General features: G+C 37.4%; 1 protein-coding gene across 1 annotated transcript; it reads left to right on the top strand.

The window, feature by feature from the left end:
- The first annotated feature begins 18,148 nt into the window (after positions 1–18,148).
- LOC143385816 (contactin-3-like) lies at positions 18,149–74,095 on the top strand. Its single transcript, XM_076841334.2, has 13 exons — positions 18,149–18,174; positions 19,108–19,235; positions 21,865–22,040; positions 46,466–46,583; positions 47,409–47,567; positions 47,665–47,814; positions 49,245–49,891; positions 50,742–50,976; positions 52,486–52,488; positions 52,841–52,953; positions 63,978–64,164; positions 73,284–73,396; positions 73,871–74,095. Exons 1-13 carry the CDS (start codon positions 18,149–18,151, stop codon positions 74,093–74,095), a joined length of 2,280 nt encoding a protein of 759 aa, XP_076697449.2.
- Positions 74,096–144,179: the final 70,084 nt, after the last annotated feature.

A 144,179-nucleotide genomic window follows, 5' to 3' on the forward strand; every position in this document is an offset into this window, starting at 1 on the left:
CACTTGTAGCAGGCAGGACTTATCACAGCACTCAAGATCATGGGAAAGACCCTTTCCTTAGAACTCCTACTCAAAGATTGAGTAAAAAATGGGTGTTTATGCTTAACAATGGTCTGGCCAACTTTCTTACAATAACATTGCATCCCTTTCCTATGAGATCACCCTTACTCCCTCTGCTTTCACTGGAGTCTAACCTGCACTGGGATCAGAAGCCTTTCTGCATACTCCTGACTCAATTTTCTTTATCCTTCTGTGTATTTCCTCACTATTTTGGCATAATCAATCACCTGCAATAATTTAATGAAAACCTAAGTGACTAAAGATGGAGTGCATTCAAAAGAAAATATGCCCCTGATGTTATTCTGAAGGTGCTGAGTCTTGGAATGGAACATTAGATATGAATAAGATTAGATGAGAAATTGTACCCTGAAGAAAATCTATGGAATAGCAGCAACAGAGGAAAAATACTGAAGAGATCTCTGTTGCCAAAAATATTGACTATGAGGATGTGATGTACTGTAAAGTTTGACAGACAAGGTGTGTACCAGATTAAGAGGATCCTTAAATAGTAGACAATTTAGAATTCAAGGAGTAGATGCAGATTCAATAGTTTTGCTGATTGTACTACATAATTTGTCAAAAGTAACAATTAAGCAGAGATGATTTGGATAGAAAATGAAAAATGATATTTTATTCATATCATGTATTTATTTACATTTGTATGACATAATATTATTTCTTAATATAAATTTAGATTTTTTAAAGCAAATTAACAAAAGATACCACCTCAGTGGTATCTTTGTTTTAAGAACAGAACATTATTTATGATAGGAAGACATTTAAAACTGAGAAACACAATGTTTCTTGTGCTGATAAGTCACCTATAAAACTAAAATTAAAAGGTAAGAATTTTGTTCTGGATTTGTAGAGGATTGCAGTGTCAATGACATTGGAAGGATATTTAGAGGCTGGACAAAGATCCAAGGATTAGTGGGAAATGGATGAGACAGTCATTGTGGAATCAGTGTGTGTGTGTGTGTGTGTGTGTGTGTGTGTGTGTGTGTGTGTGTGTGTGTTTAAAGATAAAGGATAATGATCTATTTTCAGGGTACATATAGCATTATTGCCTAAGGGAAAAGAAATCACATTGACAGGCCAAAGTGAAATCACTAGCAAATGATTGTGTTCATGACACTGTGGACTCAAATATATATATGACATACACACACACACACACACACTTAGTTCTTTATGATGATTAGAGTCCCTTCCCATTCAAAGAAAAAAAAGTGAATGAAATTATAGTAATACATAGAGGCAGTCTGGGAAAATTTTTCTCATAAACATTTGAATTAATTGTATTTATAAAATTCGAAATCATCTAGGCAGGGAAATAAAAGGTCAACTAGAAAATAAATATTAAGAAGATTACCTCAGAGGTACATGCACAGTTAAAATTCACATCTACTGAGCTGCAATTTTGAAGCGTACAAAGTACTGGTGATTGGGAGACTCAACTCTTTCGTTTACTTATGTGTGATTCCCTGTCAAGAGACTTGGCTGCACCAAGATTCAATGTTCTCACCTATAAAAATAGGAAGAGTAAATGTCTTCCACCTGGTAGAATGGTTGTTATGGTATGCAGAAAACAAGTAGAAATGATGAGAATAATTCATGCTACATATATGTTAGCTATCATTATACTATAAAGAGTTTTGACCACAAAACTTTATTTCCTTATCTGTAAAATAACCTTCTGTTTTCAAGAGCTTGTAAAGCATGCAGATCCTTCACACTTCTTATGAAACAGTATGAAGAAATATGCATCCAGTTAATATACTCATTAAAGAGCAAAAAAATGGTAAAAATATAAAAGATGATCTGGTGATGAAAATTGAAGCCAATTCATCATAATAGTAAGTATAAAGTACTAGTTATAAGTGTGGTTAAGATTTGAAATTTACTAAGCAAACCATTTCTAAAAATTATATGTATAATATAAAAATAATTTAAACAGTGGGGTCAAAAACTTTACTAATATTGGAACATCATAAGAAAGATAAGAATTAACACAGAGATTTTATATTAACAGAAAAATAGAAGATCTCTTTCAATCTTTGATATTAATAATTGGAGAAATTAAAGTATAAACTACACACACATTAAAACACATACATTTCATCATGTCCAATATAATAAAAAAATAAAAAAAAACCCTCTGCTAAATGATTTATTGTATATTGCAGGCAAAACCTACAAAGACACTTTCATAAATCAGAAGCCTAGTACCCACAGTAATACTGGTGAAAATCACAGATTGTTTGATAATATGAAAGTAAAAGCCTTTCTTGTTCTCCTTGTCTATCCTCCTACCTCTGAATCCTGCTGGTTTTAAATCGACATCCATTTTGATATTCAGAAATTTACCAGGATTCATTGTGAAATGATTTGTACAAACATTAGTTTTAAATTGATTCATAGTGTCAGCTGCAAATAGCAACAACAAAAATCTGCTCCTCCACCTGATCCAAAAAACAAAAACAAAAAAACTTACTTAGCAATTCCTGAATTGCTTTGGAGAAACAAGGGTTATTGCTCTCAAGTATGGACAGGATGTGAGTTCTGTTGCAACAAGTGTTCCTGCCCATCAGGTCCTGGAAATGCTGTTCTGAGTAGACACCAGGGCATATAGTGCAAACAGTGAGTCCTGAGCTCTTGGAATTATGTTTCTGTGCATTCATTTGGAAATTCTTTGAGTACCTACTTCATGGACCAGGCACTAGGTATTTACTTTCTGTCAGAGAAAGCCACACCATCGTTTGCAGCTTTTCAATGTACAGCCAGGTAGCACAGGACGGTTACAGTAAAATTCAGTTTGCAAGGTTCTGGATATGCAAGGCAGAGATCTGCACAAGCATTCTGGAGAAGACTGGAAAGATCCTGGGGTTCTTGGAAGAAGAATTATCCAGGCCAAAGAAATAGCATGTGCAAAGCACAAAGGCCAGGCACAGGATAAAGTCAACAAAATAAAATAAAGGTAGCAGCAGGATTATCAAATCAAATTTATGTTGGAGAACGGGGACCAGGGCAGCAGTGGGTATATTGGAGTAGGTGGAACCCCAGTTAGCAGCCCTCCACCAGCCTGCACACGAGAGCAGAACAGACAGAGCTAACCAATGGAGGTGGGATTGGAAAGAAGTTTTTAGAAGTCTGAGAAGAGCTTAATGCTATAGGACCTACTCACTGATTAGACTTGAGAGACAGTTAGGCATGGGGGTGAATCCTGAATTTCTGACTTGGGCATCATACATTGTGGTGGACCCATTCATTGTGACAGGGAACCTCCCCAGAGATGAGGGAGTAGGGCTAAATATGCTGAGCTCCATTTGGGATTGGTTGATTTTTAAATTGCATGTTGAAAAGTGAACTGTGTGCGTCTCCATCCATCCATACACACACCTACCATATTATCACCTTTGTGCAGGGTGGGGTCTTAGTGAATGTGGAACTTGGGAGTTAGGGCTGCAGGCATCACAAACATGGAGATGGCAGTCAGTGCATGGTTGTGTTGGAAGGTAGATGTCACTAAGTGGCTTAAAGTATGCATTGTACCCCTGAAGCACTGCACACTCAGGTTTTAACTAGAGAGACCTGTTTTTTTGCAAGCTCAGTTAGTAATTGATTATTAAATAATCTGAAATTTCTAGCATTCAGGATTGAGCAAAGATCATTTTTGGATTTTTTTCCTTTGTGTTTGCATCTTCCATTATTGAGTTACATTGCTGCATTTTTTTCTTCCCTGCAGGAAGCATCTTTCTGAATAAACAAAAACGTCTGGCCTCCTGAACATCTGATAATATTTCACCAGGTGTTGCTGTTTTAATGCAGCTCCATTCACTTATTCACTTGAATTCATGTGTTTCAAATAAAAAAAAGAGTCAAATTAAAATTGGATATTTTGTCTCCTTTAAGGAAACGAAAATTGAAAATGACTCTTGGGAATATGAATAGGCCTGGCTTGGGAGAAGAAATAGCCAGTTGGCATATTTTAGAGAATGATTAGCTTGTCTCTGTCATTCACTGGTACTTAAAACACATTAGCCAATTATTTTTAAAAATGAGGGCTTTCATTTCAATGTTATTGCTTATAATAGTAAATATTTTATTGCAATAGCCTCAGTTCAAATGAAAGTCAAAGAATGGCCCATTACATCTAATTAAACACATTAAAATTGTTTTAGATATTCTATGCAGCATTTAATACTATAGAAATTTATGTGCTTTTTAAAGAAGTAGGAAAGATTTTTTCCCAAAAATTTGAGTAGCCATAATCTAGGTAGCATTTTCAAAATGCATTAATCAATTCTTGATGCATGTGTCTAGTTGGGAACTGGCTTTAAAATGCAGTTAGTATTTTATGCTGTTGATTCCATTTATATGAAGGTCCCAGAGAAAGCTCAGATTTCGTGACAGAGAAGAGTAATTACTTCTTGGTGGAGGCTGGGTGTGGGTGAGGAGGGAGAGTCGGGGGCAGGGGAAGCTTCCAGGGAGAGAAAGCTGTTCTAACCCTTGATTGTGATGGTATTTATGTTCGTGACTGCTTGTATTTGTAAGAACTCACAGAACTGTACCTAAAGAGTGACTTGAACATTGTATATAAATTATGCTTAACATGCATGAAATTTTACATTCATTTCATTCGGCTTCCATGAGTAAGTCCATCTAGCAGTTTAGAAGATCAAGAGATGCTCTCCCAGATGGCCACTTGTTCATCCGAGATACCTTGAATGATTCACCAATGGAGAATCTAAACATTTTCCAGGAACCAGGATAATTGTGACAGAGCTGGGACCACTTGGCATCTCTGTCATGACCTTAAAGCTTTGGTGACGATGTGCCTGGGAGATCTGTGACTCTCCAGCAGGTAGTCAGCTGGTACCACCCCTCGACCACCATCTTGGCCAGATAGTTTCTGTATCCATCTTTCCTCTTCTTTCTGGCTCCCTGGCTCCTCTAATCACAATGGAGTCCCTTTTCCTTCCTGCTCTTCAATTTGCTGGTGCCTTCCCAGGAGACTTCCAGGGCCTCTTCATCCAAGAGCCTGACTCTGTCCCCTTCCCCTTCACCCATGTGTACCCATCTAGAGGGCATTTCTCCAGCCCACGTGGGTGCTCAGTGAGCTTCAGTTTTTTCACTTGGCTACACCTGAGGTCCCTGTTAAGCCTGTACTCCTGAATGCTTGCCTCCAAGTTCATTTCTAACTCTTGAACTTTGAAGCACAGGGGAGGATTTTCTTTCATATGAACCATGCTGCTGCTTTAAGATACTGTACATTAGCTGATTAGTCATTGACGTTCCTGTCCTCTACTTGGAGGGAGAGTCCTCCATCTGTCCACTAGTTTGTGATATCATTATGCAGTGCTGGGGACTGTGGACCGACCCCACTGGTAATGTATAGATGAATGAGAAATACCAGGATCCCTCAAGGAGTCTACAGTGGGTGTGGAATGTGGAAAACTAAGCCAATGACCAGGATGGATAGATTTTATGATTAAGGTGACCATATAATTTGTTCTACAAATTGGGACATTTTCAAAGGGAAGATGGTACTGTTAGTACTGCCTTCAGGACAGCATGAATGAACTAGGACAGGTAGAGGACACTGGACACTGCTGTCTTGTCCATGAAGCAGCTGCTTATCCACCAGTAAGAAGCACAGAGAAGAGATTCTGTCTCAGCCCTGGGTCCTGGGAAAGCATTTCTCCAGGAGGGACCCCTCACAGGAAGTGACATGAAAGGGAGCACAGCAAAAGAGAAGGGGAAGTAGCATCTACACAGAAAGCATTGCTTAGTTAAGAAGCGAGGCCTCTTATCTATGCCCGTATTCCAGTTGTGTCAGTGGCCAAGATCATCTCTCCTGATCACAAAATCTGGAGAGCCTGACTTGAGATCTTTCCCCATAGACACCCATCCCTCTCCTTCCAAGGAGGTGAATGCTGGAGGAAGTTTAAAGGGACAATGGAGATTCCAGGGTAAATGTGTTCAAGAGTCTCAGAGTGGGGAGAAGAACCTCCTTCCCGATCTGGTTTCCCAACCTGCACCTCCACGTCACCAATGCTTTTTGTGGGGCTGCACATTAGCCTCATAACTCCCATTCCCCATGAGAAGACTAGGAGCATGTGCAAGTGAAGTCATTGCTATCCAAGGGTTTGGAAGTGGGCTGGGACTCACAGAAGGCATTCTGTGAAATCACGTTCTCTCCACTGTGCCCATCCACCACCCCAGCATGTTCCTACACAGCTTCTGCATTAACTGCAGGGTAGCTAAAGTTTCAGTGCATTTGAATCATTATTTACATGAATCAGTCATACCTAACTGGTATGCATTATACTTTGTGTTAATCATCTGTGTGACATGAAGTTAAATATTAAGTTTCAATGGTTTCTTTATTTAACTTTAACAGGTACAAGGAGCAATATATCAAATGGGTCATATCTTGGGTCTGTTGCCTATCAACCTGTGTGTTTTAGACAAGTTACATAGGCCCTGAGTTTTGGTTTCCTTATGTAAAAATCCTTGACTTACAGGGTTAGTAAGCCTGTTGGTACCAGTTGCTTAGTATATGCTCTTGGCAATAGGTGGGCAAATGAAATTGGTTGTATCTGACAAGCGGAGAAACACATGGGTTCCTTTGGACAAATTAGGTAGTACTACCCCTGCCCCATTTCTTCCACTCAGTGGAAAGATAATAATAGTGGTTTTAAAGTCCCTAGCTTCTACATAGGTACTCAAAAATAAGTACCTGATGCCTTTGATACTATTTTTAACCTGACTTGATTTTTTTTTTCGTAGTGTCAGACACCTTCAGAGTACCTGAATGGAAAGGAAAGCTTGTACCTTTCTTTATGGTGCAATAATCTCTTTTATATTATTCAAACTTTCTTCAGTAAATGAATTCCACATAAATATCATGGTAAAGACATCAGCGACAAATGGTCTCTGAAAGTGTATCAACTAAACTTTGCAGATGACCAAGTGTTTCTTAAATTGAGCTTCCAGATTTGTTTTTGATGGATTATGAAAGTTGGGAACTTTGTCAATGTTATAATTTCGGTGAGGGAAAGCTGATTAATGAATCTGAATGAGCCTGTCAGAATACACTTCAATCCAGTTTGTTGCAAGAACTGGGTAAATTAATTGATATCCATGCCCAACTCAAATGTTTTATTTGCCTGTCAGAATACACTTGAATCCAGTTTGTTGCAAGAACTGGGTAAATTAACTGGTATCCATGCCCAACTCAAATGTTTTATTTATTTGGAGGATCTTCCCATGCACATTCCTTTAGTCATACTGCATGTCTCACCCAAACCCTAAAGCCAGTGTACACTTGTCCACAGCCCAATCCATTTTCCTTATTTCTGCTCTCACTCAAAATTACATATATAATTATATGTGTGTGTATACAATTAATTAAAACAAACAAATATATTATGTTTTAATTAATTGTATAAAACCAAAATATCATTGCATACCACTTTTGCATATTTTTTCTGCTAAAAAGTTTGCAATAGGAAGAAACAGGAGCTTTCCCTTAAACTAAGCATACTGACTTTTTGGTACCATCAGTATAGAAGTGGTAGAGCATACACCATTGCCTTTTCAATAACTCTTAAAGAACAAAGGAGGAGACTTCCCTTTACATTCTTCACGTATGCTCTTACAATTTCCTCTGGCTTGAGTTTATTTTCTTCTCAACCTAGGAAACTCCAACTCATGTCTCAAGGTCTGGCTTGGTCTTACCTGCCAATAGCACTCTTCCTGAAGCACAGTGGGCAGCCATAACTGCTCTTTCTGTTTTGCTATTGTGACTCCCTCATGTCTGTCATATCAGTTATCCCACCATGGAATTGGCAGTTCCTGCAGAATGCAGTGCACTTGAATTCTGGCACAACCCTTGCCTTATCCATCCTGTGTTCCCAGCTTCTCCGACATACATCTTTGTTCATGTCAACCTTCATTCACTCCTCAAATATTCATTTAGCATCTACTGTTCCCACTAATGATTGCTGCATAACAAATAACCCCGAGGCTTAATGGTGTAATAGAACAGCCATTTTATCATCTCTCAGGGTTTCCATGGGTCACAAGTCCAGGAACACTGCAATTGGCTGGATGGTGCATGCTCAGGCTATCTCAGTCGGGGCTAGAGCAAGAGAAACCAGAATACGCTTCTCAGAGAGACCTTTCTCCTCCTGCTGTCCCAAGACCTCTCATTGTGGTCTCTATACACAGCTATTAGGGGTTTCCTCCCAAAGGGATGCCCTTTCAGGAGTCAGAATAATTCCTTGAGCATCCACAGGCATGAAAAGTGAGGATTCACAGTAGCAAGATGGAAGCCCAATCATCTAGGCCCCTGAGTTGATTTCCTGTTCTATAGCAAATGCCTGAGAGATCAACTTATAAAGGGAAAAGATTCATTGTGTCCCACAATTTTAGAAGTTTCTGTCAATCATCACCCATTGTTTAGGGCCTTTGGTGAGGCAGCACTTTATAATGGCAGCATGTTTGAAGCAAAACCACTCTCCTTAGAGTTAGGAAGGCAAAGAGGGGAGGAAAGCTGGGTCCTCCTATCCCCTTTGAAGACCATCCTCATCTACCAAAAGACCTCCCCCAAGGCTCCCCATCCTACTGCTTCTACCAGCTCCCAATACGTGGGGACCAAGCTGATTCCACATGCCCTTTTGATAAACAATTACAATCCAAACTCCCAAGACCCAGTGCCATTTCTCTGCATTCCATTGGTTCCAAAGATCAAAGGAAGGGGAGCTGGACTCCCTTTTTTTATTCCTTCCCTGGACTTTCTTGAGTTATGCTTGACAAGTAAAGGTTGTGTATATTTAAAGAATACAAGGTAATGTTTTGACACACAGTGGGAAATGACTGCTGCCATCAAGCTAATTAATATATCCATCACCCCACATAAGTAACATTTTAATGCATATGAAAGCAGTTAAGATCAACTCTCTTTCAAGATTTCAAGTGTACAGCAGAAAGTTATTAGCTGTAATCACCATGTTGCACATTAGACTTTCAGAATTTATTCATACTACATAACTGAGCCTTTATATTCTTCAACCAACATCTCCCCAGTTTTCTTACTCTCCAACCCCTGGCAAACACTGTGCTGCTCTCTGCTATTATGAGTCTGACTTTTTAAAATTCTACATGTAAGCAATGTCATGCGATATTTGTCTTTCTGTGTCAGGACTATTTCTTTCAGCAGGTCCTGCAGATTCATCCATGTTGTTGCAAATGAATGGATTTTCTTCTTTTCTAAGGCTAATGTGTTTATCTGCTGATGGACTTTCTTATGTACTGGAGATTTAACCCAGGGTCTCATGCATGCTAGGCAAGCATACCTCACTGAGTTATATCACCAGTAACCCATTTTTTAAAAATTCTGTTTTGAGACTGGGTCCCATTAATTTGCCGAGGCTGATCTAGAAATTGTGATTCTCCAGGTTTAGCCTCCCAAGTATCTGTGATTATAAGTGTGGGCTGCTGCACACAGCTACTAGTGGACTTCTTAGAGGAGCAAAAGCAAGATGGCTTGGATATGAGGTAACCCCCAAGGAATCATGGTGAAGGCTTTATCCCCAGTGCAGTGATGTTCATAGTTGAGTGATTAGACCACAAGGATTCTGATTTCATCCATGTTTTAATCCATTAATAGCTACATGCACTATTGGAAAATGGTGGAAAGTGTAGTTAGGTGGGGCACGGTTGGAAGAAGTAGGTCACTGGGAATATGCCCATGGGAACTGTATCTTGTCCCGGGTCCCTTTTCTCTCACCTCTTTCTCTGTGCTTCCTGGCTTCAGTGTGCTAAGCAACTTTCCTCCAACGTGACCAACTGCCATGATGATCTGTCCTATGAGGCCTGCCTACCATAGGCAAAAATCTCTGGAAAATCATGAGCCAAAATAAACGTTTCCCCCCTTTTCCCCCCCTTTTAAGTTGTTCTCAGGTATTTGTCAAATGATGAAAAGCTGACTAACACACCAGAAAATTCCATGGGTTGGAGATCATGGTATCCATGTTTGGGAAGTGCAGTTGGAAACACGGACCATGTGCTTTGCATTGTTCTGAGCTCTGAGGATAGAGGATGAATTAGAAAGACATGCCCTCTTCTTCATGGGTTTTGCATAAGGAAGAGACCAAATATAAGTAAGCTAAAAGAGATCATTTCTTTAGACATAAAAGAAATGAAAAGAATGATTATATAGTGCATTTGAAAAAGGCCTTATTAATGAAGTAATTTTTTAATAGAAAACTAATCAGGAGGAAGGGCAGTGACACTGAAGTGTCATGGGATTGGGGGGAGTAAAAAACATTAAATCCCACAGATGAACGTCGTTGAAGACTTGGCAAAAATGTTAGATTTTATTTTAAATGGAATGTGAAATCATTTAAGCTGTGAAAGCAAGAGTAACATAATCTGATTAAAAATAACTCTGTCTGCAGTGTGGAGAGTGGTTTGAATAGAAAAAGGAGAAAAGCAATGAATCTGATTAGGAGACAACTCAGGGTAACTGGAGAATATTTAGAGTTAGATAGTAGAAATGAAGAAGAGGATATATTAGGGAGGTAGAACTGGATGAATATGTTCCTCAGATGTAAATTTTTATATGTAATAATTACACTTAATTATGCATGAATTACATGGATCCCCTTGGCCATTAGAATAGAAGTCTCTAAAGAATAGGATCTATTTCTTACTCATAGTTTTCAAAAATTTGTAGTGCTTTATAAGTACTCAACAATACTTGTTGAAGGTTTTCATCCTCTCTTGAGCAATGTGCCATGTATTAAACATATCTATAATTTTTTTTAATTTAATTTGTTCAACTGTTCCTGCAAAATATGTAAAATTGATTTTAAAATAGATTTCTATCCTTGAGATCTCCTATTTAAAATATGGACAGTTCAGTTATAGTATTTTCTCCCCTTCTGGAAGCCTTTCACAGAAGAAGTGAATGGATATGTAGATGGATGATAGATGGATGGATGATGGGTGAATAAATGGTGAATGAATAGATGAGTGGATAGATGGGTGGGTGGATGAAAGTTTGGGTGTGTGGATGGATGGGTGGATAGATGGTGGACAGATGGATGGTAGATGAATGGATGAGTGTATGGGTGGGTATGTGGATGGATGGATAGATGGATGCTCAGATGGTTGTATAAGATACAATTGCCATAGCATTTTTATACAAGGAAGTTATCAGGTAGAGTGGACATGATGATTGCTGCCTTCCATATTCTGATGCTTCCATATTCTGATTTTTCATCTGTTATGAAATTTCTATCAAGTTAGTATACTTAGGTCAACTTTTCACTGCCTACAAAACTTTAAAAAAAATCATTTTGCTCTGTGACCTGTTTTTTACTTTGTGATCTTATTTGTGAATTTTCTAATTCTGTCCTAATGCAGATTTCATTGCTAGGGCAGTTTCTGTGGGAAGATGAGAGTATATGACTCTTTTAAAATCTAAAATCCTGGGGAAAAGTCTATATATTAAGGTAGAATATATAAAAAATTCTGTTTCTAAAAAATGAAGAGCTGATTTTCTGACCTTTTACATTTAAGTGCCAGACAAATAAATACCTTTAATTTTAGTGTGAAGATATGGTTAGGCACTGAATTTTTCACAGTATTTATTAATTGACTTAGTTGGAAAAATCATAGTACTTTCAAGTTTGACTTAAATTTATGTTTTTCTAATTTAGATAATTTGAAATTCTTATACCTCAGTATATTTATTATTTCTTTATTACTTCCCCCTGGTTTTAATCACTCTGTGTCTTCTTATTTATGTTATTACTTGTATCATGTCTCTTTCCAAAGTATTTGAGACCGTTTGTGAAAGTACACACAGACCAAACATTGAGAGGAAAATTTGGAGAGAAATATATTCCAGATTTCTAATTGACTTAAATGTGAGTTACATTAGGGTAGCAAAAATCCTTACCAGGGAATATTTATTGCTTATAGCAGAGCATGTTTCATACCACAGGTTTAGAAATGTGCTACAGAATGAATGTGTGAGGTTCATTTATAGAATATGTGCCACCAGTTGTACTCCTTAGTGGAGGTCCACAATTTGGACCCAGAACTTTGTGCCAACAAATGAATGGAGAAAAATACTGCTTATTAATAAACAGTATCCATAGAATGCAATAAAACCATTTGATGAGGAGATATACAACTCTCAATAGACCAAGAAATGCATACATGTGAATCCAAATCTAATGGATACTCATGAGAACCAAGAAAGGCAAAACATCCTTAAAACAAAATTGAACCAATTAATTTTCTTCTCCCAGTCCAGAGAGAACTATCAGTTTAAAAAAAAAACATTCTAGGGACTGGGGACATATCTTTGTGGCAGAGCATTTGCCTAGCTTATGCAAGCTACTGGGTTCAATCACTAATGCTGCAAGAGAAAAGGCAGCTGGGGGGGGGGAGACTCAAGCCTCTGGAAGAGTATATGAGTCATGTTTCTTTTAGCTACTTTTGTGTGATTTTTTTTAATGTGCATATTTTTAATAAGTTCAAGTGTATGTTCAGCATCAAGAATTTGGAGATCATAGGAAGTTCTGCTGTGAAGATATAAAGTCAAATGCTTAAAAGTCAATTAGGTTAGTATTGAAGTTTCTATCCTCTTACTAAGATTGTGGTGACTCCCCAGGACCTGTGACTGAATAGGCTGTTAGTGCTTCTCTGCATGGAAGAGGATCCAGAAAGTTCAGATTGTAATTTTTGAGATTTCTCTGGGAAAACAGATTGGAACCAACTCCATAGGGTGGACAGATGTATGAGTCTAGACCTGTGTATTTGAGTTATGCAACATTAGCACTCTATTTTGGGCAAGATGATTTATAAGGAACAAATTCTCAAATGTGCAACAGTCATCATAGGAAAAAAGTCTCTCTGTAAGGCACTTCTAGAAAGGCTAACACTGGAGGATCTAAGACAAAAATTCCAAACATACTTCTGAATCATTGGGTGAGTTGAATTGCCAGCAAAAGGTCCCAACCTGATGCCTGGAGAATTGTAGAAGATCTTCTCCATCCTCACTTGTATCAGAACTCTTGTCATGTGTGCATTTGTTCTACAGAGAGTGACCTCAAGAATCTTCAAGTGCTAAAACAAGTTTTATACCCTAGAATGGTTAGTAATGCTGAATGAATTTTCAAATGATGACTTGAATATTGATGAATATCTATAAAGGAGGATAACCTTGGAATTGGAGCATTGGGGCACAACTGTTCTGTCTTGCAAGAACTGAACAATAAGATAGGTGCTTGTTGGTTGCCCTTAATTTATAATTAAGCCTTGTCCTTCCTACATAGAAGATTGTTTCAGTACCATTTATTTTTGTTGAGAAAATAAATGTTTATGGAAAAAACAGTGTGTGCAAAATACCAATTCTTGGTAGCATGCTTCCTTTAGAAATTTATGAACTCTTTCAAAGAATTGACTGAAGGATTTTAAACAGAATGATTAGACAAGTTACAGAGCCTGACTTTGACACATAGTTTGAAGATGGATAGTCCAATGACCATAGTGCAGAATACTGCTTCTCAGAGTGTGGTCCCCACTTCAACTCCACCAGATACACTGGGGAATTATTAGAAAAGCAAATCCTTGGGTCATCTCCAGCCTAATCTGACAGTAGACCCAACAACTGCTAATTTAACAAATTCTCCAGGTAACTGGTGCCTAGTAAAGTAACTCACCAGACTTCCCTCAGCTAGGATAAGACAGGCTTCCATGATTTATAGCCCTACTAAGACTTCCCAAAGGAAGATCAGTGTTGCTTCCCCCCAAAAAAATCAATTTGGGTCCACAAAAATAATTCAACATCCTCTATAACCTTTGAGTTGATGAAATTCCTCCTATGCACATACCATAAGTCTTTTGCACTTCAGTGTTATTGTTGGAATTGACTTCCTTTCTAGGGTTTCTACTTTCTAAAGAGGAGGACACTCATTAGAGTATCATCTGGGTCTTTCTCCAACTTCTTCATAGGGAATTGTCTGGCTCCTGAATTTCTGTGGAAGATCCTAGCATAATGGGTCTCCTCCCTATTCTCTATTTGGTATCTGCCAGTTGGGTGGGGGTGCATGTCCTGCTGTTCTGTTTATTACACAGTTGGGCCTACCTGTAAGGGTAGCACCACTGGTTTTTCACAAGTGCCAATGAAGTCCAGTCTACCACATTCTGAGATGAGGTGTCAGGAGCCCATGGTTGCTCACTGAAGCAGTTTGCATCACTTTATCTGTAATATAAGCAATAAAGTGGATGGTTTTGGTTTTCATTGATTTGAATCAGGGATCAGAGAAGAAGAGAGCCCAGGGTGGGGACCTCTGAGTCTTAATTATTATACTCTTTGAAGTTTTCTTTCAATATATAATCCATCAAACCATCATTTATCTTATTTGTCTGGGATTTTTATTTGTTTGTATTATCATTTAATATTTGAGTATTTGTGATATTTGTGGATATTCTTTTGTTTACAGATGCAAATATTTCAAATGAATTATTGCCTGGGCCTCATGAATGAATTAAGTGCACAGTTGAATATAATCATTTAGACTGGAAATCCTCTTTAAAGGTCCTTTTTTTCCCTACAGATTTGAGTCCTCTAGAGAGAAAATTTTTGTCACTTTCATATAAATTCATTTAGCTCCAGATATATTTGACCTGATAATATACATTTAGAAAGACTGAATTGAAGTGAAGCAAATGACCTTTTATTGTTAGTTCCATCCTTATGAATATGAAGGCATGTCTGTTGGTCTCAATTCAGTGTTTCCCCAGCTGCAGAGTGAAGCCAATCTCCATCTACTCTAGGACTTCAGGTGCCTGCTCCATGGAACATGTGTGTCCGGCAAAACCACAGAGCCACTTCTGATTTCACTGCTACCTTCCTCAAAGATATGATCATTAATAGTTGACTCTTTCCCCTTCCGCTTCTCTTTTCCTAGAAGATTGTCTGACTAATGATCACTAAACAAACACTGTTGGGTTTATAAGATGAAAGACCAGAAAGAATGAAAGTCTAGTATTATTTTTCTAAACACTGTCTGCAGGTGATCTTTGAACTGTAGGAGGGACAGTGCTTCTGCCAAACTTGTAGGTGTGAGAGTAGCTGTAGGTGAGAAGATACCCTGTCTTTTTCTCTGGTGTTTATTTTGTCTCCGTTTCATCAATACATAGTTCCTTTCCTTGACTGTCATTATCTAGCATATGCATGGTGAGTGCTTTTCTCTTGGAACTAATTGTATGCAAACAGCCCTTAGAATACATGCTCAGAAGGCACTACCCAAAATAGCATTGTCAATTTTCTGTACAGCAGTAATCAGTTCGACTTTATGTGGTCTCATCTCTGCTGAGGTGCACTTCCTGAGTAAAGGAGGAGTGGCAGTGTGTTTGTTAAATCCAAGTTGAATAAGTTGCCATCATATTCAGAACACAGGCAAAGGGAAAGCAGTATCTTCAACACCCTGCTTTATATATGGAGCACCCCACACTTTCCATGTTCTGGAACACACTGTTATTACGGATGCTTAAATGCCATCCTAAAGCACAGGTCAGCGTTGCCTAGACAACATTATACTTTCTGAGCAAACAGTGTTTTTTAAAAGTCATAAATTCAATGCCATCACTGAATTATATCATGGATCATTAGAGCAGCTCAGAGTAATTACGTTGACTTATCCCAAACCATCCGCAGACTGCATAAAGTTAAGGGAAACAATTAACCTCTTGCTACAACAGAAAAGGCCAATAAAAATTACACATAAAGGTATATTATGAAACTGATCAAGAAGTTAAAATGCCACAGTGATTTAAATTGCCCATTACTCAAAGCAAACTGGAATACCATGTTTCTGAATGTTAATCTCAGAAATCTTTATTTAACCTTCTGTGCCAAGACTAGAGTCTCTCATTGTTATCTATATTTTCAGCTCTGTTTGCAGAAAAACCTGTTCCCAGAAAGCTTAGAAAGCAATTTCATTTATAGTGAAGTGGTATAAAATTTTCACTTCAAATCTCTGTAGGGAAGCTTGGCTTATTGAAGGTTTTCTGTTGAGAAACAATTACTTCATCCATTTACTGAATATTGTTTATTTTTATGTTGTGCAAAATGCCCTGTGGGCCTTTTAGAACTTACTGGAAGAACCAATTTAGGAAGAAAATAACCAATTAGCTCAATTTTTATGATACACACAGAGTTTACATTCTTTGAGAGTCATTATGTTTGTTTTCAAGTCCTCCAGTGATTCCTAAGATGTTAGTCCTGGCCTGTGAAGTTGTGCCTCATGTCAACATGGCCATGAAGACAGATTTACCCAATTTTAACTTGAGTTAATACGATGAAGGACTTCTTGTTCTCCCAATATTCCAAATAATTTCTTATTTTTAGTGGAAATTTACTAATTCATAACATGAAGAGATAACTGGAATTACCTATCTTACTTTTGTGATATCAAGATCAGAAGCTATAAATGAAAGCTCAACATCTGATCAGTCAACAGGAGGCATTTTTTTTGTCTTTGTTTGAAAGCTTACTAATTCATCGAGTTTCCAGTTCTGTCCCCTTCCTGTCATTCAAACCAGATGAGTTTGCCTCTGCCATTTAAATGTCTTCCTAACCTTCTGATATCATTGGCCAGCTTCCTTTCTTTACATAGTTAAAGTCTCCAGAAAATCTTCATTTTCTTTTCATGGGTGACATTTGGAGAGCAGTGTTTTGGATCAAGTGATATTCTCTTTGTGTGTCATGGCCCCCAGATTTTACTGATGGGATCAGCAACTAGAATGTGCTGGGAGCAGTGTCCTTGATTACAGTTTCTCTTTCTTCCAAGGAGTTTCTCGATCGGATATCCCATCACTCTCTTTTCCTCAATTAGATTCTCAATTTATCCTTTACCTCTCCCTCTATGTTGGCCTTTTCTTTAATAGTAATAGTAATTAGGAATTTTATCTTTGCTTTAGGTAAGTGATTTCTAGGTTTTCATATTGAGGATATAGTCTTCTTCCTACAGTCAATGAGGTACTTGAGAGGAAAGTCTCAGCAAGGATTGGGCAGGTGGAGCGAGAGAGGCATGATTTATACTTAAGTTTACTCCCCACGGTTCTCAAAATTCCTGATCTATACTTTCATATCTTAAATTTTCATACATCTTTCTACTCTTCAGGGAATTCAGTTATTATTGCATACTAATTAAAAAAAAGTCTTTGCTCTCTGGGAGACTAAGATATAAAGATATTTTTTGTAAAGTTCTTTGATTACCTTTTTGAGACAAAAATGGGCTTTTATTTTATACTAAACAAATAGTCACAGTTCATGAAGGAAATCAAATACAATGTGCTTTTCTATTGATTCCTAGAAAAATTCTTGGAATTTTTAAATATTTTTAATGAAATTTCCCCAATTTGAAATACAATATTCTTGTTTTTTGATTTTCTTAGTAGGCCAAATATCCCAAACTCTTGTTTTTAACCTACCTTGATATAGTTAAGAAAAATAACACATGACTAGCAAACATTCATGGATAGCTCTCCTCAGGATCCAGGATCATGAACAGCTCCTTTGTACTGGTGCTAATTTTCTCTGGACCTCTTTACTTGAGAAAAGGTAGGAGGATGCAAATGAAAGTAAATCACCAGGCTATTAAAAAACCATACAAAATCAATGCTGCCCATATTATTTGATACATAAACTCTACTCACAGTGACTTTTTTGTGACTCTGTAGTTATAAAGATGTTACACATCTAAAAATCTTGCAACAAATAAGATAATATTTAAAGCCTGAGTTGATATCCTCCATTCTATTCTAATATCCTTGTCATCTTACCTAGCTCTTCTATGGGTGGCCCAAAAAGTGGAAACATGTATTAACCATTCTGACACTGGGGCTCCAAAGCTTTTAAGAAGTTTGCCATACATTTGCATAAATGCAACACTCATGCATTAAGAATAGGAATCACAAAAGATAAAAGCCCTTCTCAGTTGTCAGTAGATAGTATAGATATAATGATTTTAGGAATTCAAAGAGAGAGAATATGATCATGAGTAGACAACTTGGGCAACAAAGGTACAAGGATCAGACGGATGAGAGATGATAATCCTATCTTGTTCTTTCTTGGTGCAAGTGACTCCCCTTCTAAGAGGACTTCTGAAACCCCCTACCTTGGAAGTGCACATCAAGTAATTCTTTTTCACCCTCTCTCTCTCCTTCAGAATACTTCTCAAATCTCTGAAATTTTCACATTTACTTAGTGGCTTAATGTCTGTGATTCTAGTAGACTGTTATTTCCACAAAGATGGAGACTTTTTATCTATAGGTAAAAAACCCCAGGGACTTTCCGAGTGCCTGTTGCATATAAGACACTTATAATATTTCCTTGATCAATTAGTAAGATGCTAAAGCTTTAAGTATTTCAAATGGATGCTCAAAAACTTAAAAGTAATATTAATCAAAGTTTTCAGAATCTTTACAATAGCTCATAGGTGACCACACAATTTTTATTTTTTACAAAACTTGAATTTTTATTAAGTCAACTGTGACTTTCCTAATTCATAATGAAAGACAAGCAGGTTTCTTGGTTTCCATATATTTTTTTTCAAATTTAAGGGAAATGATGACATGTCTGCTTTTTATTTTCTGAAAACTTACAAGGTTACCCCATGAGTAATCTACAACAATATATATTTTTGGAAAACATTTCACACTTATTTGATAAAGGCATTTACAAATTAGGTGCAATGTTAAGTAATGCTGTTTAGTAGTGCTGCATAAAAACATCATGCAAAGTTCAATTTGGTAGAGCATCTTTTCTTATTCAACTCTGTGTATCTATGCATGTTTTCTTTTCATTTTCTTTATTCCTAAAAGGCCATGGCTTAGTTTATCAGACCTTAACAGTATTAGCATAAGATAATAAATTCTGAAAAAAAATTGTTATTTATTTTTTGAAAAAAAAAGTTATTATTACACATTTATTGATCAAATGTACTTTTCCTTTAGATTTTCTTTTTTAAAAGATGGAGGACTCAAAATAGACAATGTGACAAAGGCTGACTCAGGAACCTATACCTGCACAGCAGAAAACCAGTTTGGGAAAGCCAATGGGACAACACACTTGGTAGTCACAGGTGCGTGTGTTTCATCAAGATGGGTTTATCAGAGATGCGTTTCATGACATATATTATTATTATGGTTAAAGAAACTGGGCATGTGTTTTCCACAAAATGTGGTACATTGTGAAGGTAAAAAATGTGTTTGCGCTTGTGTTTCTAACAAGTGATGGTCAAGAACATGACACTGTATACTTCTATAGCACAGCACAGTGGACATGGTGAGGTACTTGGCTACTACTGTGCTGGGATGATGGGAAAATGGCATATGCTGATAATCTTTTATTTTATGTTCTCCTATTGGGTCAGATCTTCTAAGTGTGTTCTCTTTTTCATTAAAATTGGTCTTTTCTGGAGATGTTCAAGCTCATCAAATAACTGTTGATATCGATAAGATTTAAGTTTTGGGTTAATTTTGTTCATTTATCCATTCAGGGGAAAAAAAAAACGAGCACCTATTATGTACCCATTGTTTGAGCTGGATCAGTGAAAACATTGAAACAGAATCTTTAGTCATTCTTTTTACATTCTGCCCAAGATAGAGAAATGAAAATTAGGAAGAAGAAATAAGGAGATCATTAGAAGGAAGTATATTGCAAACACTTGAGAAAGTAAAGAGACTATATGAAGAAATATGAGTTAGAGTATGAATCAAGATAAGTGAGATGGAAATTTTGGTACAAAGACTCCAGGGAGATAAAGGAGTTTACCAGGAGATTTCTAGGGTGCAGTTATGTGGACCAATTGTAGATCTTGCTAAGACTTCAGTTTTCACTTGAATTGAAAAGTGGAACTACTGCAAGGTTTTCAGCAGAGAAATAAGATGATGTGAAAGGGTGACTCTAGCTGTTTTTCAAAGTCTCAGGAGCCCATGACTGTTAACCAACAGGAAGTGATGATGATCCAAGTGAGATTGGCAGCTGAGGAGCTAATGGGATGGGATAAGATTCTGCATATATTCTGAAGGATAAGGTGTTTACAAATTGGATTTCAGGTCTCAGAAAGGAGTCAGGAGGGACTGCAGGGTGTGTGGTGAGCAAATGAAAAAAATGGCAGAACAGCTGAGATTGCTCAGGCTGTGGGTTTCAAAGCTTTGGGGTGAAAGAAGAGCATGAGCATAGTTTGGATGTTTAGAATATCGTTAGGATCTTTCCCTGTAAAGCAGATCAGAAATTTGCCAAAATCTTAGTGGATTAAAATAGCCTGGCTTCACTTTTCATGCATACTGCAAGTCCTCAGTGAGTCAGCTTTGCTTCCTCATTCAGGAACAAAGACCCCCAGTGTCTCCACCATCTGGGACAGTGCACGTCACCACAGAACAGGAAGGAGACACATCACATTACCTATTAGTTCCTGCAGAATTTTGCCTGTCGCTGCTACATGTAACTCTTACATACATTTCATCAGCCAAAGCATTGTACTCTGCTCTGCCTTAATTCAAAAGAGTTAAGAATTTAATCCTACAATGTACTTTATGGGAACTAATGGTGACTAACACCTAAGTGGAGACAGTGAGTAGGTGGTTGGATAGATGACCTTGGACTTGTGTAAATCAAAGATGAAGAGATAATTTCACAGTTGTTGGCATATAGATGAGGACTTGAAGCCAAGACACCATCTTAGATCACTTTAAAAAGAATTTTAAAAAGGACTGAGCTTGACACATTCATTGTACATTAAGAAATATAGTAGCAGAAGTGAGACCTTAAAGAGAGATAGAGAAAAGGAATGACCAGGACAGTAAATAATACTGCAGGAGCATGATGTCCCAAAAACCAGTTGAGGAAAGAGTACGAGGGAGAACCAGTGATCAAGTGTGACAGAGCTTAGAGGCTCAAAGAATGAGACCAAGACTTTATCATTGGGTCTCATAGCAGGGGACCTTGATGAGAACAGGTTAGTCAGGGAGACCTATGCCCAACTACTGGGTTAAAGAGGCTATTTAATCAAGAAAGTACAGACCACATATGCAAGTGACTTTTGAAGACATTTTCTGCCACATGGTGTAACATCAAGGGGAATGGCACTGGGAAAATTGGAGCAAGGAAATTTAATTCAGAAAAGATAGAAGGTTCATGGTAAGGGCAGGCAGAATGTGCCACAGACATTTCCACTAGGGAAAAAAACGACATCAGTTAACATTTTAGCAGAGTGCCCTCCCATTGCGCTTATTCTAAGCATCTCTAAGCTTATTCTGAGCTTTTCAAATCCACGTACACATCAAAGGTTTGAGTCTATTTGAATTTTGATGTTAATGTGTTTTTTAGTCATTGAAAGTTGGTGAAAACACAGTAGTTTCTGTTTCTCCCACTATATTTCACAAAACCATAAAACTAAGTTGAAATGGATTTTTCAGTCTTATTATAACTCTTGCTTACTGGTGACTTTCATCTTAAACTTTTGTAATCTGTTGACTCAGATATGCTAATTATTTTCAAAAAATTTGGTGGATCCCATGAAATGTATTATAGGACTGCATTAAAACATCTATTTTAACCATGGAGGCTTTTCATTGCATAGATGTGTGTGTATACCTAAGCATATAAAAGCTCACACACTATAGGGTGGATGAAGAATTTGCCTGTACAAATTGCTTTCATCACAACAGAAATGCTAAAGTTTTACTTATGAATTATCTCCCTAATAGAACCAACTAGGATAACGCTGGCGCCATCTAACATGGACGTTTCTGTGGGTGAAAGCGTCATTTTGCCCTGCCAGGCACAACACGATCCGCTGTTAGACATTATGTTCACTTGGTATTTCAAAGAGGCCCTCACGGATTTTAAGAAAGATGGATCTCACTTTGAGAAAGTCGGTGGGGTAAGTCATGATATTTTTGTCATCCTTTTTCCTATTGCTCAAGTCTGTAACACCTGGCCTTTAAAAAAAAAAAAAAACATCAGGCCCATAGGTGATGCTCTAGAAATGCATATTAAATGAGTGAATCTGGTGTCTCAATTCTGTTTTGATCTAATTTTGTTTGTGTAATTACCAGAAATTGAGCACATTTACTTTAACCTGCAATTTTAATTAAAACTGATGCATGTCGCACTTATACTAAATGCTATTCTTCATGAGAGGTTCTGGTTAGTATCCCAGGACATGGAAATTACTCTCACACAGGTGTTTACTTTGAACAGGTCATATTATGATGAACTGGGGGTAAGTTACATTTGATAAGTATTTTATCTGAATGCCTCACCCCAGTGTTTCTGGTAGCTGTTCTGGACAACAGCATAAGACTCTTCATTGTACAGGTGTACAAATTGAGGACTTGAAAAGTACAAAAACTTTGTTAGAGTCCCTTATCTGGTTACTGGTGGAACTTCAAGCCCAAATCTGTGGGTCTTCTTCAGGGTTCCATTCCATTTTGCCTCCTCACTGGTGAGGGTTCCATGTTAAAAATAAATAAATGAATAAAAGTCACAGATCTCAAGGAAAAATTGACACTTGGATAATGGCTCAGTGTTGGTGAGCCTCCAAGGCTGACCATCGACTGGTTGCATGTGTGTAACTTTAGGATAGCAGGGCCAGCCAACCTGCCATCTTAGTGCCTTGACTCGGAAACTTCCTACTGTATGGAGATGTCAAGCCTGGGTTTGTCCTTATGCATTTACCATGTAGGCATCCCCTGAAGCAGAAAGCCATATCAGGGTCAATTGAAATACATTCATGTGGCAACACCTTATTAAATATATGTATATACCTATACAGGTATATTAACGTATCAGGATCTTACACAGTTTTAACGATGATGCTAGGAATTTGAGGGTGTCCTCTCTCATATGTTTTAAACTCCTAATGCCCAATGCCTCATAATATGACCCTTATTTGGAAATAAGAGATTATTGCAAAAATAATTTAGTAAAATCAATCTGAGGTCTTCCTGAGTAACTGGTGTCCTTATAAAAAGAAGGCTCTGTAGACAGAGGCACAGAGAGATGCAGACACACAGGGGAAAGAAGGTCATAAGAACATGGAGGAGTCAGAAGTGTAGTTATTCTGCACAGACCCAGAAGTACCTGGGGCACCAGAAGCCAGAACAGGCAAGGAAGAAATCAGAATTACAGGTTCTGGAGGGAGCAGGGCCATACCAGCACCCACATTTCAGACCTCTGGCTGCCACGACCATGAGACGACATAATATGTTGCTTTAAGCCATCCACTTTGGGGATTTGCTAAGGCAATTCCTGGATATCAGTATTAAAAAGAGAAAATTTTTAAAAGAAAATGGAAAACTGAGATATTAGACATCTACCTAGAATTATGTACAATTGCAGTACCATTTTTGTTTTCTTTTTCTTTTTTTTTCTTTATTTGGTTTTATAAGTATTAGTTCTCTAATTGTTCTCACTGAATCAAAGCTTTGGAGAACATTCTTAATTGGTATAGTCCCTTAGCCTTTCTTTTACTATAAGTTTAAGTGCCTCCCACTTTTAAAAATTGTGACTGGTTTTTTTTTTATCACAACAGGAAAAGGCTTGTGCCAATATTTTCAGCTGACTTGCTGCTACATAGAGTCTTTTGCAATTTCTCCTTCTTGGATGGAAGGTGTGGGAGGGGTAAAAAGTTCACATGTCACTCCCCTGAGGGTCCTTTACTCAGGGTGGGAAAGGCTTCTTCTCTAGCCCAGCTGTTCTCCTAACTTAATTCTTAAATCAAGAATTCAGTTTGAGGGGCCAAGGGTGTGGCTCAGTGGTGGAGCCCTTGCCTGGCATATGTGAGGCCCTGGGTTTGATCCTCAGCACTGCATAAAAATAAATAAATAAAATAAAGGTATTGTGTCCATCAATAGCTAATTCTTTTTAAAAAATTCAGTTTGAAATATTAATTAATTTTGCCATATAATGTAGATGATTATGCTTTAGATTTATCAGCTGGATTCTAAGCTGTTGGTAATATTCCAACCAATATGGCACTCTCTGTCTTATTTAATGCTGAATAAATGTGTATTGCAAGACTGAATATCCCAAGCAGTTTGTCTGTAACATGCACCCCACAGCCACAAAGAGAGGCTCAAAGGCTGAACTTGATAGTTGCTCTCTAGAAGAGAACTTGTATTTAAGAACATTGGGGTTGATAATGTAATTTAACTCTCCTGATTTACATGGCACTGATGGGCTTTGCAGAAAGCATAAAATCATCTCTGTGAAGAGTCAAGCATCCGAAACGTGGAATTTCATAAATTAGTGCCATTGCTTGCCAATTCTGTTCCTTCTATAACATGCTAGTTCATGGCCTATGAATTTTTTTTTATAGACTTGTGCCATTAGTAACTTAATATTCTCCCATCAGTATAAAACAGTAAGCCATGCAAGATGACATTGCCCTTAAGCACAAGCAATTAAGTAAATCTGTTTTCTATTGCATGAGAAGGGAATTATATAACAGCTCTCACCCTCTGATTCTGTATTCATTGCAGCGTGCACATTAATCCCTAGATAGTCTGCTTGCCTTTATTTCCCAGTATGTTCATAGATATATTTCTTGTTTTCCAAAATAGTAAAATGTGATCAAAGAGGCTGTTGAGTGAAGAAGTTACCCAGACAGGTGGATAGTAAGAGCCAAGTTTTTTAAATGGAGGAGTGGTTTAGGTTATAGAAAATCCCCCACTTTGAACCAATTCAGTCAGTTGTCTTTGGGACTATACTAGGTATTCATTACTTATTCATTTTTGGAAGCACATATCTTTTAGGGAAAATAATTCATAAATTCATAAAGCTCCAATAATTTAGACCAGATATATTAGTTAGGCTTGTGCTTTGTGCCAAAGGAGTTTGACAATACTGGTCACAGGTTTCTGCAAGGTCAGAATTATATATTCAGAAAAGCTTATTAAACCAAGTATCTGTAGAAAATTGGCACAAAGGAGAAGTCTATGTCCAAAGAAGTGCTTCAGACTGTGCCCATGGGACATGCTGAAGTCCTTTAATTAAATCAGCAGCCAAAGGCTTCCACTTAAGGGGGACTGTGTGCTAAGCGTGTCTTTAAAGGTGTGGTGTGGCTGATTCAAGAAGTGGGATTCGTGTTCAGAGGCACCAGAGTTCTAGAGCACTGTTGACTACTCAAAGATGCCTGTGGGTGAGCGGATCTCCTGAGTCTATGTTTCTTATTATCTGATCTCTCTTCACATTAGTGTTTGCATTTGCCTTGCTCTCTCCTTTCTGAGATCCGGTACACACTGGTCTCTGGAATGTAACTTTCTCTCCTGTTTATCAATATCTACATATGTCCCTATAGCATTCTCTATGCAGAGAATGTATATATTAGCACATGTGCAGTTGGTCTGCCATTTGCAAAGTGGAATAAGAGACTCAGGTCAAGCAATACGGATTTGGTGATATCCTATATTTAACCAGCCATTGTATGCACTCAGTCTGCAGGGGGTGGGGGGAGAAAAAGAGATTCTGTTATTTACACCTATGTAACATCTTTCTTTTCCTACTTTAAATACAGCTTATTTTCCACAAGTAGGAAAAGGGAAATAATTGTCCAAAGTTTAAGAGAAATAGAAGAGCATCATTGGCTGGTATCTAAACACCTGGGACCTGGCAATTGAAGTCTGAATTCAGGGATATTCAAAGATATTTTTGATGTGCTTAATCAGCTAAATTCAAGGTATAAGAGTCTTTTTGTGATAGGAGCTCACTGTGGGATAAAAGCATTCAAACCCAAACACACGAGGAGTTCACTGTGTATGCTCTGAGAATCCTTGGATTGTGTAGGTGCTTTAGCAATGAAGAATGTCAGAATCCATGCTGTGTGCTTTCCCCAACACTTGTGGGATTGGTTCTGTGATGAATTAAAATGTGTGTGGAAAGAAGTCACTTGAAGTAGTAAGAATTTTAGCAGTGACAATCCGCCGTTCACTTAACTGGCTCACTTCAATTTGATTGATTTCCACAGGCAACACAGTCTCACTCCAGTTATAGCAGCTACCCGCAAGCTTGATGCTTGAAGTATTTCCTAGCTCTCAGTTGTAGAGAGGAATATCTTTGAAGATGATAAATGGTGTGTGATAATACAATGTGGTCACTTTGGCTTGAACTGTTTGTGTGCAAGAGCTTAAATTTTAAAACCAGCCATTCTTTACTATACAAAACCAGGTAAAAGATCACTTATAGATTTTTAAATATGCATCTGTGGCACTTTTGTGTCACTTTGAGTTTTTCAATATATCCCTTAGTCATACTGTAAGTTTTATATCTTGTCCAAGTTAAAGGTGTTAGCTGATCTAGAAAGATCGTTAAGAAAATGTTCGCAGTAATCAGCCCACAAAATTGGATTTACCAGAGATGCTGTTATTATTCATGTTACAGACACTTCCACAAAGCACATTACCTCCCATACTGCTTCTCAGGGTGAAGATCAGGGTTCCCCAATTCCAGGCAGAAACAGCAAATGTAAAAACACTTCCCTATCTCAGCATTTTCTCAACCACATATGCAGAGACTCAGTCCCTGCTTTGAGTTGTTTTCCCAGGACTGTTTCTCATGTATGGTATTTATTAACATGAATGGTCCATATCCACCCCCAGTGGAAACCCTGTAAAACAAATTTGAATTTACAACAAGATAAGCAAGAGACAAACCAAGCACTGTGTAATGTATTATACTAAGACCCATAAAAACAGCAGAGTTACAATAAAAATCAGACTATCAAGAAAAAACTGTAAATGAAGAGATGTGCAAATATTTATCAGGCAAATGCAACAAAAGAGAGAAACGAATGCTAATTTCAAACAAAGAATAATGCATGGCAAACCTAAAGGGCAGAAAGAGAATAAATGTATTTTGAAAATATTTTTCCATACCATGAAGTTATAATAATCAGAAACCACAATGCCATAAATAATATACCATTAAAGTAGATAAGATCAAAGGGAAGAAATAATGAGAGACAATACTCTTGTGTACATTTTGAGAGCTTTTCTTTCAAACACCAGAAGATCAATTGGCCCAATGTTAAAAAAGGACAATTTGATGCTACCATTAATTGAAGCAACAGATACACATGAACAATTTTTCCTTCCAAAGGACAATGTACATTCATTTTCATTTTTTTACACCTTTGTAAAATTTAAGTAACAGAAATTAAGAAACAAATGCATGGAAAGGAGATGGAATTGATATGATCTCAAAAAGCACAAGATAACATCTTGGAAAATCAAGGAAAAATAGTAAAGTTAGGTGTGAGAAAGAGAATATAACAGACAAGAAAGAAACATTAGATCAGAGGATTTTCTGTTTTAAGTTTCATATGTGACAATCCAATTAGTTGGAGAATTTCTGGGAAAATATAAATTATCAAAATATAAATGTTTATTAAAAATTAAAATTATAATCTCCAAATTGTGTTCCAGAGTAGCTGCACCAGTTTGCAATCCCACCAGCAGTGTATAAGTGTACATTTCCCCCCACATCCTCACTAACACTTACTGTTCTTTGTGTTCTTAACAGCTGCCATTTTGACTGGAGTGAGATGAAACCTTAGAGTAGTTTTGATTTGTATTTCTCTAATTGTTAGAGATGATGAGCATTTTTTTTCATATATTTGTTGATTGATTGTATATCATCTTCTGAGAGTTGTATGTTTGGGTCCTTGGCCCATTCATTGACTGAATGATTTCGGGGTGTTTAGCTTTTTGAGTTCTTTATATACCCTAGAGATTAGTGCTCTGTCTGATGTGCAAGGGGTAAAGATTTGCTCCCAAGATGTAGGCTCTCTATTCACTTCACAAATTGTTTGTTTTGCTGAGAAGAAACTTTTTAGTTTGAATCCATCCCATTTATAAAAACTGGTAATGGAACCACCATTTGACCCAGTTATCCCTCTCCTCAGTCTATACCCAAAGGATTTAGAAACAGCATACTACAGGGACACAGCCACATCAATGTTTATAGCAACATGATTCACAATAGCTAAACTGTGGAACCAACTTATATGCCCTTCAGTAGACGAATGGATTTAAAAAAATGTGGCATATATACACTATGGAATATTACTCAGCAATAAAAGAGAATAAAATCATGGCATTTGCAGGTAAATGGATGGACTTAGAGAAGATAATGCTAAGTTAGCTAATCCCCCAAAAATAAATGCTTAATGTTCTCTCTGATATAAAGAGACTGATTCATGGTGGGATAGGGAGGGGTAGCAGAGGAGGAATAGATGAACTCTAGATAGGGCAGAGGGATGAGAGGGGAAGGGAGGAGGCATGGGGTTAAAAATGATGGTGGAATGAGATGGACATCATTATCCAAAGTGCATTTATGAAGATGTGAATTGGTGTGAATATACTTTGTATACAGCCAGAGATATGAACAATTGTGCTCTATATGTGTAATATGAATTGTAATGCATTCCGCTGTCATATGTAAATAAAAAAAATAAAAAAAATTAAAAATTAAAATTACATATTCACTAGAGCTAGATAATTTTACTGATTCTTTTTTAACTTTTAAAGAAACAGACAAATGTTTATATTGTGTACTTTTTGACAACATAAAAAAGTTAAAGTTAATTTTTTTTCCATGGACTTTGTAAGGCTAGCATATTCTTGAGAACATATCCTGGGAAGATAGTAAATAAATCAGTAAATGTAAAAAATTCCATGAATATATTATGAAAACCTAAGTGAAATTTTACCGGTTCAGAAAAACATTATATTAAAGGAACAGGGCCTTCATAAGCTACTAGTTGTCCCAGGAAATATACATATGTCTATATTGATATATCTCATAAAATAGTTCATGATTTTCTGATCAGATATTCAGTAAAATTAATAACAATTACTGAGCTTTAAGTTCATGTTAAAATAGGTATAAGAAGATTCTTTTCTCTCTATTTCAAAATTATCTTTAAAGGAAAATACTAGAAATACTTTTACTTAACTCAGCAATAAAACAGGGATTTTTACAATGTCATGAATAAAGTCATTTAGAGATGTCTACATGAATTTAATAAGGTGTAAATATAAATAAAAGGTAGCCTTTGAAATAAGGAAACAAAATTACAATTATTTGAGGACATAATGATATTAGTATCATACCCAATAGTATCAACTATAACATTTAAAAAACTAATCAAAATTCAGTTATCTACCATGTTCAGTACAAAGTAACTATGCAAAATGTAATAGTTTATTTATTTATGTATCAACAGCAACCCATTAGAAAGCATAATAGGGAGGATAAAAACTTCCCTCAAAAGAGAAATAATATGACTGTTAATCATTTACACAAGAAGTTGATGAGGCCTAAATAAACTACAATACTTTCTTAATACAAGTAAATGACTAACGAGAAACAGGAAAGGAAGCATTAAAATTTCAAGATTCTTAAACAAAACAGGTATGTATTGTCAGATTTCAATTTTTCTCTGATTTCTCTGTGGTTTTAAATCTGATCTCAGGTTAAGTAAATGAACCAATCTTATTTCAATTTAAATTATTCTGAGGATTTTTAGAATAAGAAATGAGGATAAAATAGTTAATAGTATTTGAAAGAAGGCTATTGACCCTTGTAGATAGTTCTGGGGTTCTGGAGGTGTCTACTCAGGGAGAGAATTGCTGGGCCAGATTAGAGTTACATGCGAATAGACTCCTTGTTAAAGACCAAAGTGGAGAGCCAGCTTTTGGAAGCTATTTCATTCTCATATATGCTATTGATCATCAATTCTGTTGGCTCAGATTTCTCATCTGTGAAACTGAGGAGATAATACTGTTTTATTCAGAGGTATATAAAAGGTTCTAAGAACAGTGCAGGTTAGCTCCTATTGTTAGGATGGTAGGACTGCTTTGAATTGTTCTCCAGAAAAGCTTCTGCAATTCCTGCTCCCATGAGTGGTGGCTCCCCAGTGTTCTTTTCTGCACAGGGGTTTTTCCTTGATTTTTCTTTTTAAAGTTTTACTAGACAGATGATTGAAAAACAATACCTTATCGCCAACTTCTCATTTCTCAGAGATCAAAAATCTCCCTAGTTGCTTTTTAGTGATTTGGATACTAGGGGAGTATTTAGCATTATAACTGAGTCCTCCAAATGCTACAGTTAATACTACCTCTAAAGAAATGCAAGATTGCTCTTTCAGACAGAAGAAAGAAAAAAATAGCTTTTTCTCCCCAAAGAGAGAGATTCACATATGTACTCTCATGTACACGCACGCACACACACACACATACACACACACAAAATTGCCTGATTGTATAGGTAGCTGATTTTTAAAAATCTAGAAATAGAGAATTACTTTCAAAAGTTACAAAAGCAAAATACCTATTGCATTAAAACAACCTTAGCTACACAGAAATTTATTTTGTTGGGTTTTTTTGGGGGGAGGATAAATTTTTTTGGTATGTTTTTGTTTTTCCTAAAGACCAAGTAATGAATTTTACATTTGCGTAGATCAGATTTCCATCTCATCTGTTTCAGATATCCATTGGACAGCTTTCTTTTCAGAGCACAGCAGGAAATCTTTTATTTACACACCAATTCCAATATGTACTGATCATTTCCTGGCTCACAAAATTGCCTGTTCATCCCTCTAACCCCTGGCAACTACATCATGCAGTTGGAATCATGTACTATCTAGTCTTTTCAGATTGGCATCCTTCACTTAATTACAGGCATTTAAGATTCCTCCATGCCTTGTCCTTCATGGCTTGCCAGCTCATTTCTTCTTAGTGCAAAATAATTTCCCATTCTCCAGGTGTACCCCAGTTATTTATCCACTCATCTGCTGAAGAATATCTTCATTGCTTCTGAGTTTTGGCAAATCTGAATAAAGCAGCTATAAACATCTATGTGTGGGGTTTTTTAAAGATTTATTTTTGTTCTTTAATGTTTGGTAGTGATGCAAAACAGTTGGGTTCATTTGCCATATTCATAAATGTATATAACATAGTTTTCTCCATCTCCATCCCCTGTACTCTTCCTTTACCTTGCAAGGACATAAGTTTTCAATTTATTTGGGTAAATACCAAGAAGTGCAAATGCTGGATCCTATGATAAGAATAGGTTTATAAGGAATAGGTAAAATGCCTTCCGAATGGCTGTTCCATTTTGCATTCCCATTATCAGTGATTGGGGATTCCTGCTACTGCATGCCTTCTCCTGTATTTGGTGTTAATTTTCTGAATTGTAGTGATATTTTGCTGATGTTTCAATTCACAATTCCGTAATGAGGAATGGATATTGCACATATGCTCATATATTTGCTTGCTATTTGCATATATTTAGTGGAATGTCTGTTTAGGTCTTTTGTCCACTTTTTAATTGCATTATTCACTTTCTTATTGTTGAGTTTTCAGGGTTCTTTGTACATTTTGTATAGAGGTCCTTCATTAGACGTGTCTTTGGTGAGACCTTTTTCCCAGTCTGTGACTTGCCTTCTCATTTTTTGACATCATGCAGAGAGCAGAAGTTTTTTTTCATTTTAATGAAGCCTAGCTTGTCGGTTACTTCTTTCATGGATTGGCCTGTGGTATTGTGTCTATAAAACCTTTACCATACCCAGGGTCATCTAGGTTTCTCCCCTGTATGACAGTCTAGGACTTTTATAAAAAGATTTTCATTTTACATTTAAGAGTGCAGCTCCTGTTGATTTCATTTTTGTGCAGAGTACAGAGTCTGTGTCTGGATTCACTGCTTTCATGTGAACATCCAGTTTTTCTAGGACCATATTGTGAAGAGGCTGTCATTTGCTCCTTTGTCAAATATCAGTTGACTGAATTTGTGGGTTATTTCTGGGCTCTCTCATCTGTTGCACCAATTTGTCTGTCCTTTTCACCATGACCATCCTTTCTTGATTTCTGTAGCCTTAATATTAGTATTGAATTTAGGTGTTCCCATGTTCCAGCTTTGTTTCTCTTCAGTATTGACTGGGGTGTTCTGGGTTTTTGTCTTGACATAGGAATTTTAGAACCAGGATTTCAACTATCCACAAATGTGTATATTTTTCAAGTCTTCCTATCCATGAACATAGAATCTCTCTCAGCTTATTAGGTTCTTTTCTTTCTTCCATCAGACTTGCAGTTTCCCACCTAGATTTTGCACATATTTTGTTAGATTTTAACATAAGTATTTCAGTATTTTGGGTGCTGGTGTAAATGGTAGTATGTTTTCATTTCAAATCCCATTTGTACATTGCTGGTATTTGGGAAAACAACTGGACTTTGAATATCAACCTTACCTCCTATGTTACTTGTTAGTTCTGATTTCCTTTTGATTCTTTCAGATCTCATACAGAGATGATCACATAAACAAATTTGCATTTTCTACTTCTCTGTCTGTATATTTTTTTAATTTCCATTTCTTCTCTTACTTTATTAGTTAGGGCTTTCAATATGATGTTGAAAAAGAGCCAGTCTTGCTTTGTTCCTGGTCTCAGAACTTGGAGTTTTTTGTCATAAAGCATTTTAAGTTGTGGGTTGTTTGTGGATATTCTTTATCAAGGTGTAGAGATTCTCCTGTATCCCTAATTTATTGATGATTATAATCATGAATAGGTGCCAGATTTTTGTCAAACGCTTTTTCTGTTTACATCTGTTGTTTTCCTCTTCATTTCACTACTGGATGGATTACACATAAATAGATTTTTAAATGTTAAACCAGTCTTGTGTATTTGACACAAAGTCCACTTGGTTATGGTGTACAATCTTTAAATTCATTGTTTAATTCTATTTGCTGATACTAAGGGATTTTGTATCTAAGTTCATAAAGAATATTAGTGTTATGCAGTTTTATTTTAATATGTTTGTCTGGTTGTTATTAGGGTAATTATGACCTCCTAGAATGTGTTAGGAAGTATGTCTTCTTCCTGGATCTTTTGGAAGAGATTGCAGAGAATTGCTACACTTTCTTAATTAAATGTTTGTTAAAATTTGTCAATGAACCTATTTGCACCTGACATTTTCAGTTTGGTAAGATTGTTAATTATTGATTTGATTTTGTAAATAGATGTAGACCTATTCAGATTGTATGTTTATTCCTGGGTAAATTTTGGCAGGTCACGTTTTTCAAAGAATTGGTCTATTTCATCTAAAGTATCAAATTGATAGACAAGAATTGTTTGTAATATTATTTTATTATCCTTTTATGTCCATGATGTTTTTAGTGATGGCCTCTCTTTCATACATGATAGTAATAATTTGTGTATTTCCTCTTTTCTTTTTTTTTTCATAGTTAGGCTGACTAGAGGCTTATTGATTTTATTGATCTTTTCCAAGAACCAACTTTTGGTTTTGTTGATTTCTCCACTGACTTCCTGTTTTCAATTTCACTGGTTTTTACTCTTATGTTTGTTTCTTTTATTCTGCTTGCTTTGGATTTAATTTGCTCTTCATTTTCTAGTTTTCTAAGGTGGAAGCTTACATTATTGATCTTAGATCTTTCTTCTTTTCTGACATACGCAGTCAGTGCTATCAATTTCCCTCAAAGCAAGGTACTCACTACATCCCACAAATTTTGATAAGTTCTATTTTTCTTTTGCATTTAGTTCAGAATATTTTTTAATAATTTCTCTTGAGTTTTTTTTTAACATTAACCCATTTGTTGAGTAGAAGTGTGTAATTTTATCTACAAGAATTGGGGGATCTTTCCATTATTGCTTTCTAGTTTAATTACATTATAGTCTGAAAGCAAATGTTGTCTGTTTTCTATGCTCTTAACATTAGTGGGGTATGTTTGAAGACCCAGATATGAACTTTCCTGGTGAATATTACATTTGAACTGGAGTAGAAGGTATTATCTGCTGTTGATGGGTGACGTAGCATCTAGATTCCATTATATCCATTCAATTGGTACTGCTTTGTAGTTCAACCACGTTCTTCTGAACTTCTGCCTGCTGGATCCTGTCCATATTATCTCTTTTGCCCAAATGTTCTCTCAGTTTTTGCTACATATTTTTTGTTAGGCACACATACATTGGGGGTTACTGTATCTGCTTACACTCTGGGCCCTTTATCATTAAGTAGTGGTCCATGTCAGCACTGATAACATTCCCTGGGATTTCTCTTCTGCTCTGACTGAATTTACTGTAGTGACTATTTTATTCTTTCATCACCATTAACACAACATATATTTCATGATTTCCTTTTAATTTCTATGTATCTTTATATTGAAGGTATATTTCCTAGTAGATAATATACAGTTGGGTCTAGATTTTAGCTACTCTGAAAATCTCTGTCTTCTAATGAATGCATTTAGACTATGCTGTTCAAAGTCCTTACTCACATAGCTGAATTAATATCTACCATACTTCTCACTATTTTGTTAGTTGTTGTTCTTCTTTCTTTCTTTTTTTTTTAGTTTTCTAGACATTATAAGAATTTCATGGTCTTAATTGAGCATTCTTTAGGATTCCACTTTCCTTATTTCTTAACATGTTGCTAAAGGGACAAATATTTGTTTTCTCCTCTGAAATTTTTGTGTTGAAACCTCTAACTCCTACAGTGGTGGTCTGGCAGGTGAGGAGGTGGTGAGATTACGGGAACAGAGCCCTCCTGAGTGAGATGAGGTTAATGCCCAAGAGACACCCCTGGTTTCTTCTACCACTGGAGGATATAGAGAGGCACCATCAAAAAATCTGAAAAAAAGTGCTCTCCAGACACCCTGACCTTGAATTTCATAGTCTTCAGATCTTCAGAAATAAACCCAGGCAGACTAGGACCCATAACAACATATCAATTATGCTGCATCTTTTTTCTAAGTGGTAGATCTAAAGTTTGCAATGTACAGACATAACTAATCCAAGTCCATTTCCAGAGTGCTTTGAGATCATTTTCAAGTTCATTTCATAGGTAGTGCTTATAATAAAGGTACCTCATAATAAAATCTAATAACACAAGTACCATATGATTAAAAAAAAAAAACTAGTATTTTCCCTTTCTTTTTCTGTGTCACTGCCATTCATTTTACTTACACAGGAGCACATATAAGCACCACTGTGTGTGTGTGTGTGCGCGCACACACACACACACACACACAAACACACACATAGACACACCAAATCTAATACATGGTCTCTGTCAGTTTGTGCAAAGTATTATTTGTTAATAAATTAATAAGAAGAAGAAAATAAGGGTTTGTATTGCCTCCACTGACCCCTTCTCTGGCACTCTTCCTGTCTTTTTGTACATTGAGAATTCTGACTGATATACATTTCTCCTTCCCTGTCAAGAACTTCTAGCCTTTGTTGCAAGGCCAGTCTCCTGAAGCCCTATTCTCCAATTTCTTTTCAGGGGTAGGGGGTACCAGGGATTGAACCCAGGGACACTCAACCATTGAGCCACATCCCTATTTTGTATTTTATTTAGAGACAGGGTATCACTGAGTCGCTTAGTGCCTCACTGAGTTGCTGAGGTTGGCTTTGAATTCTCAATCCTCCTGCCTCAGCTTCCTGAGCCACTGGGATTGCAGGCGTGCGCCACCATGCCCAGGTCTCCTTTTTTTTCTGTCCCAAGAGTCTTTGCTCCTTCATTTCTGAAGAATAATTTCACTAGCTGCAGGAGTCCTTCTGAAGAGCAGTGCTTCTCTCTCAGTGCTTTAGGTAACGAGCTCTTCTCCATTTGTGGTTTCTAATATTGGGATGGGATATGCCCAGTCATACTTTGGTGTGTTTGGGTTTTTGCATTTGTCCTGCTTGGGGCTGGCCTTTACAAAGCATCTGCGATTTGGTGTCTGAAATTTATTTGAGGAAATTCTCATATCAAACACGTATTTTTTTTCTATTCCTTCACACATTTTTCTCCTTCTGCTGTTTCCATCCCACATACTCTGCACCTGTGGTAATTGTGCCACAGTCTTTGGAAATGGTTCTGTTTCCTTTCAGTCCATTTGTGATTTTAAACTCCTATTGTCATGTCCTCGGACTTAGAGGTTTTTGCTCAGCTTGGTTTCTCCTTGAATGAGCCCATTAAAAGGTTTCTCCACTTCTGTTACAGTGTTTTAGTCTCTGGAGATTCTTTTTTTACATAATATTTATATTAGTGCTTTATAGTTGCACATAATATTGGGGACAATTTCCACATAAACATTCATGTATGGAATATAATTGGCTCCATTTCAGTGCCCAGGGCTTACTCTGCCCCTCTGTTCCTGCCTCCCCATTTCCCTTGCTACACTCTACAGGTCCTTCTAGTTATTTATTTATGTTTTATAATTGGTGCTTTATAGATATACATAGAAGTAGAAATCACTGTGTTGTATTTGTACATGCACACATCATCATTTGGTCAGTTTCATTCCACATTTCCTCCCTTTCCTATCCCTCCTCCTTCTTCCCCCTCAATCTCCTTCCTCTACTCTGCTGATCTTCCCTCTGCTTTTATGAGATCCACCTTCATCTTTTTTCCCCCTTTATTTTGCTCTTGCTTCCACACCTACAGAAAAGTATTCAAACTTTGACTTTCTGAATCTGGTTTATTTCACTTAGCATCATGTTTCTATTTTCATCCATTTACCAGGAAATGCCATAATTTCATTCTTCTTCAAGGCTAAATACAACTTCATTGTGTGTTTGTGTATATATATATATATATATATATATATATATATATATATATATATATATTATATTTTCTTGACCCATTAATCTGGCTGATTCAATAACTCGGCTACTGTGAATTGTGCCACTGTGAACTTTGAAATGGCAGTATCACTGCAGTGTCTGGTTTGAGATCTTTTGGATAAACACCAAGGAGTGGGGCAGCTGGGTCACACAGTGGTTTCATTCCTCGGCAGTTGGGCCACATGGTGGTCCATTTCTAGTCTTTGGAGGAATCTCCATACTACTTTGCAAAGCGATGGCACTAACTTGCCGTCCCGCCAACAATCTGAGTGTGCTTTTCCCCTCATCCTCGCCAGCTCTTGTTATTGTCTGTGTTCTCAATGATCTCATCTGGCATCTTCTTCTTTCTAATTTTTTCCGGACATCTCTATTGGTTTGCTTGCAGCATTCCTGTGTTCACCTGTGGTTATTTTTTCCCCACTGGAGCACTTAGTATTTATCATGTTTTTCAATTCCTAGTCTGATCATACCATCACTCCTACCCTGATTGTTTTGCCTGTTCAAACCTTGTTTTGTTGTTTGGTTGGATTTTTGCCTTTTTATGTGCCTGTAACTTTGGTGAAAGGCACATATGATGTACTAGGAAATGGCAATGAGATCAATAGGCCTTGAATAAGAGACCGATGGACGAGGTATATGGGAGGGAGGGCTCCATCTTTTAAGTGAGCCCGCACCCCTAGACTCTAAACTTCTCTTGTTCTTTTCCATTTCCCCCCGCCCTCTTAACATGGGACAGGATGGCTGGAGGAGGTGGAGTTTGATATTTCCTCCCCCTAGTAGGTTAGGCTCTGATCAGACCAAGCTGGCTACTTGCTCCTGAAGGCAGACCTTTTAAGGGAGAGTAAAACAATCTGGGATGTTACTTTCCCCTGCTTCTGCCAGAACTGTGTGGAATTTTTCTCCAGTATTTTCTACAAGGACTTAGTAGACTTGGAAGTAACGCTGAGGTTGTGGGGACCCCTCTATGACTGGGTCCCCAGAGCTATCCCCTCAGCCTGTCCTGCAGGTTGTCAGTAACAGCCAGGTTTCCTACTCCAGCAGAGGTTTCCAGGGAGCCTTCTACATGTGGATCTCTGCATCTGCCCAGTTACATCTCCAGTGTTGAGGGACACAGTCTGCCCTGTGACCATATTCCTTGCTGTAGCTAAGAAGAATTAATTTTTTTTAAGTGTGTTTAGATTTTTACCTGTTGTTAAGACAGAGTGGCAACTTCTAAATTCCTTATATGGTGACTGGATACCAGAAGTCAGAGCAACTGGCCAATTTTCTAATCAGGTTGGCTTATATTTTATGTTCTAATTTAGAAAATCATTGTACTGTATAAGATGTGATATTTAATTATACCCATTTAATTGATTAGAACATAGACATGCAAGTAAAGAATGAATAGATCAGTTGGGGTGATTTAAAAATTTAGACTCCAACACCAGAAATTTTAAGTGGTTGGTTTTCAACAACAAAAAAAATTATTATTATAGAAACACTCTGATTTTTCAATCCCTTTTTCTTATACCAACCTTAAAATTTTAGAACATGTTCTTTATCATAAAAAAAGTCTATTGATAGTCACATTTAATATCAAACCTAGTCTTTCCTATTTTATCTTTTTCAATATGACTTGGAGATGAAAAATCTATACTTCTGAAATATCTGGAAAATGGCTGGAATATAATTGACTGCAATTGTAAGGAAAACACTGTGATCTCTTTGGGAGCAACTCTCCTGGGAGAGGGTATAATTTTATACTCTTTGAGCCCTTGGAAGTCCTTTATCTGGTCCATATACAGGCTTCTGACTTAAAAGAAAGGGTGTCTAGTCTAGGGTTTTGCTTTTATTTCTTTGTTGTTTTTTTTTTCTTTTCTTTTTTTTTAACCTATTCTAGGTTCTTGGCACATTCAGTTCAGGCCAGCCCACAAGGGTGACTCTTGGCAAGTACATAGCCACGAGTTACAACTTTCTCTCCTTTAGATCTCCATGTGAGAGACCCCAAAGCTATAGTGGAAGGTATGGAAACCTGTTTCTGTGGTCCCTGTGGGTCATCCGTCCCAAGCACTGGCTGTACGGCAGGTGTGGAAGGAACCTGTGGTGAGGCAGATTGTGTTTTCCAAAGATGGTGGCCACAGCCTGCTTTATACAATGAGTTCTCCTTATTGCATGACTTTGACAAACACCTGTCCACCTGCAATAAAGCCATTCCTCCCCTGTTGAAACCCAGAAGACCTTTGTGACTTCCCTGACTAATAAAGAACCCCAGGAACAGTGCCATCGGATTCCTGAGGCTAACTCCCCAAAACACATGCTCTTCTACCTGGTTCCATTAGCACAATGGCTCTGAAACTGAGCCACTAGACTATGAGGAAGCCAAAGTAGAGTGTGCAGGGATTCACTTTAAGAGGAACCAGGGTGCCCAGCCATCAGTCCCACTGAAGTCCCAGCCAACGGCCAACCCCATGTTGCCCGTCTTGTGGATGAGCTTGCCAGTCCCCAGGTACATCTCCCCAAGAAGCTATGCAGCACTAAGGAGCTGGCTCAACTCCTCTCTGCTGTTTCCTGAGCACAATAAGTGTTTTTTTTTTTTATTTAAGCTACTAAATTTGGGGGTAAACGATTACATAGCAAAATGAATTGGTGCCAGAAGTAAACCTAAGGAACTCAGCAGAATTTGTTTATGTTTCCATGAGAAAATAGCTTTTTATTCCTTTGCATCAGTGGACCCTTTCTTCCACACAGCCATACCATTCTACAAGGGACAGATCTGCTTTCAGTGCACTTTGTTCATTCACTATAGGGAAAAACAAAACAGTGAGATTTGATCCCTGAGTTAATTTACTCTCCAGGATAAGCTCCTTGACTTGGAATATGCCAGAATCATCACATCCATCAACAGAAATCCTAGAGTGGTACAGGTTGAGTAATAGTAAGTTTCCATGTGCATTTATAGAAATTTATCACTGTTGAGTGACTTGGGTGACTATTTCTAAATTACAATGAGCACAGCAAACAAGGCAACATCAAGGGAGTTGGCCCCAACCTGACACACTCTGCCTGCTTCACGAACGCTAGTTTTCATGCCTCCCTCCCAGGAGGACCCTCTGTATAGGAGTGCTGTTGTCAGCCTGTGTCCAGCAATGTCCAGCCCAGCCTAATAATTATTTCATTAATTTATTTATTATAGCATTTCAGAGTTGGGGGACAGCAGAGTGGTTATTGTAAGCCTTCTGTTTCCAAGAGGAATGAAGATTAGGAACGTCAAATTCCAGGAGGTTTAATGAGCTTTGCACCCTAATGGCTTATTAGAGTCACCTAGAGGGTCTCCTGTCTCCAGTTCATTCTGACTTCATTATCCTGGGATGTGGCCTAGGCTTTTCTGGTACTTTTTAAAGATTCCTCAGGTAAATTTATAGCACAACCAGCATTGAAAATGATAGGATTTAGGTCCTAGATATGCAGCTCTAAATAATAGGACATAGAAACCATCCATTTTCAATTTTTTTTCAATCATGAGTTTAAGTTCAGAATAGTGGCTAACTATAGTGTTGAATTTGTTGATAACAGTGTCTAACACTTGCCAATCTCCTTTTTTAATTAGCAGAGCAAAGGTCTCTGGCTCAGGGACTTTAACACCATTCAGCTGCTGTCCATATGCATTATCTTGGACAGTGTCCATTCATATTTTTTTCTACTCACTGTGTTCATTTCTGCCATTAACTTATTTTGGTGAGCAAACTCCCATTTAGGTCAAAAATATACATTTTCCCTATCTGTTTCCATATTAATTAAAGAAAGCTAACCAGTTTAAGAAAACATCAAGTGAATAGCAGAACTTTCATTCATAGGATGTGTCATATAAAGCTGTAAATGTAACTGTAGTGACCAAAGTGTAGAAAACACTGAGTTGAAGTCTCTGGTAAAAGCATCTTGACATCACCAACTTCTAGTGAGGCACACTAGGACATCCCCTCCCAAAGAAAGTTGAGCAAATTCTTAGCCCAGCTCAGTGGGGCACACCTATAATCCCAGCACTTTGGAGACCCAAGGATTGTGAGTTCAAAGCCAGCCTCAGCAAAATCCCAGGCGTTAAGCAAGTCAGAAAGACCCTGTCTGTAAATAAAATACAAAATAAAGCTGGGGATGTGGCTCAGTGGTCAAGGGCCCCTGAGTTCAATCCCCAGTACCTCCCCCCGCCAAAAAAAAAAAAAGAAAGTCAAGCAAATTCTGATATGAACAGATGACATTTACCTGCCTTAAATATCACCTGTTCAGACAACCAAGTGACTGTAACCACTGTTAGTAAGAAAAATTAGCACAATGTCCCAGCTTGGTCCTGTTTCCATCTTCAGTGGCTGCCTATGTTTCTATTCATTGCCTGAGCAGAGTATGTGTGTAAGGAAGGTGACCCTGAGGAGGCTGTCCAGGGCGAGTGGGGGCAAGGTTTAAATTGCTTGATCATAAATGCAGAGGCGAGTCATGTCACCATCAGTTCTTTTGGGGACCTTCACAAAGGAAAGCACCAACCAGATTCCAGGAGGAACCTATAGGTCGATTGCTTTCAAGGCACCTGTGTGTGATTTACATGCGGTGTCAGGGTTTGGAAAGCAGGCCTGTGAAGGGACCGATGATTAATTTGGGTGGCTCTGCAGTCACAGACTGCATAAAGTGATAAAAAGGAGGAGGCCCGCCTAGTCAACCTTGCCTTCCAAATAGCCATCAAAATGTATTTTTTTCCCTTATACTGGGAAATTATGCTTCTTGGCAGTCCAGTGGCAGCATTTATATCGAGAGTGCTTACTAAGGAATTAGTATTTGTGATAATCTGTTTCACTCAAAGTTGAGGCTCTGTTGGCAACATGGAAGACGCTCCCCGATTCCGAAGTTTGCACTGCACCTCGGTTCTTAGCACATGGCAGACACCACAGTGTGCTTCGAGCCCGCCTGTAATTAGTGATGATCGGCTGTTCATTTACTTTCTCCTGGCATGGGTTATCACATCACATACTGCTTGCCTTTCAGTGCAGAGTGGCTTTTAAATTGCATCCCAAATTTCATTAGTGTCATCACCTCAGAAAATACAGGGGAAAAGTTAATAAGATCCTCTTCTGTTTAATTCAGTACACGCTACATTTTCCCTTAACATTCATGTCAAAGATGATTTGGCTTATAAATCTGTTTGCTGCTTGTACCTGTAGCATGTTTCAAAAATGTGTATTTTTTTTTCCTAAAAGAAATGTGTATGACTAGGTGAACAAATACTTCAATAAGAAAATGATTCTAGGGCTTGGGCATGTGGCCCAGTGGTAGAGTGTGTGCTTAGTGTGTTTAAGGCTCTGGGTTCAATCCCCAGCATGAAAAAAGGGGTAAATGATTCTAGCCAAACTTAGAAATTATAAAATTAGCCCAAAAAGGAAAAAAAAATACTGTCATTTTGATGTAACTATGCATTTGATGTTGACTATAGTGAACTTTTAATTTTGGGGGACAGATAAAGAGTTTGTAGATTAACTACATTCCTGACATCCCTATTCCTGAAACCCTTTTAGAAACCCCCCTGTTCCCCCTGGTAATGGGGATTGAACCCAGTGGTCCTGAACCACAGAATTTCATCTGCAATGCTCCACCCCACACACAAACACTTGTTAAATTTTGAGACAAAGTTTCACTAAGTTCCTTAGGTTCTCACTGAGTCACTGAGACTGGCCTCCAATTTATGATCCTCCTGCCTCTGCCTCCTGGGCCGCTGGGATTACAGGTGTGTGCCACTACCCTACCCTTCTTGAGTCAAACAAATTGATTGTGTCCTCAAGTGCTTTGCATGTAGATATGTGCCCGTGTAGACCACTTCATCCTCTTTTTTCAAGACTTCTGATTACATCGCATGCCTGGGCCCGTCGGTTCATTCACTGAAACCCTCGAAAACCATAGACTCTTCTGTGTTTTCTGATCTTAAGTTACATTGTAATTTGACATTGTTTTATGTCATTGTTTGATGACTGCCTCTCTCAGCTGTCAGCTCAGTGAATATAAGGACTGTTTTTTTCTCCCCTCATCATTGTATACCCAGCAACTGAAGTGTAGTAGTTGCTTAATAAATAGTTTTTGAATGAATTATCTTATTTTTAAAAAGGTAGTGCTTTTAAGAAGGAACTCAAATTTGTATCACTTAGGGATTTTTCTCCTGCTGTAAAAGTTTCTGTATGAATCATTGGAATGGACCTTGTCCACGGCCCAGATCTCCTATTTTGAGTAAACCTGTGGCCTGCAGCTTAGAAAAATGGCTTGCTTTCTAGAAAACTTAGAATTGCATGGCTTGGGGGAGGTTTTTAGAGGGAGGTTTTAAAGAAAATCAGGATGAAAGAAAAAGAAAGTAAAAACTTGACCCCTTGCCCCCCATCTTGCCAATGTGGTCCAATCTATTCAAGGAGGTGGGGAGGGGAAGAATACTTAGGAAAATACTACAGACTAATTTAACAGAGAGGAAACACCAAGCTGTTTTTCACTCAAACAATTATTAGTGTGCCTAACAATTTATTGAAAGTTATTAGTGTTATAATCTCCTTTATTTGAATTGCTGTATACTCTAAAGAAAAATGCTTCTAAATATATCTATTATGCTATCTCATTAATAAATATATCGAGAAACCTATTTAGAGGAGACCTACTGGTTTACTACATTTTGACAAATTTTACTTAGATTTTCCCAGGCAGTCTTGTCCCACCCACTTTATCCCAGCTACCCAATAAACAACTACATTCTCCAAGAGTGACAACCTGATGTGGAAAAGAGTTGGGTTTGCTATCAGTGAATCTTCCTTTGGGAATTTTTTTTAATGTCTGGAAATAGTTGCATCCTGATAAGAAATGATGGGATAATGTGTGCCTGCCAAGTAGCCCAGTGGATTTTCACAGGAGGAACACATGGAGCATGACCTGCACTTTAGAATCCCCCATGATGCTTCAATCCAGAGTACTTATTCCTTCCCAGGTCACCACAGCTCCCTTCTCTTGGGTGGTGAGATGAGACCAATATTCTCTTTTCTCTCTGGTTGTTTAGATGCAGCTACATAGATCTATGTACATAGTTTTGTCATTTTAATGTCCCAATAGTATTTCCGTAAATGATTATACCACTTATTTATTGATGAGTTTTACTGAGACAGACATTGAGTCCTCTGGTTTTCAGCTGTGTAAATCTTGTGGTCGATGCACACACACATTTCTGCAGGATAAGTCCATTCCTAGGGGTGAAATAATGGGTGATAGATGATGCTTATTTTGTGCCTTAGTGGAGACTTCTGGACAGTTCTCCAGAGGGGTTGCACCCATTCACACTCCTCCTTGCAGCAGGTTCCACACTGTCAGCAGAACTTGAAAACATTCATCTCTATTGCTTTACAGCTCTCCACACATGGTGTGCCATGTGATGTCCTTTGACCTGAGTTGAACTTCCCAGGTTTGCAGATGGAATCTGCCTCACATGTACATTCCTTATTACCCTGAGTTGGGTTTACATCCTGGAGAACAAAGGTCATGTGTCAGGCAGGTCTTAGCCCTTGAAGGCTTAAGCAGGATTGGGCAAACCTCTGTTAAGGTGAATCTTGCTTCTATGAAGCGATGCATTAAGACAATAGATGAGTTGGAGATAGAAAGGGCCAGAAAAGTACAATATAAATACATGTTACTGAACTGGCAAAAATTAAATTCTACTTTCCATTTACATATTTATCTACTTTAACAACATTTTGGTGCTTAAAAAAATCAGTGGCTCCCATTTTCTACATAACTTAGTTTATTGCTTCTTTTTCCAACATTTTTTTAGATTTAATTTAATTTTATTATTGGTTCCTTTTTGTTATACATTACAGTAGAATCCATTTTGACATAATTATACAAGCATGGAATATATTTTGTTCTAATTGAGGCACCAGTATCTCTCCTTCCCCTTCCTTCTCCCCAGCCCCTTCTCTCTATTGATCTTTCTGTCATTTACCCATAGTTATTTTATCTTATTTTTAAAAATTAATTTCTTGTGGCATAGATGATGGTGAGGTTCACTGTGGTACACTCGTATACTTAGAAATGGTGTGTCCTCTGAACATAAACCTACATTTCTTTAGGAAGATAGTTTGACTTCTGTGACCTGGCTGAGCATTTCTGTCTCTCCCGCTATCTATACCTGAAGTCAATAGAAGCCACATCCTGATACCAAATTCTCCATTACTCCTTCAAGAGACAAGACCAGCAGTGTGCTGAAATGGTACATGCAGATATCTAAAGACTCAGGAGAGCCCTGTTATAATTCTCTTTTACCCAACTGTTTTCAAAGTAAGAAATAAAGGTAGGGAGAATAACAGCCTCATCCCCAATGTCTTGGTGGCATTTAACATCAACAGATTTTTGCTGAAAATTAAGATTTCTATAGAAATGATAATCACCCTCCTGTGACTATATGGAACTCAGAAAACCTGCAATGGTCAGCAAGCATTGAGGGTTTCATCCCTGGAATAAATTTCTAAATAACCCTGAGGAGAAAGAGGGAGGGAGGAAAAGAAGAAAGTTCAGAGTGTGGAAAGTAAAATATGCAAACTTCACAGTTTCAGGATTATCTTTTAATTGTGGCCATCAATCAGCACACATCTGGTCTCTCCCAGTGCTCAAGAAGTTCCATCCAAAGCCATATGATCCAACCAACAGAGAATCTGTGGCCTATTAAGAATCCTCAGGGCAGGGAGCAATATGGAAGGAAGTACCCTGTAGGTAGTTTTAGGAAATTACCTAAAAATAGGATAACAGATCCCCTTTCAACATATTCTAGGAAAACCCAAGAGGAAAGCTACGCTTTTAATTAACAAGATAAATGCTGCTGTGTCCTGTACCAGGTCAGGCATCAACTGCTAATCTTTTTCAAAGGGCTTTGCTTTTCCAAATTATTTTATTTCAATCTATATTTTTACTAATGCATGAAACCGACCTGCAGTTAATCATTTTATGAACATGATTTTATATTCTCTTTAAATGAAGACCGTTTAAAGTTGAGCATTTAGAAATATATTTGCTCCATTAATTGGTGCTGAGGGACACCCACAAATGTCTTTATGGATAGCTGATATTTTTAAGGTTGAAAATGTTTCCATTTCTTCTTATTGAGGGGGTTCATTCTGACTGTTCCTAAAGTTCTGCAGCTGAGGAATTAAATGGCATTAGTCTTTTTGAGCTCCAATGTGTTTAGAACAGTGTTCAACTGTGGTAATCCCTGTGTCGCGCTGCATTTATTTCCCATTAGATACCTAAATGGTTTCTGCTTCTTCTCAGGCAGATAATTGCAGTGGGGTTGGAACCAGAGAAAACAGTTGAGCTGATGCTGAGCGGTGGATATAAAATAAGTGTCACCCTGGTGGAAGTAAATAGACTCTGAGACTATAATCTCTGCCCTCATTTATTTTTGAAACCATAAATGCCCCTGGGGAAAGCTAGTCATTTATTTGTCTGCAGAAATATTTATCTGCAGTCATGTATGGTTTTTTACTTGGTGTTATTTCTGTTCATTCCCTTCTTGCATCCTCTGTCTAGTCCCACTTTAGTTTTTACTCTAAATACAGATTCCGTCGCCATGTGTTTCTGGGCCATAGTCTCCAAAATTCTTTGTGTTTTAAAAATAGCGGTGTGTCCATCACCGGTTTTCCCAACAGAGTTCCTCAGGTGATCTAATGATCAGAAACATCCAGCTGACGCACAGCGGAAAGTACGTCTGCATGGTGCACACGGGAGTGGACAGTGTCTCCTCTGCCGCCGAGCTCATAGTGAGAGGTAACAGGAACGCCTCCTGGATTTCCTACCTTCACATCTTAGCTGATCATTCCTTACTGGAGGGAGAGCCGTGATGAGAGGGAATGTGAACATGCAAATTATAGTGTTGATTTGAGTCCTCCTCTTGCCAGCAAATACGACAATTCAGATGAGTGTCAATTCAGAGAAACAAGATTCTTGACTCTGCCCTTCAAATAGCTCTCACTGTGACGGGGATGGCTGCCAAGCTGATATGTTCTTGAGCATGCCATCAATCATCAATCAGCATATGGATTAAATAGGAGAGAGAATATGGGGTGTGTGTGTGTGTGTGTGTGTGTGTGTGCGTGCGTGAGAGAGAATATGGTGTGTGTGCGCGTGCAAGTGAGTGTATGTCCTTCTAATAGAATCAGGATTATTTATTCAGGATTCCTGAGAAAATTTGCCAACCTAGGCTACTGTCCAGAGTACTGTTGCTATTGGGATGGAAAATGACCAGAGTGAATCATGAATTAAAACATCACTAGATAACAAGCTGAGAACTACAGAGTTAAACCACTGGGTTTAAGGGAAAGTCAGTGTATCCAAAGCCAGGGGCACTGCATTTGGGAGGAACAGGAATCCTACATACAGTCACAAGGGAGCATGGGGGATTATGGCCTTCTATCCAGATTTAAGATCTAACAATGGAAATATGTGTCAGGGGATATTATTACTAGGTACCTGGCCTTTGTCACTAAGCACTTTCTAAACGGGGACCTCATGGAGGTACTGAAGTGGTCACGGGACATACTCTTCACTTTGGTGGAAGTGGGTGACAGTGGTATGCGTACTCACCTTCTTTAGGTTCACCTGTACCACCAGGATATGTGAAGGTAGAAGAAATCACAGACACCACAGCCCAGCTGTCTTGGAAAGAAGACACAGACAACCACAGTCCGGTTATCTCCTACGCTATCCAAGCAAGGACACCTTTCTCTGTGGGCTGGCAAACTGTTACAACAGGTAAGGGGAGAGGCAACCACTGTCCCTGCTTAGGAAAGGATTTCAAGGCCTTGCTGGGCACCACAGACTCTGACAACTCTGAACTGTTCCTTTGTAGTGCCTGAGGTCATCGATGGGAAAACACACACAGCTACCGTAGTGGAGTTAAACCCCTGGGTGGAATATGAATTTCGGGTTGTAGCCAGTAACAAAATCGGAGGTGGAGAACCCAGTTTACCCTCAGAAAAAGTAATAACTGAAGAGGCAGGTTAGTGTTTCTGTTTTCTGAGTAATGGGTGAATAGATGTCCCTGGGTGTGCATCTCCAGTTCCCTTGGCCCTGGTCTCCAGGCCCAGTGGGGACTCCATATCCATAATGCAGTGTCACAATTATCTGACTTTTCTAATGAAATCTGCCATATGGCTTTAGTCAACCCATGTAAGTGACTCTGATGTTGTATGACATTTCCAGGAGTTCAATCCCTCCTAGACCATCATTAGTGCATGTTGAGTGAATACATTTTTGTCATTTAAGGTTATAATTACTATCTGACATCGTTACCCTGTTAGTAGGGAAGAGCTGTTTTCATTTAAAACAAACATTGACAAATTGGCAAAACAATGGCATTTGGAATTTTTGCTGCTAGGAAATCTCATTCTGTCACTGAGCTCAGTGAACACACACGAGCTCAAACAATTGATGGGTATTATATTTTGGCTTCTCAACTGTTCAATTAAGTAAGAATTATTGTTATTAATTTCCATGTAAGGTAACTATTAATATAAATGGCTTTATGATCCTAAAATTATCCTAATTTTAAGACTTAGAAGTGGAATGCATACCCAGCATCACATTATTGAGACAGCTGAGGGGACGTAAACTTTCCTTTTCATAATCTGCATATTAATTAATATTAACTAATAGAATATTTGAAACAGCAAGCATGTCACTATAGGAGCTAACTAAGTCAAGATAAAGTCCAAGGATATGTCTCCACATTTTAGTGACGCCGTTTTATTGGCACAGTGCACGTGGTACATGTGGCAGGTACTAGGAGACATGGGGGCCAGTGCCTGCCTACAGCCTGCTCATTTGTTCACACCGCACGTATTCAGGAGTGTCTACTGTGTGCTCAGCACTTTGCAGACTTTGCAGATACAGCTATGGGCATGACAAAGACCCACCTTCAAAGAATTTATATGCTAGCTGTGTCATTGAGTTCACTAAAGGAAAGTTCTCAGCAGAAGTGTGTAAGTCGATGCCTGCCTGAGGTTTATAAATACCTCCTACCAGGATGGGAGGGTCCCAGTCTGTATCCTTCCTCCATAAAGCCACTGTTGTTCTGAAACTCATATCTCTGTTGGAATAGCCACAGTTCAGGGTTCATGCTGGAGTGGTTTCCCAGCGTCCCTGGTGAATCCATTTTCCATATTTTATTAGCCTTCACACCAGTCACAATGTCCCTTTCAAATAAGTTTCATTTTTATTACCTCTTGAGAGGATTTAAATGTTTTACAATTTCAGGTAAAATAAAATCATCTGATGATCTCACCCAAAATATTTCATAATTTCATGCAATATACATTACATTGTTACCTAAGGCATCTGTGAATGTATACATATGGGATATATACACACACGTGTGTGTGTGTGTGTGTGTGTGTGTGTGTGCTGGTGGTCCTGCTATGAATGAGATAGCTTTGGCTGCTGCTGGCTCCTACCCTGCTGCTGCTGCTGGTGGGCCTGGCGCTTTTGTTGGTGCTTATGGAGGTGGTGCTGCTAATGCTGCTGAGAGTCGTCGGGTTGGTGACAGTGGTGCTGGGGATGGACTGGTGATGTGTGGGCTGGTGGTGATAGTGGTTGTAGTAGTGGTGCATTTGGTACTGGTTTTTTTGGTGGTGGGTTTTGTGGCACAGGTGCTAGTAGTGGTGCTGGGAACACAGGTATTCATGGTGTCACTGGTGTGCAGATGTAGTTATTCTGGTGTTGGTGCTGATGGTGCTGATGGTGTGTGTGCTCATTTTCATGGTGCTGGTGATACAGCTGGTGGCACAGGTGCCGCTGCTGGAGGTGTTGGTACTGGTGGTGTAGGTCATTGTTTTGGTGGTGGTACTATTGATGGAACAGGTGCTACTGGTTCTCATGTCTCCAGTGCTGGTGACACTGATGCTGGGAATTGTGGTGCCTGTGTTGGTGGGACTGGTGGTACTATCAGTGGTGCTTGTGATGTGGGTTCTGATGCTGGTGTTGCTATTGCTGCTGATAATGGTACCGCTGTTGCCACTGCTGGTAGCACCGGTAGCAAATATTTCAGTGCTAATCACTGTTCCTGTCATTTTGCAAAAGTTTTCTTATTTCATTCTTGGAACATTTATATATTAAAACACTGAGGCACAAAGATAGTAATTTGCACATGGACACCTGGCTGCTAAACAGAGGGTGAGAGTCAACTCCTGGCTGCTGACTCTTGAGGTTCCCTTACTGCTCTCCTTGCATTCCTGGAATGTCCTGCTGATGATGTCACACATTCCCACAGGTGCTTGAGTCTATAATTTCTTTCCTGACCATCTTTTATCCTTTGCTTTTGTCAAGTTAGGGGGAAAATGTAATTAACATGTATGAAATAGCGGGGGCTAGCACTAAATTTATTTATATTAATTGAATATGTTAACAAACAAATGAAGCATCATGAGCTTGTGATAAATGCCAATAGAATTTTTGGCATGAGTCCATGCATCCTTGAGTTCAGTAAGCTGTATTTACTTTCTTTTGCTTTTCTTTTCTTTTCTTTTCTTTTTTTGCTCCTTTGTACTTAATCACTGTATCAAGGTATGATTTCTTTCCATAAAACCAACACTAGGGATTTGATAATTTTTATTTGACTTAAAATATCTAGTATGTTAGACTCAGAGTATGGGTTATTAGAAACCCAGACGTGGACTTAAAGACACTCATATGTCAAATAATCACTGAGAAGTCTAGCTCAGTACCTCGGTGCCTGGTAAGAGTATTATATGTCTCTTAAAAATCAGCTGAATTAAATGTGCCCCTGTTGTTCCTCTTCTTTTTAAAATCTCCGACTTGATACGGTGAAGGTTATTATTTGATAATTCATAGGAAACACTAAGGATGAGGACTCATCACTTTGCTATGCCCTTGTCTTTAAGGGTGACACAATGTACCTTTTCTTTACAGCCAGTCCCTGAAGAGCTGCAGAATGGTGAAGGTTTTGGGTATGTGGTTGATTTCCGCCCTCTTGGGGTTACCAACTGGCTCCAGACAGTGGTGACATCCCCTGACACCCCAAGATACGTCTTCAGGAACGAAAGCATCATGCCATTTTCACCCGATGAGGTCAAAGTGGGTGTCTATAATAACAGAGGTGAAGGCCCATTTAGCCCAGTGACAACAGTGTTCTCTGCAGAAGAAGGTGCGGGAAACAAGTTTGTATATCGATAAGCTGGTTGTGCTCAAACCTGACTAGAAAATTCTCTGTGGCTTTAGGGGTATTTTTTTTTCCTCAAGTCAACAGTAATCAAACTTGTGGTTATGTCCCCAGGGCATAACTGACTTGAAGTATAAGACTCGAGGGACAGAGAATCTAACAATTGGTTGCAACCCTGTTCTTCTTGGTTGAAGAATAAAATAGTCCCTGGAAGCTACCCTAGTCCAAAGTTCTGTTGTGGTTTCTGCAACTGAGAAACGGTCACTAGCAAGACAGAAAGCGAGGGCCAAGATGCCATCCAAGAGATGTACAATGTGAACCTTTGAGGGATATGAGTACCTGTCACTCTGGCCTCATTGCATCATTCTGCTGTGTGCACACACACTTCACTAGAAAACCATTGAGTCATTCTCTCCTATTAAATCTGCTCCACATTCTGAGACATCTCAAGATCACTCTAGAAAATGATAGCAAATCACTATTTTATAGATGACTGCAACTCAATATTGGCCACCTCATGTGGTTCCACCTAACAAAGATGTTAGGGGTCAACCTGTATTGCATGGTTGCCATCTGCCAGGAGTTACCTAATTAGAATTTTCAAATGAAAAGTCTCCCATCTACAAATTAGAAAATGAAAGCCTGATGAAAGAGATGAATAAATCTGCCAAAACTCCTGTAGTAAGAGCCAGGATTTTAACCCAGGGCCATTGGCCTTAAGCATTCTGAGCTCATGCAGTATATCCCAGTGTCTCTCCTAACCTCAGAACTGGCAGTAAATTGAAAAAAAAAGGTCCACAGTTATCATTCCTAAAAATAGACTCCATATTTCTGAGGACGGAGGACGGCCACCCTTATTCTTGTCTTCTCATTTCCCATTGAGTTCTGAAAAGGATAAAAACAGGTATTATAGGCATCTTTGCAAAAGAAAGAGTCTTGCATTCATAACCAGACCCCATTTCCAAGAGCTTCCAGGAATTACAAGGGCAGGTTGTGAGTCTGGGAAGTGATGGAAATTAGCCAGCAGGAGGACATCAGACACTGTCTGCCCTCAGCATCTAGGGCCTGAGAACTGGCTGTGGGAAGTAGGGAACAGACTTAGCCTTTGGCCTATTCCTGTGCCCCTCACCTCCCTTCTCCTGAATCATCCTTATCACTCTGAGGAGTTAGTCAAAGGGCTGTCTGTTCACACATAAGAAGGATATTTAGTTGCCTAAGAAAAAAATGAGGGGCTTGTTGGAAATACACTCAGACATTTCAGTGAATCAGAGGAAGACTTTATCATTGAGCCTTATGAGATTCCCATGAATCCCCAAGAATGTTCATTATAAGGGGGTGTTCTTACTGGAGATCACATGGGCATGTCTACCTACTCCTTCAAAAGAGTCAGTATCCAAATTCACACTGCCCCTTGTGTGAAATTAGGCACTCAGTGCTTGCTGAGTAAATGAACTTTACTTGAACTTGACTTTGACTTTGTTTGACCCAAATAAGAAAGTAGTATAGGAGTTCCCAAGCAGCTGGTGTGGGGTGAAAGAGAGGAGAAAAAGGGGTAGAGAGAACAGAGCGAAGAAGGAAATACTGAGAAAGAGGTGCAAGAGAGGAAGGCACAGGTTGCTCTGGGCGCTGAGCAAGGAAAACCCCTGTGGCACTGTGGCCACCTCGTCCTCAGCAATAGATCAGTGTCTGTGTTTTCAAGACATGGTGCTTGTTTTCAAATATTTTTATGGGATGACTATAAAAGTTTCACTTATGTTAAAATGCTTTCTCAAAAATAAGGATGTCAAAGGATTGTTTTATTCAACTGCAGAAATGATCATTGGTTTTCAATTTCTATTCCTAAACAGAGCCTACAATGCCCCAACTGAAGTTTCTGCCCATAGCCTGTCTTCTTCAGAAATTGAAGTTTTGTGGAACACCATTCCTTGGAAGTTGAGCAATGGACATTTGCTTGGCTATGAGGTAAACTAACTTGTGTTTGTATGTTACCACAGTACTTTGCTTCTTTCACTAAAACTTCTTCTGAACAATGACAACTTATATGAATTCTGTTCTGGGTTGCTCTTTTCTTACCCACACATTGTGCCATCTGATTATTAGTACATACCTAATTTAACCCTGCCAGGGGCATGAGTACCACCTTAGATGGGGTGGAAAAGGAACAAAACAGTGAATATGAAAGGCAGTCATGGGCACTGTCAGCCAGATCTTATGATGGATTGACTGAAAACTGAGGGTGAGATTGAATGGCTGTGGTCCTATCATTGGATGGCTATGTCAGTAGAAAGTCACCTTCCTCCAGCTATGGTCTTATGTCCTTGGTTGTGAGATTCTCTCCTGAATTCTAGAGAATTCAGCTGCCCGTAGTATAATTTGTGTTTCCAGAGACCTTGATGTATGGTGAAATAAGATGAAATATCCAAAAGAGAGGGCATCATAAGACCTAATATAATGAAGTAGGAATAGTTCACCTGAGCAAGAAGTGTTTGAGGAAGAAGGATGACCCAGCTTTACAGACTTCCAGATGGTAGGAAGGTTTAACCAGGACTTTGGAGGGAAAGGAAATGAATGTAGAGGTACTGAGAACATTCCAGATTGAGCACAGCATTTTGGAGGAGTAAAGGAGTAGAGGCTGTGTACAAAACCAAGGTTACACTGAAGATGATGCCCACCGAGGCATAGGAGAGCAGGTCACAGATGAATTTGAATGTAAGAGGAACTACGTGAACTGTACCCCATATTTCATAGGGAACAGTGGAATTAGGAAGTGGTGAGATAAACACATTTTAAGATTTATCTAGCAATGCTGTTATAGAGGTCATGGTTGTGACTTCATCCCCACCACCCACTGCTGGCTTCTTAGGAAACTGCCCTCATGTGTAATTGCTGATTCAGTGACAGACTAACATAGCCATATTAGCATGACACAGCCACGTACCCCTCCACTCCCCAATACAGTCTCCAGTGGTTGTATCCCAGTGACCATGTGACCAAAGTCAACTGGTCTGCACAGTGAGCTAACCCAGTCAGATTCTTGTGTGAGATATTTAAGTAAGGAATACAGAGGTTATAGTTAATGAGGGTCATGTGGTCATATGTCATATTTGTAGCCAAGTTCACACTTCTTAGGCCATTGGCATGTAGGAAAAAGTATGTCTGCAAAGATGAGATAGAGCAGATATCTCCCCACTTCACCCTCACAAGGAGAGAAACAAGGTCCCTACAACCTTACAAGAGTAAAATAGAAGAGCTCTTTGACAACTGCCCAATTCTCAAGTGGACTTCTTACATCCTTTTTCATAGTGCTTTGTCCTTCTTGACAGTGAACCCCCTTTCTATCTGAGCAGCTTCAAGAGAGTTTCTGTTCCCTATAACCACATAGCATTGGCCTGAATAAATATTATCAAATGAAACAGAGACAGCACTGGAGCAGTAGCAGTGAGGCTCTGCATATAGGCCATTCAGGGGCAATACCTGAATTTGTAATTGAAGTTGAGCTCCCAGTTGTTGGTTCTTGGCTTTGTTTCTTGAGCTTTGGGAATCTTATTAACAAAATGAATGCCTGTACACATATTGTAGAGTGTTGACTGTGTGTTTTCTTCTAGAAGTTGCAATGTTCCTGGTCTTATTCCTAAGTCTTTATTCCACTTTGAGTGGATTTTTGTGCAGGATGAGACATAGACTTCTGTATGGCAAAGGAAGTAACTAAAAACATGGAGAGGTGGGAGAAAGTCTTTGCCAGCTACTTCTCTAACATGGGATTAATAACAAGAATATATAAATAACTCAATAAACTTAACACCAGAAAAAAAAGGAATGACCCAATCAATAAATGGGAAAATTGACTAAACAGACATTTCTCAGAAGAAATGCAAATGGCTAACAATATGAAAAATATTAAGAATGTTCAACATCTTAAGAAGCAGAGAAATGAAAATCAAAACTACATTGAGATTTCATCTCACTCCAGTTAGAGTGGCAATCATCAAGAATACAAATAATAAATGCTGGCAAGGATGTGGGGAAAAGGTACACTCATATATCATCAGTAGCACTGCAAATTACTACTAACCAATTTGGAAAGCAGTATGGAGATTTTTCAATAAACTAGGAATAGATCCATCATGTGACCCAGATATCCCACTCCTTGGTATTTATCCAAAAGAACTAAAATCAGTATACTGTAGTGATACAGCCACATTAATGTTTATAGCAGTTTGATTCATAACAGACAAGAATGGCTAGAGCCCAGGTGTCCATCAGCAAATGAATGGATAAGGAAAATGTGGAATACATATTCAATGGAGTACTCGGCCTTAAAGAAGAATGAAATTATAGCATTTTCTTGTAGATGGATGGAACTGGAGAATATCGTGCGAAGTGAAATCAGCCAGACCTAGAAAGTCAAGGGTCCAATGTGATCTCTCATGTGAAAGAGAAAAGGGAATTTAAAGAAATGAACACATGTGACTCTCCTCAGTGAAGGAGTTGGACTGAGACACAGTCCCACTATGGATAATTGCCCTGTATGAGCCATAATGGCAGAATCATATCCCCAATCTGGTTGTACCTTGTGAAATACTGGAGACAAATGAAGGAGAGGTTACATAGAAGAGAACTGTGGGCTTATAAGCATTGTAGGGGTCTTGAAAGTTGATGGTAGTTAATGGAGAGCATGAGGGCAAGGAGATGCTAATTTTTTTCCATATCAATTTAAACTGACAAGGACTCATCCAGGTAAAATTATTCTATATGAAAATGGAATGGTATCTCTTAGCCATGTCAGTAAAGAGTATTTGGCTGAAGGACATCAAAGAATGCTAGTGGAAACTCATATTTTCTAGTTAAGGCTCTACCATTTTGGAATTAGACAGTTCTGCATTCAAAACTAGTAGGTTACTGTATAAGCTCCACAAGGGACAGGAACTCTGTGTGTTTGTTTAATGATATCTCCCAAGTTCACAGAGCAATATCGGGCACATGGGTGACATGCACAAACTATGTGTTGATGGAAAAAATGCAGTTTGGGCTTTGCTATCTCACTGCTGCATGTTCTTAAGCAAGTCATTAAAGCTCTCCAAGGCTCAGTTAGAATAGAGTAACAGTCGTCCATAACTCATAGCATCATTTGAGAATTGCAGCCATTGTTAAAACCACCCTGAGAGACTTGCAGCTTCTGCTTTTTTTCTGTTTATATATTGGGCTTCAGGGTGAGATTTCATTGAAAGAAAAAGAAAACTGAAAAGCAGCAAAGAGTAGAAGAATACTTTCTACTTTTCACAAGGAAAATACACTCCCCGAGTGACTCTCATGCCTGTTGCCACTAGGGTCAGAGGCAAAAGATGAGAAGGAAATGGAACTTTTCTTGGTATCAATTATGGGTTAAAATGCATTGCATCTTGGGGCTGGGATTGTGGCTCAGCAGTAGAGCGCTCGCCTTGCACATGGGAGACCCTGGGTTCGACCCGCAGCACCACATAAAAATATATAAGTGAAATAAAGTTATTAAGTCCAACTACAACTAAAAAGTAAATGCTTTTTTAAAAAAATGCCTCATATCTTATCTATTTGTATAGAGAGTAGCAGACAAAATATTCAAATGTAACATGTATACTGTATTGAAAGGAAAAACAAGGATTAAAAATTTCTTCCCCAAGTGCTTGGTAGAATATATGAAGAGAAAGACAAGCTAAGAGAAAGATGTACTAATTAGAAAAAAATCTCAAATAATTTATGTAATTCCACCAAGTTAAAAATATGTCTTTTGTTCGTTTCAGTAATGATTTAAAAATTAACCTAGAAAAATAAATGACTTAGCAGAGTATTTAATTATCAGTCCTGTGGCTAACTTTGTGGGTTGCAGTTTCCCCAGTTTGGCTTTAAAATCGTTAATATCTCCTACCTTTCTCTCATCTTGGCGTGAGTTGATCGTGTGCCTCGCAACATGCTGAGCACACATCATCATTAGCATCTAGACTAATTTTCTTTCTGATTTGACCAACCAGTAGTTGAGCTCATTTCCCTAGACTCCAATTTATTTCATCTGCTGTGCCTTTAAACTCAGGCTCAGATCTTTCCTGGTGCCCTTCTGGATAGGAATAAGAGAGGCAGACCCATAAAAGAGGATCCAGAGCCATTAAGTTCATGGAGAGTGGGCACCAAGAGGAGAGCGCGCTAGAGTTCCTGCCTGGAATCTACCATGGCTTTAAAGTCCTTTTGTGCTTAGAAAAAATAAACTCTAGTTCACAATAATCTCTTCGCTGTTTCTCTGAAGAACTCCAAGGTTCCAAACAAAAAGAAATGTTAACAAGATGGAAAAGATAATTACTCTGATTGATCTATGTGAGGTACATGCAGGCATTAGAGTATTACGCTGCACTCCCTAAATATGTACCATTACTACATGTTAATAAAAGTAAACATTAAGAAAGAATAAACCTTGGGAAGAACAAATTTAATAAGCAAATGAAACAAGTCAACATTTGCAAAATAATAAGAGTTGCATATTTGGGGGGAACTGCATAGGATTATTTTTTATGTGTGACAGAGGAACTTAAGAAATGTAATATATCAGAATGCCAAACCAAACTTTCTAGATGCCTTCCTCCAGCCTCCTGTTCCCACAACTGTATGGAATGTGCACAGGGCCTGATATTTTAATCAGAATAGAAAAAGATGTTAAATATTTGAGTACCTTTTTTTTTCTTTTGAGGATATGAAAATTCCACTTGAAGAAAAGCTGTGTGTCTGGGGTCTCATCTCCTGCTGTCTTGCAGTGAATTCAATTCACTGTGGCATGAGTTGAATGTACATAGGAAAATTGGGTACAGACAGCTGAGATATTCTTACATCAATATCAAAAAAGTAAAATGTGTTTAGGTGAATAAAAGGCAGACTTTGGGAGGGACAGAGGCTCGGTGATACAGCAGGAATGGTTTCCAATACCATGGAGACAAGCAGAGAGGAGAGGGTCCAGTATGTAGCAGGCTTCACTCTGTGTGGGGGATTCTGGGAATGACCCTCACTGCCCATGTGCTGCTGTGTTCTTTGTTAGAAGGTCCCTACTAAACCCTGGCACAGCACTATAAATGGTGGGGAGTAAACATCCCAGTCTCTCCTGAGTCCTGCTGATTAAACCCAAAGAGAAGTCAGAGGGCAAGGACATACACAATACCTCTCCCCGGGCTGAGAGCAGAGGAGGACAGACCTGGACTTATCTCCCTAAAAGACATTCAAATGCATTTCCCCCTCTGGCTTCTGCTGATTTAAATGTGTCCAATCTAATAGCTAAGTTAAAGTGTTCATCTCTCTAGAAATCTGTCAATACACATAAAATTATTTTAGTCTATTAAAAGAGTTTTTCCAACTTAACACCTGTTTCCTTCAAGCCTAAAAAAAGGTTCTACTTTTAAATACATTAGTTTTATAAGCTATATTTCATTTTATGTTTAAATTAAATGAAAGATCTGATGCAGTGATATTAAGGAGTACTTGGAGCAGGAACATTAGTTTTGGGAATAACCAAATTACTCACAGAAACTGAAATTATATTTTTAGTTTTGACATTCTTCAAGTTTGTTTCTGTTTATTTATCCAGATAAAAATATATTGACTTGTGAACTGGTTTTATTTTTCTTAAGGAAAAAAAATACCATATTATCTCATCAGAAAATTGAATTACCAGTGTTTATAGATGCAGAAAATTTGAGAACTTGAATACTAAGTTTGGTAGATCTCCATGGTCAGAGGAAGGAAACATTTTTAAACTGTTAAGAGTGAAGCCGTTTAAGTCATTTAGTAATTCCACAATATGGAGGGTTCTATCCCTAGCCACCATTCATCTATAGGAGACATGGTCCAGGAACCCCAGTGGTTGCCTGAAACCACAAACAGTAAAGTTCAACTTGTAAATTTGGCACAATAAGAGATTAATGGCAATAATTAATAATAAAATAGAACAATTATAACAATATACTATAATAAAGATTTTATGAAAGTAGTCTCTCAAAGTATCTTTGTGTATGTTGTTACCCTTCTTGCCTGTTTTTGAAAGAGGGCAGCTGAGACCACAGAGGGAAAACCCATGGATCAGGGGGACAGCTGTGTGTACAGGTCCGCTGTCAGCAGTAATGACCAGAACCTAGAGGCCCCTGCCCATCACGACCTGCGTTATTGCTGTCTACTCTGTCAGGAAATGAGGTCCTTCTCTCCCAGGCCCCAGCCTCACCTGTAAACCCCAACTCAGGGGCTCAGGAACGGCTCAGAGGAGCAGACTGGATCCCTCAGATTCTTAGGGATGAAGCATGGTTGAGAACCTAAGGCTGTCTTAACCAACCTCTTCTGTGCCTTTTATTGTTCCCTCACTAAATTCAGAGTTTGCACCATGAAAATGCTCATATCTTCAGCTCTGGAAAGATCTCAGCCATTTTTTCCTCTGAGCGTTGCCTTTTCCTTTATCTCTCCTTTGGGAACTCTGTTTGGAACTTTGCATTCTGTTCTCAATGCCACAGCTTTGCTTTGGTAATTTTCATTTCTTTGCTCAGGCTATGTCCTGGGCTCATTAATTCACCCTTCCACTATTAGTCTATAGCTTTACTCTTATTACTGATTTCCTTAATTTTTTAATCATTGCATTTTTTCAGGTCTACAAGTCCTACTTATTGTTTTTCAAATTGGGCTGATCTTTTTTTTTTTTATCTCCTATTCTTACATAATAGATTCAATCTCTTGTCAAACAGACTTGGACATTTTAGGTATAGTTATTTTATAATCCATTACTCATCAGTGTATTTAGCTGCCCTGCCTCTAGTCGTATCTACACTGGCTTTTTTATTAACAGGGTGTGTCTTGTGTTTTATTAACAGGGTGTGTCTTGGTAATGTGCGTCTCTCTGATCATCCTTTGTAGATGCCACCTTCATATTCTGTCAACTTTATATTCACCCTTTTCTGCACAATTACATTTTCAAACTTTGTTCCTCGAACATAGACATCTTTCCTTTCCCATCCCTGTATTGTGATTGTGCCCATAAAAATCCAAATTAGCATAGAAATATTCTCTTCTCTCAGTTGGAGTACTTTTATTATTTAAATACAGAACACAACTGAGAGGAAAATGGGATATTTGTCTTTCTTATTTCTTTCTTAACTATTCCACCTTATTAAAAAAACGATCTAGCCCTATGGAAGCATTTTTGAACAAAATTTCTTGAAACATAATGGAATTCTTTCAGAAAATTGGCAATATTAGTGGCACGTCTCTGTTTCCTTATGTTTTAGTTACATGAATATTTATTCAGCTCTTTAAGGAAAGCTGTTTAAAAAGATTATATAATCAGTCTTCACTAACTAGTATCATGTTCAACTTTTTCTCTGTGTCTAAATGTTTCTAATACCTCTCAGCAACTAAGATCTAAAAATAAAGCTCTCCTTCTGATGCGTGGAGATTGGTTATAGTACTTTAAAACAGGTCGCTATCAAGAATTTTCAAGTACTTTCTATAAACGGATTTACAAAAAGAGATTCCACATTACCAATAATAAATTATTTTTATGTCTTCTTTAAATCAGCCTCCTAAGAACATTTTTTTAGGCAACTTGTGTTCAACCAGTTTGATATGTCAGAAAAGGAACAACCCTGACACTGGAACCTGACAGGGGAGGGAAGATTGGGCGGTCCTGATTTTACCACCTGAATCCTCCCTGCTGCCGTCTTACAGTCATATTTATATGCTACCCCCGTCTATGCTGTATCCCAAGCTTCAGGTTTTGTGTCTGGTACATTTTATTATAATTATTGATCTGTATCATTCTTAGTTAATAACTAGACAATGCTCTTACGAGCAGGGAAATCTTCTTATCATTTACGGATCATCTAGACCTAACAACACACAGTGTTTTCTCTTGGTGAGTCTACCATATATAAAAGCTTTTAGTATCCATTAACAGGCTATTTGGCTATGGCATTAGAAAAGAAACCATGTATCCTTTTCAATGCCACTTGTTTGGGCTCACATCCTCCCTTTGAGATTCTTATTAAAACTAATAACCCTTCTCTGAGAGAAATTCACATAAAGGCATCCATAGATCAGCATTTTGTGTGAATATAAGGGTACATATCCTTCCATGTGCACATACATAGGGAGATTTTTATCTAGCACAATATATAATTTGCTTTCACTTATCATTTAGGGCCTTAACACTCACCCAGTGGTGTTTTAAGAGAGAGTAAATTGTAGTGTGTTTTGTACAGAGGATTGACACTTGTAATCAGCTGTGGCCCATAAGCACATTTTGTTTGATCAACACAGTATTGGTTTTGAGTCAACCCTAAATTTAGGATATTTTACATGAAAATTAGAACTCTGCTTTTTTAAAATTAATTAATTAATTAATTAAATAGAAAGTCTATCCTCCTCCAATCAGGCAAAGCTGAGTAGCTCCATTATTAAAAATCTGCTCTGTCCTATGTCCAGCTTCCCAATCCCTTAAGCCTTCTTTCCTTTCCTTTTTCTTTCTTCTTTTTTTTCCTTTTTGGCCACTGAGCTATGTTCTTAGTCTTTAAGTTTTTGTTTTTGTTTCTTGTGGTCACAAGCCTTTACCATTTCCAACATTCTGTGCACTCAGAAGCAATTATTGCCAGTTTCATTGAGCTCAAATTGCTTTTTAGTTGTATAAGTTATAATAATTATTTCCTATTTTTATATTTTGCCTTCAACAGTAAAACATAAAGGCCAGAACAAGGTGGCCATATACTGCAATGAAGAGAGTAGAGCTGGGCGTCGTGGGCACACCTGTAGTCCCAGCAGCTCGGGAGGCTGAGGCAGGAGGATCGCCAGTTCAGAGCCAGACTTAGGGACCACAAGGAACGTGGCAACTTAGTGAGACCCGGTCTCTAAATAAAATACAAAATAGGGCTTGGGATGTGGCTCACTGGTTGAGTGTCCCTGAGTTCAATTCCCAACACCAAAAAGAAGAAGAAGAAGAAGAAGAAGAAGGAGGAGGAGGAGGAGGAGGAGGAGGAGGAGGAGGAGGAGGTGGAGGAGGAGGAGAAGGAGAAGGAGAAGAAGAAAGAACGAGTGAACAGAGATTGTCTATATTTATAAAAGTAAGAAATATGCTTAAGCCCTTGTGAGAACCTAGTAGATCTGCTGTTGTATTTACTATGTGGCCCCTGCTTTAGATCAGCAGATAGTAATACCAGGTCTTATCTACACAAAGAATATGTAAACTTTCCTAAATCACTTATTTGCATAAATTTTTGTATTTACTTTGTTTACTTATAGACAATCTGTATGTTGAAAAAAAGAAAGCATACAAAATTTTATAGTAAAATACTTTATAATGTGAATTGTAAGTACTTAAGAATGTATTTTTATTTTATTCTCTACCTTTTTCCTCCCTTCAGCAAATATTCTCTTATATTCATATTTTTTCACCATATGTTTATATATCTTTCTCTTAATTAATTAATTTATTTTAATCAGGTATAAATGACAGCAAAAGGCATTTTGATTCATTGTTCACAATTGCAGCACAACTTTTCATTTCTCTGGTTGTACACCATGTAGCATCACATCATATGTGCAGTCGTACATGTACCTAGGTTAATGATGTCCATCTCATTCCACCATCTTTCCTGCCCCCATGCACCATCCCTACCCTCTCTCCCCTTTGCAGGACCAAAGTTCCTCCATTTTTCCCATGCCTCCCCCTCCCTGTTATGGATCAGAATCCACTTATTAGAACATTTACCCTTAGCTTTTGGGGATTGGCTTACCTCACTTAGCATGATATTCTCCAACTCCATCCAGTTACCTGCAAATGCCACAATTTTATTCTCTGTTAATGTTGTGTAATATTCCATTGGGTATATATACCACAGTTTCTTTATTCATTCATATATTGAAGGGAATCTGGTTTGGTTTCACAATTTAGCTATTGTGAATTGTGCTGCTATAAACATTGATATGGCTGTGTCCCTATAGTATGCTGTTTTTAAGTCCTTTGGGTATAAACCAAGGAGTGGGATAGTTGGGTCAAATGGTGGTTTCATTCCACATTTTCTAAGGAATCTCCATACTGCTTTCCAGATGGGTTGCACCAACTTGTAGTCCCACCAGCAATGTATGAGTGTGCCTTTTCCCCCACATCCTTGCCAACACTATTGTTTTCTGTATTCTTAATAGTTGCCATTCTAACTGGAGTAAGATGAAGTCTTAGAGTAGTTTTGATTTGCATTTCTCTAATTACAAGACATGTTGAACATTTTTTCCTATATTTGTTGATTGAATGTATATCTTCTTCTGAGAAGTGTCTATTCAGGTCCTTAGCCCATTTATTGATTGGTTGGTTGGTTGGTGTTAAGTATTTTGAGTTCTTTATATGTCCTGGTATGTCTAAGATCACTTTGCGTGGCCCAGGATAATGAAATATATGAAAAATATTTTAATGCCCATTCCTATTGAAAATCAGCCCTTTTAACTGCTTTTACTCCCTCTGGTGCAGCTCTGTGTGCACTGTTAGTCACCTGACAGTGGCTGGCACTGCAGGACAGTCAATCTAATAATGTTTTCCTCTGACAGTTCACTTTCTTCCAGGAAGGAACCTCAGCTGTCCATAGAATTCGTGCCTTTCTGCCAGTGTTCTGGACTTGACCTTGGGCTCAGTTGGTTAAGAGTTGAGAAGGCAGGCAGATTTCCCCTTCCTTCTCCCACTGTGATATCGTAGTCTGATCATGCTCAACACTCTAAATTTATCTGCTCTGTCTGTGTACATGTTTGTCCTTATTCTCCTCCTAGGGTTCCTTTCCTGTGTGTACACTGCTGTGCCACAGAGCCTAATGCAGCACCTGGCACACAGTAGATCCTCTGGAAGTATTTGTCAAATAAAGAAGAAAGTAAATCGCAGTCTCATTTTAATGAAAACCACAGAATGAGGAAGGTGGTGCTTTGTCCAGCCTTCTCATCTGGTGCATCTTCCTCACCAGGTGCGGTACTGGGTCAGTGTGGAAGAGCAGGAGTCCTCAAGCAAGGTGAGAGTGGCTGGAAACGAGAACTCAGCCAGGCTCCGGGGACTGAAGAGCAACCTTGCCTATTACGCGGCTGTCCGGGCATACAAAAGTGCAGGCACCGGCCCCTTCAGTGCCACAGTTAACGCGACCACCAAGAAAACCCGTATGTATTTTCCCACCTTTTGAATATCTAGGAAAATAGTCTGTATTAAAAATGATGGCATCCTTCAACATTTTCAGTAGACTAGTCAGGTCATTAATCCCACTGAGTGATATAAACCTGGTCCAAACCCTTACTCAAGCCCCACATAGTCTAGTCTTCATGATAGCCCTAAATATTTAAATGGAGGCTCCATATGAAAATGAATAAGCACCTCTTGATAAATCTTATGGTGCACTGTTCTTTTTAAATGGGATGCATTTCAATGGGTTCATTTCCATTAAATTTTAGTTCCCCCAAATCTTGGGTGTTATTGATAAGCAGAAATAAGTTTAATAGCAACGACTTGGAAGTGGTATTTTTTTTCACTCTTTAATTTTCTTTCTCACATTATTCAAAAGATGGCAATATACTTTAACAGGTAATGCTCAGAGATTCTGGTGCACACGTAGATATTGATACTTTGAAAACTGAAGCAGAGATAGCTGTGTCACCTTCAAAGCTGAGTTTCTGTTGACTGTGTGTTCACAGGTAAAACTCACCTGCAGTAATGAGCAGTTATGATTTAAGTAGCCTATGAGAAATCATCAGTTTACATTTTGGAGTGTCCCACAGAAATTTCAGTTGAAATGTTCTCATGATGCCCAGCTGATCGTGGTGTCTCATTGCTGCTCTATCACAGCACACCCATCTGAGTTGTGCTGTTTATTCTTTTATAGCCAAAAATGACTGAGAGCATTCATGAGCCAAGCCATCCATGTTCAGTTCCTTCTTATTTTCGTTCTACAGGTGATAAGAAAGGGGAGCGAAGAAATTAGGGGATTTTAGCACATTAATATTTTTGCTTGCAGAAAACCATTTCCTTAATTTAATTTTCAAAATTTACTCTAGTAAATTTATCTGCTTAACTGATTTTACAAAGGAGTGAGGCAGTGATTATGTTTTGTCACCAATTTCATTAGTCCACTCCTGCGTTCATATGTTATTTCCAAATTTATTTGAAAGCATACATTTACTGGCTAAAATGTCTAACAACTTTAATTACATGAAGTTGGATATAATGGGCCAGCATTGTTATTGATAGTTTAAAATATATATAAACATAATCCTACTGCTTTAGATGTTAATTGATAAGCATCAATTTTATCAGGGAAGTTTGCACATTTATCTTTGCATTATGTATAAGGGGGGAAAGAGCATGGCTGGTAGCTTACCAGCATAATGAATGTCACAGAGCAAAAGTTTAGCAACAAAATATTTTAGTACCTTCACAAGCAGCAGCTCCTATGGCAGTTGAACATTTTCCTTGCCTGATCATGAGGGAAGGCTAACCAATATCATGCATATCATGTGGCTGCTCTTAGAAAAAAGGAGAACATTGGCTTGGAAATACGTACACTGAAAACGTTCTGTATTTACAACTTTTTACTAAATATGTTTGTCTTTCCCAGTAACAGTTCTGAATTAGTAAAACATATAAATACACCATTATATATACATTGAAATTCTGATTGTGAAGATGTATGCAGACAGCTTTGTTAGCTCTTTCTTCAGACTTGATAATCGATGTGATTACTCATTGGGAAATATGGTCACACAAGATGGTTTCATGTCATGATGGAATTGGTGAAAAACAGTGAATTGGGAAGACAGTTCACAAAGGAAGAGGCCGATTATAAGTTAGTGAGAATGTAACAATAACATACAATGAATGAAGTAAAATTGCAAGAAGAAGGAAAAAACCTTTTATAATTTAGATATAGCATATAAATAACCAATTTAAAGTACAAATTTTTCCGTAACAGTGATAATGATAATTATACTATGAATGACTAATACTTAGTGAGCAATTTCCAGTCACAGTTCCAAGTACTTTTCCTGTATTGATTCTTAATTCTCACAGCGACTGCATGGCCTGGAAGTGGTGAGGATCCTCACTCTAGAGATGAAAGGGCTGTGGCACATAGGGCTAGATGACTTTACAGAAAAAGCAGAGAACGTGGCAGGACAGCCATACAGACCCAGAAATGCTCTTAAGCACTCCTCTAACCATATGATTAAAATATTCATGACTCATGTGGTGCTAGTATCTATTTTGAGTTTGCTCTGTGCTTAGGAGCTGGGTAAGGTAATCACAGATAGACAGGGTTTCTGTGCTGATAGATCAGTCCTCTGATAGGAATTTCAACAACTGAATAAAATCTCTTCAAAATTATGCCCTCCTGGTGCTTCAATTTGCCTACACTCTACATGGTGACCTGCAGATGTTATTAAGGAAAAGTTTGCTACAATGTGTGGGAAATCCATAAAAGATCATTAAAACCCCTGGGCATATTAAATGGTACATTTAATTTTTAAATTTTATGTTAACAATTGTTCAAACATGTGCCAAAGTAGAAGTAAAACTGACTCTTTTAAAACTATTCCTACTAATCATCCTAACCTTTGACAGGGTCCAGCTCTGAATCCTGTTTAAGAATTATAGTAATGCGCTTGTGAATATTACTAGGAAGAAAATGATCTGTATCCCTGGTGCATAAAGAACTAAGATGGCATTTGTTTTTTACGTGCTCTCTTTCTCCCCCTTCGATATGTCACCCTTGAAGGGAAAGAGTCCTTCCAAACTCACTCACCAGTCCAAACCTAGCACTCATTATCTGTGGAAAGGCTGGCTGAGTGGATGAATCCTCAAAACCTAGGTCAACCTGGAAGTACTACCATTAATCGGATGAGCTTCTTCTTGTCGGCACATTGCAAATTCGGAACATACACTGCAGCCTTTTACCACCTTGCTTCCAAGGCGCGACTATCACCTACTCAGAATCCTGGAATTCTATATGCAAGGCTTATATCAGCACAGAGCATAGGTGATATTTCTGATTAACGTAAAATAACACAAGGATTCTCAAGGATAGTACTGTAGCTTCCATTAAACACTTAATTTTTTTGATATCCAAATACTTGGGCTTTTTAAAAGCATTTTTAAGTTAACATTGATTAGCCTCTTGAAGTAATCTAAGTTGTGTTTCTGTCACATGCAACCCAGAGAGTGAGCTCTTGACAACATCATCGTCAGTGAGGCTGATGAGGAATAGTGGCAGATGGCTTCAAAATGGAGAAATTTCGTTACTTTCTAAAAGGAGACTTTGTCAGAGTTTTACATCCAGAATTCACAAGAAAGAATCTGTAGGACCAATATTTTGCTTTGCATAACCGAAAATTCAAGAGGTAACTGTGGTTGTCAATGTGGATGGATCCAGGCCCTCAACATCCTCAAGAATTATCTAATAAGAACTCAAATTAAACATTTCTTAAATTGAGCTCTCGATTGCACTCCCAGCCATTACAAACCTGTATCTTCTACAATTTCAGCAAAAGCAACCACCATTATGTCAGTCCCTTGGGCCAGCGGATCCCAGTCGTCATTAACGCTCTTTCTTTCATACCCTACAATGGATGCAGTATCTGACTTTAAATTTGCTGAGAATCTACCACTTACTGCATTCACCCTAGAACACACTACCCCATCTCTCCCATGGATCAGGGTATTGGCCTTTACTGTCGAGATGTTCTGCCCTGGGTCAGAGTGATCCTAAAGGTGTCACACTGTTGCTCAGACCTCTCCACTCCCTTTCCATCCACTCATTTATTTATTTTTTTTATTGGTTATTCAAAACATTACAAAGATTGCCACTCTTTATATAAATCCTTAAAATACCCAAAAAGGTCTTCTACAATCTATCCCCACTTCCTGTTCCTGCTCATTTTCTCCTGAGCTGACTTGCCATTTCACTTTTCCTGTGGGGCCTTGACCTTTGCTGTCCAGATGGCCAGGAGACACTCCTACCTCTCTTAGGCCCTCCCTGCAGTATGTCCTCAGTTCCCCCTGAGTCCATATTTAATCAGCAGCCCTGCGTCTCCTGATATCCCCTTATCCTGCTCTGTTCTGGGGCACCACTTAGAGCCACGTGCATACCACATCTTGCATGTGGTCATCTGATTGCTGCCCCCACTCCTTGCTGGAGTCTCATCTCTTTGAGGCATAGACATTGTCAGGTTTGATCATTATTTAACTCCTGAGTTCTCCCAAGTAATCAGAGCTGCTGCCCAATGAGTATCTGTTCAACAGTGACTCTCTCCAGGTCTGTTTCTCTTCCTGGTGGAATCGGTTTAGTTTAGTTCCCTCTTCAGGGTAGCAGTATTCCTACCAGAATGCTAAGGACTGTTTTCTATCATCCGAACCCTCTGGGGAGAGTGGGCATCTTAGTTTCTGAGTTTTGGATGAGTCATAAAGTAGATGTTTCTGTTTCAAAACATGGTGTCCATTTCCTGTGATCCAAAGATTTAAGTCCATTAATAATACTTTAAGTGATTCTGAAATGAATCTTTCTCCCTGTTGGACAGAAAGTAGCTTTTGATTACTTGATTTCTGCCCAGTGCCACATTTTTGGGCAGCTTGCTTACTAATGTTGATGATCATCTCAAGGGAAGTCTGTGCCGAGTGTATTTTTCAGCTACTGCTGACAGCATTCCCTTTCATGAAAGTCATCTTATTACCATCAGGTGTCCAAGAGAAGGAGCTGAGAAACATACTGAGTTTTGTATAATTAATCTCTGCAAGCATATGTTCTTGAAATCCCATATTTTTAAAGGAAATGCCAGGTACAGTCACCAGTATGGAGACATTATCCCTGAAAACTCCACACAACAATGTTCTCCAGATGAACAACCTCTATTTTTTATTATATGGAGGAAAACATATTTACTATAGAAAATTTGCGGGGGAGAGGGGGAGAAAATAAAATCACCCACAAATACTATCCTGTCGTGCAGAAATAAGATCATTAAAATAATTTGTCTTTTCCTCCCAGACTTGTGTTCCATGGATTATTTCTCTTACATAAAACATCTCTTGAAGGTTATGCTGTGTATTTAGTTACCTCTGTATCATAGTACTATATTTTATTCTTTTGTGATAACACCCCACAAATTATTTAGTCATTTTCCTATTGTAGGAATGTCTTATATTCCTCACTTTATTTGGTCTTAGAAATATCATAGTGGCCACTTTTTGCATGCTGAGTTTACAGAATAAGTAAATTGATAGGGCTGATATTGAGGAGTGACAGTCAACCCAGAGGGCCTAAGAAAAACCCTCCAAGATAAAACTATTTTGTTATGTAACATTTAAAAGTACCCACATAATCTTATAGCCTGTCACTCAGTGTTATTCTACAAATCTTAGGAGATGCTGCCTTTATACAAAATAAATTCATTTGTTGCCACGTTTTCTGTCTTAGCATACTGCAATAATAGAAATTGAACTGACAGAGGAAAAAATCTATAGGATATGATTGTTGATAAATAATTTCCAAAAATATTTAAAATGCAGACCACACATCAAGTTAGGCCCCAAAACATTTAAAATTGAGTCAGCCTATTCTGGGTTGTGTTTCTGCACAGAACAGTAAAATGAGAAGTCCTAGGAGAGATGCGCTGTCGAGATCCCCTGCCCATTCCCACTTCACACCTGCTCTGTGCCTTTGAAGTTCACAGTGCGCCTTCAAAGCTCTATAGCCTACTGGCCGTATCAGTCACATAGGGCCAGTTCAGTGCAGTTCCACAGGTCCCCACTCCTCAATGGCTTAGAACTAAATAGTGTCTCTTTCCTACTAGTCACCAAATGTTGATCATGAGTGAGATTCAGACCTGATCTGTTCTATCTTTACTCCATGGCCCAGACATTAGGAACAGCCACTCTCACTGATGTGCTGGTCTCATGGCAGAAAGAAGAAAGGCCAGTTCAGTTCCCAGCACTAAAAAAAAAAAACAGAAAGAAGAAAGGCCAGCCACGCCCTTTCATTTTTTCTTAAAACTCCCTCATTGAAACCACCTGTTTCTTATTTGCTCTTATTTCACTGGTGAAAGCATATCCAGTAATGAAGCCTGAAGTCCCCATGATGCCCAGGAGCAGGGTGGTGCGTCCTCTCCCCAGAGGGGGCAGCAGGAGCCTCACAGCCCCACCTAATGCCAGGTAGAAAAGTATAAGGTCATCAGGGTGCAGAATTAAACAGAGCTGTTTTGAATCCACATAACACCCCTTCCTAGTTAACTATCTTAGGATTGTGTTAAAATTTTTAATTGTACTGAATTATATTCATAAGTTGGAATTTACCATCTTGGCCATTTTTTAATGCACATTTGCAATAGGGTTAAAATAAGGTTAAGGGCACAGATGCAGCTGTGTGAGATGGTCAAGACCTTCTCCACTGCACAAAACTGAAGCTCTCCATCCATGAGACCAGGTCCCATTCCCCTCCCCAGCTCCAGGCAACTGCCATCCTACTTTCCATCTCTGAATTTTACTATTCCATGTTATCATATATAAACAGAATCACACAGTATTTCTTTGTATGATTGGCTTATCTCATCTACCATAATGTCTTCCAGGTCCATCCATGTAATAGAACATGTCATGATGTCATTCCTTTTGTTTTATTTTTGTTTTTTTGGTACCAGGGATTGAACCCTGGGGCATTTAACCACTGAGCAACATCCCCAACCCTTGCTACTTTTTGTTTGTTTGTTTGTTTTTTGAGACTGGTTCTCAATAGGTTGCTTATAGCCTTGTTGAGTTGCTGAGATTGACTTTGAATCTTCTGTCCTCCTTTCTGAGCCTCTAAAACCACTGGGATTACGGGCATGGGCCACCATGCCTAGATCTTCATTCTTTTTAAAGGCATATGCTTATAGCCCCCTTTTGTTTATCCATTCATGTGCTGATAGATTGTGAAAATGATTGTGTTAACCTTTTCATTGTTGTAAATGAACATGAGTGACGAGTATGCATCTTTGTGTATTAACTCTGAGTTTTTCAAATAGGCACCGTGACAATGCAGGGAATTTTTAAAAAGAATATTCTGGAATTTCTCACACTTTATGGACATTTACTATGCATTTGTTACTAGCAACAATAGAACCTTGAAAATGGAAGAAAGTTCATCTGGCCCAGAATCTCCCACATAGTGTCATTCTTCCCTGTCATAATAAGGCAGATGATTATTCATGTGATTGTAAAATTCTAAGTGAAATATTAGTTTAATTTACTTTAAATACTATCAAACAATGTAATTAGCACATCCAGCTCATTATTATGTGAATGTTAATGTTTAGAATGTGGCTGAAATAAATGTTTATGCTTTTAAACAAGTGCGTTTTTCAAAAATAGCAAAATGATCAAAATGGAACATGTCTCTCTGGTGCTCAGGAAACACTGATATGATTTGAAAAGAGCTTTGAAACCCTCTGTTTTTCCTCTTTCATTTTTCAGATTTTTTTTTCTTTTTGTCATTTCAAAGAGTATTCATATTCATTTCAGGCTGAACTCATTCAAGTCATCTATTTTGGGACTCACACAAGACAAATCCCAATTTTCAGTCCTATGTTCTGCCAGCCTGCTGTTGGGGGTCAGTGTATTTACCCAAAATTACTCAAACTTTCTATAACTTGTAAGCACCCATATTTTGGTAGGCCAAACCATGCTGAATGAAGGATGTTTTCTGAGCTCCATCAAATCAAGCTGTCTTTTTATGGCGCTGTCAGCCACAGGGAATCACAGGTGCTGGGAAAGTGTTCTAACAAGTGTGGGTTCATAGCATCTGGACTGGGCAACCAAATCTCTAGTATTTCAGTCCTAAGCAATTGCCCATATACATTCTTACAGATGTCTTATCACAGCATTGCAGTGTAGACAATCTGAGCTGATCTGTTAGTATCAAATCACAAAAATTTAAAGGCAACAGAACAGTGTTAAAGAGGACACAATCAACCAAAGAACCCACCAGGAGGACAGTCTTGAACGGTGTTATTAGCCACATAACTGCACATGAGAGCTTTTTCCATCTGTAAGTCCAGCTGTATTTCCATCCTGGCGTGAGTCAATGATGTTTAGAAATTCCTCTGGAGAGGTAATTGTTTATATCACTTTCCCATTACAAATTCAGTTAACCAAATCACATTCTGTGCTTAAATCCACAAGAATAAGATATTTCAGCATGGTTTGGGCAGTTATGATGCTGTTGAAAAATGAGTAATATGTTTGCTGTTTTGCAATTGACAAGGAACTGAATCCCTAATGTCCCATCCATCCATATTAGGGAGTGCTTCTGACCACGTCCACCCAAGTCACCCAGAACCAGTTTCCTCTCCAGGTTGCTAAGCTGTGGCTCCATGTTTATAAACCTATGAGAGTTTCATTAATCCTCTAATGGAATTCTCTTTAAATTTTTAGTGTTTTGCCTTATTTTTCTCAAAAATTGATTTGAACTCAGAAAAAAAGACTTTAAAATATGGATTCTCTGTGGCAATTTTTCACATGTGTAGCTATTACTTCACGAGAATAAATCTAAGTATTCTTATTTTTGATTGCCTCTCATTTTGCCCATCTCATCTTACAACACTGGCTTGAAAATCATCCACACTTCATTTCATGTGACTTTAATCTGCTCCTTTGGCAATTTCTCTCAGCCTCTCTGTGTGTCAAAACAAGTCCAAATGCCTGCTTTTCCTGGTTCACCCTCAAGCATCCCTCTAGTGGTGGATAAAGGAACTTGTGTCTCTGTATTGTCAGTTTGTCTTCTGGGAGACTTGAAGTGCATTAAATCCTTAAAGTATGTGTTGAGCCAAGTGTGGTGGCACAAGCCTGTAGTCCCAGCAGCTTGGGAGGCTGCAGCAGGGGGATTGCAAGTTCAAAGTCTGAGCAACTTAGAGAGGTTCTAAGCAACTAAATGAGACTTTGTCTCAAGATAAAACATAAAATCAAGAGATGGGGATATGGCTCATTGGTGAAGCGCCCCTGGGTTCAACCCCTGGCCCCCAAAAATTAAAGTAAAATAAATTATGTGTTGAATATGATAACATGCAATTTCTCACAGTTTAATTGAAATGCCCCTTTTAAAGGAAGTTTTTCTATTCTGTTATTTTTTCTTTTTCCTGATTCCATCTACATACCATGCCTTACCAGAGAGTCCCTGCAGTCGCCTCGGTGCTCAGCATGTATCTGCTCATGTAAAACAGTACTCCATGCTCAAATCAGTTTTAATTTCTCCTTTTTGCATTGCAAGCTCCCAGTCAGCCTCCTGGGAATGTGGTTTGGAATGCTACAGACACTAAAGTGTTACTTAATTGGGAACAAGTAAAAGCAATGGAGAATGAATCAGAAGTAACAGGCTATAAAGTAAGTTGAATCATTTGCAACACTGTATTTTCCCTTTTTCACTTATACTTTGCAAATCTTTAAAAATTTTGATGATATTATTTCAGTAATCCAATTTTGACATAAACATCAAGTTTTTCATAAAAGGGTATACTACCAAACTCTCTGAATTGTTAAATACAGATTTACATGAAATAATGGTGCTCACATGGGAATTGTGGACACGATGTTTGTGCATTGTGTTAATCAGCTTTCTATATTTCTAACAAGCTCCTCCAGGGCAGAAAGCTGCTCTTCCCCACCTCCTTGATTTTGAGAGCATAATGATCCTAGTGTCTGCCAATCCATAATCCAGGACCTATGCATGGAGCTGGGAATTTGTTTTTGTATTCTGATGTGGACAGAATGACAAAATAATTTCAGAGCAACGAGAGTATGTGAAGAAAGTAAAAGAAGGTAATGTAAGAATGAAGTGTATTTGTTCATGCGTTTTAGGTATTCTATAGGACTAGCAGTCAAAATAGCATGCAAGTGCTGAACACAAACCAAACTTCAGCTGAACTTGTGCTGCCCTTTCAAGAGGACTACATTATTGAAGTCAAGGCTACCACAGATGGAGGGGATGGCACCAGCAGTGAGCAGATCAGGATTCCAAGAATAACCAGTAAGTTGGTTGGACTCAGCTTCCCCTTGACCTGCGTCAGTGTTGTTACCCACTAGGAGCCCATCAGCCACTGCCCCTCCCTCCACCCACCCTTTTCTCCCAGCATGCCCTTCATGTGAACACAAGGTGATTTTGCAACATGAGCAAGTAAAACCAGGAAGAAAACCTCTAGAGTGGTGCAGAACAGGGAAAAATATGAGCACAGAAAGGAAAGACATGGAAAAGTAGTTTAAAACTCCATTCATTTGAATTATTTCCCTTATTTATTGCACCTATAGATTGCCTAGAATAGAATTCCCAAAGCAGTTCTCATGGGCAAGCCTTAACCCATGCCCTGTTTTTAAGACCTCTGATATTCCAGTTGTATGCCTCCTAAAAACTATTTATGGATCTTATCAATTTTTTCAGTAGGAAAATCAGCATTGGCTAAGTCATGAAACTTTTACACGTGGCACACAAAAAAAAGATGACATTTTTAAAGAAATGTGTTCCAAGTTTCAGAGGAATTTCATGCTCTTTCCTCTTAAAATCCTAATGAAAGCTATTTCACCATTGAAAGTACACTTTTAGGGGGCTGGGGTTGTGGTTCAGTGGAAAAGAACTTGCCTGACATGTGTTGAGGCACTGGGTTCCATTCTCAGCACTGTAGATAGATAGATAGATAGATAGATAGATAGATAGATAGATAGATAGATAGATGATAGATATATAGATAGATAGATAGATAGATAGATAGATAGATAGATAGATAGAAAGAATGAATAAAGGTTCATTGACTACTAAAAATATTTTTAAAAAAATAAAGAAAGTAGACTTTTAGAGTGAAGAGGAACAAACCCCAGCATACATATTTTTATCAGTGACCATGGAAGAGAACTTGTATCTTCACTTTGAAATCCTGTGTCTGGAGTTTTCAGGCCTCAATTTAAGTAACATGGAGCCTACCCTGTCTTCATAGTCTATTCTACAATCCTCAGTGACGTAAATAACTTTGTTCCCTGTTTTCATTTATCTACTGTGGTTTAGTCTATATAGTAGCAGGTGACCAAGACTGAAGCAAGTTTCTTTAATCTTGAAAAAGAAAATGACTGAAGAAAATGGGAGAGACCAACCCTTGCAGGAATTCTCTCTTTCTATGAAATCATAACCTGCCACACTTGAACTAAAAGTAATAAGAAAATGGGGGCTACCTGTCTGTAAATAAGTATGTAAACAACTATTTCAGACTGCAGAGATTTGTACATCTGTGTGTGCTTCAGGAGACCCAAACAGGAATCAGGTTGCTAACTGTTATCTGCTGAGGCTTTACAGTAGGGAATGCTCCTTGCTTCTTGCATTGTGCAGGGTGTCAGAGTTAGCATAACAGCGTGGACAGAGGGGCACTGTTCGAAGAAGCAGCTTCTGTGCTTTTGCGGGGACAGATGCCACCGTGGCATTTTCAGGCTGCTGAGTCAAGAGCAGCCTTTTCGTCTGATGTCTGTGGACTTGCTTAGCTTGCACAGACCAGTGCCTGCACAAGGCCATCTCTGAAAATGGAGCTTTCATCGATTGCATTATAAAAGGTGATGTCTTGTATTAAGTACGATAATTCATCTGCATAAAATAGAAACAAGTAGATTTTCCAGACATTCATCCAATGACGTTTTCTTTCATTAAACCATCAAGTTATCTGAAATTGTTTGTGACCAGGTATCATTAATGGCAAAATGACTGACTTGGATTTTTTTCAATTTCAATTAAAGTTAAATAATACTAGATAAACAAAGCTTAGATTCATTTAAGAAATCCTAAACACGTCGGTATTTTTATGGATACCCTTGGTAACACCTATGTGTTACACTGATCGATAAAATAAGGACTTGTAGTCCCAGGTTAGGTTCATGCCATGATTTGATTTTGACAGGAAACCCATCACTTTTGTCTGCGTCTTAGTCCTTCAGAATGCTGTAAGAATACACCCTGGACAGGGTGTCTTATAACTACAGAAATTTAACTTTTCACAGTTCTGGAGACTGGGAACTCTTATATTAAGATGCAGCTAGTTCTGTGTCAGTTGTCAAAAGCTCATTTCCTAATGTCACAACACTGGAGCTAGGATGTCAATGTGTGATTTTCGGGAGACATATGCATGCATTCTCTACCACTCTGACTACCTGTTAATACAGTCCTCCTTTATTTTTTTATTTATTCTAATGAGGTCTATATGACAGCAGAATGCAATTTGATCCATTGTATACAATCGCAGCACAACTTTTCATTTCTCCAGTTGTACAGGATGTAGCATCTCACCATATGTGCAGTAATACATGTACCTAGGGTAATGATGTCCATTTCATTCTGCCATCTTTCCTGCCCCCATGCACCATCCCTACCCTGCCTCCCCTTGGCCCAATCACAGTTCGACCATTTTTCCCATGCCCCCCCCCCACTATGGATCAGCATCTACTAATCAGAGGTATAGTCCTTCTTAATGAGCTGTTTATCATCTTTGACAGATATGGATGCAAGAGGATCCACATCAGCCATCTCGAATGTTCACCCTGTGTCAAGTTATATACCTATGGTACTATTTTTCCTTGTAAATGCCCTATGGTGATATTTATTCTTTTTTATTATTTACTGGAAAGTTCATTGGTTACCATAATAAGTGCTTTCATGAAACACAGTGATTATGCATGTTTTTTTTCCAACTTTGTGTTTTTAACTTTCTACTTCATTATAGGTAAAATAAGAGTATAATAAAACAACAGTAAATCCTTTTAGAGGAATCTGAAATGCCTTAATATTTACTTGATAAACCAAAGGAATTTACATGTTACATACTGCAAACTTTTGATACAAATGTTCTTAAGCTATGAGTTTAAGCACTGCCTATGGAGAAAAACCTCCGCCCCGACAAACACACACACACACACACACACACACACACACACACACACAGTTTCTTATTTGCATTGGAAAACTCTTCATTTATTCCAAAAACTCTTTTCCAGTTATGAAAGCATTGTTTGAAGAGTTAATAAGTATCATTTTAAAGATTTAAATGATTTAAACCCCACGGGTTGAAAAATACATTTAAACACTTACCCTGCTGGAAGCGGGTGGTGTTTGTGATTCAGGAGTGTTTTTGGAAAATGCTGCTCTGGAGCAGAGGAGGGTGACCTGGTTCAGTGTACTCACTACTAAATGGCTGTGAGACTCTAGAAATCACTCTGCTCTCTGTACCTCTCAATTATTCATCTACAAAATGTGGAGGTAATAATAACCATCTGATCTGCCTCTGCCCCATGAATTAATGGTTAAAAGATAAAGAAGGACCCACGAAAGGGCTTTGTCACCCTAAATGCCATGTCCCTTTGCGAAATACTGGCATGAATTTCCCTGAGCATTTGAAAGTCATTTTCTAAACTTGCATTCCAGTATGCTTTTTCCTTCAATGATAGAAAATGGAAATAAGCACATTTTATCCTTTCTCAAAATTTAAAACAAAACTAGAACAGGAATTGTTTTCTTCACACCTGAGAATAAACTTACAGGCTTTATTAAAATGCAGTTGAGAAAATAAGAAGCACCCTGAATGTCAACCCAAATGTTAAACAAAATCCACACAATTCTTCCTTTCCAATTTCTGATTCCATTAAAGGACCCTCTCTCTTTTGGATGGCGGAGATTTTTTTTTTTTTTTTTAATGAAATCTCACTGCCTATTGCAGTGAGTCAGGCAGGCATTTTAGTTCCTGAGTTAAATTGGTAATAGAACCACAGCGATGTTGCTGGCTTTGATGTGTATGACTCAGTCTTTCAATATGTGGTTTTCAAAGCATCGTTGGAGACACGGCTTCATAGCAATATGTAAAGAATATATGAAAATCAGCAGATGAGTGTTAGTCATTCAAAATCAGTTTTTTTACCTCTTTCCTACCAATTTCACATTTTGCTGTAACTTGTTCATCTTTCCAGAGATATCAGAATTTGAAACCAACAAACAGTTCATCTCTCAAGAAAGATAACAAATTAGCAAAATTCTAATACCATTTTATATTTAGATTACATTTAAGATAAACTCATTATATACAAAGGAGAAAAGTATGACTTTCTCTGTAGTGTCTGTATATACTGTATATATCTAGAAAAAAATCTGAATGACAAGTAGATTTCATATGACCATTGTTATTTCCAGTCAAAAAGTGGGGAAACATTCTCCAATACTTGTATTTTATTCTACATGTAATGGAGTTGTACCTTTTTATTATCTAGTAATTCCTATAATATGCTCCTATACTTTTCATTTTCAAGATGATGACTCTTGTTCCATGTTATTTCTAGCAGTATATCTCCATGAGATTTGGACATTGTTTCATATTGAAAAGGATGAAATTGATCTTTAAATTCCTGTGTGTGTATCCTCTGGTTATCTGTATGTATTATTTTCTATTATTCTAATAAAATTTATAACCTTCAAGTGCTCCTGCATTATTCATTGTGGTAAAAGAAGAATAACTACCTGAAAAAGCATTTTGTTGCTGTGACCTAAAGATCTGGTAAGAACAACTTAGAGAAGGAAAAGTTTATTTTGGCTCAAGGTTTCAGAGATTTAGTCCAAGGTCGGTGGACTCCATAGGTGTTGACTGAAGTGAGGCAGAACATCATGGCAGAAGACAGTGGAAGAGGCAAGCAGCTCAGAACAACCAGGAAGCTCTATTCAAAAGGGATAAAACATAAACCCTAAGGGCATGCCCCATGACCCATCTCCTCCAGCTGTATTCCACCTATCTACAGTCACCACCCAATTAATCCATTCAAGTGGATTGATGCACTGACAATGTTACAGCTCTCATAGTCTCATCATTTCACCTCTGAACATTCTTGAATTGTCTCACATATGAGTTTTGCGGGGGACATCTTGTATCTAAACCATAACAAACTGTAATAGCTGCACTGATGCTATCCTTTCTTGTATTTTCAACCAGCATTAACTTTTCATCTTTTAACAGGACATCGTTTAATTATTTTATACCCTACTGATTCAGTAAAATGAGCAATTTGTAACAGTGATCTCTACATTAAAGCTATTTCAGCTGTAAGGTGAAGAGAAAGAAAGAATAAAATTTACTTTATATAGTTAAGATATCTAATTTCTTTTTTTTCTTTAATGAACCAGTTTTTTTCTCAAATTGTTATCAATTCATGACACTGTTCACAGACTGTCTCTTTGGTATCAATGTTATAGTACTATAACATTGATATTAGTGCTATAAAAAGATTTTAGTTTTTAATTAGTAAGCATTCTAAATGTTATTGTTAATATAAGGAGAATGATAACTAAAATTCTAATTCAATCATTTTCTTTCTTGAGGATTGAATTTGTGTAAAATCCAGTGAGGAAACTGTAGGGGTATGTGTGTGTGTGTGTGTGTGTGTGTGTGTGTGTGTGTCTGTGTGTGTGTATGTGTGTTTAAATTTAAGGGGAGTTGCAATGGGTACATTTGTCTACCTGTTGAAGGGGAAATAATTAGAAAATATGCAGACAGGGTATCTCTAGCAGTCCTGTCCAGGGCTAATGGACATGCAGAATCAAGTTCAGCCTGAGTCATGCTTCCTGGATTGTGGTAACAACTTCACCAGTCCTGATTGTGCAACCTTATTCAAGTTTCCTTGCTTCTCTGAGCTTCACTTTCCCTACATGCAGAATGGGGACCATGGTAATGTTACACTCACGTGGTCATGAGATCTTTAGCCAATGAATTGAAAGCTTCCTCTTACTGGGGCTGGGAGGTAGGAAATGGAATGAGATGAGCAAGTCTGTGCATTAGAGCTCAGCTTCATTTTTCCCACCAATAGGAAATGAGCAACAAGGATGGCAGAACTTGGATTCTCTTTTGAGCTCTCCTTTAATGTCTGTTCACCGTGAAGAGAGCTGTGATTCCAAGAATTTCTAGAGGATGGAGTAAAGCGATTCTGGGATCAGATTATTATTTTTTTTGTTAAGATGCAAGGTTGACAATGTTAAGTAACATAAATGTACTGTGTGTGCCAGACACAGAGCTAAGCCTTTACCTGTGCTAAGTTATCTGCCTCTGATCTCACTGGGGATGTTCTCATAGCCCATTGTACAGAGTAAGAAACAGGCTGAGGAAGATTAAGTGAAGGTCATAGTAAAATGGGGTTCAGGGAAGATTTGGTGCAACCCATAAGCTCTTAACATGGGTAGGCTGTTAGTCCCTCTTGAAATCAAATCCATAAGCTATAGACTCTGAGTAAGAATCTTCAGGATGAATTTGTGGTCTACTTTATCTTCTATTATGGATCACAGTTCAAATTAGGGAACTTGGGTATCCTTAGTTTTCATTATACATTTAAAAAACATTTTGGAGATGGCTTCTGCTGTTTTTCAAAAATTTCTCCATTTCCAATGAAAACCAAACAGTATAACAAACATAAAGAAAATGTTACAATGAGAGGACTGTATCAATTTTTTTTTAAATTTTAAATCCCCCCTGCCATTTTGTACTCTTATAATGCCAGCATTTTTATTAAAATGAATCCTAATTGGGTTCTTTTTTTCTAAAGTATTTTACCCTTTTAAAAACTGAAAATTGCCCTGTTATTATTCATTGTAATTTGGATACATTTCAGCAAATATTGGAGGTAAACCAACTCACAACAGCAATTACAAAATTAGCAATTAGTAAATTGTACCATTCTTTCAAAAGAAAATATGTAAACAGATTGGAACATCGCTCATTTAAACTGTTAGGTTTTTCTGCTGTTCAAATGTAAACCCAGTGCCCTAATTTAACATGTCTTGCTTACATGGAGGAAGTAATTACCTTGTGAACTTGCACAGAATTAATGCACTGTTAAGAGAATTAAACTTGTAAGAGAAGAATGCTTCTCTTATTCGTCAGTGTTCATTCTTTACTCCCACTCTCTGCCTGTTGAAATTATCTTAGAGCCTTGATCATTAGTAAGTGGGAAATAAAAAGAACTAGATACTGTATAATTGGGTATTACCTTGGAAATTTCAAAAGAAAAACAGGGAAATGATAAGGATGGCAAATTAGCAGATGTACTTTGGCATCATACAGTAGAATGTGACAGACGCCAGCTAATAAGGAGTGCATCTCATGGAAACCCCATTGCGATGTCATCGCTGCATTGGCATTTCCAAAGTATCCAGGCAAAAAGGACTTTCCACCCAAGTCGACATTGGAGGATGACATCAAGATGCACTCACTAGGGTCTCTGTCTGAGGTACAGTACTCTCCTTGTACAAAGTTCATCTTCATGGGCTCAGTACCTACTTGTGGAATGAAACCAGTAAATTTCTCACCATTTCTTCTTACCCTCTCCTATTTTCTTCACTTTTTTCTTGTCTCCCTTGCTGACCCTGGAGATTATAAATGTTGATCAATTGGAGAAGAAGACTTATTATATACCATATTGGAAACAGTGGCAAACAGACCATCTGTACTGAGGAAGTTAACAGATTTGTGAAGACAGTCGATCCCAGTGGTTAATAACAATTGTTTCTAGATGTCTAGTTAGAATCTTAATCATGTCCTTCCATAAGTGTGTGACCATAAGCAAGCAGGTAAATCCCTACAAGGAAAGAATCTTCATCTCTGAAATGGCACTAATTGACAGACCTGTCTTGTAGGACTGTCACCTGAGCTGATTCATCATTGTCTCATGGGTAATCAAGAACATACTCTAGTAAGTTAATAACATCATTGTCATTATTATTAAGGCTTAAGTTCTGGATGAGTCTTTAAAGACCAACCATTGCAGTATCTCCCTTAAAGCACGTTCCATTCCATCATTAGGAACTAATGATGGAGCTCCTCTCGGGGAGCTACCTTCAGTAATAAAAGTGAAGAAGGTAATGGTATTTGGGAAGACTGAGGTGGTGTTTCCATAGCTTCTAACACAGGGGTGGGAGCATGCCCAGAACTCAGCCTCTCCAGCTGTTGTCCTTCGTCCCTCAAGGCAGCTCCCAGACGGCCATAGCTCACGATGTGGCCACTGACAAGACCAGCAATGTGACTGATCCAGAAAAATGATGAATAGGAAACTAAAGCTTTACTTGTGCTTTAAGAGTGCCTCTGCTTTTAAGTAAATAGAGCCAACATATAACTGAGCTAAACAAGCGCCGCTAGACCTGGAAGGGCTGGTCTAGTCCACAGAGAAGTCCTGTACATTAGTCCTGAAAGCCTGATGACCTGGGAGCATTAACAGTCTTGGCACAGAGGAATGAGATTGAGGAAAAGGATCTAGTCGCCTGAAGCCATTGGAGAGCACCTCACAGAGGCCCCTTTTCAGAAGAGCTTGCAATTCTAGTGTTCTTACCTGGGACAGGCTCCCTCAAACTGCTGGGACCACCCCCACAAGGGACAGAGAAGCTCCCCCCAGGCATAGAAGCTGGAAAGGCCAATGTCTTTAGCCTCCCCCTTCAGCAATTCAACAGCTGCCTCTGTGCACCTCTGATTAGGCCCTTTTTGTGCAAAAGAAAGCCAGCCTCTCCTTGTAATTCTCCTCTTCTGTAAGGGAAAATGCTACAAAACACATAAAGAATGGGGTTGGTGTGCAAAAATATAATTGCCTCATTCCATACTTTGAAAGATTCAATTCACTGTAATAAAGTAAATCTCAACAAGGAGAGAATAATGGGCATGAGTCAAGATTTGAACCTTCTCAAGTGAAGGATAAGGGGAGAATGAGTGGTAAGTCTACTTTCCGATGTACTAGTGACTGAAAATATGTCACTCATTTTCAACTGACATTTACCTTTTGCAGAAGTCAAAGAGAAATTTTTTTTAATGCACAGCCCCCTATGTCCACCCATGAGATTCATTAGGTACCACAGAAGGAATCCTGTTTGCAACCCCCGTGCTCTTTAAAAGCAGGTAACAGGCTACAGGTGTTGCTCAAGGTGGTGGAGTCTCCTAGGTAAGCATAGACACTGGAACTTAGCATGCTCCCATGAAGCTGCCTGGGACACACCGCAGACAGGAACTTGCCAGGCAAAGATTTTCCAGATCTGAGCAACAGGGTTGGTAGGAAGGAAGTTATGCAGAGCTTTGAGGTCTGCAGTCTCCTCTTGGTATGTTATATATAAAGTGCCCTGTTGAAGTTATGATAGAAGAGAGTCTGAGAAATGATTCTGGGCTTTGGAATCAGCCAGCCAGCAAGTAAGTTCTGGAACTGTCACTCAACTGCCTGGAGCACTTAGAGTAAGTTGCCGAATTTCTTTCTACCTTATTTCTTTCCCGTGATACAAATATTTTAGAGCGTTTTGGACTTGAATGCACAGGTAAGATAATTTGTTTTTAAAACCTACCAAGAGACTGGTGCTCCCTAACAACAAAAGTGAGGGTAATTTTAAAACCCTGTTTTAGGTAAATATATTTTTAACAGATAAAGCCATATATATGAATTGAATGTATTAATGAGGTAGTATGTAATTGTAACAGGTGAATATATTAGGTAGTGTTCAAATCAGGCTAAACATATCCAGCTCTTCAAGCATGCAACTCCTTCTTTCCCGTGAAGATCTTTGTCCAATGCTTCTATTCAGCAGCTTTGTCAAAAGTCAGCCCTCTGTGGATGTGTGGTTGACTTCTGGGCTATTCCATTGCTTCCCGTCTTTGTGTCGTTTGTGCCCGTCCCCAGCTGTTTGGATCATTACATATTTAGACTATGTTTTGAAGTCAGGTATTCTGATACCTCCTGTTTCCTTCTTTGTGCTCAAAACAGCTTTGGCTATTTCACATTTTTGTGTTTTTTTTTTTCATGCTTCCACATAAATTTAATCACTTTACGTTTCTTTTCCTGGCATATAAAATGGAGCTGAGATGCTCCTGCCTGGGTTGGTGTGATCATAAAAAATAATCTGAGGGCTGGGCTGGGAGGTAGCCCGGGCTGCGAGGTTGCACGCAGCTTGCTCCCAGCCTGGGCTTCGACCCCCCAGCGCACCAGCGCACGCATGCGCGCGCAGCCCCCACGCCACCCCCCACCCCCCACCAAGGAAGAAAGATGCTGGAGCAGCGGGAGGAAGCCGGCTAGGACTCCTCAGCGGCCGCCGCTGGCTGAGGAGAAAACTGCACCTCAGCCAGGTGAGTAGCCAAGGAACCTGACAGAAACGTCCTAAATGGTAAAACAAACAAATAAAAAAACAAAAACAACAACAACAAAAAAAACACCGACGGAGGGGCCGGGGTGTGGCTCGTGGTGAGGGCTCAGTGAACGCTCGCCAGCACGTCCACCTCAGCCCCGAGAAAAATAAATAAGTAAAGGTATCGGGCCCTTTTATGACCAAAACATTAAAAATAATAATAATAAATAAATAAAAATAAGCAGAGAGGCCCAGGGGCCCGCGAGGGGCCCAGAGCCAGCAGAGGAGATAGGGCAGGCAGCGAGAGGGCAGGGGACCAGAGGCCAGCGCGGCCGACACCTCCCTGGAGCAAGGCTGAGGCCGGCCCGGGGCCTCTGGGGAAGGGGCTCAGGAAAGCAGGCTCCAGGGGTCCCAGGGGGTCCCCCGGGGTGGCCCGCGGGAGCCCTCCTCAGCCCGAAAATCCAAGCCCTTCCCAGAAATCGGAGCCCTTCGCAGGTGGGAAGACGCCCTGGGGCTTGGGAGGTAGAATTTACATCTTGAAAAGGCCTCATCAGCAAAAGCACTAGGCAGATTCCTTGCAGTCCCTCCAAATAAGTGACATTCTTCACAAAACTAGGAAAAATAAAAAATAAAAAATCCTTAAGTCCATGCAGAAGTGACCCAGAATAGCCAAAGGAATCCTAACAAGTACAGAGAAGCAGTACCTGGTCTGATATTATATTACAGACCTGTGGTTGAATGAATGAATGAATCAATCAATCAAATTAAAAATTAAAAAAGCAGCATGGTATGGTCACCAAAACAGACATGAAGACCAATGTAACAAAATAGAACACAAAACCTACACCCATCTGATACTTGACAAAGGTGCCAAAAATCTATGTGGGAGAAAAGACCTCCTACTCATCAACTGGTGTTGAGAAAAAAATTGAATAGCTATATGTAGAAAAAAATGTGACTAGATCCGTATCTCTTACCCTGCACAAAACTCAAAATGGAACAAAGTTGAGGAATTAGACCCAATACCTTGCAACTGCTGGAAGAAAATATAGGGTTAACACTCCAACATATAGATGCAGGCACCACTTCCTTAACAAGACCCCCAGAGCACAAGAAATAAAACCAAGAATCAGTAAGTGGGATGCCATCAAACTAAAAACCTTCTGCACAGAATGACTGAGAGTGTGAACAGAGCCTTCTGAACAGGAGAAAATCTGGGTTGGCTACTCCTCTGACAGGGGACTAATATCCAGAATATACAAAGAACTCAAAAAACTGAACACCAAAAAATACATAAGTAACCCAGTCAATAAATAGGCAAAAGAACTAAATACAAACTTCTCAAAGATTAAACACAAATGGCCAATAAAATTTATGAAAAAATAAAAGTCAACATCTCTAGCCCTCAGGGGAATGCAAATCAAACTACACTAAGATTTCACCTCCATTCAGAATGGCAATGATCAAGAATGCAAACAATAGCACATTCTGGGGAGAATGTGGAGGAAAATGTACAATTGTACATTGTTGGTGAGACTGTAAACTAGTATAACCACTAGGAAAGAAGTAGGGAAATTCCTCAAAAAATCGGGGTGGAACTACCATATGACAGATACCCATTCGTTGGTATTTAAAAAGAAACAAAACCCTAAAATCAGTATACGAGAGCCATACAGCCACCTCACAATAGCTAAATTATGGAATCAACCCAGTTGATGTTCAATAGATGAATGTATTAAGCAAATGTGATCGAGATACACAATGGAGTTCTCATTTACCATAAAGAATGAATTTCTGGCATTTGCTTGTAAATGGATGGAAATGGAGACTACCTGGCTAGGTGAAATAACCAAACTCAGAAACTCAAAGGTCGAATGTTTTCTCTCATATAGGGAAGCTGGAGTAAAATGAAGGAAAGGAGGGGGAAGGACAGGATAGCATTAAGATACAGGGAAGATCAGTAATCTAGTAGGAGGCAGAGAGGCAGAGTGGAGGAATGGGAAAGGGGAAGCAACATGGAATGAATTCTTAAACAACCATTTTCTGTGCATATGTAAGTAAACTTCACGTTTATAAGTAAAATGTGCCAACTAAATATAAATAAGCGGAGGAAAAGGAAGTTAACAGAGTAAAGAAAACAGGGGAGGGGAAGAGGACAGGAGGGAGAACCATGAACTGAATTCAAATTCCAGACAGGCATGATTTTGTTGGGATGAACCCAACTACTATTATGTAACTATAAAGCTGTGATTTAAAAAAAAAATTGTCAGTATAAAAATATCACTTAACTTGCAAGACAAATGACTGTCAAATATATTCTGTAGATACACTGGGCATTGGATAGCTGTCTAGTCTAGAATCTAATTTCATCCTTAAAAATTATTGAAAATCATAGATAGTTTAGATAGTTTTCTAGAAAAGGGTAAACGTTTTGGGAATGCAAACTTCAGAACAATCTGTCAGTGGTACTTAGAAATTGATTCTAGACAATCATGGGTGAGGTTTGGGATGACAAAAAAAGCATTAATATGAAAGCTTCATGTCTAAAATAAATAAGAATATGATATGAATTGGGGAAGCGTGAGAGGTTTACATAATGAACCCTTAATAAGATACATTTTCTTCCTTCACAGTATTATGTATTTTCCTATTTCCAAGTTAAAAAAAAATCTTTTCTGTTACGTATCCATATCCTAAGATGGGTAGTGTTTATTTTTTCAATGAAATGTGCCTTTAACATTTTGCTACTGGCTTATAAAAGCATCTGACGCTGGCTTATTTCAGACTACTTTATTTTCTTAGAAATTGGGTATGTGTCTGAATCTTGAAAAGAGTTTCATAAATACCATCACTTACAGGAGTTACGAGAGCTTGTTTATTATTGGTTTACTTGTCTACTCACATAACAGCCAGTGTCTCTAGGGCAGGGAATTCATTTGTTTGCTTTGGGCTTTGTGTTTTTGGCATATTATATGCAGCTTGGTAATTGGTAGGCAATCAATAAATAAAAGCATTATTAAAATGAATGCGAGAATGGGAGTTCCGGATCATTTTCTTCCATCTTTCAATCAGAGGTAATCTCCTTATTCCTATTCCCTTCTAACTGACATCCATGCATGAATCATGGGAAAAGACATGAAATGTCTATTCTCTTAATTAACCAAACACTGCAGAGTTTCTCTTTTCCTCCAGTGAAAGACAGATGCTGAACTCAGAATCACAAGTGATCAGGCACAGTGGGGGTGAAATGTGCCATGCCTTCTCTCATCAGCCCAGACGATTTGCTGAAGTGCTCTTGTGTCTGATGCCTATTGGGATAAAAGACGCTAGATTCCCTAATATGTAAAAATGAGACTATAACCATCACAGCCACTCAATAAGGTTGTTATGAGAATGAACGGCAGGACTGAGGTCACAAGCCAAGTGCAGTGTGCATACACAGGAGTTCAATAAACAGTCGTGATTCACAGTGACTTGACCTTGTGCTGCAGGGTGCTTCAGAGCAGGCTTCTATTGAATTTGGGGACAGGAAATCAGTTGTGTAAACAAAATCATTCTGTTCTTCAACTCGCCTAGACTTTCTCAACATAAATAATAGTTGTTTTTTTTTTCCTTTCCTCTTGGATGATTGCCATATTTTCCTTACCTTGTCCATCTATATGTACTCTCCCACTAAAAATAGTATATTTAAAAGAAATGTTTAATGGGGACATGGGACGTAATGCAACATCTAGTATTTGTGTGTGTGTGCAATTTATGTTATGGTCTTATTCCTCTTGAGTGTGCCTTCTGTGTCCATTATATGGCTCTTCATGCTGGGGCTAGAATGTAGCCCTTAGCCAGAGAAACTATAGCTGTGTCCTCACAGAGCTTCTGTTCTGTGAGGAGTAGGAGGCAGGAGGCCAGTGAGCCAAAGATGAATTGAAAACACCAGACAGGGAAAGAAACAAATGGATGTGTGGGCAATAGGAGAAAAGAAAGACTTATACCTAGCAACTTGAGAGGCTGAGGTAGGAGGATTGCAAGTTCAATGCCAGCTTCAGCAACTTAGTAGGCCCTAAGTAACTTAGCAAGACTTGGTCTCTAAATAAAATATAAAAGAGAGGTGGAGAAGTGGCTTAGTGGTTAAGCACTTCTGGGTTCAATCCCTATTACCAAAAGAGAGAGAGAGAGAGAGAGAGAGAGAGAGAGAGAGAGAGAGAGAGAGAGTCTCTAAACAGAAGCTGACTTATCAACACAAAGGCTTTGAGGCAAGAATAAAGATTGGATGGGGAAAATAGACCAGATTAAATAGATGAGAATCCAGAGAGTGTCTAGGGCCTTAAAGACTGTGAGAAGGAAGTTGGGTTTTATGGCCCAATAAAATAGGAAGCAATATAACATTTTATGCAGAATTTTTTTTTTGGCACCAGGGATTGAACCCAGGGCATTTAACCATTGAGATACACCCCCAGCCTTTTTAAAAAAATGTTTTTATGTAGAGACAGGGTCTTGCTGTGTTGCTTAGGGCCTTGCTAAATTTGCTGATGCTAGCTTTGAACTCGAAATCCTCCTGCCACAGCCTCCCAAGCTGCTGGGATTTTAGGTGTGTGCCACTGTGCCTGACTTAATTGGCTTTTTAAAAACATCCTCCTGGCTGCCTGTCGGCATATGGATTGAGTTGGGGAGACCTGCCAGGGGTTTCTTGTGATAGTTCCAGGGGGAACCTGTTCTGGGCAGGGCTCAAGTGAAGGAACTGTGATGGACAGGAATGAAGTCACTTTCCAGAATGGGGGTTCAGTTTAGTGTTATATTGAAGAATTTGATGGAAGAAATGAGAAGATAGAAATAAAGAGTGACTGTTAAAATTGTTTTCCTCTTGTTTTTGCTTAATCATCCAAAGTAAAACTCAAAGGACAACACATTTTAGATCATTCCAAAAAATTCCCTATAGAATAACCCAATTTTTTTCTTTCCTTGGGTCCTTGGTCTTTTTATTTGTACCACAAGTGATTAGCATATTCTCTTCAGATAAATTTAATTTTTTAAATTTTTTTAAATTGAGTTTATCTTAAAAAGGCAGTATCAAATTATTTTCCAAATCATAGCACCTTAGGAAACCCAGATGAGTTTTTAACTGTATAGTGTTTCTAAGACTGGTAGTATTTTTCAGCATACCAGTGCTTTCTGGTTATATATAAAAGGTGCATGATCCTATTGAATTTTGTAGGTTTTTCAAGTTCTTCTAATTTATTAGCAGACTTTTTTTTTGTTGTTGTTGTTTTGGGGGGAAAAAAGGCTCAATAAATTTATCCTAATCTTTGTTTTTTTGTTTTTTTTTTTGGCAGGGGAGTTCCTGGGGATTGAACTCAGGGGCACTAGACTACTGAGCCACAATCCCCAACCTTAGTTTGCACTTTATTTAGAGACAAGGTCTCACTGAGTTGCTTAGTGCTTCACTAAATGCTAAGGCTGGCTTTGAACTGGAGATCCTCCTGCCTCAGCCTGAGCTGCTGAGATTACAGGTGTGGGCCACTGTGCCTGGCTTATCCTAATCTTTCTAATAATGAAGATCCCACTCCATAGAGATAGGTTAGACATTTGCAGTCACAGAATGAGTAAAACCCAGAGGTGCTGGTTTCTGAAATTCCCTGTGTGTAGGTCCCCAATTTTCGACTAACCATCCATACCAGTTTATTTTGGCAAAGTATTGAACAGTCATTAATGTAGTGATTTAAACTAATCTTAACATTTTAGAAAGCTTACTTGTTAAGATTTCTGTCTGCGACATTGATATTTTATCAAAAGTTTTATCTAATGGTGTCTGGCAAAGAGAAGGGCAGCATAGTATTGAACCACATTCAGTTTTAACTTGACTAAATACCAAAAAAGTTCCACAAGTCAGCATTACATGTAGAAGTAATAGCTTACTGCCCTTTCACTTCTATATAACACTATGTCAAAAACATTATATCTGCCAATATGTGATTCCACAAGCGACCTTTGGCATTTGGAGCATGTATTCTCAAGCATCATTAGAGATTTCATGCCAAACCCAATAACATACTTCTGTGTTGTTTTCAAATGCCTCCCAAAGCAAAAGGTTAATGATCACTAAAACGCACTGAAATGGTTCTTTTTGTTGCCATAGCTCATCTATTTCTCTTTTCACTCAATCTCCACGTGCTTTTAATATTTCCTAAGCAGCTTTTGTTTTTTCACTTAATGAAGAGTAACTAATGTGGCATTTCTCTTTTTATAAAATAATACTCTCTAATAGACCTCAGCCTATGGGGATCAGTTATATCCAAGATGCCTTTCATTTGCCCTACGACAGTGGGTTAACTCATCATTTGACAATTGTGTGCCTTTAAAAATTAAAGGTCATGCATAAAATCTCCCATTTGCATGAGTTTGCACAAAATTGTAAAATTTATTTAAATACTATCTGGCTTTGAAAGCTATAGCTCTAGTTTTGGACAATAAAATGTAATGTAAAGCAAAACTCAGAAAACTGTGGCCCTCACACAATGTGGCCCACCATTTACTTTTTGTAGATAAAGTTTTATTGGCACACATCCATGGCCATTTGTTTACATTTGTGCTTCAATGGCAGAACTAAATAGTTCCAACAGAGGGCTTTAAAGTTGAAAGTATTTATTTTTTTGTCCCTCACAGAAAGAAAAAAAATTGGACAGTTCCTGATCTAAGTAAAAACAGGGCCTCTGTCACTTCTGAGATTATACAGTCACAAAAATGTAGACTAGTTGACATCTATATTTCATGAAAACCAAAATGTTTGAATATAAAAGTCAATTTGCAAAGCAAGTTATGCATTTTCTTTTTTAAAATGTAAATCCCATTAGTCAATGGTTGCATATACCTCAGAAATACACCCAGAACAATACATGTTTTTAGTTGAGGAGAAAGGAAGGAATTTTAGCTTTTAATTAAATAATCTATGATAGTTCTGGAATTACAACGGTAGGCATGTGATATGTTCTAGTGTATGTGGGTATATTTTTTTAAAAAATAGATAGGTAGTTACTAACAACTCTGTCCTTTGGTAGCGCTATTACTATCTGCTGCAATATGACTAGTATTTTGTTCTATACTTCAATTAGGAATTTTCAGCATTAGTATTAAAATATTATAAAATAATTCTACTTTATAATGTGAAACATAAGACTATCACAGACAATGTTACCTTGTGCATTGTTGCTACCCGACAAAATGAAGACAATAATTTATTCCAGACAAAATAATAATAATAATAATAATACTTGGAGTACACTACTTTGCAGGGATGTACAGATGAGGATGGCCATTCACCTCCTCCCTGATGTTAGAACAATTGCATAAAATATCCATCTGAGTTTGGTGCTGTTATACCTGCTTTTTTTTTAAAGGGGGTGGGGGAGATTAGGTTGAGCTATTAGATCCTAGATAAGTAATCAGATATTTGACATTGAACAACAATGTCTGCCCTCCGCCATTGCTGTGTGGTGATTCTTAATAGGTTGAGAGCTTACATTTGAGCTAGAATGGCTTGATCAGATGTATTTATTGATGTTGTGTGGATAAGGTGCTGTAACAGTTTCTGAGCCTTTGAAGAATTACACTAATCTTACTGAACACCATCCTAGATTCTATATAAGTTTTTTTAAATTCACAGGAAATTTAAAAACCATCACTTCTCTGTAATCCTAAACATCAAATAACTCTAATAATTTGTCTTGTTCCCCTCCCTATGAGAAGCATTACTTTTGTAAGTGTCCTAGTTAATTTCTGTGCATATCTATAGGCAAATGTTCCAGAATAATGAGATTGCAAGGTCAAAAGGCAAACATCTTTATTTTTATTTATTTATTTTTTGGCAGTGCTGGGGATCAAACTCAAGGGCTCACACATGCTAGGCAAGTGCTTTACAACTGAGCCACATCCCCAGCCCCAACATCTTTATTTTGATAGGAATTGCTACATAGCACTCCAAAATGGTTATAACAGTATATTCTCAGTAACGTTTTACCAGGATAACCATTTCCCCAAGGTGTAGTTTTTATTGCGATATGTCTTTAATGAGAAGCATTAGCATCCTTGGTTATTAATGTTCTCTCAACAGCTGGGTATGGTGACACACTCCTGTAATCCCAGTGGCTCAGGAGGCTGAGGTAGAAGCATTGTGAGTTTGAATACAGCCTCAGAAACTTAGTGAGGGCCTAAGCAATTTAGCAAAACTCTGTCTCAAAAATAATAACAACAATAGAGGGCTGAGGATGTGGCTCAGTGGTTAAGCACCCCTGGGTCCCATCCTTGGTACCAAAAAACAGAAATAAAAACAAAATTAGTACAGACTATGCCTACGTCTTGATTAAGAACTTAACAAATAAAAAAAAATTTTTCATTGTTAACTCTTAATTTTGATTTTTACAATTGTCCAATAATTTGTATTTAAACCTTTGAGAAGGCAACATACATCATAGACCTGATCTCTCTGTGGTCCCCTGCTTGAGGGAAAACTCCATTGCTATACATATAGTCGTCAACACGCTGATCAGAGCACATACTTCATTTTTGATGGATGAAGGAAATACAGCATGTGACTCTCAGCTTTACTTTGTATGGATGAAAACATGCAAAACAGCAAACAAGGGTATTATTCAAGTTCTGATTTCTAACCTAAATGGAACATCACTGATGTTACAAATACAGAGCGGTTTCACCAAGGTTCTTCATATTTTTCACCATACCCCAGGAAGAGTTAAAAAAATTGTTAACAGTTCAGTTAAAAAATAGCTTCAGAGATTGCTGGATGTAGTCTTTAAGAATATATCCAAATTCTGAGTATACACAATAACTCCAGTATAAAATGTATATAACTTGACATTTTTAGAAGATATTGAATTTATATATTCTTTTCTAAGGTTATTAAGTGTTTATCATGATAGATGACTAAGTTGTTGAACCATAACCAAGAAGTCTACCTCTCGAATTTTACTTTTTTACTTTTTTAATGTTTTCTGGACTTTAAAAAAAAAAGGCAATGTTCCTTTGAATTTTAGTTCATTCACACAACAAAATTTGACCACCTTCTATATTGGAGGTACAACTCTGAGGAGAAATCTAGGAACTAGGAAAAACAGCTGGTAAGGGAGGCAGAAGAAAGTCTGTTTTGTACTTGGGGAGTTTTGTGAGGTTTTGTTATATTATAAAGTACAGCATTTGAGTATATTAGTACTTCTTTTGCTTTGAGATACTCATACTTGATACTGTCAGAATATCTTTTCTCTTATTGTTCTGGTTAGTAAGACCATCACGTCCAGAGAAATACCTTGATCCAAAATAATAAATCCACTCTTGCTGAAGATGAGTGATATTTAATCTGCATTCGTCTCAGACACTTTAAGGATTTCATGTAAGCAAAATTCCTTACCCAGGAGAGAAAAATACATTTAAGTCTTGTGCACATGGATTGCGCCAGTCTAAAGGCTTTCACTGGAACCAGCATGCTTGATGACTCATTAGAATTAAGGATTATATGCTATTAGATATTTATTAAATATTTGAATATTATCAATCCATTATATAGTATATTCATCCAGTGATTTAATTATTTATTCACCACATAGGTGATTGAATTTTAGTGTTGTTATATAATCAGTACTGTGTTGGACATTGCCATTACTCTAAAAATAATTTTATGTAATTATTTAATGTGAGTTTCATCTTAAACTAATCACTAGACCCTCTAAAATGAGGTTCAGTATTTCTGTGAAATTCAGCATCAAACATTTGTGCATTTGCCACATGTCAATCCCTTCTGATCTTATCAGGACTTAACCAAATAAGAGAAAATTTGTTTCTTACTTTTATCAGGGCTGAAAGAATATTTGATTATGTAATTATTTAGAAACTATATTTCATACAAACAAGGAAAAGTCAAAATACACTGTGGAGTCACTCACATTACCTGCCAATGTATTTTTTCAGTGAGTTGCAAGGTAATTACATAAAAGACTACAACGGAAGCTGTTTTCCACTCACTGATTTTCTAAAACAAGTGACTCAATCCCTCTTACACCTGTCAAGTATCTGTGATAATCTGGAGCACCACATTAAATGAGGCATATTTAAATTAACAGTTTAATTTTTCCAAGTGGCGTCCATAATTTTTAACATAATAAGCATTACCAACTTTGGTTCAGGTCTTGCTGAGACCCAGTGACACCTGAATTACAAGTAGGAGAGGATCTGTTGTGGAACGAGGCACTGATTTAAAATCAGTACACTCAAGAGATGGTTACAAATGAGATTCCAGCCCCGAAACTGCCTTCTGTGTGACTTCATTGTCACATCCGTGGCCTGATCCTGTGCATAATTATGTAGTGATAAGAAACACAGAACTTTCTTTCTTCATGTCACAAATGGGTTGCAACTGTAATCCAGAGAGACTGCAACATCTCAGAAACTGTCAGTTTCAGAGTCTTTTAGTCTCAAAGCTAGCAGGAAATATATGTCTCCATCTGGACCTGTCAATAAATCATTAGTTCCTAAAAATATGAAAACAAAAGCATTGATCTTCATTCAATAAAAAGGAAATATACATGAAGAATGGGAGGCGCCTGTAACCCTAAATTTCTTCTTCAAGGGTAAATTTTAGGATGATCCACATCATCTGTAATCCTTTTCCCTTAAATTAATTTTAGCAATGCCTGCTATCAACTTTAGATTTTAGCTCAACAAACAAATAGGGTAAAATGAATCCTTCTGGGTTCAGTTCTGAGCAATGTGGAAGATAAGCTAGAACCAACCCTTCTGTTGAAAAGAATAAAAAATAAACAGAAGTAAAGAAATGCATATGTAGTCTAGCAAGAAAACACCAAGCTGAGGCCAATAGTAGCGTCATCGCAAGAAACAGAATACACTGAACAGGAAGCCAGCTTTTGCCTGAGGGCATATGCAAATCACAGTTGTCCCAACTATAATTTTTTTGACATTTCTCCATATAGAGGCTAAGTATTGGGGCGGGGCAGGGGGAATTCTAAAACTGAGTCAAATTGGGAAAGTCAGATCAGAGATCCGCTCATCATTGGGACTCCAACATATTATACTATCCATGTAAGGGTGAATTCAAAATAAGTATGACCCAGGAAAAACATGGAAATTCCTCCAAATTTGGTACTGCCCAAAGAAGGAAAATACTTCCCTTAAAATATGTTACCACAAGGTGACATATGAACAGGTTTATAACATGAATTCCTACTACATGGTCAGTCTAGAAACTTCCACAGTGAGAAATGGAGATTTAAGTAGCCCTATGTTGAAGACTGCTGCTAGGACCAGTAGCAAATCTCCCTCAGACAATTCTTCCTCATCTGAAGCCTCAGAGGACTTCTGAAGGTAACTTTAACCAGTGAAATGGGCAACAGGTAGCCAAAGCTCAGTGGCCACCTGAGTAATTAAGACATCCCAAACTAAATCCAGAAAAAAATGACAGAACAATGTAAGTCACCTGACATAAAAAATGCATGAATTGTCATCATTAGGAGGAAAGTAGTAGCCCACTCCCTAAGAAAATGCTTGGCTTCCTAAGATGGCACTTATAAATAAGCTTGAGAGTAGAACCATTATCAGAGAGGCTACTATCCTCAGGGGACTATTTTTTATTTTATTTAGGTTTTGGGACTTGAAATTAGACAAAGATATGTAATCTTGCTATATACTTGCCCAAGGTTGCAATAAGTAATGTCTTTAAGCTTTGTATGTTTGTTTGGAATTGGTCTTATGATGTCTGTATATTGAGTTGCTATGTAATTGTAGACCAAAACATGTATTTGTCACAGCTTACCATATAGCTGGGTTCCTGTTGGCTGTAGCACCCGTTCCTCCTTTTTCTGACCTAGCTCCATTAAATGGGGGTAATTTACTCCTCTGTGTTTTAAGGAGGATCCACTACCCCCATCATTGTAAGTTAGTCTGATTTATCTTGTGCATTCACCTTGTATAGGGTGATGAAGAGCCAATCTCCAGGTGGGTATGTTAGGCTTTATACTTGGGCATTTAAAACTGAGTGTCTACCAGGTGTGAGAGAAATCTAAGGACTCATTTGTCAGAAAACAGAAAACAGAAGACTACCACTAAATAGAGAAGAGAGGTGGGAGGGAAAAAGAGGGAGAAGGGGAGTTGCACAGAAGATGGAAGGGGAACCTCATTGTTATACAGAATACATATATGATGTTGTGATGAAAAAAAGAAAAAAAGTGTGTCACATTAGATTGGATAGAGAGAAAGGATGGGAGAGGAGGGGAGGAGTAGACAGGATTGGAAAGGCATCAGAATAGAATAGACAATATGATCGATGTATGTACATTCCATGTATGTATTATATGTCAAAATTCATTCTACTGTCATGTATGACTAAATAAATAAATAAATAAATAAAAATAACTACAGAAGATCCAGCAAAAAGAAACTAATCTATTTGGCCAATATTCCATGAGGAGACACCCCCAATGTTTCACTGCTAAATTTGTAACCTTTTATTGGTTAATTTAGTAATAAATATCAGATATACAAGGTAATTAAAGCAGGGGTGAAGATGTAGCTCAGTGGTGGAGTACTTGCCTAGCACACACAAGGCCAGGGTTTGATCCCCAGTATTGCATCTACTGATGACAATGAGTTTGTCCCCAAAAGAACATTTTGCACATACTGTCCCTGTTTCTTTAGAGTCATTCTTCTGGTTCATTACTCCACTATTTCCCTTATTTCTTTTCTGAGTTTTAAAAAGCCTTCAACCCACTACACTTTGCTTATTTAACACCACTTTATTTATAAATTAATGTACAGTAAAAACTCAAAAAAAAAAAAGAAGAAGAAGACAGTAGAGTGAAGTAGTCACACAGTCCTGCATGTACCCTGCTTAAGCTCAGGTACCCTCAGATGGACTGTCCTCCACATGAATGGCCTGCACACCCTGGTGGGCTCCAATGTGAGTCTTCCACAGTGTGCTTAACTCTGAGATTGCTAGCAGGCCACCCTCCACGCTAACCCAGACTCACTGATGGTCCCTCCTGTGCCTCTGGTCCCCACCTGGATCCCTACCATGCCCACTTGCATTTGAGGACTTTAGGCCTGAACTACTTCTGAAGGGGAGAGGGAGAGCTAGGCCAGGCCGTGTTAAGAGTCATGTAGGAGGTGCTGCCAATCAGTTCATTAATCTCCAGCCAAGTCGAAAGGACCTTAATGTTTGATTTAAACATTAAATTTAGAATTTAAAATTTAAAATCAGCATGCTATAGAGACACAACCACATCAATGTTCATAGCAGCACAATTCATAATAGCTAATCTATGGAACCAATGTAGATGACCTTCAATAGATGAATGGATAAAGAAAATGTGATATATATATATGATATATATATATATAAATCTGGTGGAGTATTACTAAGCCATAAAGAAGACTAAAATTATGACATTTTTTGATAAATGAATGGAACTGGACAACATAATACTAAGTGAAATAAGCCAGACTTAGAAAACCAAAGTTTGAATGAATTTCCTCCTATGCAGAAGGTAGAGAGAAATAAGAGAGAGAGAGAGAGAGAGAGAGAGAGAGAGAGAGAGAGAGAGAGAGAGAAAGAGAGAGAGAGAGAGGATCCTATGAAAATAAAGGGCAATCAGTAGAGCAGAGGAAGGAGTTGGAAGGGGAAGGAGGAGGGACTGGAAAAGGGAGGGACAATGGAATTAAAGTGACCAAATTCTATATGTATACATGTGACTATATGTATACATGTGACTATGCCAAAGTGAATTCCATATCTTCGTATAAAAGCAATGAAAAAAAGAGCAATTAATATATAGGAGGACCAGTTGAGTAAAGAAAGGGGACTAGGGGGAGGGAGGGGGAGGGCAAGGAAAAATTCTGGGGACAGGATTGGAGCCAATGATACATTTTAGTCAGCTTCTTTTCTGCTGTGACTAGAGGATCTGACCAGCACAATTTTAAAGGGGGAAAAGTGTACTGGGGTGCTCACAGTTTCAGAGATCTCAGTCCATAGAAGGCCGGCTCCATTTCTTGGGGCTCCAGGTGAGTCAGGACATCATGGCAGGAGAGAGTGGCAGAGGGAAGCATCTCACATGGTGATCAGGAGACAGAAAGAGGAAGAGTCTACCCTCCAGATACAAAATATACCCAAAGCCACACCCCAGTGCCCACCTCCTCCAGCCACACCTACCACTTCAGTTACCACTCAATTAATCCCAATCAGGGGAGTCAATCACTGATTGGGTTAAGACTCTTACAACCCAGTTATTTCTCCTCTGAACCTTCTTGCACTGCCTCACAGGTGAGCTTTGCGGGGACACCTTATCTCCATACTGTAACATGATATTCTGTGCATGTATCCGTACATCAAAATGAACCCCACTATTATTTCAAGTATAATTCACTAACCAAAACATAAAAATAAAAGATTCCAACCATGTTAGCATTTCTGCATGTGTTTTTCTCCCAGCATCTTCTGAGAACAACATTTTAGACTCAGTGAAATTTTCATTCATAGCCAAGGCTCTTGGATCCTGATATAGGAGGTGTTAATATCCAGGTTTCTCACTAAGTTACACCCTTCACCCCTGGATAGATGGGAAACCTTATCCGAGCCCCCTTCATAGCATGACATAACTTCATATGAAATTTCCAGTATAATTCTCCTTTTATGACCCAGCAGTTATCAAGGAAGAGCTGTGCATTAAAATAATATGCACACAGTGAGTGGCAGGATTTCTACCTAGGAACAGGTTAGACTCACACTCTGAGGTCTGTCATGTGTGTGGATAGACTAGACGTTCCTATTGGCTTGCAAATGGAAGCTAGGCTGTTAATCAGCTTTGCGGATGTACAAAGAGACTGTATTTGAATATTTCTTGATTATTCTTGGAAACATAGCTCCAGTGCTTTAATACAAGTTTTCAGCAGCATTACTATATTTTATTTGGACTCAAAAGAGAGAGAAGGTGGTGATTTTTACATTCTCATAAATACAGTGAGAAATAGTCTGTGGGGATTTATTAGAATTGCATGGGTGATGCTTTTCCTGAATAATTTACAGTTGGAAAATGAAATGAAGATCTGGGAGAACCGATCATTTTTAAAGACAAGTATTTCACTGCAAGTAGCTGCTGCGGCTGCTGCTGAACACGTTGATGTATTTCTCAGTAGTTGCCCTCAGTCTGTGAAAATGATTCTATATTGGGAGACCAAGCTACCTAAGTTCCACATACCAAAGGCCAGGCATTAAAGCATTTTTGGAGGTGGCTTTCAGATTTTGATTTTGGATCTTAATTCAAATCTTCAGTTCCTTCAGGGCTAAACAATTGTCATGAATTCTGTGAAATCTTATGAGATTGTGAGATTTTTGTGAAGATAACAATGATTCTGAAAAATATCCACAGTTTTATTATGAGGGACTCTGGTTGGGGTTCATACCTCATATGCTTCAGGTATCTGAAATGATTCTCAGCAGCTGGATTAACCTTCACTTGACAATTTAAATATGCAACTATGTATTCAATATATAATAAAACTTAGCTACTAAATGTATATTTGTTATAATTACATAATATGTATATATGTTATATTTATGAGTTTCTTTATACACACACACACACACACACACACACACACACACATATATATATATATATATATATATATATATAATGACTGACTCTGAAAATTATTAAGAATTAAATTATATTGCACTGCAAATAATTTATTATCATAGGTGGTGAATAGTATATCTCGTGTGTGTGTGTGTGTGTGTGTGTGTGTGTGTGTGTGTTTGTGTGTGTGTGTCCAAGCAAAATGAGTTCTTCCAATCAGAGGTTAAGGTATAAGGAAAATTATTTTCCGTAGTGGAGAAACATGTTCTTTAGCTGTGGTCAGTTCAGCAATGTACATTAACATACTCTGTTCCTAACATGATTTTGCTATGAGATTGTCCTCACCCTGAGACAAAGTAGGATCCCTCGCAGACTAGGACATACAAGGGAAAATGAGGTCTGTGTACATATACAGTATATATATATATATATATATATATATATATATATATATATATATATATATATGGTATGTATATATATACAGATGTAGAATGATTTCTTAGCATGAAATGGATTATTTCTGGTGTTGGGTTGATAGTCTGAGAATTTTGCTTATGGGCTTTGAATTACCAGGAGGTTGCTGTTTCCATAGATCGAATTTATAGCTCTGCCAATGAGATCCTTGGAGCAAACTGATTAGGTTATGACATTGCTGTAATGCTGATTGTTGCTACAATCAGAGCCATTTTTATACAGATATGCTAAAAAATTATTCACTGGAATGCTAAGCAATTTGAGTAAAAAAAAATATATTCTCCAAAGCAAAATTGAGCTAGTGTTTGTTTTGATTATTGATCCTGTTGAGTTTACCCTCCTTATCTAGCCTGCTCTCAGTCATCTGGTCAGAGCTAAATGGAAATCCATTCTGTTTATTTCTCTTGGTTTCAAGGTATAGCCCAAGACAACTGTAATACTAAGCTTATTGCGTTGGTACTCACAGATGAGAACCAGAAAATCATTTTTTAAAAGGAAGTTCCAGGGCTGGACAGAAAAGTCTTTCCTCAGGGATTCCTATCTCTTTGGTCCTGTCCCCAGGCCTTTGACTTGAAAGTCTAGCTGCTCTGCTCTTTCCTCTGCAGACATCAATGACTACCATGGTTTGAAGTTCAGTCAACTTTTCTGAACCTCAGATGTAGAGAGAGAGGCTGCGTACTTCTGAGACCCGCTCTTGGCTGGTCCATGGGCATCTCCAACTGAAAACAACTTCTTGACTGTCCCTTCCCTGCTCTTGGAGTACATGATGCTCCCTTCCATACCCCTGATAGATCCCTCCATGTCAATATCCTGTGCTCATGTCACCACCAGGTTATCTTGAAATCATTGCCTTCTGGATGCCTGGCAATTCCTCCCCCCATATTTCCTCATTTACTCTCATTGTTTGAGTAAGAGTCTCCATATGTCTGGCCTAAAATCTGGAAATGGTTCCTCATTTCCATGCCAGGTCTCTCTAATCCATTCTTCACTCTCCAACCAAAGAAAGCTTTTTGAAAACTGAACCTGTCCCTACCCCACCTAACTTGTAACTCCTTGGATCTCTTTTTTTGTCCTGAATCTTCAATAAGGTCACCAGTGCTGCTCAGGGTCCTGTCCTCTTCCTGCCCACTTGGCTCCAGCCACACAGCCTCCTCTCTCTGCAATGCACTGCTCCAAATTGAAGGCTGTCTCTCAGACTTTTCTCCTCCCTGTGTTATTCCTGACCCACTCTTAAACCCTTTCCTGAAAACCTGGATTTCCCCTCAGAACATCTGTGTTGTGATAGCCAGAATGACACTGTGTTCATTCATAGCCCTGGAACCTAGCCCTATGCCTAGTATAGTATATGTGCTTAATGAGTTGAATACATGAGAGGCCAAGGAAAGGTGAGGGTATAGGGACTTTTAGATCAGTCGCTTCCAATGGAGGGAGCTTCTTATAAGGTACACCAATTGTTTCACTAAGTTCCTAAGGAGGAAAAGTGATTAAATCTCAGGTAGAGGAATTCACACATGAAGAACTTAGCCAACAGGGACATGAGAAAAAAATCTGTCAAAGATCTAAGATATTCCCCCAGGCTATCTGTATTGGTGCTGCCTTCAAACATCTTGAGAGCTAATGACTATAGAAAAACATATGGTGATGATGGATACTTGTGCGTTCATCATGATGTCGTCTGTTTACATGTGAGACAACTTACAAACCATCACTGACATCTTCATCTAGCTGAGTCTTTTAACACTTCAAGGCTGCTTTGCAAATCCTTGCATCCTTACCTCTTCATCATTTCTGCTGGCTTGCACTAATAGAGAATAACCTGGGGGCACTCCTGCAAAGGTTGAGTTTCTGTTTCAGATTCTTTGACCCAAGTCATTTGGGCTGGGTGATTTGCGAGCCTCAAGGATTCACAGCATCTAGATTTACAGCATAGTAGAAAGATGCCATTATTGAAAGGTGCATAAACAAGCTTGTCCACTCCTTTCTTTAAGCAAAATGGATCCTTATGCTCTCTGGCCATATGCCCAGCTGCCTCCTGATATGGTGGGGTGGGGCTGAGGAGGATCAATGTATCTTGGGCAGAGGAGAGATTTGGTTCCTACTGTGGTTTGCTGTTGACAACCAAGGGAAAGCACCAATCAAAAAAGGTTCTGTAAAGTCCCCTTGCATTGGACATTTATTAATATATGATTCTTGAATTTCTTGGTGGACTGATTGGTGCAAAGGGAATGAACTCACATGGTGCAACCACTGTTTAATAATATGCAGAAGTGTTTTTAAATAGCAACAACCAGCATAGATAAGATTATCAGCAAAATACCAATTCTGATTCAAGCTGTTTCAAGGAATTACATTTGATCCCGTATAAGTCTCATTGGCAACGTTCTGTTGTGTGCCTTGGAAATCTTACTTTGTATTGATGATTTTGAATTTTAGTTGGAATTTCCAATTGAGTTTGATCATTTGCTAATGATGAGATGGATCATCCTTTAGATGAGTGGTTCTCAAAGTGTGGTCCCCAGACCAAGGACATCCTCAGCACCTTGGACTTACTAGAAAAGCAAGTTTCCTTCTCAGAAGTATGGGGGTGGGGTCAACGATCTGAGATTCTAGAAACCCTTCCTTATTTCTGATGTGCCCTCAGGTGCGAGAGTCGCTGTATTACATCATCATTGTACCTGAGTTGTGTCAGAATACAGTCACTGTGACAATTTCTCAGCAATGTGACTGAGTACCTCTGTTAATGAGTGTAGGTATTTGTGAGCTCCAAAGCTGCGATCATTAGTCAAGTGACTTATTCTTGAGCTTCAACTCCCAGCAGGCAATTCAAATGCAGTCTTAAGAGTATCTGACATATGAGTATCTGTCATAGACATTGGTAGTCACTGCTAATTGTCCAAATCATGAAATATAAGCCTGTGAATGTCAGTGGTCTACTGTATACATCCTAAGGACTCAATTTAAGATGGTGAAAACAGTTTTGAAAAGCTCAATAATTAGCAGAATCTGTGATTGCATTCATGTTGAATTTTTTTAAGTAGGTAACATAAGTACTGCTACATTTAAAGGTGCCACAGAAGTCAGGTTATTAGTGTGTCAGGGAAGAACATGTCTATAAAAGAAATTCATGGTCATTGTACTGTCCTCAAAAAAAAAAGAGCTTGGAAAATTACACATAGAAAATAAAGATTAGGTTCCAAATCATTTTCAATGGAAAAAAAAAGATACAGTTTTCCTGGTTACTTCTGAGTTTATGAAATTTTTAACATCTCTTTTTTAAGAGGTCCCAATTCAAAACATCACCACATACAGCAGTGCACACCCTTAACCTTAGCTCAAATTTTGGTTCAAAATGTTTTCACTGTAAATGCATTTCTCTTCTTTAAAGGGATATACTAATTATATGTCATCTGCTCATTAGGTAGAAATGATAGTTTAGCATGGACAGAAAGTTCAAGGGTGAAGCTTCTAACTATTCATAGAAAAAACAAACACTGACAAAGTACAGGATGAACATTCACATTTCAAGGAATTAATCACAGTTCCAGTTAATCGACAGGTATGAGAACCCCTGGATATTCACTAAAAGAGTCTTTGTTCCTCTATGCATTTTTCTTTTCACTACCCAGGGGTCCACCTCCATGGTGTCACGGTTAGGTCCACTTTGGTCTCCGTTCTTTTGTCCGCACGTGACTGCCCTATAGAGCATGCATACATGTCCCATACTCCTTACTTTATTACTTGAAAGGTCCAGTTCTGGTTCTGCCTGCAGCCATCACTCCCTTCAGCCTTTGGAGGTAGAATGTCAAACATTGTGCTCCATGATGAAGGAAGCTGGCTGTAATTAAGATCATAGATTACATAGAAAGGTGCTTATTTAAGGTGTTTCAGAATGGTCTATGATGTGCTCTCTCGCTGCATGGTCAACTCGTACATACTCAGTGAGTCTTAAATCTGGCTAGATTTATTGAACTCCCTCAGCCCTTCTTTTTGCCAACCTATGACATTGGTGCACATCTCTAATCATAATCATGTGTTTTTGGCTCTGTCTTGCTGACTACACAATAAGCATCCTGAAAGGTGTGGGAACTGTTCCTTTTTTAGTATGCACAAGAAATAAACAGATCTTTGTTGAAGAAATATTTTATTGAATGAATGACTGAATTTCCAGTTCTAGAGGTTATCATGCTCTAGTAAACAAATGGCTAGAGAATCTATATCAATGAGTGAAAAATAATAAGCATAAAAGAAGATCAAATACTAAAATAATACCATTCCATATATAGCTCCCCGTTTAGATGAAAAAGGGTGCAAGATTTTGCATCAAAGATAAAACCATGATAGTTGTAAATTGAGCCAATGCATTAAAAGGAAGATTTCTAAGTGAAGAATTAACATATCCAATTTCATAGTGTAATATAAGAACAAGTCAAGTAAATTCATAAAATCTGAAGACTAACAGGGATAAGAAAGAAATCACTACACACAATCCAGTGTAAACTGTGCTATTCCAGCTAGATCATCTGCTCTCAGATCTAGAGCAAAGATCAGAAGAAATGTTGTTCCACATGGAATTGATATGTAAATAAGAAATAGCTAACACTTGTGAGTATTTGTGATGTGCCACGTACTATCCTAATATCATTATCGAAGCAAAACTCAAACACAGTTTGTTGTAATTAGTAATCCTAATATTACCACTAGATGTATGACTACTTGGATTGAATGTTTGTATGTGAATACCAGATTTCATGTATTTTTGAAAAATCTCATTTCAATCCATTATTCAAAATAGTAAACTATTTTACTTTTTATTCACCATACAGTCTATTCATGCATCATCTCTATATACGTAGACCCAGGATACACCTATTTTTATCCCCAAACTCTAAATGATAGGGTTTCAAAACATGTTCCCTGAAATGGTGGAAGAAATACGCATGTCACCTGCTTCATGTATTCTTTTCATCACATCATCTTCTGGACACAAAATGCAAAACTCACACTTATCTTATGATTCTACCAAAGCCTAATTTTAATGACAGCATAGATTACTAAAATCTTCTGAGTCTGCATTGCCTATTGTTTTCAAATTTCAATTCTATGGTGAGTATACAATTGTTTCTTCCTAGAATAGTGTATTCAACCATCACCCTGTTGAAAATATCCCCGATCCTATCACTCATTTTTTACCTTGCCCGATCTCCTAACATCCCTATTGATATCTTTTCCCCAAGTGCCTTGTTGTGACTGACTCTTCTTGTGTGCTGACATTCCCATTTACACTTTAATAGAAATTCATTGGATTGCAAAAAGGGCCTTTTGTCCAAATCCTAAACTCACTCTTTTTCCTTACCCTAGTCTGGAATCCTGCCTACTCTATTTCACTGGAAGTTCTCTTTTACATTCAGTAGTGCCAGGTACAAGATCTCATGCCATTGTATATGGATTTAGAGGATTCATCTCTGCAGAACATAATTCAAAACTATGTATCCAAATCAAGGGAACAATACCCTTGTGTGCTTCAGATCTTGCCTAGTTTTCTATTTTCATACTTACATTTCACCATACATTCTTATAAATATCCCAGTTGCCCAATACCCGTATTCATCCAGCAGAATGACTCCTAACCCAAATCGAACATGATATGATCCTTAACCATACTCTATTCCCTCAATCAATTTTCACATAACAGCAGGTCCTGAGTTGATCTTGCCATACAGGTATGTAGGGAATCCTACAGCTGCTGAGAAGCTCAAAGGTAGATGCAGAAATAATCCCTGGAGCAAATGTAGGCAGCTAGGTAGGACCTGTGAGGTCTAAAGTCATCTTCCATGGCCAAAAACCCAGTCAGGATGAAGGGATGTTGCTGAATCAGCCTCTCTCTTCTCAATGCAGGGAAGATGAACACAATCAGGCCTGTGTGGATTGCTGATCCCAGGCTCCTAGGGTATATAGAGCTTTATGTCTTGTGAAAATGTCACAGGAAGGTGGGGCAGCCTCCATCTCATGGGACCCTTGGAAACAATTATTAGGACAAAGTGGTTGCCAAGGCAGTGACCTGATTCACTTCCCTGAAGGAAGTGACCTCACCTCACTTCCTTGGTGATGGAACTCTCTGAACTTGGGATCCAGGAGACAAGGCACCCAGAGGCAGTTCCAGTCTCAGTGGGCTCACTTGTTTGTCTGTACCAAGGCCAGAGTCATCCTTTCTTGGCACCTAGTGACATGTGGAGAGCCAAATGCCTTTAATGGTCTGAACAGGGACCTTTCCTGAGAAAGAAGTGTTGGTTCATTGCTGGCTCCTGACAACTACACAGAGATAGCCAAGGAGACCAGATCTGAGACAGGGCAGGCCACAGCTGGGGAACATAGTTTTACCCACCACTCAGAGAACAGAGTGGATAGATGCAGACCAAATACAGGGGCGGTTTGTGTGTCTTAGTGGGTGTGTGTTTCAATTTGTCATTTTGTCTCATGTTCTGAGAACATGAAGGAAAAAAGTTTTTCTGTTGTTGTTGTGGTTGGTTTGAAATGGACTGTTGACTAGTGAGTCTTTCTATGTCAGTGGATCCCACTGGGTTTGTGTTTACAGAGAGTAGAGAGAAGAATGCAGCCGTGAATGTGTCCTGTCTAGTGGAAATCTTTGCAGGACTCCTCATGGCCAATTTATGAATGGATTGCTGCTTGCCATGCAGATAGGCAACACCTACCAAGATCCAAAGTTCCTGTATTCTTCCTGAATTTTGGCCACTCTCTGAAGGGGTTCGTGGTTTTGTGTCCAAGATGTGTACCACCTTCAAGCTGTGTGACATGCCCATGGAGTGGATTGCTGAAGGGAATGCCAAGCATCTCAGTAAACTCAAAAATTAGCATGACTGGAAAGGATCTCTCTGGAGAATCCCTGCTTGAATAGATGGCAACCCAAGTTGCATGATTAGGAGCTTTCAGTGCCACAGTGTTCAATTAAAGCCAAGTTTTTCTCCAGGCTTCTTTCTTCCCTATTGTTCTGTTCCCCTGAATGTCAGGGAGGTGTTTGCCTTGGGGCACTCCTTTGGGAATCCTCAAGAAAAACTTTCAAATGGAAATGAAGAGGCCTAATCTGTGTCTTTGAGGTAAAGTGCTTTGTAAAAGCTGTGTCTGAATCAGACTCTTGGCCCTGTGTGTGACTGTGAATTACATTCTCAGCACCTCAAGAAACTCAAGAATAATCCTATGTGTCCATCCTAATCTAAAAGGGTAAAAAGAAGTGTAATATTGGATGAAGTGTCTTGCCTTCATCTGGTCAGGCTCCTGACCCGTATGAAGTAAGAACAGGGATCCTCTGGGTCAAATGAATTGTTTCAAGCCATCCAGTAACTAGCACACAGGTGTTTGGGTTTGTTCATGAGTCCAGTACACATAAAGAATCTACCCTTGGCAAGCAGAAGGCCTCTAATTTGAGAAGCAGAGCAGTATTAACTACAGGCCCATTTTATCTCTCCTATTTCTCAGGAAGGGTGTCCAGGCCACCAAGACATTTGGCATATGATGGGCATGAGAGCTTACGTTGCACACCATCTTAGACTGCTCCCCCTATGCAAACCCCGAGCCAGAATGTTATGATGAGTGTCTGTATGGAAGAAGATGAGGGCCATGTGGGAGTGTTTTTGTTAGAATTCCGGTCTTTTGTGTTTTGGTTGGAAAAGATGACTGGGTCCACTTCAGCTTGAACTGTGGTGTGATGCCATTAGAGACTGAGTTCTGGAATGAATCTCAGATAACTATTGCCATGAATTGAGTTGGGATTTTACAAGGCCAGGCATTAGAGGAGCCTTTGGAAACTGAGATCTAGGCTGTTAGACCAGGACGCAAGAAAAGACCACCGACTCCAATTAAAATCAAATTAAAGCAAGCTTATTATTTCCACTGGCTGGGCTGCTTCTCCCTCCCAAAATGGCAGGAACAAGACAGCAGCCCCACCTTTCCTACAGCCTAGCTTTATAGCCCAGAAAGTTACACAAAGGGGGGTTAGAGATAACAGAACTCTGACAAGCATCACACTAATGGTAGTTTACATTTTTTGCTGGCCCCAACATCAGAATTTATGAGAACCATTAGAGCCTCAGAGAGGGTCATTTTCTGGCCAGGGAAGGACAATATTTATGAGGTGTCACTAAGTTTCATAGAGGGCTGCTATATGGTCAGAGAGCCAGGCATGGGTGAGTTCAAGGCACGGGCAGGCATTCCAAGCAGGTTCAGAATTTGCAGTAATTTGTAGTAAAGCTGAAATTATCTTTTAATGGCTTTGTGGCAAGATGGCTCCCAATTTTAATAAAAGATCAGGTTGGGCCTATCAAGGCCAAGGGTGGCTTTCTCTACAGCACTAAAAATCTCAGCCAGGATTTCACATGATTTTGCTGTTAAAGCCTTTTCAGCTATAGTTGACAGCCAAAACTCACATGAACCTCATATTTTAGACCCCAATTGGCCTGAATTCCTGTGACCTTTTGCCACTCCTTGAAAAGTCTTGCCTGTGTGCGATCTCCAGAGCTTTTACTGAAAGCAGATTCCTCAACACTTAATGGCTCCTGAATGAATCAAAACCCACAGTGCCAACTTCTTCATTCTTCAAATATGGCTAGGCCAATACCATGAAGTTTTTCAGAATCCCATGAGCAGAAATCCCTGGAGAAGCTTTAGATGTCCTGCTGCTCATCATGACTGAACCAGCGAGTGACATTTTTGACTGAGTGGAATTCATGACCATGGTGAAGAGCAGAGATGCCAGTGAGGAGGAGCCAGCAGGGAACTGGGCGTGGAGCAATGGAGTCCAGGTGTGTGATCCAACATCTGTGGTGGGCCCCTGTGGTTCTGTCATTGACTTCCAAATGACATGTGACTGACAAGGTTCAGCCAGGAGACCCTAAAATATAAAGGCATGTTGTTATGGGGAGAGGATTTGGTGCGATATCAGAATCAAGTTGCTACGCTCAAGTGGGAAAGATATATGGATAGCAGCCCAGTTTGTGTGTTTTCCTTCAGACCCTTACTCACCCCACGTGACAGAGCTCCCTCCAGCACTGTGTCCTGGTTGACCTCTTTGTATTTCAAAAACAAACACCAAATTTCCAGGGAAGCTGCAAGAAATGCCATTAAAACTGGAGGGTGAGCCAAAGGCTTCACAATCCACCCAGGGAGACATTCATACCCCAACAGCCACAGTTACCTACAAAGAGAGGATTCAGCTCTGCTTTCTCCTGTTCATACTGGAAAACATGAACCCATGTCCTCCTGTCACATAGACTCAGACCAAGCTTTGATGGTCTCACTACAAAGGAAGCTAAAGCACAAAGCTATATTTTTAGTGCACAAATGTCAGAGGCAGATAGTCAAGAAGTCATTAGGCCAGCAAAGCTCCCATGTTTGTGGAATGTTTACCCTGTCCTCTACTTTTGGGATCTCTTCTGCCACACCCAAGTTTGTGAGATTCTCAGAATTTTCAATTCCAGATATGTATTCACAGATTTTTTTTCCTCTTCTCCTCTCATTGTGTCTTATTTGGGGTGATAGTAATGTCAAGGCATTGTGGTGGATGACAGTGGAAGATTTTTATGTGCCACATGTTTGCATATATATTAGACTCATTTTCTGTTTTGCCATTTGAAATATTGAATCTCTGACACTAACCCATAACCTACTAGACTTTGACTCCTTATCCTAACATCGATAAAAATAATCCTAAAAAATAGAAGTAGAAACGTTTGATAGGAGGCATGGTGTATACTTGGATTTGCCTTTTTCTTCATCAGAGATACATATTATAAAACCTGTCACACATTTTTCTCATTTTACTTTTCCATGAATTTTCAAAATTAACAAATATGTAACTTCCTGACTCCCTGTCTCTGTCGCCTGGGTCACAATGTATATTTCTATATACATATATATAATCCTACTGCCATCACAGGTATATTCTTGAGAGTACTCTCACTTTGAAAAATACGAATTTCATGAAGACCTCACTGCCCCCCAATACACTGAGGTAACTGACAATTCAAGCTGTGGTGTGCTTTATACTTCAACAAGTTTATACATGAAACAATGTAGAAGAAAATAAATATTTTGGGTGCATATGGGAAGGATATATAACCCATTATGAATTTCAATTGGCATACATACTATTACATTTTAATGTATTAAATATATATATATATATATATATATATATATATATATATATATATATATATATATATATATATACACACACACACACACATATATATATGTAGTTTGGATTTGCAAACATGAAATATATGTGTCATATCCTCATACTACCTTGATTCTTTCATGTCCATCTGTGTGGATTTACAATCAACTTTTCACAATATATTTCTCAGAAATATTCATTTTATTGACATACATATTCATTTCTGCATACTCAGAGAACTTCAGAGAATATTGAGTACTAACCATAATATTTCTACAGTAAGTGACCCAGTTTAACATCTATGACAGTATATTCATATGGGACATGGTGTGTAATGTGTAGTAAATTTTCCTTCAAAATTGTTACATTCCTCTTTCTTCAGAAATGATACATCATAGGATGTATCTTTTTATCCACAATTCACAAATTGATACGCATATGATTCACTTTCATTCACTCCCTGTATCAGTAACCATGTATATCTCCATGTTGCTTTACTTGCTTTTTCATGAGATTTCTTTTATAACACATTACTTTTGAATTCCATCATCCTTTTCAAAGCAAAACTCAAACACAGTTTGTTGTAATTAGTAACCCTAATATTACCAGGAGATGTATGACTACTTGGATTGAATGTTTGTATGTGAATACCAGATTTCATGTATTTTTGAAAATATGATTTCAATCCATTATTTAAAATATTAAACTATTATACTTTTTATTCACCATATGGTCTATTCATGCATCATCTCTATGTACGTAGACCCAGGGTACACCTATTTTTATCCCCAAACTCTAAATAATAGGGTTTCAAAACATGCTCCCAGAAATGGTGGAAGAAATACGCATGTCACCTGCTCCATGTATTCTTTTCATCACATCATCTTCTGGACACAAAATGCAAAACTCACACTAATCTTATGATTCTACCAAAGCCTAATTTTAATGACAGCATGGATTACTAAAATCATCTATGTCTGCATTGCCTATTGTTTTCAAATTTCAATCCTATGGTGAGTATACACTTGTTTCTTCCTAGAATAGTGTATTCAACCATCACCCTGTTGAAAATATCCCTGATCCTATCACTCATTTTATTCTTTGCCCAATCTCCTAACATCCCTATTGATATCTATTTCCCAAAGTGCCTTGTTGTGACTGACTCTTCTTGTGTGCTGACTTTCCCATTTACACTCTAATAGAAATTCATTGGATTGCAAAAAGGGCTTTTTGTTCAAATCCTAAACTCACTCTTCTTCCTTACCCTAGTCTGGAATCCTGCCTACTCTCTCTATTTTACTGGAAGTTCGCTTTTACATTCAGTTGTCCCAGGTACAAGATATTTTGCCATTGTATATGGATTTAGAGGATTCATCTCTGTAGAACATAATTGAAAACTATGTATCTAAATCAAGGGCCCAACACCCTTTTGTGCTTCAGATCTTACCTAGTTTTCTATTTTCATACTTACATTTCATCTTACATTCTTACAAATATCCCAGTTGCCCAATACGGGTATTCATCCAGCAGAATGACTCCTAATCCAAATCGAACATGATATGACCCTTAACCATACTCTGTTCCCTCAATCAATTTTCACATAACAGCAGGTCCTGAGTTGTTCTTGCCATACAGTATGTAGGAAATTCTACAGCTGCTGAGAAGCTCAAAGGAAGATGCAGAAATGATCCCTGGAGCAAATGTAGGCAGCTAGGTAGGACCTGTGAGGTCTAAAGTCATCTTCCATGGCCAAAAACCCAGTCAGGATGAAGGGATGTGGCTGAATCAGCCTCTCTCTTCTCAATGCAGCGAAGATGGACACAATCAGGCCTCTGTGGATTGCTGATCCCAGGCTCCTAGGGTATATAGAGCTTTATGTCTTGTGAAAATGTCACAGGAAGGTGGGGCAGCCTCCATCTCATGGGACTCTTGGAAACAACTGTTAGGACAAAGTGGTTGCCAAGGCAGTGACCTGATTCACTTCCCTGAAGGAAGTGACCTCACCTCACTTCCTTGGTGATGGAACTCTCTGAACTTGGGATTCAGGAGGCAAGGCACCCAGAGGCAGTTCCAGTCTCAGTGGGCTCACTTGTTTGTCTGTACCAAGGCCAGAGTCATCCTTTCTTGGCACCTAGTGACATGTGGAGAGCCAAATGCCTTTAATGGTCTGAACAGGGACCTTTCCTGAGAAAGAAGTGTTGGCTCATTGCTGGCTCCTGACAACTACACAGAGATAGCCAAGGAGACAAGAGCTGTGACAGGGCAGGCCACAGCTGGGGAACATATTTTCACCCACTACTCAGAGGACAGAGTGGATAGATGCAGACCAAATACAGGGGCGGTTTGTGTGTCTTAGTGGGTGTGTGTTTCAATTTGTCATTTTGTCTCATGTTCTGAGAACATGAAGGAAAAGTTTTTCTGTTGTTGTTGTGGTTGGTTTGAAATGGACTGTTGACTAGTGAGTCTTTCTATGTCAGTGGATCCCACTGGGTTTGTGTTTACAGAGAGTCGAGAGAAGAATGCAGCCGTGAATGTGTCCTGTCTAGTGGAAATCTTTGCAGGACTCCTCATGGCCAATTTATGAATGGACTCCTGCTTTCCTTGCAGATGGGCAACACCTACCAAGATCCAAAGTTCCTGTATTGTCCCTGAATTTTGGCCACTCTCTGAAGGGGTTTCTGGCTTTGTGTCCAAGATGTGTATCACCTTCATGCTGTGTGACATGCCCATGGACTGTATTGCTGAAGGGAATGCCAAGCATCTCAGAAAACTCAAAAATTAGCATTACTGGTAAGGATCTCTCTGGAGAATCCCTGCTTGGATAGATGGCAACCCAAGTTGCATGATTCGGAGCTGTCAGTGCCACAGTGTTCAATTAAAGCTGAGTTTTTCTCCAGGCTTCTTTCTTCCCTATTGTTCTGTTCCCCTGAATGTCAGGGAGATGTTTGCCTTGGGGCATTCCTTGGGGAAACCTCAAGAAAACAGTTTTAAATGGAAATGAAGAGGCCTAATCTGTGTCTTTGAGGTAAAGTGCTTTGTAAAAGCTGTGTCTGAATCAGACTCTTGGCCCTGTGTGTGGCTGTGAATTACATTCTCAGCACCCCAGGAAACTCAAGAAAAATCCCATGTGTCCATCCTAATCTAAAAGGTTGAAAAAAAAGTGTAATATTGGATGAAGTCTCTTGCCTTCCTCTGGTCAGGCTCCTGACCCATATAAAGTAAGAACAGGTATCCTCTGGGTCAAATGAATTGTTGCAAGACCTCCAGTAACTAGCACACAGGTGTTTGGGTTTTTTCATGAGTCCAGTACACATAAAGAATCTACCCCTGGCAGGCAGGAGGCCTCTAATTTGAGAAGCAGAGCAGTATTAACTACAGGCCCATTTTATCTCTTTTATTGTTAAGGTCTGTGAACAAGTCAGATTGGCACCTGTTATTTTGCCAGAGAAATGTTAGAGTCTGTAAACAAGTCTGCAGGGTGTCTGGCAATATGCCAGAGGGAGTGGTTTGTAAGTAACAAAAGCAAGCCATTAAGTGTGGAGATTCCTTATTGGTTGACTGCTGTATCTATTTTATGCTAATTAGATAGGCTGTGTAAAATGTGTAAATACCGCTCTTATTCTACACTAAACGGCTTCCAATCCTGCTGTATCAATGTACACAAGTTATTCGTCACGCCCAGTTATTTTGCTGCAGCCGGACTGTGGCAGATGGTGGCCCGTTACGGGGAGCCCCCGGACACTTGGGGGTAAGTGACGAAAAAAGCTGCCCATCCATAGATTCGATGGGAGCAATCTTCTCGTCCCTAGGCAGATAGGGCGAGAGGAAAAATGGCCATTTCAAGAAAATGGAGAAGATTGATACAGTATGTTTGCATCTTGTTTTGTCTTGAAATGTTGTATTGTCTTTGTGACGAAAATATGGAAGGGGTGAGAAGTAAATTGAAAAGGGAAAAAGGCACCCCAGTGGAACCAAGAATAGTTAGGGCACGTGTTGATAAAATCCCAGAAACTCTAGTCAGAAAGAAAGAGAAAGTTCAGAAGAAGAAGGATTATCAGGAAAAAAGTTACAGCAAAAAGCTATTACTGAATACTTTTCAATACCGGAGGATAAATGAATCAACAAGGCAGCTGCCACCTGCCCAAGCTGATCATGGCGCAGCAAGAATTTTCCAAGGGGCAGTTGCCTGCTCTTCCTCGCCCCCCTGCCCGGGGGGAGCAGAACGCCACTGGGAGCCCAAATCTAGACCTGACCTGGAGGCACAGTCTTGCAGGCTCTTGCTTTCTGTGCCCGGAAGCAGTTTGAGTCTGGGACTCTCCCCAGGGCCATCTGGGGCTGCCCGGAATGCTACAGCTGGCAGAAGATGCTACTGGCATTCCTGAAGTTTGATCATTTTCAATGCCAGTGACTACATTGGTTCTCCCACACCTGGAAGCTGATGAATAATGAACACTATTAAGGCTTGTTTCAAATGTAAAAAACCTTGAAATAATGTACTAAATTGTTCAGAAGGTTGTTTTCTTAGTGAAATGCTACCGGATATTCTTTAGCCATCCGGAGTTCCTGCCTTCATCCCAGTGCCGGTGAAAACAAAGGTGAAAGAATTTACAGTGTTGCTGAGAACCCAACGAGACTTCGGAGCTGTTGCTGTTTCTACTGCTACAACTTAAGCTAGCTGCCTGCAGAACTTACCTGGACTGTGATTTACCTGGTCTGTGAGTTAATCTATCGAGACACTGCTTTATCTGGACTGAGACAACAAACTATAATTTACAACAAATTGTAACTTGATATCTTTACAAATGGTGTCATTGCTGGTATAATTTTTCCAAAGCCTTCTTGCATGGAGCCATCAATTGGCTTGGTATTGTGACATTTTGTATCCTCCCTTTCTGTTTCTAGCAGGTTATTTATGGTGTTTCTGTAAAAAACACTATGGTCGTTATTTAAATTAAACAAAAGGGGGAAATGTTAAGGTCTGTAAACAAGTCAGATTGGCACCTGTTATTTTGCCAGAGAAATGTTAGAGTCTGTAAACAAGTCTGTACGGTGCCTGGCAAAATGCCAGAGGGAGTGGTTTGTGAAGTAACAAAAGTGAGCCATTAAGTGTGGAGATTCCTTATTGGTTGACTGCTGTATCTATTTTATGCTAATTAGATAGGCTGTGTAAAATGTATAAATACCGCTCTTATTCTACAATAAACGGCTTTCATTCCTGCTGTATCAATGTACACAAGTTATTCGTCACCCCCCAGTTATTTTGCTGCAGCCAGACTGCGGCATCCTATTTCTCAGGAAGGGTGTCCAGGCTACCAAGACCTTTGGCATATAATGGGCATGAGAGCTTACTTTGCACACCATCTTAGACTGCTCCCCCTATGCAAACCCCCAGCCAGAATGTTATGATGAGTGTCTGTATGGAAGAAGATGAGGGCCATGTGGGAGTGTTTTTGTTAGAATAGTGGTCTTTTGTGTTTTGGTTGGAAAAAATGGCTGGGTCCACCTCAGCTTGAACTCTGGTGTGATGCCATTAGAGACTGAGTTCTGAAACTGATCTCAGAAAACTATTGCCATGAATTGAGTTGGGATTTTACAAGGCCAGGCATTAGAGGAGCCTTTGGAAATTGAGATCTAGGCCGAGGGTGGCTTTCTCTACAGCACTGGGAATCTCAGCCAGGATTTCACATGATTCTGCTGTTAAAGCCTTCTCAGCTATAGTTGAGAGTCAAAACTCACATGAACCTCATATTTTAGACCCCAATGGGCCTGGATTCCTGTGACCTTTCGCTACTCCTTGAAAAGTCTTGTCTGTGTGATATCTCCAGAGCTTTTACTGAAAGCAGATTTCTCAACACCTAATGGCTCCTGAATTAATCAAAACCCACAGTGCCAACTTCATCATTCGTGAAATATGTCTAGGCTAATACCATGAAGTTTTTGAGAATCCCATGAGCAGAAATCCCTGGAGAATGTTTAGATATCCTGCTGCTCATCATGACTGAACCAGCGAGTGACATTTTTGACTGAGTGGAATTCATGATCAGGGTGAAGAACAGAGATGACAGTGAGTAGGAGCCAGCAGGGAACTGGGCATGGAGCAATGGAGTCCAGGTGTGTGATCCAACATCTGTGGTGGGCCCCTGTGGTTCTGTCAATGGCTTCCAAATGACATGTGACTGACAAGGTACAGCCAGCAGACCCTAAAATATAAAGGCATGTTGTTGTGGGGAGAGGATTTGGTGTGATGCTCAGAATCAAGTTGCTATGCTCAAGTGGGAAAGATATATGGGATAGCAGCCCAGTTTGTGTGTTTTCCTTCAGACCCTGACTCACCCCACGTGACAGAGCTCCCTCCAGCACTGTGTCCCGGTTGACCTCTTTGTATTTCAAAAACAAACACCAAATTTCCAGGGAAGCTGCAAGAAATGCCATTAAAACTGGAGGGTGAGCCAAAGGCTTCACAATCCACCCAGGGAGACATTCATACCCCAACAGCCACAGTTACCTACAAAGAGAGGATTCAGCTCTGCTTCCTCCTGTTCATATTGGAAAATATGAACCCATGTCCTCCTGTCACATAGACTCAGACCAAGCTTTGATGGTCTCACTACAAAGGAAGCTAAAGCACAAAGCTATATTTTTAGTGCACAAATGTCAGAGGCAGTTAGTCAAGAAGTCATTAGGCCATCAAAGCTCCCATGTTTGGGGAATGTTTACCCTGTCCCCTACTTTTGGGATCTCTTCTGCCACACCCAAGTTTGTGAGCTCCTCAGAATTTCCAATTCCAGATATGTATTCACAGATTTTTTTTCCTCTTCTCCTCTCATTGTGTCTTATTTGGGGTGATAGTAATGTCAAGGAATTGTGGTGGATGACAGTTTAAGATTTTTATGTGCCACATGTTCGCATATATATTAGACTCATTGTCTGTTTTGCATTTGAAATATTGAATCTCTGACACTAACCCATAACCTACTAGACTCTGACTCCTTATCCTAACATTGATAAAAATAATCCTAAAAAATAGAAGTAGAATCGTTTGATAGGAGTCATGGTGTATACTTGGATTTGCCTTTTTCTTCATCAGAGATACATATTATAAAACCTGTCACATATTTTTCTCATTTTACTTCTCCATGAATTTTCAAAATTAACAAATATGTAACTTCCTGACTCCCTGTCTCTGTCGCCTGGGTCACAATGTATATTTCTATATACATATATATAATCCTACTGCTATCACAGGTATATTTTTGAGAGTACTCTCACTTTGAAAAATACGAATTTCATGAAGACCTCACTGCCCCCCAATACACTGAGGTAACTGACAATTCAAGCTGTGGTGTGCTTTATACTTCATCAAGATTATACATGAAACAATGTAGAGGAAAATAAATATTTTGGGTACATATGTGAAGGATATATAACCCATTATGAATTTCAATTGGCATACATACTATTATATTTTAATGTATTAAATATATATATATATATATATATATATATATATATATATATATATATATATATATATATATATATATGTAGTTTGGATTTGCAAACATGAAATATATGTGTCATATACTACCTTGATTCTTTCATGTCCATCTGTGTGGATTTATAATCAATTTTTCACAAGATATTTCTCAGAAATATTTATTTTCTTGACATAGATATTCATTTCTGAATACTCAAAATGAACTTTAGAGAATATTGAGTACTAACCCTAGTATTTCTATAGTAAGTGACTCAGTTTAACATCTTTGAAAGTATATTGATATGGAACATGATGTGTATTTTGAAGTAAATTTTCATTCAAAATTGTTATATTCCTCTTTCTTCAGAAATGGTACATCATAGGATGTATCTTTTTATCCACAATTCACAAATTGATATGCTTATGATTTACTTTCATTCACTCCCTGTATCAGGACCCATGTATATTTCCATGTTGCTTTACTTGCTTTTTCATGAGATTTCTTTTATAACACATTACTTTTGAATTCCATCATCATTTTTGAAGCAAAACACAGTTGTTGTAATTAGTAACCCTAATATTACCACTAGATGTATGACTACTTGATTATTATAATAGCCATTCCAAAAGCACTGTACAGGCTGCAGGAAATTTACTTGATTTATGCATTAAATCCCTGAGACAAGTTTATGCAAAGTAGCCAGTGTAAGAGTAAAATAGGGATTTTATTTTCTGACTTCTATTGTGAATGACTGTTAGAAACTATAGTCTATGAAATCCTAGAAAAAGAATGCAAATTTATTTGTTTGCAATTTACAGATATTTGCACATTCTCAGTTACATTTGCATCTAAAATTGGAAACTTCAGAACATAATAACTTGAAAAAAAATTTCTTAAAGTTGGAAAAGTCAATGCACAAACAAATTTATTTTAGAAGCATTCGGTCGTTGTGGAGTTATTACTGTGGTCAGCAGAGTTGGGACAGGGTTCTGGAAGGTCTAAAATCTCACTCAGGTATTGGTGATTCACTTTATTTTACACTACTACACCCACAATACAATACTGCCAGCAAGAAGTGTTGAGAAAATATGCTGATAATGTCTTGAGATGAACTGGCACCTTTGACATTTGGCTACTTCTTTTCATTTATCCCAGCTCATGAAACTGTTGGGAATATATTCATCATACCGAGAAAATCAGACATTTTCTGTGCCTTAGATACATGTGGACCACTTCTCCCACATTTTTCTTTACTGAGGGTTATTCTGGCCTTTGGAAATTTGGTCCCAAATGTGGTACTTTGCTCAACATAGATCTAATGCCCAGTGTAATCCAGCATTTTGTACTGATTAAAGGTAGATATTTTCTAAATTGTGCAATGTTTCTTAGTCAGTCTACTCATTTTTTTACTTTAAAAGAAGACACTTATAACATTAGTTTTTTGTTAAGTGTATTTATAGGTGGAAGAATGATCCATAATTTTAAAATTCTTCTTTATTTTCAGCATAATTTTCTCCTTAACATCATCTTATTTTTGTGTTGCTAAGGTTGTAACCCAGTACCCAGCACATTATGCACCCATGAATTGTGCCATCAGTCCCAATTTCTAAGTTTAAATTGGTGAGTCTCATCCATTCACGTCTAATGTTATTTTTCACATGATTGAATTTAGATAGACCTTTCTGTTGCTCTTAGCAATACCAAAATGAACATAAATATGAATTCAGATTTTGTTCATGTTATGATTTTTTGGTCTATATTATTGCAATATAGTTTATAATATACATTAGTGTCACTCTTTTATAGAAAATTAATTTAAATTTTTAAGTCTTGGAAGATACTTCTCAAATTCTACATCATTTACAATGTTACTATGTAATCATGAAAATTTTATTCAGAATGCAACAAAAGAAACAAAAAATGCCTAGGAATAAGTGCACCTATAATCAGTCATATAAAATTGTACATATGGTATAAGAACCCTGATAAGACTCTAAAGATTAGAAGATGAGATTCTGGCTGCATGTAAGAGCTTCTTGCCAGAATTCATCTTTTTCTTTTCCACAGACAATGAAAGAATTGACTTCTGAAAAATGTTGGAAGTGTTGAATAGAATGTGATTCTGCTAAATTGTAAAAAAAGTGTTTATGCAGTGAAAATTTAGCTAATTTTACTATAGGGTATAAATTTTTCTTTATCTTTTAGTTTTAATTTTTCTTTTGGCTCTCTGGAATTTCTCTACCATATCATTGATGCTTTTATTTTATTGAGAAATAAAGGACTTACCATATCATTGGTACAAATTTGATATTCATCATCTACAGAAACTTTGGAGAAATGAGTTTGAATTCAGGAAACACAAGAAAGAACAATATACAACTATATCATTAGGGATCAAATAAGAAGAGTGACAAAAACAAAGACCTTGGGAATCATGGTTTACCTTTGCAATAATTAAGAGGTATTGATAGAATGACTATGATGAAATTTAACTATCACTTACATTAAATGAAAACTTCCAATCAAATGGAAATGACTTAGCAAGTTATTTATTGTATTTCTACTATGATTTCAGTGTTCTCATAGGTGATTTTCCTTGATGAGAGTCACCTGGGATCTTATAGCCCTCTGAAATGTGCAGCCAAATCCAAAGTCACAAACACAATAATAATATAAATTTCTTATCATTAGGTCTTTTTATTGTAAAGATTAATATTTATTAGGTAGATTTTTAATATTTAATTGATTTTATCTTACTCTGAAGGTATACTTTAATAGTTTAAAGCAGCACACAAGCAGACGATTATAGAATAAGTAAGAATGCAAACCTCTCTCTCTTCCCTCATGTGCATATAATCATGCATCACTTAATGACAAGGATATGCTCTGAGAAATGTATATAGAGGTGACTTGTCATTATGTAAATGTCACAGAGTGTAGTTAAACAAATCTAGATGGCACAGGCTACAACCTTCCTAAGGTGTATGATATATTACTCCTAGGCCACAAACCCATACAACCTGTTACTTTGCTGAATATTATAAGTAATTGTAATACTATGGTATTTGTGTGTCTAAGAATATCTAAACAGAGAAAAGGTATAGTAAAAAACATAGAGTATAAATTTTAAAATGGCACATCTTTATAGGCTCTTACTTTAAATGGAGCTAGCAGGATAGGAAGTTGTTTCTGAGGAGTGGTGAGTGAGCAATGAATGAATGTAAAGTACTAGGATGCTACCATTCATTACTGTAGACTTTAGAAACACCTGACAATAAATTTACTTTAAAAAATATTTTCTAAATGTTTAATATCTCTAGCAATTAGAGAAATGCAAATTACAACTACACTGAGATTACATCTCACTCCAGTCAGAATGGCAATTATCAAGAATACAAGTAAAAATAAATGTTAACATGGGTATGGGGGAAAAGGTACACTCATACATTGCTGGTGGGACTGCAAATTGGTACAATCACTATGGAAAGCAGTGTGGAGATTCCTTAGTAAACTTGAAATGAAACCACCATTTGACCCAGTTATTCCACTCCTGGGTTTATACCCAAAGGACTTAAAATCAGCATTCTACAGCTGACCCAGCCACCTCAATGTTTATAGGAACTCAAATAAGAATATCCAAGTTATGGAAACAAACTAGGTTTCCTTCAACAGACGAATGGATAAAAAAAATGTGGCATACACAATTGAATATTATTCAGGTATAAAGAATGAAATTATGGCATTTGCCACTAAATGGAAAGAACTGGAGAATATCATGTTATGTAAAATAAGCCAATCCCCCCAAATAAACAAAAGCCAAGTTTTGTCTCTGATATGTGGATACTAACCCATAACAAGGGAGGGTGGGGAGGGGAATAGAAGTCCATTGGATTAGACAAAGGGGAATGAAGGGAAGGGAGGTGGAATGGTAATAGGAAAGACCATAGAATTAATCAGGCTTACATTTCCTATGTTCACATACAAATATATGACAAGTATAATTCTACATCATGTACAGCCACAAGAATAGGATCCTAACTAGAATAAGTTATACTCCATATATATATATATATATATATATATATATATATATATATATATATATATATAATATTACAAAATACTCTCGATTGTCATGTATATACAAACAGAACAAACAAAGAAGGAATAGAAAGAAAAGAAAGAATATATGTGCAAAGTTTCTGGCAGTAGTAAGTGTTCCACTTACTACTAAATTACATAAATTAATGGATCTGCTTTTGTTAAAAAATAAATAGTATACATTGCATGTGTATTCCTAAATCACAAGATTGTTTTAATATTTCAATATAATTCATGCAATGTAAAAAAGAATTTTATTTCTTCAAAAAAATTAAGCTTGCTTATTGTGATCTTTTACTTTATTAATTTTTAATCTTTTCATTTCTTTTGTAACACATCTTAGCACATACATTATAGAGCTGTACAGAATATTTTTGTTTTTTGTATTTTTATATGAACTTTGTCCAAACCTTTTTTTCTTTACTTTAAAAAATTTTGTTAAAAATAACATACGAACATGCACATTAAGCCAAGACTACACAGGATTCAGATAATCAATATTTCTTTCAGATCATCAATATCTCTATCTTCCTCGTCCATATATTGTCCCATTAGAAGGTCTTTAGGGGGCAGTAACAGACATGAGACTGTTATATTGTAAAAATGGGTTCTTCTGGAATCCTCCTGAAAGGACTGCCTGAGGCTTCTCTTGTGGAAATGTCACTTTTCAGAAATAAGTTTACACTGGTTTGCTTAGTGTGTGTGTTTCTTTTTAAAAAAAATGATGAATTTGCTTGTAAACAAGTAATACATCATCAACATTGCTCTCTACTGAAGAAAGCCTTTGGGTGAAGAAGTCCTTTGGTCTGTAAAAGCTACTACTAACCTCTCCACTGTGAATTTTCTGTACTCTTCGGTTTACTTTTCTATTTAATTTTCTTTAAGTATATCACTAGGTGATAGAAAATTTTCAGCTCTATTATAATCGCATAGGACTATCAATCTATTATTAACTGTAACATTACTTTGCAGCACATATTTGTATATAAATTTAAACTCTTTTGAGAAGATTTTATTCTATATTCTACATTGATTTTTTTGGGGGGTGGCATATAAAGCAGGGCTTATTTGAAAAGCGGTAACATAGACTTCTGCCAGCCATAGCTGGTATCCCGGTATCCCAAGAAGTGAAGGTGTTTTGCTTTTTTATATGTCCTAGGCTTCCTTTGTTCTCCTGCTCTCTTTTCCTTATCTCTTTCCTTCCTGCTCAGATGACTAGGCCCACGGAATGTTCAGTGGGTTGGCCAAAGGTGGGAAACAGGTGGGCTTAAGGGGGAAAAGCAGGATGGAGCAGCCCAGGACACATTAATTAGCAACTTTATAACTCCTTGTAGGGAGGGGTAATTCCTGGGACAGGTTACCTTAGCAACAGTTTGGATAAGGGGCGGGTTGTCTTGATTGGGTGGAGAAAGGGCTCTGAAGTCATTAACATTTCAATTCCTCCATTCTCTGAATCTGACCCTTGCCTATGTGGCTTCATTCCCACTTCTAATTTTAGGAACTCCTTACTGCTGTAAAGAGAAGGGGCAACAACTATTCTGGCTGCTTTGAGCTGTGAGGGGGCAAGGTGAGGTGGAGCAAGAAGTTTTGAAGTTCCTTTTTAGAAGTTGGATCAGATAGGTAAATATCTGCCTGGGAAAGAACTGGTTGTAATGTCATCCGAGGATGGGCGTTTCTATGAGAGATAAACAAAAAGACATCAGTAAAAAATAAATGTTGCAGCATCTGGAACATGTCAATGAATATCATGGTGACAGAAGCCAATAATCTCTCACCAGGAGGTGTGAGGGCTGAGAAGTTGTCCCCACAACAAGGCTGGAGAGGACAAAGCTTTTATTTGGGAATGTAAACCATTAACATTGTCAGAGATATCAGGGATATGTAAATACAACATTTATTTTTTAATGTCACAGATGTCCATCCTCATAAGATGTAGTTAAGCTACTTAATGTCATCTGATTTTGTAAAATATCTTTTTTATTGGTATAATCTCTGTGTTTACTAGTGACCCCTTTATTCTGGTACTTAGAGCTAGATGATTATATTAGCAAACCTTAATCCTATCTATGTAGATGGTTAGGAAGGTCTGTAGGCCTTTAACTAAAAATCTTCTGACTTATAAGTTTGACTTGATATTTATTAGGCATTCCTTCCTAAGAATCTCTCTTTTGTAGCCTCTAGTCTTACTTATTCTTCAGGACTAACACAATGTATTTCTTAAGTTACATTTAACTACTATTATTTTATATATTTTAATGCCCAGAAATGGCTGTGCTTGTTTTAACTGTTTTTGCTAGGTGTTTAAGATGAAGCAGATCAAACTGACTTTTGTCTCTATCTATTGTTAAGAGTCATCTTAGTTCCCATGGACGTCACTCTTTGGGGAACTTGAAAGCAGCTTCTTAATTCTGCTAGTGCCATTTGCAGTAGGATGGGTCAAGGTCTGGCTCACCATGTGACTTCCCTTGGAAGCATCAGTGATGTTTCTCTTCTCCAATGACTCCTCTTCATAGAAAGTTCACCGATTGGTTTTCTGGTCCTCCAGTCGTCTCATTAATCTCCCTGAGCAGGAGGTTATGTGGCCCAGAGTTTCAAAGCTCTTTAGAGAAGTTCCCTGTTCCCTGGATTCAGACTGACTTGGAAGACAAGAGCCAAATATTGCTTTCCTTGGCCTTTTAAATTTAACTTTAATTTTTAAGTCTTGATTTTAAGCAGTCTCACTACTCTTAAATCAAGAGTACCAGGCTTTCATGTTAATGCCTATAACCTTACAGTCTTTTACCCCTTTTATTAATTTGGGTCTGTACTATCCTGTACTGTAGGTAATGAGTCTTTATCTTAAAGTAACCCAGGTTGTGTCTACATAATTTTTTGCATTTGAATTAGACAGTTTTATGTAACCAATTTTATGACCAAAACTGTTTTTAATGTTAATAAACTGAAAATGTATCTATATAAAACTGAAAAGAAAAAAATGGAAGTCTTATTATTGATGCTAGATTAGTCCTCTATTTATGTTAAAGAACACCATGCTTAGCTACCTCATTTGGCATATCTACTTTAAAAACCAGACTATAATTATTGCTCACCTATGGCTACTTACAAAAATGAAAATTGGACAAGAGCATTTAAATGCCTAGTAGATAATTAATAATGTCACTGCATAGTAAATATTGTACTAAACATACATTGGTAATTTTATATATATATATATATATATATATATATATATATATATATATATATATATATATATACACAAATATGCATTGCATATTATAGGATATAAAAAATAATAATGATAATTTTGTTTTTACTTTGTATTACCAAGATTAATTCAAGTTAATATTATTTTATACAAATAGATGATACTATCTCTATTTTTATAGATAAAAAATCTAAAGGTCAGGTATATTAACATATTTAGTGTTATTTAGCTCATAAAGGTAAGTATGATATAAAAACTCAGGTCAACAGGCTGGGGTTGTGTCTCAATGGTAGGGCTCTTGCCTAGTATGTGCAGAGCCTTGGGTTCTATTCTCAGGACCACATATAAATAAATAAAGGTATTGTGTCCAACTACAACTAAAATAAATAAATAAATAAACAAATAAATAAATAAACCTCAGGTCAAATTGAATCCAAGGGCAATCTCCATTTTATTATACCATATGTTCCAACTATAAGTATATGCAATGTTACTTTATTGGAAAATATGTATTGAAGAAAAGGTACTAAGTGAATTATTATAGCTAGAAAAAAAATGTACTACATAAAAATATCTGGATCCAAAAATAAATATTTGACATTTGTTTTAAAACTTTAATCATATATCTTTGATATGGCAAAGGTGTCCCTAGAAGAATAGAACTTTGTTCATTAATATTCTAAACTAAAGTGCAATGAAAATTAGTTTTTAAGAAAAAACCAAAAGGATAACAAAATTTTATTTTCTCCACGCTCTTCAATTTTAAAGATAATTTTCTTAGTTAATTTTAATTACACAAAATAGTAGGATTTGTTGAGTTTTATTTATGTCTGCATGTAGTATAATGTATTCTATTTCATTCCCCCCATACATCCCCTTTCCTTCTGTTTCTCCTTTCCCAGAATCTCTATCCTCTGTTTCATCTGTCTCCCTTCTATTTGCAGGAGATCCTTTAATCCCGCCTTTTTTTTCTCTAGCTTCCACATAGAAAACATATGACCTTTGACATTTTGAGTCGGGTTTATTTCACTTAGAACATGTTCTCCAGTTCTGTCTATTTTTCAGCAAATGACATAATTTAACTCTTTTTTAATGGGTGAGTAAAGCTCCATTGTGTATATGTAACACATATTTTTATCTTGGCATTGATTAAAAGACACCCTAGCCTGGTTTCATATCTTGTGTTATAGTTTGGATGTAAAGTGTCCCCCAAAATCTCACATGTGACACAATGCAAGAAGTTTTGGAGGAGAAATAATTGGACTGTAGCCTTAATCTAATGATTGAGTCAACACCTGATGGGATTAACTGAGTAATGATTGAAGGCAGGTGGGTGTGGTGGGAGGAACTCATTTACTGGGGGCGTGGCTATGGGGTATGTATTTTGTATCTCCAGATAGGAGACTCTCTCTGCTTCCTGGTCATCATGGTGTGAGTTTCTTCCCTCCATGATGTTGAGCTTCACTTTGAGCCCAGATGAATGGAGCTGGCTTTCTATGTACTATGACCTCTGAAACCGTGCATTAGCCCTCAAATAAACTGTTCCTCCTCTATAAGTTGTTCTGGTTAGAACTTTTAGTCCCAGCAATAAAATAGCTGACAAAAAAACTTGGTTATTGTGAATTTTACTACATTTTTTATAGTGTGCTTACTTTAATTCTTTATGCTAAATACTGAGAATATGGTATATCTGCATCTTATGGTTGGCCCATTTCTATCTTTTGAGGAAACTTTACACTAATTTCTATATTAGTTTTACTAATTTGCAATCTCAGCCTCAGGGGATAAGTGTTTCTTTTACTCCTGCATCATTTCTAGTATATGTTATTACTTGTATTCTTGATGTTTGCATTTTAAATGGAGTAATATGAAATCTCAGTGTAGTTTTGGTTTCCATTTCCTTCCTTGATAAGGATGTTGATTTTTTTTTAAATTTGTTGGCCATGTGTATCTTATTTTCAGAAATGTCTGTTTTGTTAATCTGCCTATTTACTGATTGGATTATTCCTTTTATGTGTTTGTGTGTTGCTTTTTGAGTTCTTTATATATTCTAGATACTAATCTTCTGTCAGAGTGTAACTAGCAAAGATTTTCTTCCATTTTTATAGGCTCACTCTTCATACACTTGTTTCCTTTGCTATATAAATGCTTTTTTAATTCAATGCATTATAATATATTAATTCTTAGTTTTATTTCCTAACCTTGGTGTTTTATTTTTATTAGTTGCTCAAGACAGTACAATGATCTTGACATATCATACATTTGATTCAAATGGGGTATGAATTCTTATTTTTCCATGTGTACAGATTGCAGGATCACATTGGTTATACAGCCACGTTTATACATACAGCAATACTAGTGTCTGTTCCACCTATGTTTTCAATTGTTCATCATTTCATATTCTTTGACCATTTGCATTTCTTCTGTGAAGTATCAATTCAGTTCCTTTGCCCATTTGTTGGGGGTTATTTGTATTTTTGATGTTCAGTTTTTGAGTTCTTTATATATCCTGGGAATTAATCTATATCTGAGGTACAGGTGGCAAAGATTGTCTCTAATTCTGTAGGCTCTCTCTTCATTTTCTTGAGTATTTCATTTGCTGTGAAGAAGCTTTTTAGTTTGATACCATTCCCATTCATTGATTCTTGATTTTACTTTTTGTGCTTTGGGAGTCTTGATCAAGTTGGTTCCTAGGCTGACATGATGAAGAGTTTGACCTATTTTTTCTTCTAGAAGCTATAGGGTTTCAATGCCTAGGTTTTGGATGCATTTTTAGTTGATTTTTGTGCATGGTAAGAGATATAGGTTAAATTTTGGTCTGCTACATATGCATTTCCAGTTTTCCCAGTATCATTTTTTGAAGAGGATATCTTTTCTACAATGTATAGTTCATGACACCTTTGTCCAATATGAAATAATCATATTTATATGGTTTTTGTCTCTCTGAGTCTTCTGTTCCATTGGTCTTCATGTCATTTTGGTTCTAATACCACTTTTTGTTGTTGTTGTTGTTGTTGTTGTTGTTACTTTAATTAAGTAGTATAATTTAAGGTCTAGTATTGTGATGCTTCCTGCTTCACTTTTCTCACTAAGGATTGCTTTGCCTATTCTGCACCACTTATTTTTCCAAATAGTTTTATGATCGATTTTTATGTTTCTATAAAGAATATCACTGTAATTTAATAGGAATTTAATTAAATCTGTATAGTGTTTTTGATATATTTGCCATTTTGATAACATTAATTCTGCCTATCCAAAAACATGGGAGATCTTTTCATCTTCTAAGATCTTCTTCAATTTCTTTCTTTAGTTTTCTGTAACTTTCATTGTAGAGGGCTTTCACCTCTTTTGTTATACTGATTTCCCGGATTTGAGTTCCAGTTTTTTTATGGTTATTGTGAATGGGATAGGTTTCTTAAGTTCTCTTTCAGTTGATTCATTATTGGTATACCGAAACACAATTAATTTATGGTGTTAATTTTATATCCTGATACAAGGTTGAATTCGTTTATAGGTTCTAATAGTTTCCTGGTGGAATTTTTTGGGTCTTCTAAATATAGGAACAAGTCATGGGTCAAAAGCAGTAGTTTGAGCTCTTCTTCTCCTATTTGCATCTCTTTATTTATTTTTTCTTTTTCCTAATTGCTTTGGCTAGTGTTTCCATGACTATATTGTATAAAATTGGTGAAAGAGGGCATTCCTGGCTTGTTTCAGTTTTTTAAAGGATGCTTTTGGTTTTTCTTCATTTCTCTACTGATATAATCATGTGGTTTTCATCTTTGAAGTCTTATCAATGCTGATGAATTACATTTATTGATTTCATGTGTTGAACCAAACTTGAATCCCTGCAATGAAACAAACTTGATCATAGTGCACTATCCTTTTAATGTATTTTTTTATGTGTTGTGTCAGTGTTTTATGAGAAATTTGGTTATTTGTATTTGGTTATTTGTATTCAATGTTAATTTGCACTATTAATAGAAATGGTATGGTAGGCAATTGCCAATAGTAGAAATTTTATTTACAAAATGGTTTGCTATGTCAATATCAAAAACGTGTACAGGGAGAATGCAGAAGAGATGTAGAATGTAATAATTGATAGGGAGGATGAGAGACAGTAGGAGTAAAAAGTTAAAGGGATAATGAAAGAAAACATTAGAATTTGGTTGTAAGCAAAAGAGAAGAAGAGAATCAAGATAAATTGGAGAAAAACAATATAAAGAAAACAAAGAAACAATATAAAACAAAACCAACACATACTTCTAAAAGACCCTAGGTCTCAAAAGACAGTCAAGACAATAACTACATTTAAAAAAAAGTGTTTGGAATAAAAAGAGTGAGACAAATATGTATCTGTTCAAGTGTCCATGGACCATTCAGCACACAAAAGTTTAACAGAAAAAAGCCTTTTTTTTTAGTTTAATAATTTATATTCCTAGAACTCTATGTCTTGTTTGTTCTCAATTTGAAAAACAGAAGAGAATTATACTTTGCATATGTATGTCAATAATATATACTCTACTGTCATGGATATTTAAAAAGAACTCTCCCCCCCAAAAAAAAAAGAAAAGGTTCTTGGGGAAGATTAGGGATTATTTCCATAGTGATGGTCAAAAATTGTGTATACTATATATCAGTTGTCAGTTCCCAATTTTCTTTCTTTCTGTTTGTTCTTATTGTATGTATTATGTGTAAGAGTAGGAGTCAGCGGCTCTCAATTTCTTCTTTTTGTTGTCTATTCTCAGCTGATGTTCTCAGTAGTAGGAAATGTGGTGGGTTGGAGGGTTTTGTGAACTTCATTCACAGCAAACAATCTCTGTATAGAAAGGGGTTCCCAGAGGTGGAGGTCCTAGAGGTTGTGTTTGGGTCTAGTTCAACCCCTGGTGCTTTCTGTAATGATGTTTGGTGAAACATTTAAACCAGCACTCCTCCATACCCCAGGTGCTTCTGGTCTGCACTGGACATTTGCATCACTTGAATGTCCCCTGCATTCAACTCAAGTGGTGGACAAGCCAGTTCTTCATGTCTTTCAACCTCCCATGGCTCCCATATCTTGGCCATCTGGATTCAGTCCCAGAGCCCATTTTTTCTCGCCTAATCAAGTCCCTTGTCATTCCCAACTGGTCCTGCCAACCACAAGATGCAAAAAATGAAATATACCTAGGATCTCTAGGGTCTGAGTGTCTTAAATTCCCCTGAATACAACACTTTCCACACCTGAATTTCACCTTTTTTTTTTTTAAATCACACTCTAGGTCACCTCACAGATCTTTGCCAGTTCAGATTTTTGGGCCCACCTGGAATTAAACAGGTATGGGCACCTGGGTTTGGATCCACATGCACTGACCCCAGTAGCACAACAGAAAAAGATGGTGGCTGACCCTGCAGGTCACTGGGAGAGGCTCAGCATTTCTCTCACATGAAAGCAAAGTGCAGCCACCCACAGGATTGGCTTGACAATGTTTCAGATCACTGTCATCTCCATTTCAAGATACACCTCAGTGCCAGCCAAAATGCAGGTTCTCTTAGTCTCTGTCCCTCAGACCAGCTCACAGTGGATCCACATTGGCAGCAGCCAGAGCTGGCAGTGTTTTTTGTTTGTTGTTATTGTTGTTGTTTATTTTTTGTTTATTTTATTCTATTGAACCCTCTGTGTCCCTTGGTTGTTCTGAGAGTTAAATGCTAATAGGACTTTTTGTTTGGTCTTGTTTGTTTTTACTGATTACAAAGAGAAGCTCCTTGTCCTTTTTCTCAGTCCCTTGCCACAGAGCAGTTTGGAAAGTTACCTTCTATACTCTGCCAACTTGGCACCCCTCTTTTTCTTCAGTAATCTTTTTTTTTAATTTGTTCTAATTAGTTACACATGACTGTAGAATACATTTTGATACATTGCACACAAATGGTACACAACTTCTCATTCCTATGGCTGAACATGCTGCAGAGTGATAGTCATACATGTAAGTAGGGTAATAAAGTCTGTCACCGTCCATTGTCTTTTCACCCTCCACCCCCTCCATTCCCCTCACTCCCCCTTGCCCAATCCAAAGTTCCTTCATTCTTCCCTACACACTCCCCATTATGGACCAGAATCCACTTATCAGAGAATACATTCAGCCTCTGGCTTATGGGGGCGGTTGTTTATTTTGCTTAGCATGATATTTTCAAGCTCCATCCATTTCCCTGCAAATGTCATAATTTTATTCTTTTTCATGGCTAAGTAACATTTCATTGTGTGAGTATATATATATATATTTGTATGTATATATATATACATACTATATATATATTATATTTATAAAATATATAAATATATAATATATATAATATATATATATATATATATATATATATATATATATATATATATTTACATTTTCTTTATACATTCTTCTCTTGAAGAACATCCAGTTTTGTTCCATAGTTTAGCTTTTGTAAATTGAGCTGTTATAAACATTGATATTGACATTGCTGTGTCCCTGTAATATGCTGATTTTAAGGTCTTTGAGTATAAACTGAGGAGTGAGGTAACTAGGTCAAATGGTGGTTATATTCCAAATTTTCTAAGGAATCTCCATGCTGATTTCCATAGTGATTGCACAAATTTGCCATCCCACCAGCAACTATGAGTGAGCTTTTCACCCTACATCCTCGCCAGCAATTATTGCTGCTTGTATTCTTGATAATTGCCTTTCTGATGGGCATAAGATAAAATTTTAGAGTAGTTTTGATTTGCAGTTCTCTAATTGCTAGAGATGATGAACATTTTTTCATATGTATTTTGGTTAGCTGTATTGCTTCTTTGGGGAAGTTAAGTTGTTAATTTCTGTGGTCCATTTATTAATTTGATTATTTTTGGTTTTGGTGTTAAGTTTTTTTTAAATTATTTATTCTAATTTGTTATACATGATGGCAGAATGTAATTCACTTTATATTACACATATAGAACACAAGTTTTCAAGTCACATGTACACAAGGTATTTTTATACCATTCGTGTCTTCATACATGTACTAAGGTAATGATGTCTAACTCATTCCAACATAATTTCTACCCCCTTTCCCCCTCCCTCTCACTCCTCCCCTTTTTTCTATCTAAAAGTTCTTTCATTCCTCCCATGCTTCCTCCCCGCCTGCATCAGCATTATGAGTCAATATTCTCATATCAAAGAAAACATTCAGTGATTGGCTTGCTTCACTTAGCATTATATTCTCCAACTCTATTCATTTACCTGCAAAGGCCATGTAGCTATCCCACTCCTTGGTTTATACCCAAAGGTCTTAAAAACAGCATACTACAGGGACACAGCCATATCGATGTTTATAGCAGCACAACTCACAATAGCTAAACTGTGGAACCAACCTAGATGCCCTTCAGTAGATTAGTAGATAGGGAAACTTTGGTATATATACACAATGGAACATTACTCAGCATTTAAAGAGAATAAAATCATGGTGTTAAGTTTTTTGAGATTTTTATATATCCTGAAGATCAATTATCTATCTGAGGTGCCTGTGGTAAAGATTTTCTTCCATTCTCTAGGTTCTCTCTTCATGTTATTGATTGTTTCCTTTGTTGAGATTTTTAGTTTGATTCCGTCCCATTATCAATTCTTGATTATACTTCTTGTGCTTAAGGGCCTTGTTAAGGAAGTCAGGTCCTAGGCCCACTTAATGAAGATTTGGGACTACTTTTTCTTCTATTAGGTGCAGTTATCTCTGGTTTAATTCCTAGGTCCTTGATCCACGTTGAGTTTAGCTTTATGCATGGTGAGAAATAGTGATTTAATTTCATTTTGCTACATATGGATTTCCAGTTTTCCCACCACCATTTGTTGAAGAGGCTATCTTTTCTCCAGTGTATGTTTTTGGCATGTTTTTCCAGTATGAGATAATCGTATTTATGTGGGTTTGTCTCTGTATCTTCTATTCTGTACCATTGGTCTACATGTCTATTTTGGTGTCGATAACATGCTATTTTTGTTACTATTGTTACTATAGCTCTGTGTTATAGTTTAAGATCTGATATTATGATGCCTTTTGCCTTACTCTTTCTTCATGGTAAGAATTAACTTGAGTATTCTTATTTCTGAGTCTCTTATTTTTTTCCAAATGTATTTCATTATTGTTTTTTTTTTTGGTCTATGAAGAATGTCATTGGGATTTTAACAGGAATTGTATTAAATCTGTATAATGCTTTTGGTACTATGGCCATTTGACAATATTAATTCAGCCTATCCAAGAACATGGAAGATCTTTTCATTTTCTAAAGTCTTATTCAATTTCTTTCTTTAGTGTTCTGTAGTTTTTATTGTATAGGTCTTTCACCTCTTTTGTTAGGTATTGTATTGTATTGTATTGTATTTATTTATTTATTTTGAGACTATTGTGAATGGGGTGGTTTTCCTAATTTTTCTTGAAGTGGATTCATCACTGATGTATAGAAATGCATTTGATTTATGGGTGTTGATTTGATACCCTGCTACTTTGCTGAATTCATTTATTAGTTCTAGAAGTTTATTGGTGGAATTTTTTTGATCTTCTAAATAGATTCATGTCATTGGAAAGTGGTGATAGTTTGTGTTCTTCTTTTCCCATTTCTATCTCTTTAATTTTTTTTCCTATCTGACTGCTGTGGCTAGAATCTTCAGAACTTTGTTGAATAGAAGTGGTGAAAGAGGACATCTATGTCTTCTTGCAGTTTTTAGAGGTAATGCTTTTATTTATTTATTTAAAGAATAATTTTGGCCTTGGGCTCAGCATAGAGAGCTTTTACAATGTTGTGGTATGTTCCTAATATCTTAAGTAGTCTTTAATTTTATTTTAGAGGTAATTTGCCACCTTAGTTAGACTTATTTTCATTTATTTATTTATGGCTACTATGTTTTCCTCATTTCTTTCTCAGAAGATTCATTATTGGTATATATAAAAGCAATTTAATTTTGTGTGTTGTTTTAATATCCTGCTACTTTACTAAATTTATTAGTTCTAGAAATATTATTAGAGGCTTTTGTGTTATAAGTATAGAATCACAACATCTGCAAAGATTGATAATTTAACTTTCTTCTTTCTTATTTATATCCTTATTTTCTTCTCTTAAATAATTGTTGTTTGGGGCTAGGGATGTGGCTCAAGCCATAGCATGCTCGCCTGACATGCGTGTGGCCTGGGTTTGATCCTCAGCAACACATACAAACAAAGATGTTGTGTCCGCCAAAAACTGAAAAATAAATATTGAAATTCTCTCTCTCTCTCTCTCTCTCTCTCTCTCTCTCTCTCTTTAAAAAAATAATAATTGTTGTGACTAATTTTTCATGTAGTATATTTATTAAGAGTGGTGAGAATAGACATCACTGTTTTGTTGCTGATTTCAGTGTGTGCTTTAAGTTTTTTGCCATCCAGTGTGGTGTTGAATTTGGGGTTAGCTTATGTAGCTATTATGATGTTGAGATTAGTTTTATGTGTCTAATTTCTTCAGTTTTTTTAAACTTGAATTCATGCTATATTTTATGATAAGATTTTTCCTGCCTCTATTGAGATGCTGATGTGATTTTTGTCCTTATTTTTATTGATTAAACTCATACTTTTTGATATATATATATTGAATCATTCTTGCATTATTATAATAAAACTAACTTTTTCCTGATGTATAATCTTCTTAATGTGCTTTTGACTGTTGATTACCTTGATTTGTATTAAGAACTTTTAATTTATGTTCATCAGGTATAATCTTATATAATTTCCTTTTCTTGATTTAAATATGATTTTGGTATCAGTATTACACTTGTCTTACAGAATGAATTTGGGAGTATTTTCCTCCATTTACTTTTTATGGAATAATTTGAGGAGCATTAACATTAGTTTTCTTTAAAGGTATCATTTAATTAAGCTAAGAATCTATCTAGTCTTGGGCTTTATTTGTTGGAAGCACTTTTATCAATAACTGCTTCAATCTTACTGCTTATTATTGCTCTCTTTAGGTTTTCTATATCTTCTTGGTTAAATTTTGGTAAGATCTGTGTGTCCATTTCTTGTAAATATTCCAATATATTGGATTAAAACTTGTCAAAGTAATACCTAATCTTACTCTGAATTCCAGAGTTAACGGTGGTGATATCTTCTTTTTCATCTCTAATGTCAATTTGGGTCTTCTTTCTTTCTTTTTGTTAGTTTGACTAAGAATTTATAAATCTTATTTTTTGTTTCATAAACAACTCTGTTTCATTGATTCTTGGAATTTTTAAATTCTCAATATTTTTTGCTCTAATCTTAATAATCTTCTTCCTTTTTATGGCTTTGGAATTTATTTTTCTAGGACCTTGAGATATACTATTAAGTTGTTTATTTGGAATCTTTCTGAAGTTTTTAGGCAGACATCCATAACTATAAAGTTTCCTATTAGAACCACTTTCAGAGTGTCCCAGAGATCCTGGTATGTTTTATATCTATGCTGGTCTGATTCTAGAAATTTTTAAATTTCTTTCCTCATTCCATTGATAATATATTTATCATTAAAGGTGTATAGCTCACTCACCTTGTGTTTATATAGTTTTTCTTGTTATGATTTCTAATTTAATTAAATTATGATTTGATAAGCTGGCAGAAACGGTATCAGTTATATTGTATTTGCTATAACTTACTTTGGGACCTAAAATGTCATCTGTTTTGGAAAAGGTTCCATAAGAAGCAAATAAAAAAAGAGAATTTAGATGTTGTTAGGTGAAATATTGTACAAATACCTGTTAGGTCCTTTTGACTCATCTATATATGTATTTTAGATCTTAAGAGTCTTTACTATTTTACAGCTAGATGACCTATGCATTGGTATTAGAGGTATGGTATAATCACCCATTATTGTTGTATTTAGGTGTTACTGAGTCTTTATACTGAGTAGCCTTTGTTTTATTTAATTAGGCTCACCAATGTTTGGGTCATAAATATTTACTATCATTATATCTTCTTCAAGAATTTCTCTTTTTACCAAGATAAAAGGATTTCCTTTATCTCTTCTAATTAATTTTGATTTTTATGTCTTCTATATTAAGATATGAGAATAGCTACTCCTCTTTGCTTTCAGGATCCATTGAATGAAATATCAGTTCTAACATTCTTCTTTCAGTTATGGATGTCTTTTCCTAAGAGATGAGTCTCTTGAAGATCACATATAATTCACATCTCATTTTTTAGTCCACTCTGCCACTCCATGTCTTTTAATTGAGTTGAGACCATTATGTCCAGTGTTATATAGAGAGATGTTTATTATTTATTGCCATTCTTTTCTGTTTCTAATATTCAATGCAATCCTAACTCATATTTGATATCAGCTCTTCTAATGAGATTTGTCCATTCCTTGGCTTGAGTTTGTTTTTAACTTCTTTTGTAAGTAGTAATTTTTTAAGTATTTTCTGTAGTTCTTGATTCATAGTCATAAATTTTCTAAATTTATGCTCATGTTTGAATGTTTTTATTTCTACTTTGATTCTGGAATATAGCTTTTCTGTATAAAGCAATCTTGGTTCACAATTATTTTCTTGCAAACACCTCATTCTATGTTCTCTTATATTTTTGAGTTTCTGCTCAGAATTCAGAAATTGTTCATATTGGTTTCCTCTAAATACAACTTGATGGTTTTTCTCTTTAGGCTATTACAACTATATCCTCGTTCTATATATTTGATTATAATTATAATGTGTCATGGAGAGTTTTATTTTTAATATTATCTATTGGGGTTTCTGAATACCTCCTGTATGTGGATATTTATTTATCTTATTCCCAAGTTTGGAAGTAGTTCTGTTATTATTTCTATGAAAAGTTTATTTATGCCAATAGCCTATATTTCACATCCCTCATTCATGCCAATGATTCTTTAAATTTGGTCTCTTAATATTCTGTATATTCTGGTCATGGTATCTTATTTTCTTTACTATTGATTAAGTATTCAATTTCATATACCTTGTCTTCAAAACATAAAATTATGTCTTCTACATGATCTAATATATTGTTAACTTTCAACTGAATTTTTAATTTGATTTAATAAATCTTTCTTTTCCAGGATTTCTGACTGGCTCTTTTTCAAAATACCTCTCTCTCTTTCTATTGAGGTCCTTTTTCACTTCCTTTATTTTATCTCATTCTTCATTCCCTAGATATTCTTTCAGTTCAATGATCATTATTATCAAAAACCTTGATTTATTTATCTGGCATAACATCCACATTAGTACCTGTGTATTTACATAGTGCGATAATTATAAATTTTTGGAGGTGATTTCTTGGATAGTTTCTTCATATATTTTGGGATACTATATTTAGACATATGTTGATATAGACTGCTCTTCTTCTTTTATGTGAGGTTTTTTAGTGAGTTAGTATCTTTTTATTGTAAGCCCTACATTGTGGATATTTCTTAATTTCAGCATATCTGATTGTCATAATGAAAGTGTTACTTTGAAAGCACCACAGTACCACTTTGAAAGGAAAGAGTAACTGCCAATAACAGTTGTAAAATCATTCATTGTTCAACATATGCTATAAAATTTATTAACAATGATTTTTACAAGTTTAATGACCAAAGAGAACCAAGAGTAAAAAATAATTTAGAATAAAGTGTTAAGGATATTATAATAAGATGAATTAGAAAGAAAAAAGGGGTGAAAAATAAAGAAAATGGAGAGAAAAAAGAAGGAAAGTGTTGGGGAAGGGAAAGGAGGCAAATGTTTAAATGAGGAATATATAAAGTATGAAGGAGTGGGGAAGGCAATGGAGATGGAAAGGAAGAAAAGAGGTATAAAGAGAAAATACAATTAATTGATGAAATATGTAAAATTGGATGGAACTTTAACACAAAATATGGGAACACACTAGGAATCAATTAATACCAAACAGTTAATGTAATATCAGTCATATTGAGATTCTGATTTATTCTTGCTGAGGTTTTTGAAATAGAGGCCTTTCTTTCCAGGGTTTTGATTTCACAATTTTCTGTGAACAAGACTGGGTGATACCAAAGTCATTTTATTGGTTCTAAGCTCTGACCCAAACTTGTTAGAGGAGTTTTAATGCTAATATCCATTCTCTCCTTGTTAGAATTATCTGCTTAAAGCACATTTAGGGTGTTATAGCTCAGTTGGTTGCTAGAAATGGCTTTGGTATTGGGTGTAGGGTTGGGACAGCAAGTCTAGCAGGGACACTTGCAAATCCTCTCATCTGCTCTGCTTACAGACAGGCCCACGTTGCATTCTACCCACTCATTTCAACAGCCTCAGACAGTGTGTGTGGGAGGTGGTACAGTGCTCACTGCTTTTTGTCTGACCCTAATTATTCTCTGTCTCCCCATCAGCTATAATCTTTTTCACAGAGTTCAAACCACCAAGTTCAAATGAAAACATCCTTCTCTTCTCCATATTACAGTCTGAATGAGTGGCCACCCTTAGTTTTTCTCTAGTTTGAGCTGCAGTCTCATTTATATACTCAGCCTGATTCACAGTATGGACATTCATCAATCCAGCAAACAGCCGAGCTTAAGTGTCTGGTTGGTCTTGAGTATTCAAAAATAAAGCAAGTGTGAAAAAAAATAAAGAAAGAAAGGAAGAAAGCATGGAAAGAAGGAAGGGAGGGAGGGAGGGAGGAAGGGAAAGGAAAGGAAAATCACAGAAAGAAAAATTTAAAAATAAAAAAAATAGTAAAATAGGAAAAACAAAGGAAGCCTGTAGGAATTCCTAGTCTGCCATGTGGAAAGTTTAAACAAAGAGTCTTTTCAAGCCATTGCCTCTTCCCCCTTATCTCCACTGGGGAGTGTCAAGGTTTTCTCCTGCACTGGTGCAGCTCATTCTTTCTTAGTTTAACTTCTGCTTAGATTATGAATTTACCAGTATCTGATTTTCTTAAACTAGGTGTGAGAATTTCTTTCAACTCATTGGAAAGGGGATTTCCTTCCCCTACTCAGTCACCACTTTTCAGATGCTACTAGCATCTGTTGCTTTTATTAATTCTTTTTCTCTTCTAAATAATGTTTTCAGTTTTCACATGGGTTGCTGGCCTTCTGCGCTTCCTATCAGGGATCTTTCATGGTTTGCTACAGCAGATATGCTATTTTAATTCACTATCAAGGAGCTGCTATGACATTATGGGTTCCTCTATTCTTTCATTTTTTTCCTTCTAAACTTTTTATTTAAACATAGAAAATAGGTCTAATGACATTTGTGGCAGCATATTGGTGATTTTTTTTTTCAGAAAGAACATACTCAGAAGGAACTCTATATTTTTTCCTTGCAGTAATGACAGTAGCACTTACTGGACTAATCGTCCTATCATAAGAATTACTATCTCTGGAAAACGTTAACCAGCAAATGTTTGAAAGGAGGCAGAAACTGTAGATGAGCAACAATTGACAGAAAATAACACTAGGGGAAATTCACATTTAACTAGCTTTTTCCCCCAAAGGTACCCTCATGTCTCACAGGGGTGGTAGTGAATGAACCTCAAGCCTGAGTGGCAGTCTTGCTATGCTAAAACCAGAATTTGAAGTTGGAGTAGCTAAAAACTGAGAAAAGTAAAAACTCGGAAAAGTAAAAGCCATAAAGAAAGAATTCTCAAAATTTACATACAGATACTCATTTAGTCTTTGAATGATTCTTTTATAGTAAAAAATAATAGCAACAACAAAATAAACAAGAAAAGAAGTCCAGCAGAAATTTTATTAAATTATGCGTATGCTGTAAACATAGTTTGAAGTACAAATTCTTCCATGTTCATTACTTCACTAAAATATTTGGCTTTAATAAAGTCCTCAGAAGAACATGTCAGGGGATTAAGTATTATTTTCCTGACTAAGTATTAGTTCACTGGACTAAGAAGAAAGGCAGATTATATCACCCTGAGAGTCAAGAAGAAGTTCAATAATTTAATTGATTACTAGGAAAAAAAAATCTCAATACTCTTCATGAAAAAAGTAAAACACATACTATCTACCATATATCATTGTCCATAATATAGGTATCTAGTTGAAAATTGTCAGTAATAAGCCAAGGTTGGATGTTCTTTCACATATACAGATGTTAACACACAACATTGGGGTAGGGGGTGTTGGAGTAGAACAGATGTTCAGTGGATTTGACAAAAGGAAATGACAGGAAGGGATTGGGAATGACAATAGAAAAAAAATTAAAATAAAAAATTTAATTATAAAAATGCTAGTTATGAGATTAGCCAATAATATATAATCCATGTATTCAAGATTATTTTTTAAGAATTAATCATGATTGCTGGGTGTGATGGCACATATCTATAATCCCAGAGACTTAGGAGGCTGAAGCAGGAGGATCACAAGTTCAAAGCCAGCCTCAGCAAAAGCAAGGCACTAAACAACAAATTGAAGCCCTATTTCTGAATAAAATACAAAATAGGGCTCAGGATGTGGCTTAGTGGTCAAGGGCCCCTGAGTTCAATGCCTGGTTCAATAATAATAATAATAATAATAATAATAATAATAATAATAATATTTATTATTATCCAAGCTGGGCATGGTGCCACACACCTGTAATCCCAGCATCTGCAGAGGCTGATGAAAAATAAATTTAAATCCAAGAGCATCCTTCTTACCTTTAAATGTAAAAATAGAAAATAAAAAGAACTATGGATGTAGCTCAGTGATAAAGCACCCCTGGGTTCAATCGCCAGAACAAATAATAATAATAATAATAATAATAATAATAATAATAATAATAAGTCAATATTATTCAAGTTTTAATCATCAACAATATTTATTTAAGAAGTTATCAAGAGATAATAAAACAGTTAATAGAATCAAACCTCAAAAATATCAAATACTGGAATTAGCAGACAAGAACTGAAAACAAAATTTATAAATATATTAATTATTTTTCACTAAGAATAAACATAATGAACCCTGGACAGTGGTGCAATTCTGCAGTTTCACTGATTGGAAGCCTAAGACAGGAGGATCACAAGTTTGAGGCCAGCCTGAGCATCTCAGTAAGACCCTGTTTTAAAATAAGAAATAAACAGAACCTAGAGTAAAGATCAATGGTAGACCACCACTGGGTTCAATTCTCAGTTCTACACACACACACAACACACACCACACACTCAAAAATGTATATAATGGGTCAGAAGAGATATGAAAACAATACATAGAAGAATCAAGTGGAAACCCTAGCAATAGAAAATACAATATTTAAAATAAAAAAAAATATTATAGGGGTTTAATGGAGACTTTTAAACATGAGAAGATTTGGTGAATTTGAAAATATGTTCATAAAAAAAGAAACATACACTATGACACACACTGAACAACAGTTAAACAAACTGAACAACAATAGAACAAGTACAAGTGGGAGATCATAATTAGAATTCCAGAAGGAGAGACAAGAAGAGATGAGGAAGGAATATTGGCCAGGTTTTTCCCAATATCAACACCAATTTCTAAGAGTTTCAAGGAATACTACCAGAATAAGCATGAAGAAAAATACACTTAAACACATCATATTCAAACTGTTGACAACTCAAAATAAGAAAATATATCAAGAGCAGCCAAAAAGAAAAAGCACATTATATTCTGGGGAAAAAAATTATTAGAATAAAGCTTGACTTCTCTTCAGAAATAACAGAGACCAGAGACAACAGAATAACAAGAGAAAAAGAAATCAACCCTTAAGTTTATAGCCAACAAAAATATTGAGTGAATTTATTGCAAGTAGACTTGCAATGTGAGAAATATTTAAAAAAATGTTCTTCAGGTTGAAGGAGAATGGTACCAGATGGAAATTGGGAACTGCATGAAGGAATGCATAGCTCTGAAAATTAAAAATATGTGAGTCAATACAAAAGATTATTCCTTTTAAAATTATGTTTCTTAAAACTCAATTAACTATTACTAGCAAGAACATTCATTACCAAACACTGTGGAGGTATTAATCTTTATGGAATTAAAATATATAATAACAACTGGAAAAGCTGGAATAAACAAACCTATTCTTCTGTAAGTTTTGCACGATATATGTAGAAAAATAGGACATTAATTTTAAGTAGACTGGAATATATTGTTAGCATATATTCAATCATTAAGAGAACAATGTAATAAAAAAGAAATAGCTAAAATTTCCAAAGAAACAGTGAATTAAGCTACTAAAAAAGCAAAAGTCAGGAAAAGAAGGAATAATAAAACAAACAAAAAGTAAAACAATTAGCATCAAGATGCCCAGCTCACGCACAACTCCATTATTGGTTACATTAAACATAAACAAATGAAATGCTCTAATTAAAACCAGAGAGTCTCAGACAGAATAAACAGTACATCGGAATTAAATACTATCTAAAAAGAGGCACATTTTTACATATAAAAACAAATCTAGGCTAAATTCAGAAACTGGAATTATACAAAATGCCAAAAATCATGTGAAAGTTAGACATATAATATTACAAGTCTCTATCATTTAATTTATGTGGATTTTAAAAATATGCAAAACGAATTATGTTGATAGATATCAGAGTAATCTTGCTTATGATGGTAGTGAGAAACTTACTGGAAAAAAACATAGGAAACTTACTTTGGTGACACAAATCTTCTGTACCTCAACAGGAGCTGCAGCGACACATATTCACACATTTATCAAAACTCACAAAACTGCACATTTAGGTTCTGTACATGTTATTGTAAATATACATACTTCAATTAATACACATATGAGAAGATGATAAAGCAATTGTATGAAACAAATGCAATAAAAAGAGCAGTAATAGTCAAAAAGAAATTCAGTATAAATTTACATGTTTCTGAGAGCTCATAAGAAAATAGATGAGGCAATCACCAAAGGACATCAATTAAAAGAACAAGGAATGTTTCAAAAAATCAGAAATTTCTGCTGTACCTTAACAATGTAAAGTAAATTTAAGTTAAAAAAATAAATAAAAACCAGTGAGAAATTCTTGCCAGAGGAAATCTGTTGGGAAAACAAACAAAAGTGAGAAGAAGCATAAGCAAATTTTAATGAAATGTTAGCTGAAAATAAGTTTCACTTGATTTAATGCATAAAGTACCTAAATTTTAACTACATCTAGATACTCCAAAATTTGGAAAGTAAGGCCTATAACAAAAAAGCAAAAATTCATATGAAATATCTCTCAATTTTAAAAACAGTTATTGTTATTTGATTTAGTCATTAATTACATGTTTCTACAGTGATGAAAAATAAGATGAAATATTTCACTCAATACTAATTACTAATGAGTTGTATCATTATTTTTGGTAAATAATTTCTTGTGAGTTGTTATTCATTTTTATATTCTCTTTCAATTATTTCTCCTTCAAGTTAAAAAATCTTAAAAGATCATTTTAAATAGAAGATATGCAAGTACAATGAAACAAAATTTCATTTTTGTTATATCTTTCCAAAAATCACAAATTGTTCATTTTTTCAAGTCTAAAAAATATACGTATCTTTCCAAATTGTTTTTTGATTTGTTTCGTTTTGTTTTTCTAATTCTCCTATAAATGAATTAATGAAGTTAACCCCTACAATTTTTAGAGGAGAGTGATTAACCCCTTATCACTCCACATGACTCTGGTGGATAAAATACCTTCTCCTTGGACTCAAGAATCGACACATGAGTAACCCAGCAAATTCAAATTTTCCCTATGATTCCTCAGGGAGTGCTTTTAAATTTCCTGGTATGACTACAAGGAAGGAAATTCTTGTGTTCATGTTTGCTCAGCCAACAGATATAAATTGAAGTTTCTGTGGGGATATGTGGCTATGTGGAAAAATATGGTCAGCAAACATACAAAGCAAAAGAGTTGAGAAAAGGGGAAGGGAAAACATATTAACAATGTTTAGTGAATTCTGAGTCCATCCCCATCTTTCCTTGTTCTGTAAGTTCTTAGATATTATGTTTTTGGTTTATTGGGCATTATGTTAGTCA

This window comes from Callospermophilus lateralis (assembly GCF_048772815.1).
Source record: "Callospermophilus lateralis isolate mCalLat2 chromosome 11 unlocalized genomic scaffold, mCalLat2.hap1 SUPER_11_unloc_3, whole genome shotgun sequence".
NCBI classification, from domain to species: Eukaryota; Metazoa; Chordata; class Mammalia; order Rodentia; family Sciuridae; genus Callospermophilus; species Callospermophilus lateralis.

Coding starts and splice junctions, on each gene's coding strand:
- LOC143385816 (XM_076841334.2), top strand. CDS start 18,149: ATGAGTAGACAACTTGGGCAACAAAG. Junction 18,175..19,107: donor AGACAACTTGGGCAACAAAG/GTACAAGGATCA, acceptor CTTTTCCTTTAG/ATTTTCTTTTTTAAAAGATG. Junction 46,584..47,408: donor CGCCGAGCTCATAGTGAGAG/GTAACAGGAACG, acceptor CACCTTCTTTAG/GTTCACCTGTACCACCAGGA.